The sequence below is a fragment of the Echiichthys vipera genome (assembly GCF_963691815.1).
Source record: "Echiichthys vipera genome assembly, chromosome: 16".
NCBI classification, from domain to species: Eukaryota; Metazoa; Chordata; class Actinopteri; order Perciformes; family Trachinidae; genus Echiichthys; species Echiichthys vipera.
The window spans coordinates 3,175,245-3,298,123 of record NC_139841.1 but is presented as its reverse complement, the minus strand read 5'-3'; the positions used below and the strand labels follow the sequence as shown (position 1 = coordinate 3,298,123).

Genomic DNA, 122,879 nt, shown 5'->3' with positions numbered 1-122,879 from the left:
GGGCATAACCGATGATGACGGTGATGCACCGTTGTAGTCTTGATTGTAAACAACAAAGATTGTGCTCAAATATTTTGTTTGCAAGAAAGACGTATTTGCTGTTTTTCTGACCGGATACGGCCAAAGTTTGATTTACTAGTTAGCCCTGCTGGTCACTAAAGTAATGGGGCTTAGTGAAAAGTAGATACGTCAGCTTGTTCATTGCTCTTATTGGTCGTAGTCGGTCGTAGTGCTATCCAATTGCGTGCAGTGGTATTTTGAACTGCAAGCGTTGGTGTCGCCCCTGGAGTTTGGAAGGTCTATTGATCGTTTCCAGACCCTACGTCTAGATAGATGTGGGTCTGGATTTCAAGGCTATTTTTACTCTCCAACCTCTGTGAACAAACTAAAAATATGGTGGAGATCCCCTTTAAGGTTCGAGACGTTCTTAATCATAGTAACAATCACAGTGTGGTAACAGCTGAAGTCGGTAACTTTCTGTAAAAAAGAATACCTTGTTTTTCATATTTTGCTGAAACTGTTGCTGAAAGGAATGTCAGACAGACCAGGCTCTATGGTGGGTGGCCATCTTCCCTGACTGGTAGGGGGAATAGAAACCCAGAGAAGCACTTGTATATCCAGCATGAGTTTAAGTCCTCCTTCAATAAGACAGAAACCTTCAAGGATGGGATGGACAACACACCATGTGGTTGACATGTACTGATTAATCCCAAGTCTCCTCAGTCGAGTGCCAATAAATGTTCCAGTCCACATCAGATCAGAAGTCTTCTTCAGTCTCGAAGTTCAATGGCTCTCAGATTTTCACAACATCAACCTCTCTCTGTCTGCTCCTAATGGCATCTGCTAGATTCCCTTGCGAACGACCAACAAACAATAAGAGCCAAAGAGTCTCTGGCACAGCATCAATGACCTCTCTGAGCTCTGACCAAACTGAAACTATGCAGGGTTGATCAAATATGAATCATTATTCTGTGGCTGTATTGCCTATTTCTCACATAAAGTGTTTTCAGAAACATGTTTTAGTGAGTATTGTTTAAATGTAAAATGCAGCGTTTGTCTGGCTCGTTAGTTGATGGGAGGGGTTTGGCTTTGGCTCAACTTGGTCACAAACTCTACATTTCTTTTGCTCTTAATGTTCAGCAAATACATTTTTTTTGTGAAACAACTATTACTAGAGATATCCCTGAGAGTCGCTAACAGTCGCTAACAGCCAAATGTGGCTAACACTGATTAGCTCGGGGCAGCACGGTGAAGGCCTTAAAATGTATTTTTTAACCACTAATACTGCTCAAAATAACAGCAAACCTCTGCAAAGTCCCTACACAGAAAACAAAGCATCAACAACGTAGTTCGTGAATCCAGAGTTTATTAAAAGAGGGTTTTAAAGACTTACCTACTGGCCCCTGTACCAGCTCCTCTCATAGTAAAGTCCATTCAAATGGATTACCAAAGTCAATCCCAAAGGAAGGAGCCCATTGGTGCTTTGTTTTATGTGATTTCTCCATTTATAGTTGTTACACGTAAAAAAAAATTCTCGATGGCTTTTTTGATGAGTATATTTGTCACAAGAGGCCCTGGGATGATTTTACGCCGTGATTTCACTTTAACTTATATGTGTAACTTATAGCTCTTGCCAGGTATACGATCTTGGTATGCTATAACAGACACCATAAAAAAGTCCATGAATAGCTTGTTCAAAACTTTGTTACTGATGCAGAGAAGGAATTGAAGACTCTTTATGACCTGTTGTATTGGGACCAAAAGCCAACACAAGTATGGGGCCCCCACTGCCCTCAGTGATTGGCCCCATTATCTTTTTCTCTCAAAGGATTTCTTTGGATACACCTGCTTCATACAGTACTCACATTATAGTGTATGTTGAAAAAGTTATGGGTAGCTGTCACCATGAAGCCATACCTTCATATGTGACACGTTATAAGCAACTGGGGACAAAATAACTAGTTCTGTGTAAGAAATCTGCTTTCTTATCCTCAGTTGAAGCACTGTTGTCGGGCCTTGTTGATTCACATTCTGGGCCTCAAGAATTGTTTGTATTTGACTGATCTAAGAGAATCACCTCATTTACAAAATGGCAAAATGTCTAGTCTGCCTTTTGCACAGGGGAAATCACTTGTTTGACTGACTCTGAAATTCCGTTCACCGTGTCATCATCATCATCATCGTCATCGCCGTCGTCTTTGTTGTTGTCGTTGTCATCATCATCATCATCACCTCTTCTTTTCTTCCTCCCAAACCGGTCAAGACAGATGTCCGTCCTCCATAGAGATAGGTTTGTTCAACGTTCCTGCCTGTTAAAGGGAAGGTTTTTGTTGCCAAGATTGCTGTTACTGCTAATGGGGGAATTGTTGGGTCTATGTAAATCATAAATAAGTCATAGAGTGTGGTCTTTACCTACTCTTTATGTAAAGTGTCCTGAGATAACTCTTGTTATGTTTTGGCACTGTAAATAAAATGGAATTGAACTGAACTGAATATAATTAAATTGAATTTCATCATCATCATCATCATCATCATCATCATCATCATCACAATCATCATCATCATCAGGATGACCTGTCAATTTTCCTTTTTAGCAGCTGGTACAACCTGACACCACTACATGTGTTAACCTTTGTCTGCTGATTTCTGACAGCAGGACCTGAAGCTGCTCAATTATTTTTTGCTCGTTAGTGACACTTTTGTGAATGAAACTTTCCAAAAATGGAGCAGAACATTTTGCACAGCCGTATGAGTATGAGACAGCAGGCCCTTAATAATATTAAATATCTCGTAATCCCTAATGAACCTGTGCTCCCTTTTAGATCAACAGACAGTGGCCTTCTGGTCGTTCCCAGAGCCCAACAGGTGACTACGTTTCACGAGGCTGAGATTATCCAGGTCACAACAGCTCATATTATACAGTGAGGTCAAGTTTCAAAAAATGCTCCCACTACAATGAAATGACTCCTATGAGGACTAACATCATCACACATGAAGACAACTGGGCTCAGTGAATCCATGAGTCTCTGCTTTACAGACAGACCCAGTTTATGACCTTTAACACTGTTTACGGACCCCAGAATGCCGAAATATTAAAACTAAACTAAAACTCTGTTTTAGAATAGGAGAACAACACATTTGTTCTGCATGGGAAAGCCTGCATGTTCTAGCCCCAAACTGTCTGGAGTAGGTCAAGACCACACTCTATGACTTATTTATAATTTACAGAGACCCAACAATTCCCCCATGAGTAGCAACAAGTCACACTATCTTTAATGTTTGTAAAGGGGAGAGTTGTGGATACCTATAGAACCCATTTAGATATCTGGAGCTCAGGACAGTGTGCTGGTCCATAAACCCCCGGGTTCATGTCTAGAAGCTTCTAAGACTGTTATGAGAGCATCTCCATCCAAAGTGGGATGAATGCTGTCTCTCCTAATGAGACCAAGTTTGCCCTAGAAAGTCTGCAATTATCGACAGAGCCAACATCAATTACTGGGCACCACCTTGACAGCCAGCGGCGGAATGATGAAATTCGGCTAAATATCTCATCGCTGGTCAAGTTTGGCAGGGGTTCATAGAAAACTATGAAGTATATGTACCGACAATAATTTTAGTGACCTCCGATGGTTTCTTAAACCTTATCTGTAGTTTTGATGCCTAAACTTAAGTAGTGAAGCCATTTTGCGATAGCACTGAACTTCCCTATACGCTGTGACAGCAGGCTATGATGTAGTATTGTGTGTGCCAGTCAGGTAGTGTGAAAACAAGACAGAAAGTTGTGTAGTGTGAATAATTCAGCAAATTGACAACTTTGAAAGTCTTGTGATGGGAAGCTTAAAGCTTTAGTCTACATTCTGAAAATCAGTTGAACCTCTGAGACAGATTTGAAAAAGCACCTTCTTCATGGTTATAGATGCTCCGGTAGCTGAGCGGCTAAGCTAATCACTAGCCGCTCAGAGTTTACAGAGAGGGAGGAGGACGGGGAGCCGAGGGGATTTGATGGAGGGTACGAGCCAATGGGAGCATTTTGGACCGGTTGGCTCTCTTTGGTCAATTTCTATGCAGGCCTACGGCTGAAAGACTGAATGGATTTTTTTGGTTCTTTTTGCTCATTTTATATTGTGTAGACTACAGGACCATAATCACTGTATAAACAATGTAAATTACAATATTCCAAATGGTAGACCATAGCTTTAAGACCAGCATTTCCGGTGTTCTGTAAGGTAAAATGTCACAGGAGTCTCGTGGCTTTGACAAGTGCAGAGATGAATATAACAACCAAAAGTTAAAGCGGTGAAAATATTCTAAATATAGCATAAACTTAAACTCGTATTGATTTGTTTAGTTGTACAAAATCCTGCTGCCCCCTCCACAGCAGTAGGCCTACATTGCTTAGCTTCAATGTCAGTCCCAAGAGCCATGCCATCTGTGTTAGTTATTTTTTTTAATTTCACATCTCATAGACCTGAGCGTGGTTGTTACAGTAGCTTCTGGGAATGTGAGCTGCCTCCTGGATCAACTATGTGCTAATAGTCTTACACTGTTCTGCGAGGTCATAGTGACATTTGAGGCTGAAGCTTCTCTCCTCCCCCCAGGGGAGTTTAAAAAGTGAGAATTATATTTTTACGCTTGATTGTAATATCAGTGTATATAAAGTTTAACAAATATTTTCAGTCCATTTCATCCCATCAGAACAATTCAATGCACTCTGACGTCTTATCACATGTACACTATAGTATTATAGTATACCGTATTTTGCATCTGCGCAGAACCTGAGTGTGTATTAAAAATATTTTCACCTGCATCCTGTGTGTGATGGCAACCCACTTGTTTTGTGTTTGGCAGTGTATCTACACATAGGGAGAGGTAAGACTCACTGCATCAATCAGCTAATGCAGAAACAGTGTGGGATTTTCATGACATGATTTCACAAGTAGTATAAAAAAACAGAGAGAATCATGGTAACATACAATAGAACATGGCTTTACAGACAGATATAATCCATAAATCATATTTTTATTTAAACGAATACAGCTTAACCTAAATAATTGAAAAAAACTTAAAGAAAATGTGAACAAGTACACCCTCTGTTGAACATGTATCTCTCAATTTAACAAACCCAACCTGAGTATGTTAAATAATCTGCATGATTATATATTTTTTTATTTGACTGAAAATGAGTATATGCATAAAAGCGAATGTTTGCTTTTGAAATGCTTATTAATTCATTCATTATTTAGTCTTTGAGATAACCCAGTTTTACTCCAGCACCTATATTCAACATGAATTTGTTGATCAAAGGATGTTTTAAAAGTATCTAAATGTATCTATAATGGTAGAAAAAATGATTATATAGTAATTTAAGGTTGTCCACTGTGTGGGCACTGTCCCATCAGCTTAACAGTCACCTTGCAGAGAAGACCTGTGTTCAGATGTTGGTAGGTAGTGAAGTCGTCCCCAGTGAAAGTCACAGTACCCTGTTAACTGAAAGGCCACAGATATGGTCAAAACAAACGAAACACTGATGATACATAAACGCCACTGCACCACCATGCAACATAGCACTCTGCTGGGAAGTTATAATAACATCTGTCATTCATCCAACTGCAGGGCTGAAATTAATACTTTGATTTTGAAATATCCCATGCATGATTTGTTGGAGGAAAAGTGTTACCTGAAGTTCACTTCTTAATATTTCATCAAAGAAAAATGTACCCTCTATAATCTTGCATTGCTATTTAACACTATGGCCCAGGGCAAAAATCCACAGGGGGCCTCTCGAACCGGAGTTCATCACCCTTATAGATTTGTTTAAACTGAACCGTCTCTTGCAACATGAGTAAAAAATTGCTTTGTGCATTGTGCACAAAGGGACACAAAGTGACTACAAAGAGACACGTAACATATTATAGGATCCATCCACAACCCCGGCCTACCTCCCCATACACAGTTTTTAGTGGTCTTATACCATATGACCTGATTTCCTTCTTTGTTCCAGACGTTATTCCTACAGTAATAAATATGTTGATTACATACATATTACAGTGCATTACTTTAAGTAGTTATGTGTATGAACAGGGGATGAAGGCAGACACAAAATGACCACAAAGTTATGTAAAATGACCACTACAAATTTACCACAACATACAGCGGCCGGTGGCTGAGTGGTTAGTGCAGTTGCCCCATGTAAAGCGGTTGAAGTTCCTTGAGGCAGTGGCCGCGGGTTCTACTCCGACCTGTGGCCCTTTGCTGCATTTCTCCCCTCTCTCACCCCATTTCCTGTTAGTCCTATATAATTAAAGGCTTGAAAACCTGCAAAAAAAAAGAATATAAGAAAAACAACAACTATACAGCAAACAACATAAAAGATTTAGGAGCTAAATCTAAATATGTGTATGTGAACCAGCCTCCTTTCCCCTTACCCCCTGTGTTTTCTGTTAATTTAATTGGTTACCTGGATGCTTCTTTATTAACCCTCCACACTGAGTGAACATGATGGGCAGAAGTGACATATCAATCCTCCAGCTTGTGGGCACCATCCATATTTTATTCTCACAATTATAATATATTACAAGTATTTCCGAAATGAGAGTCGGATAAAATAACCAGTGGCTCGTCTACATTCTTAAACCTTGCTTGAAACATACAGCAGACATTCCTAGGATATGTGGTAATTTAACATGTCTCTGCAGACTGACACTGAAGGTCACAAAGCTCAGTACCAATGCCTTCTGATTGGTATGGATGACACTGCAGGGGTCAATCTGCAGACCTGGTGATTTACACGTTGTCACAACAGAAATAACCCAGAGGGTCAGAACCTGTGGCACACTTCTCATCTTACAGTGAACTGAGAGGATGGAGCAGGAAGAGGGAGAAGCTGGATTCTCAGCATTAAAAAACTGGTGCTAATTATCTGGGCAACATTCTCTAACAGCAGTCAAGTTGTCATTATTTGTGTTGTTATTATTTATATTATATGTTGATCTGTCGACCCAGATTATCACTAATGGTTATGCTGCGTTCACTTGTAATCAGACATTGGGAACTTCCAACTTCTGGCTTGTAGTAACAGAAGTGTAATAGGAACATTGTGTGTGTGTGTGTGTGTGTGTGTGTGTGTGTGTGTGTGTGTGTGTGTGTGTGTGTGTGTGTGTGTGTGTGTGTGTGTGTGTGTGTGTGTGTGTGTGTGTGTGTGTGTGTATGGGTTTAATGGGAACATTTAAGGGACGGACTGGACACAAAAGAACAAAACAAAAAAAGTCAACACATATAATGGATGTGAACGTGACAAGATGGAGGATCTGATAGAACAGACTCACCTGCAGTTAGGACAGGACCCGGGGAACATAGGACCCGGGGAACATAGGACCTGGGGAACATAGGACCCGAGGAACATAGGACTTGGGGAACATAGGACCCGGGAACATAGGGCCCGGGGAACATAGGACCCGGGGAACATAGGACCTGGGGAACATAGGACCTGGAGAACATAGGATCTGGGGAACATAGGACCCGGGGAACATAGGACCTGGGGAACATGGGACCTGGGGAACATAGGACCTGGAGAACATAGGACCTGGGGAACATAGGACCTGGAGAACATAGGACCTGGGGAACATGGGACCTGGGGAACATAGGACCTGGAGAACATAGGACCCGGGGAACATAGGACCTGGGGAACAAAGGACCTGGGGAACATAGGACCCGGGGAACATAGGACCTGGAGAACATAGGACCTGGGGAACAAAGGACCTGGGGTACATAGGACCCGGGAAACATAGGTACGCTCCCTACGAGCGCCAGTGGAAGTGAAACGCGGGATGAGGGACAGATTGAACAAGTAGAAGAGGATCTCGTGCACAAATTGGAGGACAACCAATAACAGGAGAGAGCTGTGGAAGTCCTGATACCTCGATATGTCATGGATAAGCTAAGTCCGCCACTTCCATAAAACTGACTGGTAATCTTGCTGATAACTGGAAGGGTTTCAAGCAAAGATTTTATATATATATATCTAGCAGCAAGCGGAGCAGGGGCACATGAAAAACTGAAAGCTCAAATCCTTTTGCATGCTATAGGAGAAGATGCTTTGGACATACTGTATATAATAGCTTTCAGCTGGATGAGGCTAATCTGACTTTGGCAGAGCTTATGACAAAGTTTGAAAAGACCTTTGTGACTATAGTCAGAATGTAACATTTGAATGGTACAAGTTTTTCACCCATGACCAAAAGCGAGGAGTACCTTTTGATCAGTACTTAGCAGAGCTTCACACACTGAGCAAAACATGTGAATTTGGCACTCTGGGAGACTCACTATTGAGAGACAGGATCGTTTGTGGAACAGTGGATAATGCACTCAGAGAAAGACTGCTCTGAGAGACTGGACTTACACTGGATAGGTGTGTCAGTATTTGAAGAGCAGCAGAAACCACTCAGGCGCAAGCAAAAGAGCTTCGGAGAGGCGAAACAACAGTGCATGCAATGCATAACGAACAGAGGAAAAAGAAAGTTCAAATGTAGTTAATGTGGAGGCAGCCACAACCCAAAATCATGTCTTGTACATGGAAAATCCTGTAACAACTGTGGAAGGAGGAATCACTATGCTATTTGTTGCAAGGCAGCTTCAAGTCAGAAAGTTCACACAGTTGATGAGGAAGAAGAGGATGAAGAGGAGGTCATTGTGGATGCAGTGTAGGCTTGTTCAACAGAAAAACAATAATACCATTCAAGTTAGATACAGGTGCCCACGTAAACCTGTAAAAAAGTGACTCGCAACTTTCAAACACAAAGTTCTACAGAAGAGAGCATAGCTATTGGTCATGAATAAGAGTGTACAACCAATCCTTGGTATCACCTGGTAACTAATCGGACTAATCAGGTGAAGTACCGGAAGTGAACAAGCCTCCCTCCTGTATGAGTGTGATTGAATGGGACCTGTCATTAGAAGTGAACCTTTCTACAACCTTCACAAACCTTTACCTCGTGAAGAGTGCTTTTGACACCACATTGAGTTAGTCTACTCTGTGCGACAGAGGCGATTGCTCTAAAACTGCAAGGGAAGATCAGCTTCCCCTAAAATGTCTGCAGCCAAACTAGACGGTCATTGGATAAAATGCTGGGCTTTGTCCTGCCCATCGGACACTCAGCGTCTCTGGGGGTCTATGGGACAGTGGGCTGGCCCGGACGCTTGGCTTCTGCATGATGATTGGATGAACTGTCTAAGGCGGAATCCTTTTTTGATTCGTTTCATTTGGTTGTTCTGAACTGATCCGGAGACTTTACCGATCCACAGCGACTTTGTCTTTGTTAAAAACGACTAGCGTTGTGTTTGGTGATTCTGTTCTGTCACTCTGTGGTTTCTTTCCCCAACGAGCAGTGGCAGCTGTGGAGCTTCTCCCCCCGTCACGATCACTGACACTCACAGGCGGTCACACTTCACAGTAGCCTGGCGCAGCAGCTCCAGCTGCTAGCATTAGCAAGCTGCACATCATGGCAGATAATATGAATGTTGTCGACTGGATTTCCAAGCCATTTGATAGTCTTCCTTAGGAAGAGAAAATTAGAGTTAAACAGCAGGGCAGGTCAACTCCTAAGACTGATTTAGTTCAAAAGGTGGGCAAAAGTAACAGGTCTTTTCAGGTGTCCTGGTATGACAAGGTGAGCTGGCTGACTGGAAGTGCTGTCACAAATAAAATGTACTGTTGGCCACGTCTGCACTGCTCGATCGTTGCTTTTTGTGAACAAAACAAAGAGACAACAAAAAAGTTTTCGCTTCTGTGGCTGTAGTGGGATCTCAGCCACACACACACAGTCACACACACACTGTAGTGAGATTAGTTTCCGACAAAAGCTCGCTGCCAGTTAGGACATTCCAATAGGAAGCAACAATCAAAGTGATTTTTAAAGCTAACGCTGGCTCGCGTCACTTGCTGTTAAGACACAGAGTTAACGTTAAAGAAAATAAACATCTGGCAGTGGCAGTCCATCTGTCAGCTCGGTCCGAGGTCCAACTTTTCAGCAGGACACAGCTGAATCTACAGAGCTAATTAACAGTGGGCTGGACCACACTGAGAGTGGTCTGACAGCAGGGTCTGCGTCACCAGCTACTCTGAGACCTTCCCAACTGACCAAATCACCAGCTGTTGAAACCCGTCTAAACCTAGGAGACATGTTCAGCCACCTAAGAGGCTGATTGAGGGTTGCTAAAGACTCTTCTTTTAATACTTTATTGTCATGATATCTAACATTACCCATTTTATATAACCTATGTAAAGATCAAAACATTTTTTATACATAAATAATGTGTGTAGATGACCCAGTGATTGCCTTCGTCTTAATGACAGTCAATGTCACTTCACTTGACGTAAGGTTTGTGTAATGCTCCCCTAACTGAGTGTCATCCCTGATAAAAAGAATCACACATCATTGTGTATTGTTGTTTATACAAGACCCACAGTCAGTGGGATCCTTGCCCTGTTTGTATATGACTGTAATTATTAATCATCATATCAATTAATTGAAACGTCTTCATAGACAAATAACCAAGTCCAGTTGCTTTAGACTTAAATTGCTTTGGGGATAACAATGACCTGGACAAATGAGAACATTCAGAGGCTTATTGCACACCATTTTGGGTCGGCAACCCTTAAAATGGTGCGGGAACATGAAAGGTTGGCTTTGAAAATTGCATATTAAAGAAACCACCTATGGTTTAGTCAACTAGCCAATGCTCTATGAAAGGGCATAACGTGAAAAGGATCAAAACCAACTCCTCAGTGAGTGAATAAGATAGGTCAATTTCACTATCAAAGGGCTAAAAGAGAAAGCGGACCTCTCACTACAGAAACTAACATCATTCTTACCTGTTTCTATCATGGAGAAAGTTGTGGATTTAACCCTGAATCAACACAACAAGAGCAAAGAAAGACAAACAAATTTCACAATTTACAATCCCGGAATATTGACAAAAACACAGAAATACTCACTTGGAGGCAAAAAACTGACACTCCAGCACACCAAGAAACACATAACAGATGGGTTAAGAATTTGTCAGACAGAGATCTTACCCACCTAGAGAAGGAGGTCTTAGCCAAGGGCATGAACTTCGCCATGACACCAAAAGAGGTACCCATAGTGGAGTTGATCACAGCTACAGAATCTGCTATAAAGAAAAACCACCTTACTGGAACTGAGGCTGAACAGCTAAGGTTAAAAGTGTCAGCGGCGTTGTCCCAAGCTAAGGTCCCCCCATCCAACCTCACCATTGAGGAGAGAAAAGCAGTAACAGCACTGAGCAAAGACCACAACATCACAATCCTTCCAGCAGACAAGGGTAGATGCACAGTTGTTCTCAATACAACTGATTACCAGGCAAAGATCTTTGCACTACTCAGTAACTCTAACACTTATGAAACTCTGAAACGAGACCCTACTAGCGGTTACAAAAAGAAGGTGATAGAATGTCTACCGCAGCTTCAAAAAGAAGGGGTTATTGACAAATCACATTATTACAGGCTGTACCCCCAGGACTCAACCCCTTGCTTATATGGACTCCCAAAAATCCAAAAAAGAAGGGGCCCCGCTCAGGCCCATTGTCAGCAGCATAAACTCGGTCACTTACAACTTTGCCAAGCACATAGCCAATATCCTGGCACCACTGGTGGGCAACACCCCACACCACATCCAAAACTCCATAGACTAACAAAGTCCGAGACTTAAAGATGGATCGAGATGACTTTCTTGTTCACCTGTATTCCAACCATGGAGGCTCTGGCCACAGTAAGACAGCGGCTCATACAGGACGACTCCTTACACAACTGAACAAATCTCAAACCAGAAAACATTTGCAAAAACATGGCTGTGCCATGGGTTTACCAGTATCCCCTTTTGTGGCAAATCTATACATGGAGGTGGTAGAGGACAAGGCTTTGAACTCCTTCAAAGGAATAACACCCAGCCATTGGTTCAGACATGTGGACGACACATCGGTTAAAATCAAATCCAAAGAAGTGAAAACTTTTAAGGAACATATAAACTCAGTGGACAGAAACATTAAGTTCACCAGAGAAGAAGTCAAGGACAACAGTTTGCCTTTCTTAGACTGTGACGTCCATATGGAGAATGATAGGAGCCTCCACATTGGGGTATACAGAAAACCCACTCACACAGATCAATATCTATCTTGGAGTTATCAGAACACTGCGACACAGAGCTGATAACGTACCCACCAGCTCATAGGCCCAAGGGGAAGAACGCAAAGACCTGAGAGGCGCCCTCACAACTTGTTGTTATCCCAGCTGGACCTTTGTGAAAACGGCAGCTGCTTCCAGAAAGAAAGCCAAAGTGGTTGAAAAAGCAAGAGAAACAACATAGTCATTCTGTATGTGGCTGGGGTATCAGAGAAACTCAGGAGGATCTTCAACAAACACTGCATCCCTGTGTATTTCAAACCCAGTAACACACATAGACAGAGAGTACATCCCAAGAACAGAACACCACACACCCACAAAAGCAATCTGGTTTATGCTGTTAATGCAACGAGGAATGCAAAGATCTCTACATTGGAAAAACAAAACAACCACTGCATGAACGCATGGTCCAACACAGGCGAGCTAACTCCTCAGGCCTGGACTCTGCTGTGCACTTACATCTCAAGGAGAAAAGCCCACTCCTTTGATGACAACAATGTCCAAATCCTGGACGGAGAGGACAGATGGTTTGAAAGAGGAGTAAAAGAAGCCATCTATGTAAAAGTAGAGAAACCCTCCCTAAACAGGTCTGAAAGACCACCTATCACCAGTTTACAATGTTGCCCTTTCATCTCTTCCCAGGAGATCCTCCTGTGATTCCAACGACTGTCGTTATGACCCAGTAGAGCACTAAGGGCCTGCTCACACTGTCCTCCCGGACCGAGACCCGGACTTTAGGGTACTTGTCCCCCCTCCCTTTCCCCCCGCGCCCCAGCCCCGTTTGTACTCACACTACCTGGGCCTCGGCCAATGCTTCTTGCTGTCCATACGCCATCACGCCGTAACACGTCACACGCATTGATCGCGTGTGTGGCTTTGTTTACAAATCTTTCCATAGAACTCGGAGTTTTTGTGCGTCTTGTCGACTGTTTTTGAATCTTTTCATCCGACCAAATCTGCAGTAAACACTCCACCTCCGCACCACACCAACGTGAACCTTTCACCGCCATTGTTGTTGTTGTTAAATGTCCACGCATGGTCCGTCCTTCTATTTACATGTCCGAACAGGCGGACATAACGCTACTGCCGTAGGGCTCGTGCTCGTGCTCGTACATGTGCGCACGCTCGTGCTCGTACATGTGCAAACGGCTCCGCTAAAGCCCACCTCTTTCAAGCGGGCCGTGGACGGTCCGCTGGCCGCAGTTGAGCGCGGAGCGGGTGCACTCACATGGCTTAAAGGTACTAGGCTTTAGCTGAAAAACCGGTTTTGGCCGCGGCCAAAAGGACAATGTGAGCACGCTGTAACAGAGTCGAAACCAACTTCCCACCAACAACTGTCACTCTAACGGCGGTCGTTGGCACTTGGAGCACAAAGGGTTCCAGTGACATCATCGGCCTCACCAGAGGTTAAATACATGGATCTCCACACCAGATAGTTGGACCAGTCCCAGCCTGGTCAGTCGTGTACATGAACTGATGAAGCCTCTTGGATGAGAGGTGAAACGTCTTCCTAGACAAATAACCAAGTCCAGTTGCTTTTCACTGAAATTTCTTTGAGGATAACCTTGACCTGGACAAATGAGAATATTCACAGGCCGACTGTAATTATAGAGTTGCACCAGGTACTTGCCTGGTTACCCTGATCTAACGCCCAATTAAATGTTCTTTCTAGGATTGGCAATAGTTCTTTGTCAAACTTCTTCTAAAATTCAACTGTACAACTGTCACTCCTTTGATATTTGGCCTTTTTATTTTCTTTATTGCTTCCTTTATGGGTAAAGTCAGGTTTACATTTTGCTTTTCTGTTATTAGTGGTTGTTTTATTCCAGACTGATATTTTTTGATTTATCTTGAGACAGCAGATTGTTGATAATATTAAGCAAATTCTTGTGCTAGTTCTTGTTTACCTTTTATACTTGTATTCCTGGTTCGGACTATGTTTGATTTTATCTGTTGTTGTTGTTTTTATAGGCCAGGTATTCCATTGCTTTTACTACACTGTCAAAGTATTGTTGTCTAGTAAATATCAAAGATTTGGCCACCTTTTCAGTTAATAATCGTTTACTACTTAGTTTTTTTAAAGAATGCAAATAAGTTTCCTTTTGCTCTTTGTTGTGATTCCAATATTCTTATTGACTGTTCCTTAACATTTTTTTCCTTCCTTATGGAGAATAAGGATATAATTTCCCCTCACAGTACTGCTTTCGCTCCCTCCCACAGTGTGACCAGTTGACCTCCTCTGTATCATTGACTTCTAGATAGTTTTTCACAGCTGATCTTATTTTAATTTTGAAGTCTTCCATTTGCAACAAGGAATTATTTAGTCTCCAGAGAGTATGGCCAGTTTTCAGGTCAAGATCCAATTTCATAGTTACTAGAGTATGGTCCAAAAGTGTGATTAGGTTAATTTTACATTCTATTATCCTTGACATTTGATTTTTAAACATTAAAGAAAATAGTCTAATCGTAAATATTTACCATACGATTTTGAAAGAAATCTATTATCTTTCTTTTGGGTGGAGAGTTCTTTACATGTCTATCAGCCCTATTTCCCGGCACCTCTCATTATTTTAGCAGCTTGATCTGAGCTATGTTGTCTATTGCTTTGTGTGTCCATACTTGAGTCCATGATTAAGTTTAGATCACCTGCCATGATTGCAATGCCCCGACTTTCTGACATTATCATTTCTACAACCTTTTTAATTAGCTCTGGGCCTTTTTCAGGAGGGTTATAGACATTCGTAAGTGAGACAATTACCTCATCAATCTTTCCAGCTCCCATTACATATCTACCTTCCTTGTCTGTTGTCAACTTTTCCAGTGTAAAAGCTATTTGGGTCATTATTAAGATAGCAACTCCTCTTTTTGAAGACTAATATGATGAGTGGTATACATGAGCCTTTGTAAGTTTTTTCAAAGACTCTTTAGTATTGCAAGCTGCTGAACAAGAAGCGACATGGACTTCTAAGTTCATAAGTTCAGGTCCTATGTTCTTGGGTCCTATGTTACCCTTTTTCTCCCAAAGGGTCCTATGTTCCCCGGTCACATAAGCCTGTGCCTCCGCTGATTTAATTTAGGTTTTCCCCTCCTCCAGACAGGCTCTGATTCCATTTTTGTGAGTCTTATTCTGTCTTTCCACCATCACTGCCCCCCAGCAGGAAAGCTTGTTGCAGAAGCGGTAGTAAGGAAGCAGCTTGTCGTCCCCTTTGGCAGGCCAGTCATCCTGGACGTATGTGCGGAGAGTTGTGAGGGCCTTATCAGCAGTTGAGGCCTGCTGCAGCTCTGCCATGGTGACCACTGGAGGGGCCCGTGCAGGATGTGGACCCAGTCGTCTGTGGGTCTGGCAGGGACAGAATGGTCTCAGTGTGGGACATAATAGGAGCGATGCCCTCCTTCGAGAGCCTGAAGCCCAGGAACCTCAACCCTGAACATGCACTTCTGAGAGTTCAATGTGACCCCATGCTGTTTTAAATGCTGAAAGACTTGCTCCAGGCAAGCATCATGCAGTGCGATGGAGGACGCATGTACCACCACGTCATCCAGGAAGATGGAGACACCCTGGATACCTGCCAGTATGAGTTACATTATCTCCTGAAAATAGCTCAGGGCTGATGGAAGTCCAAATGCCATGCATTTAAATCCGAACCCCCATTCAGGGGACTTTCAGCCTCAACGGTGTAACGGAGAACCAGGGGAATGCGCCGTAGGGGCTGGATAACAGGACGGGAACCACAGGTCAACAGTAGGCTGGTGTACAAATCCAGTAATGTGGCCAGGAGGCGGTGAGGCCCCTAGCATCACTCACAGTAAAACCCAGGGCAAGGAACAAATTTAGAACCATAATGTTAGCTCCCCTTTGGATGAGGAAGAACGTGGTGGCAGGTGCACATTGGTGATCATATATGACGGGGAGGCAGGCAACACCCAGAGTTGAGATGGGAAAATGGCCTTAGCCACAGGGGTTTAGCCACTGCTTCCAGAGGCATGTGACTGGAGAAGCAGTAATATGTGCATTTGTTCAGGATTGACACTTTAGCCCCTGTGTCCACGAGGAGCAGAATAAGAGCTTTGCCCACACGGCATATGCAGAGCTTGAATGAAGACTGTGAGGATGTGTTTATGGGGACTGCAGCAATGTCATGGTAAGCAGGCGAGAAGCGACAGCAGCGTGCTTAATGGTTCAACTTGTTGCAGTTACGACAACGTTTAAGGCTCTCCCTCAGGTGGTTACAGGACGTTTTCTCAATAAACTGGTCAACTATAAGTCCATCCTCCAAAGTCCCGAAATCACAAAGTCTAGCCAGCTCACGTAATACTGATACATAGTGGGCAACGGTCTCACACAGCTTTTGGGTCATCTGACGAAACTCAAAATGGTGCATCCATCGGCTTCTTCCAAAACTGAAATGAGCCTTCAGGGCGGCCGTGGCTGTGACGTACTTATCATCCGATAAGGTGAGTATGGCGAAGATTCGCTGTCCCTCCTGCCCGAGACAATGGCGCAGCAACGCGCTCTTCCTTGCCTCCGCTAGGTCCGTGTGTCTCAAAGCAAGCAGGTAATCCTCAAACGAGGACTGCACAGGACTGGAGGAGCCTTGATCTGAGCCACCTGGACTTGCAGATGGGGGGTTGAAGCGGGGAGACGAAATGGCAGGATGGTCAGATGACCTACTGAAGAACAACTACAGAAAAACTACAGAGTAAAACAAGATTAAAAAGAGGTTTAAAAACAGGAGCATAACAAAACACAAAGTTTAGGAGAACACTTTTAAAAAAAGAGAGGCCCTTCTTGAAATAGGCAGTTGTTTGTGGAGCCCTCAGGTGGTCTAGGAGGGAATTCCACAGGGGAGGAGCGGTGGAGAGAAAGCATGCAAAGCTTGGGCCTGGAGTGCTGAAGAAGGGCTGTGTTTCCGGAGCAGAGGTTAAGTGAGGAGGTTAGTGTTGTGAGTAGGTCTCTGAGGTAGGGAGGGGTATTTCCATGGATGCACTGACGGGTTAGTAGCAAGCCCCCACCACAGCGACTTACTGGTTAATCCAATGAAGTGAAAAAAACTACTATCCGCTGGAGGTATACGTCAGTGATATGGACGTATGTCCTTACACCCAACGTCACATACATACCATTTTTTGTTAAGAGGAAATGAGGAAGAGTCAAAGTCTGACAAGGTGGAGACTTCCATTCGCGAGTACGATTGGATCAAGTTGAGAGAACGGACCCCGAAGGAGAGGCTACGTCCATTTTTTAATGAGTCTATGATTAGTAGAGAGATATTACTCTATCCTGAATGAGACAGGAAGCCAGTGGAGTGAGTGAAGGATGCGTGTGATATGATCGTATTTCGTACCATCATCAGGATCCTAGCGTCGCTATTTTGGATGTATTGTAGTTTTTGAAGGCTCTTGCTAGGAGTCCCGATGAGGAGTGCATTACAGTAGTCCAGCTTTGAGGAGAAAGAGGCGTTGACAAGTGTAGGACAGAGTTTGGCAATGCTCCTTAAGTGTTAGAGGGAGGTCCTGCAGAGATATTTAATGTGGGCGTCAAATGTGAGATATGGGTCAAATCTTATACCCAGGTTGGTGACTGTAGATGACAGGGTCATGTTTTGACCAGAGAAGGTGGTGTGGGTTATAGGGGATGACTGGACTTGTTCTGGTGTGCCAACAAAAATAGCATCTATTTTGGAGCTATTTAGCTGAATGAAGTTTTAATTCATCCACGCCTTCATCTCTGGTGTAGTGGAGAGGCTAAAGAAGGACGTTATGGTTAACTGTGTCGAAAGCTGCAGACAGATCCAGGAGGATGAGGAGTAATGATGAGCCAGTGTCAGCCGCCATCAGGTCGTTTGTGACCCTGACCAGAGCTGTTTCGGTGCTGCTGGCAGTGTGAGTGTGAATTTAGATGGTCTTGAAGCTGGGCGGCAATTACCCTGAGTGAGTGGTTGATAATTTGGGTGATAGGACATGATGTGTGATTTTACTAGGGCTGTTGAAAAGGATCCAGTGCACAGGAGGAAGGTTTCAGAGGGGCAGCACAGAGGCTGTAAAATCCCAGGCTGTGGGTCAGCAGTAGAGACAAACAGAGCTCAGATCAGATCATTCATTCAGATAGTTCACCCACTTTCAGTCCCCCACAGGCCAAGAGTTGGGTTTCTTGCCCCTCCAGACTCTGATGTTGTTCTGCTGCAACTGATCTTCCATCTGCCTCCAGTAGCTGTTCTTTCCCCCCCTTATCCTTCTCATCAGCCCTCTCTGCACAGCCTTGATGTCAGGAGTAATCCAGAGTTTGTTTTTGGAGAAACACTGTACGGTCCCGGTCAGGTACAGTATTCACCACACACAAGTTGATATAGTAAGTTATATAGTGTGTAAGACTATCAGGTCCTCCCCATGAGTATTACAAAAACATCCCACAAAGCTGAATCTAAACAGTCCTTCAGAGCCTCATCAGGCTCGTCGGACCCTCTCCTCACTTTGTGACTGAGCTGGTTGTATGAGAGTTTTGTCTTTGCACAGGCAGGAGGTGCACCAGGTTATGGAGGACGGAGAGGCATGAAATAAAGTCTCCGAAATAAGATCTTACTCGGGTGCTGCGTCAATAGCATATCTATCTCTCTCTCTCTCTCTCTCTCTCTCTCTCTCTCTCTCTCTCTCTCTCTCTCTCTCTCTCTCTCTCTCTCTATATATATATATATATATATATATATATATATATATGTAATATGTAATATGTATATCTCAGGCACATTTACTCACCCAGGCAAAAACAATATGACAGTTGTTCAATGTGTCTTTGGTACCAAGATCATTGACCCACCCACAGGTGAAATAATTGTCGGCTCCTGGCTCTGTTAGTCTTCCTCTGAACATAGAAGGAGGTCTGGGGTGGTGTAATGTGAGGAAGTACAAATACTTTGTTACTGTACTTAAATGCAATTTCATGTATCATCATGTATCTTTACTTTGTTATTTATATTTTTGACAACTTTTACTTTTACTCCACTACATTGCCTTAATAAAATGGATAGGTGGACATTTCAATTCAATTCAATTCAATTTTATTTATAGTGTCAAATCATAACCAAAGTTATCTCAGGACACTTTACAGAGTAGGTAAAGACCCAACAATTCCCCCATAGAGTACGGTGGCAACGAAAACCTTCCCTATAACAGGCAGGAACGTCGGACAGACCCAGCTCTGTGGAGGACGGTCATCTGTCTTGACCGGTTGGGGAGGAAGAAAAGGAGAGAGAAAGAGAGAAACACAGAGATAGACAAAAGACAGAGAGACTGACACACTTCCAGAGATGCAAGCAGCCAGCGAGTAACAGTAACTATAATAATATCTATAGTAATGTGAACATGACCCACATGTTATGGCAGTCTGCATAGCAGAACAGCAGGAACACGCACATCCAAGGTGACAGAACATGAAAATGAAAATAATTATGACAAAATGATGAGTAGGGGCAATAGCAGCTACGATACAGCAAGACATACCACTGATGGTGTTTTTATGGCTACAGATTTTATAATTTATAAAAGTAGTGACAGAATAAATGACTAATAGTTATTGAAGTAGCAGGAAGCGTCAGTAGGCACCACCACGATCAGCAGAGACCTGCACACAGGACCAGGGCAGCAGGCATCACCACCATCAGCAGGGACCAGCACACAGGACCACGGCAGCAAGCACCACCACGATCATCAGAGACCAACAATCAGGTCCACAGGAGCAGGCACTAACACCATCGGCAGAGACCTTCATACAGGACCACAGGACCACAGCAACAGGCATCACCACCATCAGCCGAGACGTGCGCGCAGGAACAGGGCAGCAGGCAGCACCCCCATCAGCAGGAACCTGATACACAGGACCAAGGCAGCAGGCACTACCACTGTCAGCAGAGACCTACACACAGGACCAGGGCAGCAGGCACCACCAGCACCAGCAGAGACTAGCACACAGGACCACGGCAGCAGGCACCACCCCCATCAGCAGGGGCCTGATATACAGGACCAAGGCAGCAGGCTCTACCAAAATCAGCAGTGACCCACAGGACTACGGCAGTAGGCACCACCACGATCAGCAGAGACCTCGGAGATGACAAAGCACAAACAACTCCGGGGAAGAAGTTGAATTAATAACATGCATTGATGAGACATGAATGACATAGAGAGGAGAGAATCTCAGAGTATTAGGAAAGGTAATATTTCCCCTTGCAGACTAGGCTTATAGCAGCATCATTAAACTGAACGGACGCAGCTTTAAGAATAACAACAGCAACACAGCTGAGAGCTCGTAAGCCCTAGCTGTAAGCTTTATCAAAAAGGAAAGTTTTAAGTTTACTTTTAAATAAGGGGACAGTGTCTGCCTCCCGAATAAAACTTGGGAGTTTGTTCCACAGGAGAGGAGCTTGGTAACTGAAGGCTCTGCCTCCCCTTCTATTTTTGGAGACTCTAGGAACGACAAGTAGCCCTGCATTTTCTGAGCGCAGTGATCGAGTTGGGTGATACGGTACTATGAGCTCTTTAAGATACGACGGGGCCAGACCAATAAGAGCTTTATAGGTAAGGAGAAGGATTTTAAAGTCTATTCTAGATTTTACAGGTAGCCAGTGCAGAGAAGCTAATACAGGAGAAATATGTTCTCTTCGGTTTGTTTTAGTTAGTACACGAGCTGCAGCATTTTGTACCAACTGGAGACTCTTAACAGACTTATTGGAGCAGCCTGATAATAAGGAATTGCAATAGTCCAGCCTAGAAGTAACAAATGCATGGACTAGTTTTTCTGCATCTTTCTGAGACATAATGTTCCTAATTTTTGCAATATTACGCAGGTGAAAATATGCAGTCCTTGTTGTTAGTTTTATGTGAGAATCGAAGGACATATCCTGATCAAAGATAACACCCAGATTCCTTACTGTGGTGCTGGAGGACAACACAACATCATCCAGAGTAACAATGTCTGTAGCTATTGAATTTCGGAGGCCTTCAGGGCCAAGTACAATAACTTCAGTTTTATCTTTTTTTATCGAGTTTAACATCAGAAAATTGCAGGTCATCCAGCTTTTTATTTCCTTAATGCACATTTGAAGTTTATATACCTGATGGGTTTCATCTGGTTTGATCGATAAATATAATTGTGTATCATCAGCATAACAATGAAAATGTATGGAGTGCTTCCTTATAATATTTCCTAAGGGAAGCATATATAAGGAGAATAGAATCGGTCCAAGGACAGAGCCCTGTGGGACTCCGTAACTAACTTTAGTGTGCATGGAGGATTTGTCGTTAACATGTACAAACTGAGATCTATCTGATAAATATGACTTAAACCAGCTCAGTGCGGTTCCTTTAATGCCGATCAGATGCTCCAGTCTGTGTAGCAGGATGTGATGGTCAATAGTGTCGAAGGCAGCACTAAGATCTAGTAAGACAAGCACAGAGACAAGTCCTTTGTCTGAAGCTATTAGAAGGTCGTTGGTAATTTTTATCAGTGCTGTCTCAGTGCTATGATTCGCTCTAAATCCTGACTGGAAGTCCTCAAGTAACTCATTATTATGTAGAAAGTCGCACAACTGATTGGCAACTAATTTCTCAAGGATCTTAGAGAGAAAAGGAAGGTTAGATATAGGTCTATAGTTGGCTAGAACCTCAGGATCAAGACTGGGCTTTTTAAGAAGAGGTTTAATTACAGCTACTTTAAAAGACTGTGGTACATAACCTGCTGATAAAGACATGTTAATCATATCTAATACAGGAGTGTCAACTAAAGGTAGCACTTCTTTGAGTAACCTGGTTGGAATAGAGTCTAGGAGACAAGTAGAAGGTTTTGATGCTGAAATAGTAGAGTTTAATTTGTTAAGGTCGACCGGAGAAAAGCAGTCCAAAAATATATCAGGTCGTACAGTTGTTTCTAAGGTTCCTGGGTTTGATGAAAGATTGGTGCCAAGCGAGTTGATTTTGTCTCGAATAGTTATAATTTTGTCATTAAAGAAGGTCATGAAGTCGTTACTACTGAGGGTTATAGGAATACATGGCTCAGTAGAGCTGTGGCTCTCTGTCAGCCTGGCTACAGTGCTGAAAAGAAATCTAGGATTGTTCTTATTCTCCTCTATTAAAGATGAATAATAGGCAGCTCTGGCATTACGGAGGGCCTTCCTATATGTCTTTAGACTTTCATGCCAAGCTAAGTGAGATTCCTCCAATTTAGTAGAGCGCCATTTACTTTCTAATTTTCGCGATATTTGTTTTAGTTCACGGGTTTGTGAGTTATACCACGGAGCTAACTTCCTCTGTTTTATTTTCTTCTTTTTTAACGGAGCAACAGAGTCGAGTGTTTTTCTTAGTGAGCAAGCAACACTGTCAACAAAATGGTCAATTTCAGAGAGACAAACGTTAGTGCAGGACTCTTGAATATTAGGATAAGGCATTAAAGTAAATGCAGATGGAATCGCTTCCTTAAATTTAGTTACAGCACTATCAGATAAACATCTAGTGTAGAAACTTTTGCCCAGAGGTGAGTAGTCCTGTAATATGAATTCAAAAGTTATTAAATAATGGTCTGATAAAATAGGATTCTGTGAAAAGACTATTAAGTCATTGATTTCCACACCATAAGCCAAAACAAGGTCGAGGGTGTGATTAAAACAGTGAGTAGGTTTATGTACACTCTGACTAAAACCAATCGAATCTAATAGAGAGATAAACGCAGTACTAAGGCTATTAACAACATCAACGTGAATATTAAAATCTCCTACAATTATTACTTTATCAGATTTAAGGACTAAATTTGATAGAAACATTTCCCCTCAGCATCTTCATTACTCGTTACTTCAAAATACAAATCAGAAGAAATTTGTACTGCAGGAAAGCTGATTTGGCAAATCATTGCTCATATTGCAAGTTAATACATGCTCTTCTCAGTTGGTGACATAATGCCTGATTGTTGCCAAACACTAAAACTCATAAAGACCAAAACTGGGGCCTGTCGCCAGATTAAAGGTGTTCTGTGGAGAGTATTCTGGTAAAAAATGACCAGTTTCTATCTTCCGCTACCACCAGACTAAAGACGAGAGCTGACTGCAGCCACACCATGTCCACTCACTGGGCAGAAATCGGGATAGCGCTACAAACACTCATTTACACAAAAATAAATAAACAAGGCTCTGTTACAGAGAAATACCTATTCAAATTATACCACATACACAAAACTGAATCACATAATGTGATCACACATTGCTGGGCGTCATATTAACATTAGTCATCGTAAGCCTGTTAACAATAGAGTGATATTATTATAATAAGTTTTTGTACTTTTACTTTTAGGTCCAAAACTTAAGTAAATTTAGTATCAGTAAATTACTTTTGATACTTAATTACAATAAATAGACAATACTTAAAGACTTTTAGTCAAGTCATATTCTAAAAGGTGACTTTAACATGTTACTTGATACTTTTACTGGAGACCTAAGTAGTTTGTGATGTCGATCACCTCCACACCTGCACCTGGGAAATCGAAACTGACAGAAAAATCCCGTCATGAGTTGATTCAGATCATATCCAATATTTTTAAACATCTTTTCATGATACATACCTCTTCGCAGGTTCTTCTAACTGTTTTATGTATTCACTCTCCATTACTCAGTGCATAAAGTTTTCAGTGCACACATTTTACCACTGCAGGGTTTACACATGCAATATTTGTTTGTTTTATGAATAATAAATTTCCGTGGTTGTTGAGGGCTGAGGGCGGAGGACTCTTAATTCCTGGAGCCAGCTCATTGGCCCAACCATGTGCGGCTATGTTATGAGGGGATTTGTGTTTAGTTCGTTTTGCTTCGTGTTTAGTTGTAGTTCTTACCCCGGCCGACTTTAGTTCACAACTGACTACTTTCAAATAATGTAATTAAAACCTTAGTTCTTCTTACACCAAATCAAATTTTAAAATTTGCCATATTTCTTAGCAGCCCCCCCCCCCCCCCGACCCTTTACAAAGCTTTCTGATCAAGTCAAGTCAGTCTCATTAATGTAGGCATTAGTAATTATCTCTTTTAGTGTACACGTTTAGAGTATCTCATGAATAGCTCAGTATGTGTATGTGTGTGTGTGTGTGTGTGTGTGTGTGTGTGTGTGTGTGTGTGTGTGTGTGTGTGTGTGTGTGTGTGTGTGTGTCATGCAGAGGGGGTCGGGGGATGAACTAAGACCAGACAGCTGTAGTTGGTGATCAGAGCAGAGAATAAATTAGCAGTAAAGTTGTGAAGTGGTAGTAAATGTAGAGTGTTTCCTATTTCCTATCACTGGTTTCTGTAAACACAGCGCCTGCACAAATGAAACGTAGGTTACTGGTATTAATCATGTATATGGGTAATATGAATAACTTGATTTCTCTGTGCTCATATAAACACCATATCCTGAATAGGATCATAACCGGGATATCCTCATAAACAGGATATTCATGTCCATGTAAACACTAATTCTTATAACATTCACTCATGAGCAATCCTACCTGCCCACCTTGGTGTGTTGGGCTCATGGCTGCTGCTTGGTACTGGCTCTTCACTGTTGCAGCAAACTGGACTAGTGGGTGCTGCTGCTGAAGAGCTACAGGGACAATGTTGATTCATAAACATCAATGGTTGTTTGCAAGCAACGTTGTTTTATGTTTTGCATGAACACAGTAAAAACAGTAAATTAATAAACATTTGGAAACAAAATAGATATTTAGACAGTCAACATTGTACAGATGATGTTTATGACTTGTTATGTAACATTTCCTTATTATGTCAATAGTGTTAATCCTTCAAAAGGAATTTGCTGTTGCCATTGAGCTTTCATTTTTTCTTGGATTTCTTGGATTTTTGTCACATCTAGTCAAAGGTTGTGTTCAGGCTAGTCAAGTCAAGTCACGTACCTCCCGTATCTGGTCTTTGTAAAGAGAAAAGAGAAGGTAATAGTTGCTGTCGAATCAATTATTGGCCAATTTACAATTACTAAATTACTGAATTTCTACTATAATAATTGATATTCAGTTAAATAAATGTAGTCAAACAAAATAAAATAATAAAAAAAACGTTATAAAAGTTTATTTATTTATTCATTAATTTCTTCTCAATAAAACACATATCCATTCCAAACCCTTTGAAACAGCATGCTGACAGACAACGATGTTATTAAACTAAATTGTAATCTTATTGATTTCTTAATAATTTCTTAATAATTTCCTCTTATTCACAGTGCCAATGTATTTCTAACTGGGTTCATTAGTGATAGTCATCGTCAGGCTAACCTTGGCTAACTGCTGAGTTGTGAGGGAACAGATTGTATCAGGCTAATGTTAGCAAACATTAAACATAGAAAACAGTCTAAACAGTATCAACAAGGCAGACACCTGTCTTTCATTTTCAGTTCTGCACTTCACATATTTTTTTTTTGTACATTCATTCAAACTTCCATAACAACCTGGGCAATAAAAACTGTCGGCCACACAGAGACCAGGAACAGATTTGAACTCAGACAAAAGAGTAAATAGGTGAGTAATCACATTTGACCCAATGCCTAATGCGGCTGATTAAGATATCCAATGTACCAGATGAATAGAGTGTGGGTCAACTAAAAATATGTCTCTGTTTTTCATCGACCAATATGAAATAAGTCTCTGATGTGTTTTAACTGTTTTGTTGCTCAGTTCTGTATTTGGTGAAAAGTGGGGCTGATGGCTCTGATGATGATGATGGTGATGATGATGATGATGATGATGATGATGATGATGATGATGATGCGGGTGAAGATCCAGTGAGCAGTGATGATGATGATAATGATGATGTTTATCAAAACTGATGAAGACCAAAGAAAACCATATTCTCAACAGACCACTTAAAGCTGCAATCAGAAAGTCTGGCAGATCGAGCTGACTCAGTCAAATTTCAATTGTTTACAACTCTCACGCCCCTCCCCTTCTGCCACTGAGCTCCTCTGGTCCCTCCCATCGAGTGCTCATCAGTGCCCGTGCACCAGATTCCTGTGAACTCGCCCGTCTCTTCTCTCATCAATATCATCTTCAATATTCAGTGAATACAATCAAACAAATATTGCAGACTGGGACTTTTACACTTTGTAAATTCTTTGTGAAATAAAATGCGTCTTGTATTCAAAGTTTGTGAAACTGCATATTGGATGCCCTGTGTTAGGACATCTAAATAAAATAAATTTAAATGATTTTGGTCAGAATAGGGTCCAAGTCAAGTGAGTAATTCTCTGAAGCAGAAATGCACAGTCACAGGTCATAGTGTAGCTCTGGGCAGTGAGTGCAGCAGTGGACAGAGTGAGTGTGTGTCACAGTAATAATATCTGGCATTAACTGGATTAGCAGTCCTTCTGGATAATGAGCCCCCAGAATCTGGGGGGTCTGACCTTCCACACTTCAGTGAAATGATATAGCAAAGCCTATCACATTGGATTATCAGCCTGCCACCCTGCTGCAGTACAGGCAGCCAGCCAGATCAGGCCAGGAAACTTTAGACCTGATCCCCATGTCCTACTTGTGTGCTCTTTGAGCAAATAAAAATGATTCCTGGATTTTCTCTCCTACAGACATGCAAGGACTTTTGCTTTTAGATTTATTATACTGTAATGAATAAATTGATATATGTTATGTATCAGCGGGATGGCCTTGAATTTTAGAAAAGCTAATCCACAGTAGGGTAACACATGTGAAGCTGATTTTGTTCTGCTTACTTAATTCTGCTGCTATAGGCCTAGTCTGCCGAGGGATAATACTTTTCCAGCTACTCTGAGCTTCTCTCCTCTCTGTTTGTATCATTTGTGTCTCATCAATGCATGTTACTAATTCAACTTCTACCTGGAGTTGTTTGTGTTTTGTCGTCTCTCAGGTCTCTGCTGATGGTGGTGGTGCCTGCTGTGGTGGTCCTGCATGACGCTTCCTGCTGCTATTATCACTATTACTCATATAAACTATCATTAGTTTTATAAATTATAAAATTTGAAGCCATAAAAACATCATCAGTGTTTGTATGTCTTACTGTATCACAGCTGTTTTTACCACTACACTACAATCTACCATTGATCATGTTTACCACCATAATTATTATCATTGTCATATTGTGTCTCCTTAGCTGTGTTTGTTTCTACTATCCTACTATATTAACTGCCATAACATATAAGTCATATTCACATTACTATAGATATTATTATAGTAACTGTTACTTTTGTGGTTGCTTGGATCTCTGGAAGTATCTCTCTGTCTATCTTTATGTCTGTCTTTGTCTCTCTCTTTCCATCTGTCCGTCTTTTGTCTCTCCTTATCTTCGTCCCCAACCGATGCAGACTAATGTCCGTCCTCCATAGAGCTGGGTCTGTCTGACATTCCTGTCTGTTAAAGGGAAGGTTTTCAACCCAACTGTGTACTCATGGGGGGGTCTCTGTAAATCATAAATAAGTCATAGAGTGTGGTCTTTACCGACTCTTTATGTAAAGTGTCCTGAGATAACTTTTGTTATGAATCGGCACTGTAAATAAAATTGAATTGAACTGAATGTTAAACAAGGACATAGGCTTTCTACTTTGACAGAGATTTCTGGTTAAAGTGGAGTTTCTGTATGCTGAGTTCCACATGTCCACACCTAACTCTAATGGGCCAGGCTGTTTGTGGGTTGTTAATGTAAAAACAACATTATTCATGAGTGCTGGCAACTCCTTTGAGCCCCACTCCACTTCCATTGACAGAAACAACAGCTGCTTAGCCAGAGAAAAGATGTGTCAGTACAAAACACACTCTCTATTCTATTCGTTTACATACTAAATAACGTATTGTTTGCTCCAGCTGTGATGTCTGTGGAGGGTTTGTTGTGGTGTGTTCAAATACTTTCAAACTGGAGTTTACATCTCTGAAATCAGCAGAAAAATAAACAGAAAGTACACTATCTTTATATAGGCACGGCAAAGCTTTGTGATGTTAAAGGATAAGATCACTGTAAATGCAACCTCCAGGTACACTTGTAGGTTTACTGTCAACTGTTTGAGTGGTGAGAGCGCTTGATGTTGTGACCTGCCCTGTGGAGGGCTGTGTGTGAAATTCTAGTTTACAGATATGTAAGAAAGAATTTCATATTGAGAATCTGAAACACATTATTAAAGAACACCTATAATCAAACCATGTTGAGACACTTGTTTCTACGAGCTTCTGGCAAGGAATGACAGCTTAAGAACTTAAAGTGAAATTCCGGTGTAAAAAATCATCCCAGGATCTTTTTCGCAAAATAAACTAATCAAATAAGTCATCGAGACAGTTTTTTCCTTTTGGATTGACTTTGGTAATCCACTTGAATGGACTTTACTATGAGAGGAGTTGGTACAGGGGCCAGTAGGTACGTCTTCAAAACACTCTTTTAATAAACTCTGGGTTCACTAACTACGTTGTTGGTGCTTTGTTTTCTGTGTAGGGACTCTTCTCATGCTGCTGCAGAGGTTTGGTGTTATTTTGAGCAGCATTAGTGGTTAAAAAAGACTTTTGAATGACTTCACTGTGCTGCCCCGAGCTAATCACTGTTAACCACGGCTGGCTGTTAGCGACTCTCTGGGATTTCTCTGTTAATAGCTCATACACAAAAAGAATTGTCTCGATGTCAATTAATCATTTATTGTTCTTGTTAGAGTAAAATGTTACTCTCATGCTGTGTTAAATTGAAACCGTTGTGCCCCAGGTCACATGGTCAGTGACCAACATAACAATAGTAATTCACAAGTCTTATTCAAAGCAATAGCTCAACTCTCTGTCTCCCTATATGACTGAAGAACAGTTGCATTGACAGGACTCCTTCAAGGACATAAGGCCTTAGACTAAACACGATACACACATACAGAGTGTCCCGGAAACAGGAGATACATAAACCCGACACACACCAACATATGATAGAGTGAACTCTGCCTCTCATCTGATCAGACTGTCTGCCCTAAGGTGTGTTGAATGTGTCCTGGGAAGACTGCAACGTGACTTAGGTAAGCGTAACTTCTGTTCACTCTAATATTTTAGTTAGGTACGTAGATGGGTAGGGAAATGCAATATTTGGTTTTACCTAATCTTGTATGTCCAGTATGTAAGTGCTCCTATAGGATGACAGGAACCTTCAGAGTAGGGATGTCACTACACAACACCACACTGTGGTTCACTTGTATTTGTCCTAAGTCTCCTCGATCGAGTGTCAATAAATGTTTCAACGTAAGTCATCAGTCAGTCTCTTGAGCCTGCATTTACGGGGCGTAAGCTTATTTTGTTCTGCTTACTTAATTCTGCTGCTATAGGCCTAGTCTGCCGGGGGATAATCCTGTTCCTGGTAGTCTGAGTTTCTCTCCTCTCTGTTTGTATCATTCATATCTCATCAATGCATGTTACTAATTCAACCTCTTCCTGGAGTTGTTTGTGCTTTGTCGTCTCTCAGGTCACTGCTGATCGTGGTGATGCCTGCTACAGTGGTCCTGCATGCTTCCTGCTGCTATCATCACTATTACTCTACAATTACTATATACAATCATTAGTTTTATAAATTATAAGATTTGTAGCCATAAAAACACCATCAGTGTTATGTCTTATTATATCACAGCTGTAATTACTCATCATTGATCATATTTACCACCATAATTATTATCATTGTCATATTCATTGTCATATTCATATTCATCACCTTAGCTGTGCTTCTTTCTACTATTCTGCTATATTAACTGCCATAACATATAAGTCATATTCACATTACTATATATATTATTGTAGTTACTGTTACTTTTGTTTTTGCTTGGATCTCTGGAAGTATCTCTCTGTCCATCTGTCTGTCTTTGTGTCTGTCTTTCCATCTGTCCATCTTTTCTCTCTTTCTCTCTCCTTTTCTCCTTTTCTTCCTCCCCAACCGTTGCAGACAGATGTCCGTCCTCCATAGAGCTGGGTCTGTCCGACGTTCCTGCCTGTTATAGGGAAGGTTTTCAACACCACTGTGTACTCAATGGGGGAATTGTTGGGTCTCTGTAAATCATAAATAAGTCATAGAGTGTGGTCTTTACCTACTCTATATGTAAAGTGTCCTGAGATAACTCTTGTTATGAATTGGAACTTCAAATAAAATTGAATTGAATCCTTATTTCATTAATCATTACTGTGACACTAATCATTAATCTTAATCTGCCAGATGTTTGCGTGTAACCACTTTTCATTAATTCTGATTTGGAAATACTTTATAACAAACACTTCCTCTGTCATAGATGAATTCATAAATAATGTTGACACAACCAATATTCTCTGGGCATGACCAGCTGCGTAAACTCTGTCGTCTATATTGTTTAAAGAGCAACAGGCCCTGTCTATAATGAGGGCGAATATGACAAGCAGTGCAAAAGCACCTTGAGTGGTCAGAAGACATGAAAGGAGCTATATAAAAAATACAAGTCCATTTACCATTACCATTTAACATTTAACGTAAATATCACTGATGACAAAATATGTGTTTAACAGTCCCAGCCTGGTCAGATGCGTACATGAACTGATGAAGCCTCTTGGATGAGAGGTGAAACGTCTTCCTAGACAAATAACCAAGTCCAGTTGCTTTTGACTGAAGTTGCTTTGGGGATAACGATGACCTGGACAAATGAGAACATTCACAGGCTATGTGTTTAACAGTGATTCTGATAGTAATATCCTGTATTTTGACAGAAGCTAGTTCAGCCTTAAAGTTGTCTCTTGGTTCAGAAAAGCAGCCACATCTACCTTTACTAATTGAGGTATGATGTAAGATAAAAATAGGGGTGTAGGATGATCCAGCTATGTTGTATGTACAAAAGCTAAAAAACTAAATAATTTATATTAAAGTGCTTTGTTACAGTATCAAGTTGTGTCATGCATATTAGGTCAGTCGCTATCGCTGTTCTAATTTAATATACCACCAACACAGCCAAACCTGATTACAGTGATTCAATTTGTGGGGACAAAGTGGAGCAATGACGTCTTACAAGGTATTCTTATAAGGTCAGTGTGTTCAATAGGTCAATGTACAATCAGCTCAAAGGGAATACTGGTCAGGTTTGCATCTGGCATCTTAATACCAAGCCAATGATGATGGAGGATTAAGTTACAGTAATAGGCTAGCAGTCCCACCGCGTAGACAAACTACATTACACTATATCTAATAAAACATATCTAATCAAACATCCTCCCCTCTTCTGTTCTCAGGCTTACACCAGATGTTGGAACCTGGCTGCTCCCATTCAGCCCCAAGAGCATGGTCCAACACTGATGCAGGGCGATACGGTCTGGCTCACAGTCAGAGTTCCAGTTCAGCCCGAAGGTGTTGGATTGGGTTCACTCTGCTGTAAGATAGCTGCCTCAGTCTCGCCTCTGCCCTCTGACATTTGCTTGTTTGTGGGTGGCACTGTGACAAAACAACTAGGGTCCTGAAATGGCGGCCTCCGTGACTGCAGCTATACCCTACTCTGCTGTTTTGCTAGATGTAAAGTTATGCCAGTACTAACCAGGGAGAATCTCACAACACAGTGCCACGCAAATTCGCCTGAAAGTTCAATATTTTCAAGTTATATCGTGCGTTTCGCGTGACGTGTAACTACAGATTAGCATTGCCCAGCTTGAAACTGCATGTTATCACTTCTGTAAATTGACATTGTATGTAATCTTGTCATGTATATCGCAGCAGTTGTATCCGGTCCAGTGGCGTGCAAAAAGTAAAAAAAAGGGGACATATAGCACATCCTCGCCACTTATTTGGCACTTTAGCACACATTTTGGCCATCATGAGGTTGCTTGAGGGCACTTTAATGTGCATTTTGGCTCCCAGGGGGCACTTTAGAACCTGTTTTTCAACAATTGGGCCACGAGGGGGGCGACCGCATCTTTAAGCTAAATTAAGTCTTTAAAAAGCTCCTTAGATCAGAAGGAAAATACATCAACACAAAGCTGAAAACAAGTTGACTTTTTACAGCCACCCTATACTGCACACACATATGATGACCTTATAAAATATGATGCATTTCTAACTGTAGGGTAAACCAGCCAACAGTATATTAAGGAGTTTAAATGAGCACATCTTTAAACATCCACAGCAGTAAAATGCAACATGCACATTAATGCAGCAGGAATATACTGTATATATAGATATAATAGAAAATTTACTGCACTATACATACGTTAGTGCTGCTAATACTCACTTTTACTTCAGAAGGTTTTGAAGACTTTTACTTGTAGTGGATAATTATTACAGTGCGGTATTAGTAGCCTACTTTGACTTGAAACACCCATTATGGATAAATCATTTTACCATAGTAAAATTTGAATTTCCTCACTTTGACTAGACGCCACAGCATCATGTTAAAGGTTGAATATGTAGAATCTTCATTAAAAGCTATATAAAAAAAAAATAATAATACACCCAGGGGGCGTTTTAAGGGGTACAGAATGAAAGTGTTGCTTTTCCATAAAAAAATATATTTAGTCTGAATATTTTAAAACATTTTCGACGGGTTTGACAATGACTTTCTGTCCCGTTGTGTTTCCATGGTAGCAGCCAATAGCGTTGGGCGTTGCAGGGTTGTCTGTTGTTGGGTGCAGCTACTGTGGGCTGGCACTTGGTGAAATGGAGTTTGTCAATCCTGCAGCTGCTTCGGAGCCTCAGTGAAGGGAGCGTTATTTGTCCCAGCAGCAGAGTGAGCAGAGACGGGCAAAAACCAGAGTCAATATAGGCCGAGCATTCACTCCATTGACAGAGAGAAAGGAGAGAAATACCATTCAAACGCACGCCCAAATGGCTACGCTTCTCCTTGATCGCTAACATCACTCTCATCTTTACTTAGCTGGAACGGCTAATGCTAACGGCTAACGCTAACTGTCAGTCAAACTCCTCTGCACTACTTTTATAGTGAGATTTGCCGGAGGGGATGGGATCAAACAGGCTCAAACTGACTCTGGTCTCATGTACATACTGGGCTTGGTCTGACCAACCTGGCAACCCGACTGGTGGAATTATTTTTTGTTGTTGCGACTACTATCTTAAGACACTAGGTGGCGGTGTTCTGCTCATTCTCCATATTCAACCTTTAATGCTGAAGGCTAGCGCTGCAGAGGACACTGCTGGTGCCAAGGTCACCAGAGAGGTCTGTGCCAGAGAAATTTGTCTGAACAAACAGTCAAGGGATGCCTCTTCTGCTTCACAAATGCTGGCCTGCTATGTGAAATCAATAGACTGGTTGGTTCAGTGTGAAAAAGTAAAGCCGCTGTAACAGCTCTGCGTGAAAGCGGTGTTAGGTCTTTCAGAAGTGTTATCGTTGTTAGAACTGTCCGTGGTGTTAGCATGTCAGAGGTGAGAGACTACTCCAGACTCTGAATGTCATAAAGCCCCTTTAACTAACTGGTTTAGGCTTAAAATATTTGGCATTCCAGTCCAACTTAATTCTTTCATGCTGGTTTGTTCTGTACTTTTTTTACATCTCTAAAATGACACTAAAAGCATGAAACCGTATTGTACTGTATAATAACAGCTGCCTCACCGAGCTTATAATCTGTGTAACCTGTCCTGGGACATATGTTCTTAGGGCACAGGTGTGGGAAACAAATCAAATGATGGTATGGGCCCTAAAATGCTTTATTAATCCATCCACAAACTACATTTTCAGTTTTTCAGTGATAAACACCATGTTATTAACGAAAAGTCAGAACCCACGGTACCCACGTGCGGCCACAAATGAATCTTCCAGGCAGACAGACAGACAGACAGATGACACCGCACACACAAAGTATCGTAGGCCTGTTGGTGCAGTTTCGCCCCCTCCCCTTCTCGTCTCCATCGCTTCCCTCCACTACAGGAGCCTAACGTCACGCCTACTGTTTGGGTAATGTGATGTTTTCTCGCGACATTTCCTTCCCTCTACAAAAAAAGAGACTCGATGAATGACATCTCGCGAGGTCCTCTTCAGTGGGAGCCCACCCTTCAGTGATGCCGACTGCAGTGTGTATAATAGCAGCAAGGGCAGCTCCAGGAGTCTAGGAGGAGGTGCAGCAAGGTCGACAACAGCATCCTGCCCCGAACAACAGACTGGCCGGAGGTAGACAGGGGTTTTGTCCAGTGGCCGAACGAGTTAAACTAACCGGGGGAATTTTGGATTTACTGCCGCGGAAGAAGAAGGAAGGACGGCAGAGAGTGGCTGAAAGTTTCCAGCCTGTAGCCTCATGTTCCGAGGCAGCTAACGAGCTATCTTCACTATTACCGCTCTCCGCGCGGCTGCCTCGCTCCTCTGACCAGGCAGAGCAACGTGTTCTTCCCTGTGAATAGGAAGACAGTTGTCGGGCTTCCACACTTCCTTCAGCTAGTTTTTGGGTGATAACTTGATTTTTTAACACCGTTTTCACGTACATTGTTTTTTTGTGGTGCCATGTCAGCGCCATCCTCCACACCCTCGGCCCCGGCTGAAAGCGCCGCGACTGAAAATGATTTTCTAGCCCCGGATGCGGGGCAGAAGCCGCTCGGTCCGACGCCAAGTCAGAGCCGCTTCCAGGTGGACCTTGTGGCGGAGGCAGCGGGCGCCGCCGAAGACAAGTCTCCGAGCTCAGACGCTTCCACCACTGTCCCATCCAGCGATAAGGCCACTCCCGTCGCCCCTCCAGAGGGTCCGGGTCCTGATCCAGGTGTTGGCGGAGAGGAAGCCAAAGGCCGGTTTCGGGTGGTGAACTTCGCTGATCCTAGCGGAGAGGGGTGCGCGGCCTCTCCGGAGGCAGCGCCGGCTGACGGGCTGCAGAACGGGGACACGGTGATGAGCGAGACCAGCTTGCATTCATCCACAGGGGGTCAGCATCACTATCACTATGACACTCACACCAACACCTATTACCTGAGGACTTTTGGCCATAACACCATCGATGCCGTGCCCAACATCGATTTTTACCGGCAGACGGCAGCGCCGCTCGGGGAGAAACTAATCAGACCCACCCTGTCGGAGCTGCACGACGAGTTAGACAAGGTAAGCCCCCACACAAGGCTGTGAGAAGCCTGACTGGGACAGGCATGGCCGCGGTGCGTTTACCGCCCATACTAAATATGATTATAACGGTTAATAACGACTTACGTTACATTCATTAGTCTTGGTAATAACGAGGAATGCACACTACTTCCAGAGTTTGATCAGACCAACTGCTCACATCCCCAAACCCCCCTAAGCCCCCCAGACCCTCTCCTTTGTAGGCCATGTGTTGGACATAGACAAACATTGCTTTTCCTGAACGCTCCCTCTAGCTCCCAGCAAGCCTGCTTTGTTTCCAGTGTGAAGGCAGAAGCTATGTTTGATCAAAATGACTGGATGTTGGATACAGGTGTACAGCCAATGTCGTTTAGTATTCTTTCTGAACAGTAAAGTTATTAAAGGGCTCAGCATTTTGAGATCTTGTAAATGTCAGACTGACTGAAAGACTGTTAGAAGAGGATTTTCTGTAGTGTGTAGTGAAAACTTAATGGTCTGTCAGATGGTTCTTTTGCTTTTGGAATGTGCCATGTAGTGCATTAGTGAGGTCCAACTCTGGCCACATCCCAAAGGTGTTGGTTGGGGTCCGGGCTGTGACTGTGTAGACCAAACCATTCTTTATGGAGCTGTCTTTGTCATGTAGTCATGTGTTGTCACGTAGAGTGAGGAAGCCCTCAGTGTTGCCACAAAGTTGTTCTCTAAAACATCATTGTATGCTGGAGCACTGGTTCTCAAACTGTGGTTCTTGTACCACTGGTGGAACTCAAGCTCTCTCTAGTGGTACTCGAAAGATCTCCCAAATAAAAATTACTTAATAAATATAATACTATCAAAATACTACAACATTTTGAAAGTTTGAACGTTTCATTAAAAAATATACAATGAATTTACCATGAAATGTAATTTAAATAAGTTTAGTATTTCCTGTCATGTTTTTGTTTCATTATCAGCCTGCTGCCTAACTGCTGTATTTTAAAGTGGTCTTTGTGGTGGGACTGGAGAGAGCCTGATATTTACTGAGGTGGTAGGTCATGTACAAAGGTTAAGAACCACTGTGCTAGGGCACAGGTATTTAACTTAAGTGGAACTAGACAGACTAGGGCACACCAGGCCCAGACCAGAAAAGTACTATTTGGTATGTGTGTGCCTGAATGCCTGTCCATGATGAGCTTCCATCCAGGCCCATCGTGCAAGTGATTTTTAAAGAGTAAACTTAACTGGAGTGCAATGAAGTGAGTGTGTTTATCTGACCCTGAGTCTCCTGTAATTGTCAAGGTTACATTTTGATAAACTTCAAAGTGACTGTTGGCAGCAGTAGCCTGGCTAATACATCATAGCCCTGATGAATTTGCACTAGTTACTCACGCTGGAACTGAGAGCTATTCCAAAGCATGTACTGTAAACATCAGGACTATGAATAGAAGACATTCATGAAATGCTGTGCGTGATCTGTGGTGCTCTTTTTTTAAACTTTATATCCCCAAGTGCCTTTTCTAAATTAGAAATGCACTAATTTTGATTCAGCTCACGCAGATGATTATCATACAAAGTAGTTGATAACAAATCATGGAAAGTTACCAACTTTGAAGCTTCAGACTGATCTGATCAGTCAGTGCACGTAGATACGGTTCATATGTTGAAAACTCAGGTTTTAGTCGATCAACTTAATAAAATAGAAATGTATCGGTTCTGTGAGATGAATGAGTGATGGTCATCACACCGCTTCTCGTCTTTCTCTGTCTGTGGAGCAGTGCCGTATGTTGACAGGCGTGGGTCGGGGCCCTTTTAGAAGGTGAGGCCCCCGCAGTGGACCGGGTGGAGGAGGAGGAGGGGGGGGGGGGTTTATACTGCCTGCAGCACCACCACAGCTCTCTGCTAAAATCAACCCTCTATAAAGAAAATACTGACATTTTAAAATGGTGTTAAAATCTCGTTGCATCTCATTCTCGGGGACTCAATATGGTGTATCGTCTCATCACACCTCTTATTCTGAATGTATAGGGTTGTTTTTTAATACTGTACTGTCATGACAGGGATTCTGTTTACCTTCTATTTTGCATCTTCAAAAGTGCACAATTAAAACGTGACACTGAATTTGAAACGGCACATTGTTATTTCTTCTTCTGCTTCTATTATTGATTTACTGTGTATGCCCCTAAAATTTTCACTTGCACCACAGTGCTCCTAGTGAAAAAGGTTAGTCTGATGCCCTGGAAGCCTAGGTATCATAACACCACTATTTCTAAAAGAATCGAAACCATGCCCAGCCGTTTTGTACTGTATGTGTGTGTATGTAGTAAAGATGGAGAGACGTGGATAAAATAACCAGCAGTCCTCAAAGTGGTCATAAAAATGGAAATGGAGCTCCATTAGTTGTCTCTTGTATTTTGAAAAGTAGCATATCAAAATGCTAATTGCTTCTTGTAAAGATGACTTATGCCTCCAACTGGTGTTTGACCGATATTTGTACAAGTATTTGGATTGAACATAACATAGGAAGTAATAAAAATGATAAGAAGGTGCTTTCTATCAACATGTCAGGGGTGCTGTTTTCTGTCCAGAGGGAAGTGTTTGTCAGGATGTTGAGGTGATTTACAAAAAGGGTGATGACTAGCCTGCTGTCCAGGGCACGAGCCATGGTGAGAACTGATTATCGCTGGTAAATCCTGAGCAGTGTATGGGCTTGTAGTAAAGGGAGTAGTGCTGATCCCACTGACCTTGTTTTCAGTTTATCAAATTACTGACCTGAAATATCAAGCTGTTCAAGGGAAAGCAATCTTGTGGAATGCCATGTTAACATTCCTGCCATTATTGCCAAGGCATCACAATGTAACACTATGTTAGTACTGAACCAAAAATCAGCTACAAGGCTAAGTCTCTCCAAAGTGTGGAACTTCGCTTCAAGTCCCTGTACTGGGCTCCAGAATGCGGCCAACAATCTGTCAAGTAAAATTAAACATTTTCATTGGTCGAGGATTTGGGAAGTCTCCAGATTTAGCGAGAAAAGTCTCTCTGTCTCTTCTTCTGCGTTTTTGGTGTATTTCTGTGGCAGTTACAGCGCCACATCTGTGACCTGACCTGAGTCATACTGTTACTACTGGAAGTGGTATAACCATTTAGCCTATTAACACACAGGAAGTGATGCAACACCCAATGGATTATGCATGTTGTTGCTGTTGGAGAGTAGGAAATCACAGCCAGCACCAAATACTGCCCGGGGCCCGTTGTAAGGATTATGCAGCTTTCAAGAACCTCTAATGATTTCTGGGTTTTTGTCAGTATTCCGATAACTCAGAAAGGCTGCTTCCCAGAACAGGTTGTATCTTGAAATGTCATGGTCAAGGACAAAGCCAGGCTCCTACATAGCTCTTGATATATAGATTTCATGTGCAGAATAAAGTCAAATGTGATCTCCAACCCAACACTGTAGGGTGCAGGAAACAGGGTCCTGTTGATTTGGTTTGTCAGCTCTGGTTAGAGCAAAAACCCAGTTGGTTTACGTTCAGGACCTCACACTGACACTCAAACATGCCCTTCCACCTTTACCAGAACCTGGCCTGACAGAACCTGACAGGCACTGCAAAAAATGAAAACACAAACCTGACCAAAAACTAAAAGCTATATTGTTCCTTTATTTAATGTATATCTGATGTTTTCTTATCTACTGTACTTGTAGCACATGGCAAATATGGATGCAGAGGACTGCCAGAGAGAGAAAGACAGATGTTTGAAAACAGCTGGAACCAACCTGAGCCGGAAGGGTCTTTGGTCAAGTTAGGGTTTCTAATTTCGCAGCACCACATGGGTTACGTTGAGTTAGGGCTGTGTTTAAAAAAAAATCTGATTTAAAAACGATCCAACCAAAGAAAAATCATTCTTGGTATCATGAAACTCGATTATCCAAGGAATCCATCGTTAAAATTTGGCAAGAGAAAACCTGTCATGGCATTTTCTAAGGGTCTGTCGATCTCTGACTTCATGATATCTAAGGACAATGTTGCTCAATACTCACAGACTGTAGAGTCTGTGAAGTGTCAATTTATTGTGTTGACAAATTAAATGTGTTCATGTTAAATAGATACATTACATATAATTGCTTTTACATGTAACTGCTTTGGGGTCAATTCTTAATGTAAACATTCATATTTTTAATAATGCACCAGGTTTGAGGGTTCATGTTCAGTTTACAGCATTAGTTCTCTGAGAATCTCTTTCATTTACAAGCCAAGGTGTTTTTGGAACTGATATATCCCTAATTGAGTCAGTATTGGATCAAGTTGATTTGGGAAATCAGTGGTGATACCCATCCCTAGCACATGGTCATTATTCAAAATCAGCACGTATTGTGGTATGTATCGTATCATGATACATATTGTATTGTGAAGTTGTAGGCAATACCCAGCTCTATGGTTAGCAGGGTAGGCCTGTCACAATAAACAATAAATCAATTAATCACATGATAACTTTTCCAGCTGCAATAATTTTCAATTTTCCGTTTTCCTGGTGTCCCTTTTTCAAATAGACTGGAGGACAAGAGTTTTCACTCTGACGAGGTGTAGGTTAGAGGACACGCTAGTTTAGATTTGGAGGTATACAAACAAAGATGGAATTGGTTTCAAAGCCGAACGCCACAGCTGCCTTGTGGGAGCGCTCCAGATTCAAACCCACTGACCGCGGTGAACCACTTCCCCTGAGCGAGCCGCTGTGTCACATTTGTTTAAAACAGAGAAACTAAACTGAGAGTCCATTTGATTTATTGTTTTTGGTTGTTTTGTTTATTTATTTTGGATATTTAAAATGTATTCGAGTTTGTATTAAATATTCTTTAGAAATAAACGTTTATTGATCTTTGAAAGGGTGTACCTGCTTTATTATGCCACTATTATTTTATCAGTTGAAAAGGGTCTCAAAACAGCAATATTATTGCTTATTGCAATAATTTTTGGGACAATTTATCGCCCTGCAAAATTATTGTGACAGGCCTTAAGTAGGGTTCACTTGGGTCAGGTCTCAAAGACTGGGGTCTTGGCTTGGTTCTGGATTAACGAGAGGTTGTACAGTACACCCCTCAATATAAGTAGGGTGCTTAATTGTCGCAGCCTCCGGTCAGTTGCATAGTAAATGAAAAATGGTGGAAAGCAATCTCTATTCCCTGTTCTTTAATCTCTGAAGCAGCTGATGAGCTCTTCCCGTATCTGGCTCCCAAGTAGTTTGTGATGAAAGCTGGTCCTGTGTTTTTTCAAGGTTATGAAACAGAGCTCCTTGTGTTTCCTAGTCAGAATATGGGTCTTCATGGTAAGTGCGTAGTACAGTATCAGGAGTCGAACCTGTTTCATCACCACAGAATTAGTGCTGCTAGCAGATATGCATGATCAACTGATAGGGGGCAGGATCTAATTAGCTGCTGTGCTTGGCTCACATTCATAGAGGCAGCTCTGTTTGGCTCAATATCTGGGAATTAGCTTCTGAAATTCCAGGGTTTTGTGGTGGTTTGGAGGTCATGGTGACCCTGGTGTTCCCACTGTATCCTCTCTAGCATTGGAGAGTTTTTCCCTCTTTCTGCCACATGCCCAGATCGAAATGTGGAATGGAAAGTCCACTGTACAAATTGACTGTTGCCCGTGGACTTTTTCACATCAATCAATGAGTCATTCAGTGTACTGTCAGGGCACTTAAGGAGACTGAGTTCTGCTGCATTTCCCAGATGACCACTGAACACTTCAGGTTCTTCATGGAACCTGATAATGGTGACATGGGGAACAGTAGAAAATTGGGTATATTTGGTGGGATGGGACACTATAATGGGAAAAGGCAGGAATGTCCTGGTGTATCAGGCAGCAGCAGTATCCTGTAGGTCCATATTGACGAGTCAGTGGAGAACAGTGACGGGGCAGATTTAGTCAGTCTGGAGCGGCCAAGCGCAAACACGCTGTGCTTAAATATTGATGTGTGTGTGTGTGTGTGTGTGTGTGTGTGTGTGTGTGTGTGTGTGTGTGTGTGTGTGTGTGTGTGTGTGTGTGTGTGTGTGTGTGTGTGTGTGTGTGTGTGTGTGTGTGTGTGTGTGTGTGTGTGTGTGTGTGTGTGTGTGTGTGTGTGTGTGTGTGTGTGTGTGTGTGTGTGTGTGTGTGTGTGTGTGTGTGTGTGTGTGTGTGTGTGTGTGTGTGTGTGTGTGTGTGTGTGTGTGTGTGTGTGTGTGTGTGTGTGTGTGTGTGTGTGTGTGTGTGTGTGTGTGTGTGTGTGTGTGTGTGTGTGTGTGATCTGTGTGTGTGATCTGTGTGTGTGATCTGTGTGTGTGTGATCTGTGTGATCTGTGTGTGTGTGATCTGTGTGATCTGTGTGTGTGTGATCTGTGTGATCTGTGTGTGTGTGATCTGTGTGATCTGTGTGTGTGTGATCTGTGTGATCTGTGTTTGACAGTTGCTATAGAGTGAGTGTGTTGTAAAACGTTACGCATCTACTTGGTTGGCAGTCGAAAGCAGCCATCATTTCTTTGTGCTCTTATGTTTTTTATTTTTCTTCTAATGAAAAGCTGTGGAGCTGTCAAGCTCTGACATCCTGCATTCTTCAAGTGTCTTTCCATGCTCATCAGTAACCGTAAAATGGTCTTTCCCCGGTTAAGGGAATAATCTGATTATTGAAGTTCCCCTCATATACTGTACATGAGCAGGGGTTGAATGCTAAAATGAAAACTCTTATTTCGGTACAGTAGGTGGCTCTCCGCCAACATACAGTCTTCTTGGTGGTGATGCTATTACCAAGTCCTCCTTTAAAGGTATAGGTTTAAAGGTAACACTGTTTTGTTGCTTTTTTATGTTGTTTTTGGCGTGGTTGTTTCCTGGTTTATTCTATTACTGGGTCAAAAGCCATTGCAGCAGATTGGGGAGGGGGAGTTCTAACCCACGGAGCATGTGCAGCCACAAAACCCGATATTACTTCGGTTAAGCTGTTTACATGCACAAATAATCAGGGTACTGGAGGAGATCTCTAGGTCTGTTAACTGGGGTATGAGAACTCTGATTTTACCTGGGGTATGGTATTTACATGGTGTTTGAGAAACCAGAGTATGCCCTTAACCCGATTATAATCAGGTTTTTAAAGTGCATGTAAACGCACTGGGCAGCACGAGTCCTAAAACCTGTAGATGTAAAAGAGTTGTTGTGTTTGCAAGTCTTGTTTGTTTCTGTGAAATAAGATACTCCAGTAAATACCCCACGGGTGATTTTGAAGCTTCTACGTGACTTAAAAAAGGTGGTTGCTAACAAATTGCTAAATGAAACTACAAACATCATCACACTGCACAAGAGAAGTCATTTTTAAGAACTTTTCCATCAGTGGTGTGATACAGATCTTTATATACAGCAAATTGTACCACGTGTGCCTGATTCAGCATTCAGAAGCTAGCAACTAGCTGGATTTAGTCCTAAAATCCAGTTTATTAGCAGAATGTGTGTTACAGTCTATTCAGGATGTTCTTGGCTGCTTTGTTGTATAAAATATAATAAATAGAAGCTTTGAAGCATTTTGTCATAGTTCTGTTTGTTGTCATAGATGTTTACTGCTGAGCAGCTGAACAGCATGTCCCGACATGTCCATCGACTTAGTCAGTAGTTAGGTTAATTACTCGTGAAATCAGAGGTTTAGGTTTACACCCTTGTCACCCCCATTAATGTTTGTGGCTGTTAAATTGGAAATGAAACCTTTTTTGTTGAAAAATTAGAAAACACAAGGTACCTGTGCTACATGTTGCCTGGGGTGCAGTGAGGTACAGCGGTGGGTGGGGTGCAGTGAGCTTGCTCAATGGAACCGCTGTTTGAGTGGAACTTTTTTTTTAGCAAATCCCTCCCTCCGCCTGTTTCTACCGTGCTCCCCCTTCTCTTTGTTTGCTGCACAGATTGTACACAGGAACAGGAAGCAAAGGACGCCCTGGGCTTCTGGTGTGCCCTTTGACAGGAGAGGAGTCCTTTTGTCTCAGCATCAGCCATGGCTGAGGGCCTTACAGCTGTTGTAACACACACACACACACACACAAACACACACACACACACACACACACACACACACACACACACACACACACACACACACACACACACACACACACACACACACACACACACACACACACACTCACGGTTTGGCAACAGTTTGTAAACCTCTGTTTGGGTGAGAGTGTGTGCTTTTTGTCTGCTGAGGACCTGGCTAACTTCTTACTCCGACATCCAAGTGCGTCACATGGAGCCTTAAGTCAGAAATAGCACAACCCCACCCCCCCTCCTGAGACCATTTGTACCACTACAGTAATTATACTGGGAGTTTATGGAAGTTTGTTTTTCTCCCCTTACCTTCCAATAGGTTGTAGCATAGGTACAGTCATAAAGATTAAGTATAAAGTAAGCAGAGCCATTCAGGCATCAGTGTTTATATATTCATAAAAAATGTGCAACCTTTTAAAAGTCAACAGAGCCGAAACGTGCACGCTTGTCAAGTAACACGTGCATGAAGTGCCCAGCCACTGAATACTGAACTAACGTTACGTGCACAAAACCAGGTCCACCTGACCTTTCTCATTCATACAATTGTGTCACCCAGGCCCAAGAACCAACACAGTTCCCCCCAAAATATCACTCACTGTTTACATTATTATTATTATTCTTTCCACCTCTTATTATGTGTGGGCAGTAAGTGTGCCAGGGCTGACGACAAAACCCGGAAGTTTAGCATCGCGCTGGTTCACATAATCCAAAACGGATTATGTCAGATCTGTGACTCACGTTTATGAAATTTACACGTTTTGTTCAGTCAATCTTCACATACGGGCAGGGCTGCTGGAAGTCATTTTGAACAGGGGGTGCTTGTTTGTTTTTGGTTTCCGTGCACCGTCTATCCCTGGACTCTATTAGCTCCAAAATCCTTTTACCTTTCGGCGATGCTTGGCCCAAGCATTTGGAGCTGGAGTCAAGTACCAAGTCGGTGCCACAGAACATGAGAATGTTTCATTATCACAATGCTGTGCAGGAAATTTGAAACTGGATGTTTGTCTAGAAAGGCTCGTCTAATCCAATCACGCTGGGCTGGGTTGCAGGTGCTGGGGCTGGCTCAAAATTTATAATACAGAAAGAACCCTGGTCTATCAAAAACATGCTCAATTTGCATAATCCATTGGTTGGTTTCACGAACATGTTGGATGCTTCACTAATAGAGTATAATTCAATTTCCTCACAAATGTTCTGATAACTGTAACTGTAGACACTGTAGTAAATTGCATTTGTTATTTATTCTATCAAAATTGTGACCAGAGACGTAGTAAGCAGGACATTTTACTGTTGAAAACTCACCTTGTCAGGGCTCTCTGGTGAGTAAACTATGTTTCTAGATTGATTCAAACCTAGTCTGGCATTTTTCTACTGACATCAACTCAAGAAAGGGGAATTCTCTTTTAATTTAGCCGATTTGCACGGTGTGGAGGTGACAACCATCTACCTAGTTCTCCAGACCTCCTACTATACTGTTCAGATAAAGGCTTATTAGCCTGGGAGCCTACAATTATTTCACCTGTGGATGGGTCAATGATCTCGGTACTTTTGAGGGAGGTTTTTAATCTTAGTCTGCTGTTGTTTCTCAGTTGGTTAATATCCTCTTTATGTTCAACTACTTTTGGGGGCTTGATAGTAGCTCGTCGTTCACCCATTAAATCTGTTTGAACAGCCGTAACCGGCACACACCATAGGCATTGTTAGTGGTGAGGTTGCAGTTTTAGTGGTCCTTGCCCTGAAACCCCGAAAACCGCGCCTATTTGTGACGTCCCACAGCGGGGACATTTGCAGTACTCCAGCACTAAAGGGGATAGTGCAGGCATCGGTACAAGATATAATAATAATATTAATAATAATAATAATAATAACAATAATAATAATGTAAACGGCAATAAAGTAGTAACCAGTAAAAACAGAAATGACAAAACCAAGTAAACAATAAAAACAAAGATAAGTAGAGAGCAACAAAAGAAGACTAGTAAACAGGAGCCCAGACTGAAACCTTGCTGATGAAAGAAGCTCAGTTGACTTGGGGAATATGTGTTTTCGCTTTCTTTGTGTCTTGCTGCGAACATGAGAATCTGAGAAATGGTGTTGGCTGAATATCATGAAACGTGTCACCTCTGATGTCCTGTCTCTCTATATGCCCGTCACTGTGTGGGCCAGCGAGTCCAGACATCACTGATGGCCTGATATGTCTAAATGTACTTTTAAAGGGTACCAGCGCTTCAAAGGGAGCAGCCGGTGTAAGGTGCAGCAGTGAAAATAGATCAGCTCCTGTCAGATGTACTGCAATTTGCAAACACTGTGACTGTATTGACTAAAGCAGACATGCCAGGGTTCAACAATAATGCCCCCCCCGGTGGCCTGAGGCCAGCAGAAAGACACACTGGGACAGCCAACTCAAGAGCTCACTGTCCAGGCCCAGTGCTGAAAAATGAAGAAAAACCGAAAAGCATATTTAGCCTGTATGTTTAGCCTACATTATATAACTTAACCAGAGCCTGACACCTAACTCCTCATGTTAGAGACCTTTGGGATAAGCATTCATGCTAGCCAGTAATGTTCGCAGCCCTTTCACTAAAATTTCGAGTGGGTGATGGTTATACACAGCTGCTTGCTTATATTGTACAACATTGTAACAAAACATATGAATCCAGATTTAAGCTGAGTCGATTGAAAAATGTTAAAGATGTCAGTTTAGAGCGGTACATGCTAAGGCAAAGCCCTTAACGAGTGTTATCCTGGAAAATATGGAGTTCCTTTTAATTAGATCCAAATGAAACACTTGGGTTAAACATCTGGAAATACACACCGTCAAAGTTTTTTACCCATTTCATTTCTCAGGAATCTCTACAAACTGCGGAGGCACAAAAATGTGGGTTAAAAAAATATTTTCCAATATAGAACACACACACACACACACACACACACACACACACACACACACACACACACACACACACACACACACACACACACACACACACACACACACACACACACACACACACACACACACACACACACTCTTTCTCTGGAATTCTGTCCCCTTTGAGGAACACAACAGTAATGACCTTCATAATCACATTTCCTGTCGCCTGCAGTCCTCGCTCTTGCAGCACTCAGCACTGCACGACAGATCGACTGTCCACTCCCAGCACTGCTAGGCTCAGCACTTCACAAAGCACATGCACCATTTTCACTTTGGGGGCTCAGTCACAGTATGAATGTTGACTTCATGATCACTCTCTCACATGATAGCACCCCCCCACCCCTGTAGAGCGACATAACAAACTCGCAACGGCTGCTATGAATGGGCAGGAATGTGATACTTGAAGAAAAATAAAGAAATGCATTAAAAATACTGTTAAGGCCAACTGTTGACTGCAGTCAACATTTTTTCTTTGGAACAAACGGTGAACCGTGACATAAAAAAGTTCCCAGACAAATAGTGGTGGGAATCTTTGGGTGTCTTCTTTGATTCTGATTTTTGATTCAAATGATTTTCGGTTCAAAATCCATTCTTAGTTCATAACGATAACGAAGGATCTACTCCAGTCGTCTGTGAGCTAATAAAGGCAGTGTGGCAAATTATGGCATGAAAGCATAAGATTCTATCAAGCCCCAACCACAGCTTGATAGCTACACTAGCAGCAGGTCAATTGACCCCCATGTTAAACAAAAAGGGCGGCTATGGATCAGTGGACCAGTGGGTCATCCTCTATTTGAGAGATCGGTGGTTCGATCCCCAGCTCCCCTGGTCCACATTTCAAAGTGTCTTTGGGCAAGACTCTGAACCTCAAATTGCTCCCTGTGCTGCACATGGGTGTGTAAACGATGTGTGAATGGTTAGATTAGATGGTATGTAGGTGTCCCGTGGCCATCAGTGTGAATGTCTGTGTGAATGGGTGAATGTGAAAGCGCCGTTGGCCCTCACTCCTCCTCACTAGTGGTTAGGATTAGCATCATTAGCATGCGATTGGATCAATTTGAGAGAACGGACGTCGACAGAGAGGCTACGTCCATTTTTTTTTATACAGTCGCTGCTGTCTGACGGGAACCTTGTATTATGACATTTTTTCATTTTATTTTTCTTCATAAATCAGTGCTATTGGTCACTCTTTAGATCAGTGTGTGGGTTTAATAAAGTTTTTTAAGGTATTAAAATAAGCTTGTGACTCCTAAATCCTAATACCATTGGATCCTCAAACTGTCAGCAAAACCTCACATTCCTGAAAAATGACTTACAAGGTGCCTGCCTGACAGCTAATGCTTCCAAATGCACAGTGAAAGACATTTTTGGAGCATTCTTCTCTTTGGTCAAGCTGAACAGGAAATGAGTGCTATCTCTTGTTCCTGTCAATTGCCTGCTAAAAAGAAAGTCAAGGTTCCTTATAATTCACCTTGACCTGAGGGTGCTGAGACAAAGAGAGCTTCAGTCTGTATACGCAGTTCACACAGCACATGACTGCAGAGCCCACACGTGCATGTTGTTCAGAAGGAAAGCGTTTGATGAACCAATCATAGATGTTTGGAGGTCAGTTTAACCTCTCCCTCTGCTCATTGAAGCCGCCAGGGATGCAGCTAAAGCCAACTTCCTGTGAGTGTGCATTTAGCATCATGGAAAATTGGCAGACATCCTTTATATATACATGTTTACAAGCTGCCACATGTGTGCTTGTGTGTGCACGTGTGCGCCGGATGGCAGGATGTGCCCACAATCCGCTTCATTTCCATTCAGTTGCAAGATGAATTCGTCCTTGGTGGCCCACTTCTATGAACACATGCTTCTACAAAGTTAACAAACATAGGACAAAATTTGTCTCTGGAATTTTATGGAACAACATTCATTTTGGGTAAGAAGTCCCTCGTCCTGTTTGGGACACAAGATTCTGCTCCTAGTCATGGATCTAGCAGGGAGAGCTCTGGAGGAGATCATGTTGAAGGCTACTGTTTTTTTTTAAGCCATTTATTTTACTTCAAAACATGACAACCAGTGGTCATTTTGAAAGACAAAGAGGCAGACAGGTTTAAACACATACTAGTTATTTCAAGCAACTAATCAATATTTTTTTATAATAACAATGTATCAAATGACAATGTAAGTCTGAGATGAATCTGCAGCTCCTCGCTGTCTTGCGGGGCTTCGTAGTTAGTTTCTGGTTTCTGTCAGGCTGACTACTGTACTGTTATGGTCCTTTCTCACCGCTCCCACAGTGTCGTTTTCAGCCACAGCAGGCGGCTGCTTTCAGAGTAATCTGTAAAACGGCACTTGGGTTTGTTCAAAGTCTTAAAAGTATAGAAAAACGTTACATTTAACCTTTTATGTTTTAAAGGTTAGGAATATGTTTCATTTGAATATCCTCCTTGAGAAATGCTTGATTTTCAAAATAATTCCATCCGGTCCTTCATCTACACAAATACTCACTTACACCAAAAAATGTTGCGTTCTGGCTGTGGTTTTGTTCCGTCCTCCACACAGATTAACAAACTGCCTGCCGATTTTGTTTACTTTGGACATTTTTCTTTGATATTTGTGTGTCCCCAAAGCTGCCTCCCCCTGCCAGTCCGTTCACAGGTGCTGTTACCTTACTGACCAACAAAGCTCCTCTCTGTTCGCAGGGGCCTCACTCGTCACCTCTTTCACACTCACGCCACAGTCTAATAGTAATTCGACACAATTCCAAAACAAAAATCTTTGCAGTGTCAGGCCAGGCCATTATGGTTCCATCAACAGGCCTCAGTAGGCAGCAGGGTTATCTGTCTCTGGGAGAGTTTCAGTGCAGTAAAAGAATAATGAACTGTGTGGTGGGAGTTTTTTTTTTTTTTACAAACAATGGCGAGAGGTCCGAGACAGTGGACATCTGATCGTTCCTCTCAGTCACTGATAAAGTCATGTGGGGGGTCAGCAGGGGGGCTGTCAGCCTGAAATAGGTATCTGAGAATCCATCAGCCTGGCTCAAAAGATGCTTACCCCTGCGATTTAAACAAATACGAATATCGGACAAAGTGTACCAGTGGACGGTGATTAACAAATAATAAAAGTTTAACAAGCCATGCTAACAGCAACTCTCGTTACACCTTGACAGTCCAAAAGCTCAAAATATTCAAATGTTCACATTGGAGAAGCTGCAACCACAGAAGGTTTGGCTTTTGCTTAATAAATATCTTCAATGATGAATAAATTATTAAAATAGTTTAAAATGTCCATCAAGTTAATGGATTCAAATTTTAAGCACTACACTACTAACCTGACTCCTCCAGATAGATTGATTCTCATTTTTTGTTTGGAGATCTTTTGGGAAAGGACGAAAATACTAGTTGCCGATTGGATAAACCATCTGTCTGTCACCAACAGTAAAGGATATTTGCCGTAATTTGTATTTGTGTAACACAAATTTACGAATAAAAGGCCCAATTTCCGGTATTTCCATATTCAACAGAAGGATCCCAGAGAAAAAAGCGTTAGCAGCTGCTCATCTCATCCGTGGAAGCCGCCATGTTGTTTACACTCAACAGTCTCTTTTGTTTTGTCACACACACATGAAAACGCGTTTTCCTATAAACGCACATTTTTAATACCGGTTAGGCCGACAATCCACACGCAGCCGGCGTTATCTGAGCCTGAAAATGGTCTCTTCTGTAACCAGGACCCATAGTAGGAATATTTGAGAACGCCCCCTTTGGCGTTGTCGTCTGGACGCCGAAGACGCATAATTTGTTCACTATGCAGTCATCTCCACACCTCGGACCTCTAACCCCCACGGCGTCACATAACAACAGCGCTGCTGCGTGGAGAGAGACACGTACCCACAGACTGAACTGTAGTTCCACAGATATTTCTTGAGCAGAGTCTGTGTGGACAGAAAACTTTTCTCTGCCGCAAGTTACCAGACTGATCAGAGAGTAAATACAAGGGAGCTCAGAGATCAGGACGGACTCACGGGCCTAATACACTACACACAATATAAGTTGTGTTGCACTAAAATCTGTCTTATTTAAAGTGTGTTATGTTAAAGAGAATGACAAATTCTTAATAATAATAATCATCATCATATAAAAACAATAATAGTGTGATCTTTTGTCAAGGGCAAAATAAGGAGTCTGCCAACTCCTTGTTAAATGATGCCATTGGGTAAGTTACTTTCGGCATGTGGCTTTTATTCCACACATGCTCAGCTCTTGCACAACCCAACATAATGCTCTGTTCTGTGAGCCTGAGAGCCTGTAGTGAGGTCTGTTTTTCCATGATGTGGTGTGTAGTTCAGTGGCAAACTGGCAGTTCCAGCCTCACTGACACAACAGGAGCCCTATTTGTTTTTTGATTAGGTGTGTTGCACAAGTCCTGATCATTTATTATTATTCATTTTGTAGTCAGAAGAATATGACTGCCAGTGTTTCCTGGGAATACCCTGTACTTCCTGGCTATCTTGTCATCAAGTCACACCGGGTTTGTTGTTTGTTGTGCTAGTAGTTCTTAAAAGGTTTCTTAACACCTTGCTTGACTTTGAGTCCATCGTTTGTGAAATCTAATTGCATCATTTTTCGTTTTCTTTTTTGTAACGAGGCCTGGGCGAATCATGGTACAGTTTGCACTGCCGTGCTAAGCTCTCGATGCTTTGTTATTGTTGAGCAAAGCCAGCCTTTGTGTTGCTTCAGCCATGTAGATGATGTTCACTAACTCATCCTGTGTCATCTGCACTGTTCTCTTTGCTATGCATGCAGCAGGTAGAGCTCTCAGCCACACCAGATACACTTACTGAGTGCCTTTTACATTGACATGAATATCCCATTTATGAGTTTAATCATGTAAACATCATATTCCGTTTAAGCCCTTATGCTGTTCATGAAAAACCTGAATATGCTCCCTGGAGTGTTCCAATAGTAACCTGGACCCTGCTGCATGTATACACCTTATCAAGGTTATTGAGTGCCACAGACTCTCTGCGCAGGTGCAGCTTCAGCCAAGTGACTCATTAGAAATACAAACACTTCTCACTTCTGGAGCGATGAAGAAACAGACGTGTGCATGTGTGCATGCGTGCATGCATGCATGCATGCATGTTGTCCTGTCGCTGGTTTGTTTCTTTAAACACAGCGCCTGCACAAACAGAATACAGTAATAAATATAATAATCGGGTTATTTAGCATGTATACGGGGAAAATTAATAACTTGATTTCTCTGTTCATGGAAACACCATAACCGTATTTTGATCATAACTGGGACAAACCTCATCAACCGGTTATTCATGTCCATGTAAGCACAATGTCCCAATGTTTCCTTGATACCTGCTAGGACGCATATAGAGCTGGTGTTGCACAAAAAGAAGCCAAACTGTGGAACAATGTTTGGGCTGACTTCAAAATCATAGAGCAAGGATGTGAACTCCACAGCAAATTGTCTCTTAACAAAATGCTGCCCCTCAGATGCAGAGTTTTACCACCATCAGGACTTGGAGATTGTCCACCATAAACATATCTGACACAGAGGCATAGCCCCCTTTCAGGTTTTTGTGTCAGTCTCATAAACGGCTGGTTGCTCTTTATTTCTTCCGGCTGGTCTGTGATCTTCTCACTGGCTCTGAGGAGCGGGGAAACAACTGAATTGTTGGATATTGATCAGAAATACTGGCAATCATTCTGTCTTGAATGATTCAGAATTGATTTTTGAAACTCTTTATATGTAATAGAGGGTTCCATGAGCAGGGTATACACTGTTTAAAAATAGTTGCCACTTACTTTTTTTAGGAGAAACCAAACCCCAGAGTTTTGGCTGAAGTACCCTAACCTGACTCCTTAAATGGTTTGTTACACAGAACCATCTGAGAAGGTGTCAGTGGAAACTGATTGGGAAAGGGTAGGTGCTTTCAAAACATCAAGATGTCACCAGGAGAGGAGAGAAAACATTTCCCATGGAGAAAAGCCTTCAGTGACGTTCTCAGGGAAGAAAGAGCTTTTTCAGGAGCCACCATTGTTGTTTTGAACGAGCGGTCGCCTCTTGTGTGGAAGATACGCTCTGCGGTGAACAAGAAGGCTAACTTCATTCAGGGGTTGATGACTTATTCCTGCAGCACTCTACATCAGACACCCAGGAAGTGTGCTGGACCTTGAAGCCAATTTGACATAGTCGACAAATAGTGGAATTACAACATCATGTGATGCCATTGGGCCCAAAAATACTTTCCCCCATATACTTACATGTGTCTAGTGTGGATTATCTGGGTATTTTAGAGGCGGTAGTTGAACTTTTTTGGCTTTCATAGGAACAAACAGGGCTACGCAGAGAAACCAGTGTTTCCACATTACTGAGCTTCAACTTCATTAGTGTCATAAAGATAAATCAGTCAAAGCAAACAGGCCTCATAAACGTGTAAATGCATTCCTTTAATCAGATCGAGAAGAAAATGAGAGAATCCACCAGCACAGTAGCTCTGAATACTCATAATGAGGAAGAGTGTTGGTCTGAAGAAACAGACACAGCTTGGTTCACAGTGTCCCTAATGCACCACAAGGGCAGCGAGCCTGGATTTCAGTGTTGCATAATGACATCAGCAACATGACCTGACACCACTCTTAGCTAAGAATGTGTCCCATTGCCCAGCTGTTTCGATAATTAGTGCCAGAAGCAGATTTAATTATCTCTCAACCGGTAGGGCCAACCTAGTGCTACATAAAAGTAGGCTGGAGCTCTGTTCTTGCTTTTAAACTGTTCAAAAGCCACAGCCATTTGAATTGATGTCATTAAATCAGCCACGCGTACCCAGGCCTGGTTAGGGTTTATGGTTTGGTGTGGAAACTAAGTACTCAGTACAAAGTACCAACAGCTGGTAGCAAATGTCAGATTCAGAGCGTCATTTACTCATTATTCTGGTGGTTCCTGATTGAAATCACAATTGTGCCAATTTTATGTAGTGTTTGTACAGATGGTACTCATTCAGTGTGAGTCTCAGCGAGTCTCAGATGAGTATAAAAGAACGTACCGGCTGGGTGTAATCCTACAATCATTGGGCAGTCATATAAGACCATCTGACCAAGCATTCAATTCCCAAGCTACTCAGCAGTATGGAAAGTAATATATAAAATATTAGTTCAATCTATCCCCCCATTTAGCTGCAGCATTACAGCGATGAACACATTAATGCACTCTCTGTAAACAGATGCTTCATATGAATGTAGAATCTGTTAGCAACGGGACAAGATTTGGCTAGCAGACCTTGTCCGGTAGTAGTAGTAGTATCGACCAATTACGTATGCTTTGGTTGCATGCAGGTAAGCGGTCCGTTGTCGAGAGCAAATGAGGCGGAACTCATTGGTTGTCATGCAATCAGTGAACCTATCCACTGTCGTCTGGTGCAGATTAAGCTTTTCATTAGCTGTTTGTTATTCTGTATTCATGTTCAGACATTTGCTTGGAAGAGGAAGTCTTTGCCTGAATATGTGCTGGCTTCATTGTTGTCAGACAGATAGCTGATGAGTTCAGAGATTGATGAATGCATCAATTATTATAATCCCATAATATAATGTAGATATTATTATGCAATAAAAACCATCAGGATATTAATCGAGATGTTGTTTTCTCTCTTTTTTTTAAATCAGATCTGCTGTGAACAGAGACTAAAGTTGGTAGCATTACTAAACTTTGAGGCCCTGCTCCCCCGTCTTTGGACCCATACAGAGTTTCTAACCCTGTGAGAGTACACTGTCTGTGTCGTGGCATATTGACTGTTAAGAAAAAAAGACTTCATTTTTCAATTTCCTGCTTTGTCCCATGTGTCTGTGTGTCGTTTGGGCTGATCCCAACACAGCTCCTGTCCAGAATGAAATTTTGACCTTTACTAATCGCATGGTTTCCATACCAGACATTTAGTTAGATTCCAACCGTTTGTTGAGCTGGTCAGGAGTGTGCCTCAGGGAGAGGCCGTAGTGTACATCCTCCTATTGTCTTACTGTCTCTATTAGTCACCACCCCAGAGAGTAGGATGGTGACTAATAGAGGTACCACATGTTGTCTGATCTGTAAAATATATCATATCCCATCAGGGCACTCAGTCACCGCAACATAGTACTTTTCTAAAGTTCTCGATTAAGAAATGTTGACAAAAAAGAGTGAGTGAGTGAGTGAGTGAGTGAGTGAGTGAGTGAGTGAGTGAGTGAGTGAGTGAGTGAGTGAGTGAGTGAGTGAGTGAGTGAGTGAGTGAGTGAGTGAGTGAGTGAGTGAGTGAGTGAGTGAGTGAGTGAGTGAGTGAGTGAGTGAGTGAGTGAGTGAGTGAGTGAGTGAGTGAGTGAGTGAGTGAGTGAGTGAGTGAGTGAGTGAGTGAGTGAGTGAGTGAGTGAGTGAGTGAGTGAGTGAGTGAGTGAGTGAGTGAGTGAGTGAGTGAGTGAGTGAGTGAGTGAGTGAGTGAGTGAGTGAGTGAGTGAGTGAGTGAGTGAGTGAGTGAGTGAGTGAGTGAGTGAGTGAGTGAGTGAGTGAGTGAGTGAGTGAGTGAGTGAGTGAGTGAGTGAGTGAGTGAGTGAGTGAGTGAGTGAGTGCAGCAACATTACCTTATTCAAGTCACCTGACTTGTGTTGTATGTAAGGTTTTAGAGTGCTGCAGGATTGACAAGGTTCGCAGCATGTCGTCCATGGTTTGCTAATGACTTGAATTATGACCGGTTAGATACATTTGAATTTTTACATTTGTCACCTGAGTTTGTGTACAGCACCACACCTTTAAATATATTCCTAAATTTATCATTATCTGATTTCTTTCCCCTTACATAATTTAGTCCTACATTTTTTATGAATTCATTATTATTCAGGAATGATGTAGTCAAAAAAATGAATAGACAGCGTCCAGTACCGATGAGCCTAAGTGCTGCAGGCACATTTCATTCAGTGTCCCAATAGTATTGAAGTTAAATGTTAAGCTGTAATTGGAACAGTATCAACAAAGGCTGAGTATTCTCCAACAAAGTGTATCCAGAGCCAAGTCCTGTCCCACTCCCACACTAGCTTCTGGTCCCCTAGCTTCTATTCCACAGTGTATTTTTACAACCAGTGCTTAACGCTAATAAAAAAGGCAGAAAACATGGCAGGTAAATCAGGACACCACGCTTATTTAAAGGTAGAATTTGTAGAAATAGCAGCCGTCTAGTGTCTCAAAATCATAGTCGCAACAACAAAAATAATTCCAGCAGTCCACGTTTCCAGGTTTGTTGCGGAGTGTGTCAGTGATCAGCCTGCTCCATGTCAGTGATGAATGAAACAGGGGAACCACTCATTTGGACTAATCACTTAATTTGACAACAGTATTTAACGTTAGCCAGTCTTCAGCTGAAGTCTTTCTGTGAGTGCTGTGGAATCCATTAGCTAGCTCTCAACTCAACACGATTCTTGTTTCTGTAGCAACAACAGACAAACCTGGCAACCAGCAACGCCCAACGCCATTGGCTGCTTCAATGAAAACAGGACAGAAAGTCATTGTCACTCATCAAAATATTTTTTTGAATATTAATTCAGACTAAATATATATATATATATATATATATATATATATATTTTATGGAAAAGCAATTATTTCATTCTGTACCCCTCAAAACGCCCCGTGGGTGTATTATTTAAAAAAGAAAATATAGCTTTTAATAAAGATTCTACATATTCAACCTTTAAGTTTTGACAACAAAACCGCTGAACCTTTGTATTGATTTTATTAATAAGTTAAGAGTACTTTAAAATTGTGTTTTGAAGATTGATGAATACAGCCCTGTTAAGAGCGGAGAAAGCCTTGCAAGTGACCCAATCCATTTGGAACAGAAGCTAAAGCTGGCCTGGAGAGGGGTCCTGGTTCTCTACGGCATGTCTAACTGTCACAGCCTGATCACAGCAATGTTGCTGAGTCATTGAGGGGACAGAGGCAGGCTGTTCATGTCGACAGATGGTCCAGGTGAAGTGATGCTGAGTGATGCTCCAGCCCTCCCCCCACAGGAGCTCTATCTATGCCAGGCCCAGCACCCTTGGATCATTTATAACACCTATAAATAAAAACAGCAGAACAACAGAGCCTCTGTGCTGAGAAGTTCATTCACATTTGTTTCAGGGTTCCTCTCTTTATCTTCATTGGCGAGGGAAACGCTGGGTAGTGATAGTCGATAAGGAGTTAGATTTAGCCCTTAGCCCTCCTCTCTTCTGTCTGTGTTTATAGTCTCGATCCGCCCTCTGAGCAGTTCCGGTGGGTGGAGCTGGATGAGTAGATGTCAGTTTGTAGGTGGCTTCAAAGGCTTCTCTCAGAATCCACCAGGTTTTTAAGATCAGATAAACTGTCTCGATCCCACACCGGGGAAAATTCAAATGCTAATGCATCTTGAGTTTAGAGAAAGCAAAGAAAAAAAGTGACTTAGTGATGAAAAAGTAAGATTAAAAATACAAATAAGATGAAGTAAAGTGAAATGAAAATGGAATAAAGTTTAATACTTGATGACTCTACAAAATTGCCCATAGGTGTGAATGGTTGTCTGTCTCTGTTCGTCTCTGTGTCCTGTGATCGACTGGCGTCCTGTCCAGGGTGTACCCCGCCTCATGCCCGATGTCAGCTGGGATCGGCTCTAGCCCCCCCGCGACCCCGACCCCGGGGTAAGCGGTTGAAGATGAATGAATGAATGAACATAAAATAGAATAAAGCTATATACATTTGAATTAGATAGATTAAAGGCTATACACTTTCACCTATATTGTACAGATATGTACATGCCTTATGAATTGGACAAAGATGACTTTAGATTTGATGTCAAGACCACACCTGCAGGGATCGCTAAAGTACCTGTGCAATGTCTGGTTTATTTGCATGTTTACATCATCATGAGCTATGCTCTGACAGAATGCTACACGCCCAGGTACCGCTCCCTCACCTGGGTGAGAAGAGTGGAGTAATAGTTTTGATTTTGAGTTTGAATACATAGTTTCATATCAAATATATAACTTTTTACCTTGTCAAACCCCTGTGTTGGTGTATTCTGATTGCCTGTCTCACTTTATCACTCAATCTTTCCAACACTGTTCCCACAAGACAAATTCACATCTACCCTCTTTCTTTAGAAGTTAAATCATCTTAAAGATGATTGAATGTATGAAAAAGATGAACTAAGAGACCTTAGAGAATATTTTTTACAAGGAACTTGATATTATCAATGTGTTCAATGTGCCACAATAAAGGAAAGTTGAGTTAAGTTAAAAATATTAGTATATTTCCTTGAAAATTAAAGTTTTCCTGATACCTTTCCTGAGAATAAACAGTTGCATTCACACATGGACTCAGTCAGTGCTCTCTGGAGCTGGCAGGGTAAACTTTGTTTGATGCCCAGTCCGACCCAATCACATATTTACGCTCACACATACAGCTCTGCTGGGTAATATCTAGGTAATTTCGAGACACACAAGTTGGAAGTGCATGTGTGAAAAGGGCCTAAGTGTCAATAAAGGCTTGTTGGGGGGACACAGGTTTTGTTCCGTATCATCATAATATGCATCACTGAAACATTTTAATTCACACAATTAGTCAATGTTTACCACTCATGGGATGGGCAGATTACTGTCCTCATGAGTGGACATGGACCCTGAGGGCATGCGAACATCACCGCTGATCAATGAACAGGGTTCACACAGCAGGTCATAACTAAATCACCACACTTCCTGTCCTCTGCTGTAATGTGACAGTGCTTCCACTGTGGATATGGGTGACCTTGAGTTTATGGATCTTGTAAAATGACGAAGAAACTGTCTGAAATGTGAGAAAACAATTTTCAAACAGGAATGTAAATTATACATTTGGACCAAGCCCAGGTGTCCAGGTTTCATTATAAAGCAGTTTCTCATTGACCCCCATGTTAAACAGCCCGTTTTCACAGCATCATTAGACCTGTTTTAGGCCTGGTGAAAAAAAACACTCTAGTCTGTATGTTTAGGTCATATCTCCATGACAACACTGAGGGGGGAGCATTTTTTTGTACCAGGCTAGTTTTTATTTTATTGGAGGTTAAAGTTTATGAATAATTAGGGGTGTCTCCTCTTGAGTGACAGCTAGCTTCGAGCCCTCACTTCTTCTCGGAGGTATACGTCAGCCAGTACGTATAACCCTCCCCCCAACGTCACATACATGCCCTTTTTTGGTAAGAGGAAATGGGGCGGAGTCAGTCTGACAAAATGGGGACTCCTGTTGGCGAGGAATATTGGATCAAGTTGAGAGAATGGACCTCGACATAGAGGCTGCGTCCATTTTTTATACACTCTATTGTTTGGACGCCCAGAGCATATCTAGATTGAGAGCAAGTCAAACCAGAATCCTTTTGTGGCATTAGAGGCAGGACCCAAGGACAGTGATGTCTGCCAATTTGTGTCACTTATATCCCTGAGGGTTTTGGTGACCCCTACCACTATTGGAACAAAAAGTATAAAGAATCCTTTTAAGACCAAGCTTGAAGAACCTTTACTTTAAGCTTCAATTCAACAAAATGTGGCCAATACAGCACTACCCCAACAGTGTCTGATTTACCAAACAACTAAAGCGTCTCTGTGAAAAGTTTCACCTACAACACAAGCTGGTGCTTCACTGAGGACCTTTGTCATTCCCAGAGTTTTCAGCTGTATTGCTGCTACGTTTCAACTATACATGCATTTTAATCAGGAGTGACTTATTTACAGTGACGAATACATTAACTACAGACAGGAAGTTAATTGTAAAGAGTCTTTGGCGATTAGCCCCCATCATGACGTTGTATATTAGGTGCAAGTGATGATATAATTAGTTTAACAAGTTAAAGTTTGTCTACGATCTGATTGGCAGAGGGGGAGAACGTGACAGAACCGGGTTGGTTTAATGTGACTGAACGCCCATGGTCAGCTGATGGAGTAGAAGCCAGAGAAATTGTAAAAGAATGAGAGCATAGAGAGTCTTTCTTATTGAACTTTCAATACGTTCCATTTTATTGATTTTTGCCCGTCATTCAATATCAAAACTGACTTCCTGCTCACAGGGAACACACAGCAAACTTACATTTACATTTTTTTTTAAACTTATTATACGTATAATTATTTTAAGAATTATGCATGACCTGGCCTGAAGTATCCTCTGAAGTACTCCAAAGTACCCCTAGGGGTACGCGTAGCCCATTGGAGAAACACTGCTGTGGAGTGCTCTTGTGCACTCTCATGAGGATGCACAGTCCTACCAATGGTTTCATGCTATTACACTGACAGCAAGCTAGTAAACATGGGTATAAACAATGCTGGATTTAAAATGCATAAAATAGGAAATGTTTCACAAGGAAGAAAATGAACTCTGTGTTTGTAGACCTCAAGGATCCACACATTGATTTTGTTTAGAAGAAAACTCCACAGGGCCCCTGTGAAATTAGCAGTGGGTGAACCATGTGTGGTTCTGGTGAACCAATGGCAATTCCTTCACATCCCCCTTAAACCCAACTTTAACATAATATATTACAGAATGTTAGAGCTACTGTAGGGAAAATCTTGGTCGAGTGATTCTATTCTTCAACCAGTCAACCAACTGTCCAGGTGTCAGCCCTAATAATGGCCCAGACTATTGCTGAACACAATCATAGTCCTCAGAGGAAAGAAATGAGATTAAACCGTTTAATCTTTCTAAGCAGCAAGTCTCTAAGAATGACAAAATTGTCAGTGTTCTTGGTTCTAACCCTCCATTCTATTGTGGCTGCCCTGAGCTTCTTAACTGCCATATAACATGATGGTAACGACTCACTTTGTTCAGCTGTTGTTAAGGATGTCAGAGCTGTTCTGAAGTCATGCTGTTGAGCTTATTTTTGTTTGACACCATTTTATGTACAATCTTTCAGCCAGTGGGGCGAGGAAATGCTGTGAAAGCTGCAGAAAAAGTGCAGTGGATTGTTCATCCTGAGGCCGTTGCAAGTGCTGTAAATAGTGAAAAGACTGTGCTGTATACCCAAAGAGTCGTGGCAGGGAGGCCACCGACGTCACAGCATTGTCTGTGCACAGGAGGGAGGCTTCCTGTGTTTTAACTGCTGCAGTAACACAAGGACAGACAGGCTCTGTCATTGTGTCTGTCTGTTTTAAAGAGCCAGCGTTTCACATCTGTAAGCCAGATGGATCCATCACATGACATGATCATTATGCCTCTTATGTCTTTTCAGACTTGAACTGAAAGTAGCCCAGCTATCACATGGAAATCGAGTCAAGTCAGATCCCTACATGTTATACTATGTCCAAAACTGCCTTTTAACTGCAGTTAACTACTGCACTCTCTTGAACACTACACACTGTCTTTATTCTGTTACAAGGTCAGATTAAAACCCTGACAATACTTTAAGGAGCTGTACTCAACTTTCAGAATATAAATAAAGCAGCAAACAAATATTCTCTATGTAAAGAAATAGTGGAGTGATGGTGTCCTGAGCAGAGAATGCAGTCGCTCTCCCTCTGTGTGTGCTGTAATCTTACTTTGTTGTGTCAGGCGGTCTGGCCTTGTGTGCATGTTAGTGCATGTGGCCGTGAGAAAACGTCTGTACATGTATTAGGGAGCGGTCTGTGAGAGCGGTGTGGAGGCAACAACTAATCTCTTGTTTTGGTTTAAGTCGACTAAGAGTTCTTAAGTCTATAAATCATTGTTTATGCTTTGTCCATGCTAAATGACCAGTCCAAGACACTTCTGAGCACATCTCTGATGAACACATAAGTCAAAGTGGTATGATTTAGTAACACTTTCTATGAAGAGCACATCTTTGGTGCATTATGAGGGCATTCAAAGTGAATTATTATGCATTCATAATGCTTCATGACTACAATCATAAACACACGTAATGTTTTCTGATGCACCATATCAACACATAAAACATACATACTTCTAATGATTTATAAGTTCTCGTTTCTTCTTAAACTTATAAACTTATTTTTCTCAACAGTCAGCTGTAGTCAGCTGTGCTAAAAGTGTGTTTTGGGGCCTGTTTTTGTTGATTGACATTTGTCTCAGCCAATCGTACTCCACCAAGGGGATTGGCTTCCTTGTCCCACCACAGCTACGTCCAGGATCTGCCCTCTTTTACCAAATCTCATTGTTCTGGCTCTAAGGTTTCGATGAGTAGTAACACTAAAATCCAGCTCTCAAAATGTCTGTTCAGCACCAGTGTTCGTCCACATATAAACCTGGTTGTGTTTTGTTGTGCTTTTCAGGAGCCATTTGAGGATGGGTTTGCCAACGGGGACGAGCTGACGCCGGCTGAGGAGAGTGCTGCTAAAGAAGCAGCTGAGTCCAAAGGAGTGGTCAAGTTTGGCTGGGTTAAGGGGGTGCTGGTAAGTCTCTTTCAGACTGTGATGATTTCATTTGAAGTCATTTCATCCTCTCCTGTCCTTCCTCATCGTTTTTCCAAGAGATGTCTTAGTAAGTGAAGTCACACACAAAATCATAATGTAAAGCCATGGAAGGTGTAGTGTAGGTAAGTGATATTAATGTGACTATTAGAATCAATATTGTACTGAGCCAAAACTACTAAAGCACATTGAACGTGATATGCATATATGATACATAATACATGCAAATTGTGTATTTCCTTTTTTCACAATAGTTTGGATGAGATCAATAAGTATCCAGACTTCTATAACATTGAAGTCAGAGGCCAGTGTAAGATATAACTGGTAAATGATTTATGAAATATTAGTACTGAACAGCTACAAAACTGAAACTAAATGTTACTTTACATGCTGCAGCTTGCATACTGAAAGAAGAAGCTTCACTGTTTTTCCGCTCTACTAATGGTTCAGCATGTCTCAGGCTTTGGAGCTTTACTATAATTAGGGCAACATACTGAACATGTGTATTGGTATCAGTGTTTTTTCCGTATAGTCTAAGTCACAGTGGTCAGTTAAACGCAGCAAAGGGGCTTTCAGGTGATAAGTGTGCCACTATATCATTTGAACTGTATGTAGAAGTAGATGACACTCTGTTGAGGATTTCGGACCACAAGTGTGAATTTCTCACAGCTGAGCTCTGTTTTACACGTTTCATTTGGTTCTGGACAAACCTCGCATTAATCCTCATGACTGTCGGTTTTTAATGGCTTTTATCAAGTCACGTAGGATGATTTCTCAAATATGATCCCAGATCAGGGTCAGCTGAAGACTTTTAGCCCTGAGTGGAGAGGGATTCTCTGTGACTCTCCAAGACTCTCAAACAGAGTGATGAAAGAAAGTATTTGAGTTGAAGTGAGTTTATGTAAGAGATGCACCGATCCAGTTTTTTCCAATCAGATATCGATACCTGGGCTGAGCGTATTGGCCGATACCCGATACTGATTTGATCCTACTGTTGAAAGAATGAGGCGTATACCTGTCCATGTCAGTGAAGGCATCAGGCACATACACATTTAGCCTTGTTAAAAACGGTCTGTGTTTGGTAGCAAGGCAACCAGACTATATGAGTATGAATAAGAACATATGAACGAGTATTAAAGCCAGGGCCAGATCAGACTGTATATAAAGAGACTCATAAAACTGTGTGTATGCACAAAGACGTCCACACACCTGCTCTCTTTTACGTATCTCAACCACTGTGATTGAGTTTTGCTCTTACCCCGCAGCTTCTTTAACATCAGGCTACAAGTTCTAATCACACTGTCGGCACCTGACAGACCTGAAGCCTCCGTATGTGACGAGTAGAGAGATCGCTGAACCTGCCTTCACCAGCTGTCTGACAGAAATGTACTGAACCAAAATAGTTTTCATGTCGACTCAATGGGAAGAAATCAATAGTGTTTAACTGCGCAGCGAGTGAGGCAGCAGGTAACACAGACTAGATATGTTAAAACAGATACTTACGGTTGGAGAAAACGCAGTTGTGGGTCGATAATAACATGTAAACGTACAGTATGTGTTCTGTGAGATGAGCCAGTGACAGTCGTCAGAATGAACACACTGTGTGAAGCAGACAGTGACTCTGCGGTGACAGGCGAGGGCGTGGACATTTTAGATGGTAAGGCCATCCCGGCTCGCATTGGCCTGAGGGGAGGGGGTATACTTTACCAGCGTGAGTACCGTAGGCTACACCGCGGCTAACACGAGCACTACGCAAAGACACCTGCAGCACCACCACAGCTCTCTGCTGAAATCAAAACCAAGAAAATATTGAAAGTTAAAAAAGGTGTTAATAACTCGTCTCGTTCTCATAAACTCAGTATCATGCTCTATCATCGTCTTGTCTCGTAAGCTGAGGGTCTCGTCATATCATGTTTGGAAAGGAGCTTTAAAAAGGTTTCACTGAGAGAAAGTAGAGCAGAAAGTCGATTGTGGAGCTCCAAGCTGTAGAGCACAGAACAGAAGCGGGCTCCTGCCTCCTGTCTCAACCCGGCAGCCGCATTGATGAGCCGAACCGACCGTGTATAGAGCTCACACACAGCCGTGGTGCAATTCCAGTGTCATCAGGAACACTGGTGTTATTAGTCGGTGGGAACACACACGGTGGTGCATTGCTGGTGTACACAGCTATTGTTTCTGTGATGGAGTCTCCAGAGTTGTACAAACCACCATGTGGTGGTGTGGTGGAGTAGTGATGCTGGTTTTTCTTTCATGTGTCTTGTGGCCAACACCAACACCAACTCAGCCCTGACTGCTGCTGGTGCAGTCCCCCTGAGAGCAAAAGAAAATAGCTGCATTCAGACTAATCTCTCCTCAGCAGCTTTTCCTCTCATCTGTTTGAATATGTTTTTAATAACTAATGTCAACTTACACTAGTTGGTGATGCTCATGTATTTCAGATTGCCATGAGCCACATGCAGCTTTCATTTGGTTCCCAACACGTTTCTCAATCTTCCCCTTACATCTATGTTGAAATGTTGAAACCTTAAAGGTTTGCACAAGTATTATTCATGTCAAACGGTGGGAACCTTCATTACTAAAACCCAGCAGTTGCCATCACTATAAAACTGAGAATGTATCAGTGTGTTTGAGTTGAACAGCCACATTAACAGCCCCTCCTCTCTGCAGGTCCGCTGCATGTTGAACATCTGGGGTGTGATGCTCTTCATCCGCATGTCATGGATCGTGGGTCAGGCTGGGATCGGTAAGCAGAGATCACCTATGAAGAGCTGTTATCACCTGTTTAGGATCATTTTTGCGAGTGTGTGTTTGGGCATGTGAAGTTGTGTGTCTGTGGTGAGCACACTGTTTCCTCATGAGAAAAAGCAGATGGTGTAAGACGCCTTGTTCCTGTTGAACAATGTTGAATACATCTGTATCGTGCTTACGGAGTAAACGACAATGGCCGAGCCAGCCTTACTTTGGATCTGACATGGTTAAATACATCACTTGTGATTTTAGAGCTCTCAGAAAATGACACACACAAATCATGTTACTCATTTCTTCACATGGCAACACGAATGTATTGTACATCTGTTCTTCAAAAAACAGATTCACCCTTGTTGGAGCAGATGGGGACGACACTAAGCAATATCTCACATCAGGCAGTTATCAGGCCAAGCAACACTCCTCAGCGAGGATGTAATCTGCCGCTGTCAAGAGTTTCCATACTCAATAGCACATTCGATAATATCAAAGTACTTAAGTTCTAATAAAAAAAATCAGATCTACATTCAGATTTTCAACTCAAGGCTGCAGATGAAACAGGGATGGAAATCTGCTGTGTTCAGTGACTCTCTCTGAACAAGCACTGTGTGCCGGTTGGTCATTAAAAAAAGCATCTGGCATCCAGTGCAGTGTGCTGAGGAATTAGACTTCATGGCCTTTAAATATGATTATTATATTCAGATCTGCAACGATTAGTCAATGAATTAATTAGTTGCCAACTATTTTGTTAATTGACTGATCGGTTTGAGTCATTTTTTTTCTTTTAAACTATCTTTTTATTGGACAGTCATAAACAATGACAATCTTTTTTAGATTTTTTTTTACAGAACACAAATTAACACACACACACACACACACACACACACACACACACACACACACACACACACACACACACACACACACACACACACACACACACACACACAAACCACCCTACAACATCCAGAGCATCTCAATCCGAGGAGATTAAATAAGTCGACAAGTAAATAAAGGTTGTGATATTGAAAGGTAAAAGTATCATTCAACAGGTTTGAAGAACTAAACAAAGAGAAGAAAAAAAAGGAAAAGGAAGTGGAGGCAGCTAATTTGACGAAAAAGATGTCTTTATGAAAGATGCCTGTATACACACGTTAGCAGCTGATGACTCAATTATAAATTCTACCCTATGAGACCTGCAATAGTTGCTGAATTGAGAGCTGCCATGTCACGCGATTTCACGCAGATACCAAGGGAATTGTTTGGTAATGTGTGCTTTTTCATTGCTTGGCATTGTCAGCAGTGACTGGCCCAGAACAGACATCAGTTTGAGAACAGGCGGTGACAAAACAATACAATGATGTTTGTAAATTCTATTTCAAATTGTAAAATTAAATTAATTTTAATAAACAATTTTAATTTTAATAATTATTTATATTTATACATGTTTATACATGTATACATGCACATGTGTACACCCTTTATTTGAGTTGTGGACAAAACAAGACATTTGAGGACGTCATCTTGGGCTTTGGGAAACACTGATCCACATTAGTCACCTTTTTCTGACATTTTAAAGACCAAACAACAAATCCAATAATCCAGAATTAATTGTTAATTGCAGCCCTCATTATGTCACAGCTGTGAACCGATCAGATTGCTTCATTTGCACTCCCCATTTCACAAAACAACCAGACGCCTTGTGTCTCATAATTTAAAGCACTTCATTTAAACAATGTTTACTGTTCCCAAGCACTCCTGACATTATCTTCTAGCAGCCGTTGTTTCAGCTGATTACATTACACTGACGTCAGTCAACATTCTCCCTGTTTTTATTGCACTGACAGCTGTTACCATGCAACAACTATCATGTTCCCTGTAATGAATAATACTGTATGTCTTGAAACCAGTCTATACATGACTTGTAGTGATAAGTAAGAGTACAGTTCTGTAAAGAAGCCAGAGGAACATGGACACTGCTTTTGGAAAGACATGTTATGATTCCTTTCAAAAAAATATTATTCGTAGCATACTCATCGGGGTCCGTTCTCTCAACTTGATCCAATTGTACTCACCTATGGGTGTCTCCATCTTGTCAGACTTTGACTCAGCCTCATCTCCTTTTACCAAAAAAGGGCATGTATGTGACGTTGGGGGGAGGTGGATACGTCCATCTGGCTGACGTTTACTTCTGAGGAGAAGTGAGGGCCAGAGGCTAGCTGTCACTCAAGAGGCCACGCCCCTAATTATTCATACACCTTAACCTCCAATCAAATAAAAACTAGCCTGGTACAAAAGAAATTCACCCTCAGTGTTGTCATGGAGATATGACCTAAACATACAGACTAGATTGTTTTTTTGTCCCAGGCCTTAAACAGGTTTAATGATGCTGTGAAAACGGCCTGTTTAACATGGGGATCAATGAGAAACTGCTCTATTATGAAACCTGCCCCTAGAGGACACTCAGAGAACTGCAGTTTTCGGCACTTCCTGATTGGATCAACCAGGAAGTCGCTTATGGTGGGGCTTGTTAAAAACAGCTTTGCATAAGGTAGCAAATTATAAAATCAAATCTAAAATCGGATCAAATGGGAAGCTTTAAATATAAAAAGAAAAGAAAACTGGTCAAACTGACCGTAGTGATAATCAACTCAGGCAGTTGCTGCACTGTGATTGAGACACAGAAAAGCCAAACTATCTACCACTGGAGAGAAGCCACTGTTTTACTTTGATGTGACAAAGACCGCACATAACTGACAAATTCACTGTCCGCAAAAGTTAGCAAGCAGTTTGGCACATGGCCCATATTTATTGACATAGTGGTGCTCGGTGGGTGGCTGTGTTCAACACTCTGTGTCAGTTATTTTCTCACTTCACACACTGCACAACTCCCTGCTGTCCCTGACCCCCCCAGAGCGTGTTGATAATTCTCCACTCTGATGTGAAATATCGCCACGAAATGCCACATGTGGCTGACGTCGCTGCAGTAGCTCTGCTCGTGGCTCTTCTGTTACTTTTCACAGGGCTCTCGGTTATTGGAAGGCCTTCTACAGAACTGTGAACAGTGCTGCACAATCTTTTCATTCAAGAGATTCATACTGTCTTTTCTTTTGCAGCTCTCTCCTGTTTGATTGTCGCCATGGCTACCGTCGTGACCACCATCACCGGCCTTTCCACCTCTGCCATCGCCACCAACGGATTTGTACGAGGAGGTATCCATCTTCTTTTTTTTGTCTAACGATAAAGCAGAAAAGAGTGGTGTTCTCCTGTTGTTTGGTACCTGTGTGATTACCTTGCAGCATGAGCATCTGTCAGTCACCCCGTCGCACTGCAGCGTTACGTGTGCAGCTTTATTTGAAGTGAGATGAAACAAGGGTTAAGCACACAGTCGTCTCAGTGAGAGCAGAAATCCAATGAGTTCCTAGAATGCAACACTTTATGTTGAAGTGAATGGGTGGTCTCACATGGATATTAACACATGGATATTAACACATTCCTCAGTCACTGAATCAGGCAAAACAGGCTCATAATTAGTTCAGTATTTCATAGTGAGATGAAGAATAAGAATATTTTCGTTTCCCTTAAATTGGATTCTTTCTCTGCTTTGAGGCAGACAGAAAGTAATGTAGTGTGAATTATTTGCCTCATGGGGTAGGACTGTTGTGCTGAATAAGACAATTGGACAATTTTAGACTACATCCACATGGTTCCCTATTCATTCTAAAACTGTGCTTCAAAACAAAAAACAATTCCTTTCATACAAGCGTTTTAACTCCCTATCAGAAATAAATTGTCCATAGTAACACGCCTGAAAACACATCATCAGATGACCGTTACCTACACTGGACATCTAAATCATGGACGTATATGTTAAAGTTGTAATCCGTCAGAATTGAGATTCCTTCTTTCTAGCAGCCTCTGTAGCAGTAAGATGTAACTGCAGCTGAGCCTGTTCTTTCAGAGCCTCCATCTTGTCACGCTCACTGTGCGCTGACTTTTTTTTTTGTTCTTTTGTAAACTTTATAGAAAAACATTTACCAATCCATACACACACATATGTTCCTATTACACTTCTACCCTCACTAGAAGCCTGACTTAGAAGTTGTAATTTACGATTTCCGTTAAAATCCTTAGTGACGATCTGTGCCGAGCACCTGCCGTCAGCAGCGTCACTAACATGGTGGCTTATTGACATCTAGCCCGGGAATGTCGCTAAAGACTCAGATATTGGAATACTGAAAAAAGGAAACAAGTGCTTTCATTAGTGGGTCACATGATCAGTCGCCATTATTTTAACTCACTCTGCGATAGATATTAACATAAGTTATTGTGCTGTTAATCATTTTATGAGAATGAAATAGAAATAGAAATAGAATACCCTGATCACTCTACAAAGTAATCTACCAGGAATTGCAGCATGCATGTATCTGATTGGCCAACACAACGCCTTGCTGGATGATGTCTCATTGCTTTGCAGCAAAAGTTGAGTCTGGTTAAACTTTTTTTTTTTTTTTCTTGCGTGATCACTGCTTTTTTTTTTTTGATTCAGTGATCACTTTGAGATGAAGGAAGGAAGCGTGTTGTTTATTGCAGTCCAGGCACAGCCACTGATCTGTTCATTACACCAGCTACTTTGAAGTCACCCGCACATATCTTACTAGCACCTGTTTTCAGCTTTCCTGCCATGATGAGAACATTGGAGGGAAGGCTTGTCCCTGGCAGTCCTGCTCCAGAGTAATAGTTGAAGAGTAAGATTGCTGGGGAAAGTCCACAGGAACCACAATTCATCTGTCAATTGGGTGGGTGGGTTCATAAACAATAACATTCTGATAGAAAGCAGATGGATTGCAGGTTTGTGAAATAAAACATCATTTAGGAAAATATTAATTACATTCTGTAAATGAAGCAGAGAGCAGAGCTGCAGAGGGGGTGAAAAAGGGTGAGAAGTGGGTGTGGGTCTCTAAAGTGGAGACAGTAATTAATGTGGGTGGGTTTTGTACATGTCGATTTGGATGGTGTCAGTGCCAATCGGCACATCTCTTGTGGGCATTAAAAAACTTGACCTGCCATCACTCTGAGCGCACTACGAGAGCACTTGTGCTTATCAGTTGACACTGATCCCCTGTTCACACATAAGCACTCCAGTAGCTGTCTATCTGGTCTCTGACCAATTGTTTTTCATGTTAAAGTCCAGCACATTGTTACGTTCTATTGTAGAGCAATGGGAATCTTATGACAGCAAAGCCCAGCTTTTCCTCCATTTAGTATGGTCACATGGTCATGTTGTCGATGTCATGCTACACAGGATGTTTGCAGAAAGTTGAACCTTTTTCAGCTTCCCCATGCCATGCCACCTGGTGAGTTCTGAGTCTTTGAGTTAAGCGGTAAGATGTTATTTTGGTTCTATTCTCAATGAATGCAGCCTGTTGCACCTCAAGTGTTTGTGTGAACAGGGGGTACCGATGACTGCAGCTGCTGTGCTGCTTGCATTATGCAAGGGGGTTTGGAGCAGCAACGTCTTACAGGAAACACATGTGTATAAAGTTTAAAGGGACAGTAATATCATTACATAAAAATCATAGATTATGACTGGTCATATCATATTGAGTTCCATGTGTACATGGAGACATACAACTAAAAGATTTAGTTCTAAACAGTGAACCGTAGACAGAGCGATCCACATCAGTTTTCCTGCCAGGCCAAGTAGCATGCCCGGCCAGACAGGCTGTGTCAAACAGCTGATTGGCAGTGGGATATGTGATCCTGGAACTAAAATAAGCTTGACGTGGAGCATGGGCTACTCTGGAGACCTCTGCCAACTGTGGGTTTGTGTGGTTGTTCTCTAACTCGTCACTAAAAGGATAGTGCAGAATGGGCTATAGGGGTTTTTATATAGAAAATGCATCACATTTGCGTCCAGGCAAAGGCTGCAATTTGACATCCTGTCTATGTTCGAACTGAGGCATGATATTGCTCCTTTCCAAAAAGATGTCTTTCTGTGATGGCCGTAAACATGTGACATGACTCGAAGCACAAAGTTGGGCGTAAAGTGACCTACAAAATATGTATCAGAAGAAGTTTGCCCAGTGATCTGAAAATTAAGGACTTTCTCTGAATGATGGTCTGGATCTCATGGTTTTCACAGACTTTCCAGTCGCTCAGCACAACGGTCATTATTTTGCTCTCTCTCGTTCCTGTGATCAGCTGTTTTCCTGCTTTTAAAACTCCAGGCTGTGGGTCACACAACAAAGGGGGGGGGGGTGTTGACAGTTTGGGCCATATGTATGCTTGGCTGGAGACAGGCTGCTGACAGTTATTCCCCAGCGCAATACTTTTTAGATGCAAACATTGCGATATCATCCTGCTGTATGTGTAAACAATACAGTATACATATAGTTAATATTACTATCCCTTTAGTTCACAACAGTTGCCTGTTTTGCTAACATCTTGTCCATTCCTCTTTATTTCCAGGTGGAGCATATTACCTGATTTCAAGGAGTCTGGGCCCAGAGTTTGGAGGTTCTATCGGTCTGATCTTTGCCTTTGCCAATGCAGTGGCTGTAGCCATGTATGTGGTGGGCTTTGCTGAAACTGTTGTGGAACTTCTTAACGTAAGTCTCTTTGTGCTTTAAGACAGTTATTACTAGTGTCTCCTTTCTTGTTTGTTTAATTACACCTCTTCATCTGAGTGTACCAGACCTTTCCCAAGAACAGACAGGCGACTCGCTGCTGTGGACCCAGAGAGCAATATGACACTATTACAGTATAGCAAGTGTAGCCAAGTTACTCTACTCCGAGTTCCTCACGGATGGCTGAACTTCTCACCCTATCTCTAAGGGAGACACCAGCCACCCTCCTGAGAAAACCCATTTCGGCTAATTGTACCCGCAACCTTGTTCTTTCGGTCATGATCCAGCTTTCATGACCATAGGTGAGGGTAGGAACGAAGATTGACCGGTAGATTGAGAGCATTGCCCTCCGGTGGTGCGGTAGAGTGACTGCAATACCGCCCTCGCTGCTCCGATTCTCCGGCCAAACTCACGCTCCATCGTCCTCTCACTCATGAACATGATCCCGAGGTACTTGAACTCCTTCACTTGGGGTAAGGACTCATTCCCTACCTCGAGTAAGCAATCCACCGGTTTCCTGCTGAGAGCCATGACTTCAGATTTAGAGGTGCTGATCCTCATCCCAGCCGTTTCACACTCCGCTGCAAACCGATCCAGTGAGCGCTGAAGGTCACTGACCGACGATACTATCAGGACCACATGATCTGCAAAAAGCAGAGACGAGATCCTCAGACCACCAAACTGCAACCCCCCCCCCACTACGCCTCGATATCCTGTCCATGAAAATCACAAACAGGATTGGTGACAAAGCGCACCCATGGCGGAGGCAAACCACACAGCTCTCACTTTGAGGGTACAGAGATTGGATGGCCCACAGAAGGGACCCCCTCACCCCATACTCCCACAGCACCTCCCACAGTATCTCCCGGGGGACCCGGTCATATGCCTTCCTTCTATGGGCATACTCCCAGGCCCCATCCAGGATCCTTGGGAGAGTGAAGAGCTGGTCCGTTGTTCCACGTCCAGGACGGAATCCGCATTGTTCCGCTTCAATCTAAAGTTCGACTATAGGACGAACCCTCCTTTCCAGCACCTTGGAGTAGACTTTATCAGGGAGGCTGAGTAGTGTGATACCCCTGTAATTGGCACACACCCTCTGGTCCCCCTTTTAAACAGGGGAACCTTAACCCCGGTCTGCCACTCCCTTGGCACTGTCCCAGACTTCCACGCTGAAGTTGAAGAGATGTGTCAACCAAGACAGCCCCTCCAAACCCAAAGCTTTCAGCATTTCTGGACAAATTTCATCAATCCCTGTGGCATTGTCGCTGTGGAGTGTTTTGACTACCTCCGTGACTTCCGCCAGAGAAATTTACAATGACATCAGCCTCCAGCTGTGCCTCTACAAAAGAGGGCGTGTTAGTCGGATTAAGGAGTTCCTCAAAGCGCTCCTTTCACCGCCCGATTACCTTATCGGCTGAGATTACCTTATCGGCTGAGATTACCAGTGTCCCGTCCTTACTGTAAACAGTACAGCTTGGACGGTTCCCCGTTTCCCCCTCCTGAGATGTCGAATGTTTTTCCAGAAGCACCTTGGTGCCGACTGAAAGTCCTTCTCCATGACTTCTCAAAACTCCTTCAACACCCGCTGCTTTGCCTCTGACACAGCAGAGGCTGCAGCCCTTCTGGCCCGTCGGTACCTTGCAACTGCCTCAGAAGTCTTCTGGGATAACATATTCCGGAAGGCCTCCTTCTTCAGTCGGACAGCTTCCCTGACCACGGTGTTCAAGGGTTACCGCCCCTTGAGGCACCTAAGACCTTGAGGCCACAGCTTACTGCTGCAAGATGCTGTCGACCTTTGGCCTAGGGTGCTCTGGTACCACGTACACTTATGACTATCCTTATGTTCGAACATGGTGTTAGTTATAGACAATCCATGACTAGCACAGAAGTCTGATAACTGATGACCACTCGGATTTAGATCAGGGAGGCCGTTCCTCCCAATCACGCCTCTCCAGGCGTCTCCATCATTGCCCACGTTGGCGTTGAAGTCTCCCAGCAAAACTGTGGAGTCCCCTACTGGAGCCCCATGCAGGACTCCATTCAGGGTCTCCAAGAAGGCAGAATATTCAGAACTGCTGTTTGGTGCATATGCACAAACAACAGTCAGAGTTCCCCCCCCCACCACCCGCTGGCGTAAGGAGGCGACCCTCAAGTCCACCGGGGTAAACTCCAACACCGCAGCGCTCAGCCGGGGGTTTGTGATTATCCCCACACCCGCCTGGCGCCTCACACCCTGGGCAACTCCAGAGAAGAATAGGGTCCAACCCCTATCCAGGAGTACGGTTCCAGAACCAAGACTGTTTTTGGAGTTAAGCCCCACCAGACCTAACTGGGAGCACTCCACCTCCCGCACAAGCTCCGGCTCCTTCCCCCGTCGAGGCCCCTCACCTTTACTGCCATGCAGCACATCCATTTTTTGGGCTGTGCCCAGCCGGGCTACTTTGCAAACCCCGCCACCAGGCACTCGCCGGCGAGCCTTCCGTCTTGGCCTGGCTCCAGACGGGGGCCCCAGGCTTCCTCCAGGCAGGATCTCTCTTCCTCTTCCTCGTTTTTCCACTAACACTTATTTTCATTATCAATTCATCTGCCAATTATTTTCTAGATTAATATGTGCATTCCAATTTGTCATAGTCCAAGGTGATGCCAATGTATTTTTTTGTCCAAAACTCAAACTTGTTCAGTTAAGTTTGATATAAAACGGAGAAAATCGGGAAGTGTTCAGATCTGAGGCTGAGAACAGCATTTTCTAACATTATTTGCATGCACATTTCTTGAACCAGTAAGCACTTATGCGTGTTTACTAGAGATTTACTAATATGTTTTTTGGAAATAACTGTTTAACAACTCCATGTGTTGTCTCTCAGGGTGTAGATGCCATCATGACAGATGAAATCAACGATATCCGCATCATCGGCACCATCACAGTCATCCTTCTCCTGGGCATCTCTGTGGCAGGAATGGAATGGGAGGCCAAGGTACGACCTGATACACTGACAGCTAAGATGAAGAGTAGAGCAGTTGCTTCCAAAGATAGCAGCGGGTTGAACACCTATTTCTATTGGTTCACAAATCAAAAGAGTAAAATTACTACAACTACGCTGCTCAGTTGCCCTTTCTCTCTCTTCACCTGAACCTTGGCCTGAAAAACATGGTAACATTGCGTGTGACTTCTATGATCTCCTAGCTCTGTCACATGATGTATTTTTATAAATCTGGGTCCCGTGCAAACACAAAATTTCTCTTTTGGGTCTCGGAAAAAAGTAGAAAAAGTTTAGTAACTACTGGTGTAGAAACTGTAAGTGCTCAAGTCAAAACCCTGATGAAAGTGCCGCAGCATACTTTAAGAAAACCGTAGACTCAGGGCACACTCACACTTGGCCCAGATGATCCATGTCATGCGCCGGCGTGATTGGTCCCCCCTCCCTCTTCCACTGTGGCCCAGGTCCGCTTGCACTCACATTACTTGAAATGATCCGGGCCTCGGCTCAATTATACGTCATCACCCCTCAGAGATTTAGTTTTGTCTGACTGTTTTTGAATGTTTTATCTGTCCAAATCTCCACCTCCACATCAGACCGACACAAACCCTACGACAGCATCTTTTATAAATGTCCGTCGTGGGGACCAGTCGTATGTAAATAGTCTCAGGACCGCCGTCAGTGCTGGTGCTTGTGCTCGTACATGTGCATCCGTGCTTTACTAAAGCCCACCTCTCTCAAGGCAATAGTGCCGTGCCTGAACACAGGGTTCGTACAGGTGCTTGAAATCCTTGAAAATGCTTAATTTTAATGTTGTTTTTTCAAGGCTTGAAATGTATTTGAATTTTGGATAAAGTGCTCTAATAATTTTCAACATGTATTTATTTGTAGAACTATGGAATTTACAACAGCTGTCAGGTGGAATTTGACCTAGGTGTACAATCGCTGTGAACAGTTGCACTCAAACTGGTCAAAGGAACTAGACTTTAGCCGTGAAGCGCGCGTGGGCACGGTGAGAGTGCGCTCTGTTTCCCTTCCTACATGTGTTGCACACAACAGGAGATTCCCAGACGTCCGTGTCAGACGTGTTCTCACCTACTGGAAATAGTCCGTATGGTTTAGTGGAGGGGTCGCGCCTGGGTAGAGTGTGCAGGAGAGAGGACATAAAGCGGCGGTTATACTCGTGTGGGCCCTATCGACTGAATCTCGTCATCTGTCTAGTTAGACATATTCGTTGATGTCTTCGTGTAAAGGACCTTTCACCCTCATATGCTTGTTTTCTTCCTGTTTATGTGAGCCGCATGTTAGAAACCTGCAACCCGCACACTCGCTCGCTGTGAATTATGCTGACAATGAGCTGCTCTCTTTCCACATGGACTCAATCGGACATGACATGGACTTTGTAGTAGGGAGCAGGCAGGGTAAAGTCTGTTTTATGTCCATTCCAGATTCGGACATTTGCGTTCTCACATCTCTGCCGTCCAGATAATGTCTAGATAATTCCAGGTTTGCATTGCGTGTGTGAAAGGCGAAATACATTGGTTTAAAGTGCTGTGTTGTGACTCATGAATTGTTTCATTTTCTTCTGTGTAGGCCCAGATATTCCTGCTCATTGTCCTCATCACAGCCATCTTCAACTACTTCATCGGAACCTTCATTCCTGTCAAGTCAAAGGAATCTATGGGCTACTTTGGCTACGACGGTATGACCACACACCCATTTCTCAGTCTTCTTTTAAGTCAGAATGAACGTCTGTAACGCCTCACTACCCTGTGGCAGTGTTTCAAACTCTATTTTCCTGTCAGGTTCAATCATGTGGGAAAACATGGGTCCTGACTTCCGAGGCGAGACCTTCTTCTCCGTCTTTGCCATCTTCTTCCCTGCAGCCACTGGTATTCTGGCCGGAGCCAACATTTCAGGAGACCTTGCTGTAAGTCACCTGTAATTATTTACACAACCCCCATTAAAAAAACGGGTTTATCCAGATGTACTAGATTTGATTTAAGCTGTCAAACTCTTTGTCTGTGTAGATGCTTCTGCTCAGGTGAATGTGCTTTCATGGATTTACTCTGTTGGAAATAGTGAAACAAGTAACAGTGACAGGGAATGAGCCGATGACCTTCAGCGTGGCAGTCAGAGGATTGATGAAATCATCTAAAAGCCCTTTATTGATGAGTTTTAAACGGTTTGTAAAAGGCGGATCTGTGTTGTGGTTGTTTGTTGCAGGACCCACAGCTGGCCATCCCCAGAGGGACCCTTCTGGCCATAGTGATCACAGGAATAGTGTACCTGGGTGTTGCTGTTTCAACAGGTGCAGTAGTTTTTTTTTTTTTGTTTGTTTGTTTTTAATTTAAAATGAGTTGACATAGATACAAATAGTATCCAGGGAACAGTATACAAGAGAAATACAGAGAACCTGTGCCAAGGGTGATGTTCATTATACAACAAGGTTGTCCATATTACAAAACTCTATGGTTTTAATAATAGCCTTTTCATTAAAGTTCCATTTCTTTTTGAAAAACATAAAAGCAAGGGGGTTTCTTAGAAATGTATTTCTATGAATCCGAAATTTTGCAAGCGATAACAACAGATTTATTAAAAAGTAACATTATCCTCCTTTTTTCGGGTAATTATGGAAACCAAAAACAACATTTTCCAGGTAATCAAATCTATAGTGAAAGAGTCAATAATACATTTTGGTGCAAGAGCAACTGTTTTTGGATGTAAATTACAGAAAGAGCAGTAAGTATTGATGTCCTTCTTAAATGTTTGTATACAATGTTACTGGATAATATTTGTGTATGATTTTGTAAGAAACCTCCTTAACCTTATTTGTGAAAACTTGTTAGGAAGCATCCAAGTTTTTTTCCAATCAACATGATCTGTGAAACGATTCCATTAAATCGTAATATAAGGTGGAGCAACCATATCATTTTATTCATTGTTATTATTCTTTTGGGTTAGAACAGGAGTATCCAGTAGTAGTAGTTCCAGTAGTACCTAACGTGTGATATTCTCTGTAGCTTTTTACACGTCTTAGCAGAGTTTTCACGCCTGTACTTGTTTCACTCCAGGCTCCTGTATTGTGAGAGACGCCAGTGGAAATGTGAATGACACAGTCAGTTCTCAGTTTATGATGAACTGCACTGATGCTGCCTGCAAATTTGGCTATGATTTCTCTACTTGTAAAAGTGAGAAAGACGGCTGCAGCTTTGGACTCCAGAATGACTTCCAGGTATGAACCAGCAGAAGATAAGTATAATAAGAGCGATTTGGAGGCAGAGGTCAAAATAACAGCGTTGGTTTGCCTTTAATCTTTGGTTCAGGTGATGAGCATGGTTTCTGGTTTTGGGCCCATCATCACCGCTGGAATCTTCTCTGCCACTCTCTCCTCGGCTCTGGCCTCTTTAGTCAGTGCACCTAAAGTGTTTCAGGTAAGACCCCACCGTAGCTAATGAATTACACTAATAACCAGTGATCAATATTCAGTTACACTAATAACCAATGATTCACCTATAGATTTGGATTGTAGTTCATTTTCTCCTTTTTGATTATTAGTAGGTAAAACTTGACACCACATGATGGTTTCCATTTCCACAGGCTTTATGTAAAGACAACATCTACCCCGGCCTGGGCATGTTCGCCAAAGGCTACGGCAAGAACAACGAGCCCCTGCGCGGTTACATCCTGACCTTTGGTATCGCTCTGGCCTTCATCCTCATCGGTACGGCTGCACACACACTGCTCATCTGACAGATGGCATCACTATTGTATGAGATCAGAATAAACCATACTTAAAGAAGTCTTAAAAGCATATGTGCTGACAAAAACTCAATTATGAGTGAACACTTATATGAACACTTTGTTTTGTGCGGATCTGTGATGTCACAATCATTTCTAAGAACTTTTCTGGAAAGAACAAGGCAATTGGGATCTAATAGGGCATCGACTTGGCACCCATGTTCAAATTAGTAATTATTAGGACACAAGCACCTTCTCCTCTTCACCCTCTTCTTCTTAACTAAAATGGATTGCATTCAGCACTAAAGGTTCTTGGAATTTTATGAAATGTTGCACACATCAGAAGTGGTGAAAATGTACTGTTTATGTGATAAGGGTCTCAGGCTTAGGTGCTGCAAATGGTCTTTTATTATAGTCGTCCTCTGGGATCATTAATGTGTCTACCAAATTGAATGCCAGTGTAATTGATTGATATAATATAAGACTCACCAGTGGACTGAATTGAATCAAATTTTGGCTGTTGACGTTTTTTTCTGTTATTTCTTGCAGCCCAGTTGAATATAATCGCCCCCATCATCTCCAACTTCTTCTTGGCGTCCTATGCCTTGATCAACTTTTCCGTGTTCCATGCCTCACTTGCTAACTCACCAGGTAAGAGTAACAAAAGAAGTCAATATGCTAGATATACACGTTAAGGCTACAGAGGAACCTTTCATCTCTCTTATTACACATACAATTGAACATGTTTTGCCGTTTGTTTAAAAAAAAAAAAAAAAATTTAAGGGAAAAAACATTTTTCAAATGGTTTTAAAATGTTTCCAAAAAAATCAAAGGAAATACAGTTTTTTTGTCAGATTCTTTGGGTTTCCCTTTGATTAAATCCAGCAGTTTGAGGAAGGAGTTCTCCTAGTCCTTACTTCCTCATAACTTTAATTGTAGATACATATATTGCAGTCTAATGATTTTTTTAATAATGATATGAAATCTGGAGCTGTAATCAACAGTTTATCAAGATGGTGTTTCCCTGATGCTCAAAGCTCACCCCTTTCTTCCAATCACCCTGTCACAATATCTCTTTGTTCAGAAGGGTGTGGTCACTGACATACTGCCACATCAGATTAGCAGTTGCTTTTTTGTGATCAGCTGTGGAGATTCTGAGTGACGGTTGTGTTTTATGATATAGAGCACATCTTTTCAGTGTTGGTGTTTTCTTTGCCCTGTTTCAAATGCATCAGAATCGTTTTCCAGAGCTCTAATGTTTCTCAGTTACCTCTTGGCTGACACAGTGTTGTCAGTTTACACTGAGGTGAGAGGCTGATCCCTACTCATATACAGTAGAACCGAGGTGATCGTGAACAGCATACAAACAGTTTACCCTAATATTCATTTGTTTCTAAAGGGTCATCTCACCAAAATGTTAGATCTCCAGTGGTATCCATCTCTGCAGATAGTTTGGGTAGTTTTGTTCAGGTTTTGAGATCTATCTCTGCCTTTAATCCAATACGACAATTCACCCTGACGTCAACACATACACATATGTTCTTCCCGGTGGCAAAAGCCGAAGCGCATACCATGTCATTTGACCAGGGCAAAGCGATCGAGAAAACAGTTACACACTTCTGAGAATCTCCAAGGTAAATTTCATATTTGTACATGAACATTTACATGTCAAATTAGTAAAATAAAGTGACCTTGATGAGAGAAATCAGTCGGAACTTTTGGATGACGCTCAGCCTGACGCTCAACCCCCACTGCTCAGGTGGGGGTTTATATTCAACATGGATATGAAGAAGACTTCCACAAAGTCAGATTTAAAAATACATTTAAATGCACTGTTTCTCCGCTGTCTGATGAGCAGCTGTCCGCCGACACCGAGCCGCCGCATATTTGTCCGAAGCAGACAACAGATTACAATAGCAAAAAAAAAAATTCTGCTGGTGCAGTTTCAGGTTGTCACCATCAATGAGACGACCGCTCAAAGCTTTGAGTTTCAGTTACTTGTTAAGCAAACAGATATGGACAGAGTTGAGATTGCATTGACCTCCACTGAATCAGAGTGGAAGCTGATGGAGCATGGATGGATACCACACCCCTTTGGACTGTAGAGAATAACTGAATGAAATGCATTTACAGTTGGTCTTTTTTATATTGAGTTCTGTGCTTTTTCCCCCCACAATACCAAAGCTCTAGCAGAACTCCAGGTACAGATTCTCTATCTGCTCCTAATTCCACCAAACAGGTCAAAAATTACATGGACTTAAATGGTACACCAAAAAATTAAAAGCAAGCAGTAATTCAGCCATTGACTTGTGGAGTTTACTGCCTCTGCAACTGTTCCAACCCCATTTGGTGTTCTGGCCTCTTCAGGGCCAATCTCGTTAAACCCCTGCACGGGGCAGCACCATCAATGTACCCTTTATGTCCTGTGATTTGTTTTAGACGCTGTCATTGTGTAACCACACACAGTCTGATTTTATCCCATCACTAAAATCCTACTAGTCTAGTTTCTGTGGTACCCAGTAAAGAAATGTGGTGTCTAATAGCTGGTATAACCTTGTGGTCCCCGGTCTAACAGGCTGCTAACTCCCATTCTTTAACTTCAACTTTAACTTGATCCATGCTCTTTAACAGCAACATGTTTCCTTTCATGGAGGGGGACCACAGTGTATACTGATTTTCACTCTTCAGGACTGACTTCATTTGGTCCCAGTTGACAAATCCAACTTCTACTCAACCTTAACATAAAGTGCATTTCCTCAGTTTGTCATAAGATGTTAATCTTGCAAACATTCTGATACAGTTAGAGTATGTGAGCAGTTGTTTGGCGTTTGTTGCTGTGTTGTGACTTGTTAACGTTGGTGCTGTAGGATGGCGTCCGAGCTTCAAATACTACAACATGTGGGTTTCTCTGGCCGGAGCCATCCTGTGCTGTGTGGTGATGTTTGTCATCAACTGGTGGGCTGCTCTCCTGACCAATGTCATCGTTCTGGGTCTGTTTATCTACGTCAGCTACAAGAAGCCAGGTGAGCTACTAAGCATGACCAAGGCATTGTTGCAAACAAACACTCACACCTTTTGAACAATTTAACGAAAACATGACAAAATGGTGGCATTGACTCTATATGATAGTTGACAAAAAATGATTAAATCTATTATTTACTCACTTAAAATCCAGTTATTTTGCTCCAGTAGCCTGCAAACATTTCAAGAAAAATATCCAATCTAAATCTTTCTGTATGGAATAAAATGAAACCTTTAAAGTGAAATTCCGGTGTAAAATCCTCCCACTGTCTTTTTAGGCTAATTCGTTCATCGAATAAGCCATTGAGACTATTTTTTCGTGTATGGGGCCGTATCAGGCTTGGATTGTATTTGGTTATTAAGTTGAATGGAGCAGCTGGTACTGGGGTAAGTCTATAAAAGCACTCTTTTAATAAACTCTGGGTCCACTAACTACGTTGTTGGTGCTTTGTTTTCTGTGTAGGGACTCTTTTCATGCTGCTGCAGAGTTTGGTGTTATTTTGAGCAGTATTAGTGGTTAAAAAAAGATGTTTAATGCGTTCAACTCTTCGCACCGAGCTAATCACTGTTAGCCACGACAGGCTGTTAGTGACTCTTCGGAAAATCTCCGTTAATAGTTGTTACACGAAAAAAATTGTCTCAATGTCTTTTTTTGATGTGCCAATTTGCCTAAAAAGACCCTGGGATGTTTTTACACTGGAATTTCACTTTTAGACTTGAACCTGCATGAAACTGTCTATCGTAACCAAGAACATAAGAAATAATAGAGATAGTTTATTGTAATTTAATAAAAAGATTTTTGTGGTTTAAGCTGTTTTGATTATTGGCCCACCTCTGTGGGGTTAATACCCATAGGCCATAGATTTGGTCAGTCAGCATATCACAAAGTTAATGCGCTTTGAAATCTTTTGATAAATGTCTATGTGCTGTTTCATGCACACAATACCTCCTCTAATTAAGCTAGGTGTAGAAAGTGTCTAATACTAGCTATGTAAAAAAACTATGCTAAACATTGCAATATTCATGTATTTATTTAATCACTTATATGAAAAGGGTACATTAATGAAAATTCAAAGCAAAAGGTAAATGTACCAAAGTTAGCTTAGAGGCTACTTTTCATTGGCAGTCCCTTAGCCTGATGTTGCTAGCAATACTAAATAATGTAATACAACGTGCATAATACTAAATACACACTTCATTATGGTAAAAAGCATAAACAATACACCACCATTTTAGTTTTCAGAACAAAAAACTACAGTCAAAAGTTAATGCAGATAAGCCACAACATTAACACAGTAGACTGAAGGGTGTTTTTAGTGATAAGAACTAAATCTTGTCTTTCAGTCTGCTGTGTGCAGTCACAATGCCTTGATTTCTTTCTTTGTACACGTGTTGATGGACATTTAGAATGGATACAAAGATAACAGACTGAACATTGCCTGGACTGTCTCTGTCGAAGCATTTCCAAAAATATTGGATTGATCAGTTTACAAAAGTGAAAAACTTGTGTGAATGAACATATATATTGCACTGCTCCAAGATACTGAGCTGTCAACACACACATGCCCACCTCTTCAGACACTAAGCTAGCCTTGCAGCTCTGAACACACACCTGTGTGCACACTCAGTTTGACACGCAGCTACACACACATACAAGCCTGTGACACCACATGAGTCAGACGACCCATAAACACACTTCACAACTGCACTGTGTGTTTCTGCCTGCATGCGTCCTCCCCACCAGATGTGAACTGGGGCTCATCGACCCAGGCTCTTACCTACCACCAGGCCCTGACCCACACTCTGCACCTCAGCGGAGTGGAGGACCACATCAAGAACTTCAGGTACAAAACACAGTGAAGCTTACTGAACACGCCTGTAGTCACTATCATTTAAAGTTAGAGCAGGCAGTATCTGAGGAGCACATCTAGAAATCAGACTGTGTGCTCACTGAGTTGTGGCAGTGCATGCTAAAAAAGGGCCGTATGTATATTGCCATGTGAGTCAGGTAATCTGTTAGCATGCTAAAACATTAGCCATAGACTGTTTTGACTCAACGAAAAGTGCTGCAGCTGTCATCAGAACATACTATAGTGTTGTAGTATGGTCTGGCTGCACAAGTTAACATTCTGGGATAGAGGAAAAAAACAACCCGGCTGTTTATTTCTGGAAACCAATCACAATTTCTGGGGCAGCACTAAGCCCCAAATGCTGCAACGGTGCCCTCACATAGCAGATAGCAGAAGAGGCAGGTTTCATGACAGAGCAGGTTCTCATTGACCCCCATGTTAAACAGGTAGTTTTCACAGCATCATTAAACCTGTTTAAGGCCTGGTACAAAAAAAACATTCTAGTCTGTATGTTTAGGTCATATCTCCATGACAACACCGAAGGTGGTGAATTTTTTTGTAACATGCTAGTTTTTATTTTTCATTCATTCATTCATCTTCAACCGCTTGTCCCTGTCAGGGTCGCGGGGGTGGTTAAAGTTTATGAATAATTAGGGGCATGGCCTCTTGAGTGACAGCTAGCCTCTGGCCCTCACTTCTCCTCAGAGGTAAACGTTAGCCAGATGGACGTATCTCCCTCCCCCAAAGTCACATACATGCCCTTTTTTGGTAAGAGGAAATGAGGCGGCGTCAAAGTCTGACAAGATGGCAGCTCCCAGAGGCGAATATTATTGGATCAAGTTTAGAGAACGGACCATGACGGGTATGCTACGTCCATTTTTTATACAGTCTATGATCCAGACGTAGGGTCTGGCAATGATCAATAGACCTTCCCAACTCAAGGGACAGAACCAACGCATGCAGTTCCGAATACCACTGTACACAATTGGATAGCACCACGACTACGACCAATGAGAGCAATAAACAGGCTGACGTATCTAGCCGACTTCGACTGCTCATCACTGTTGTCATCAGTTAAAATAAGCCTATAACAGATGCGATTTGATTGGTTGGGATTTTCTGACATAGTAAATGAGCTCCAACAGTGAGTGCCCAGAGGCAGCTGTAGAGCAAATTGAATGTGCTGCCCGAGCGTCTGGATTTCAGGGTAGCATTACACGTGTGAAGATCCATTTCCTCAGCACAAAACTGCTCGCTTCTCCAATTTCCTGAGTCCGCCATTTAAATAGCAATTTGCCAGGTGCACCTGCAGCACTTGTGCCATGCACTTTAGACCACACGCTAGATATCGTTTAACTAGGGTCCGATATGATCATATCGGCAAGACACGAGTCCCCTATAAGTTGCTGGATGATGCTTAATGAATCACCAGTCCTATTTGTGGCAATAAGTAACCAAGTGTCCTATGTGAGCCATTTACTGTACTTCTTTCATGAAACAACTGCAGCGTTGTACTGTCTAACAGAAGATGAAGCTAGTGTGGGGGGTGGAGACCTCAGTGTCACAGTTTGCTCGGCTCCTCCCCTGCTCCATACCCCTTACACTCAGAGTGTAGACTCTTAATTATTATTGATAGACAAGAATAACATTGAATAGGTTTTATTGTTATAATTTCTGTTGATGTTCTATGAACTTAAATACACCTAAAGTGTGTACTGTTATCTCTGTATGCACCATGTTGCATGTATTAATTTTCTGAATGCTTGCACATTGAGGACATATTAGTGCTAATGTGCTTTTGGAGCGTTCCCATGGCAGCAAACCAAGTAGGAGATTAAAAGGCATCTGATGGTGTCTTCAGAATGACTCGTGTGTTCCTCTGAGCTCCCTCCTGTCTCCTCACTGCCTCCATTAAATCCCAGGGTGCTTAACATACTTGCTTTGATGTGCGCTACTCTGCTTCTGTTTTTTTGTCCTGTGCTAAGAAGGCTAGAGGTCACTGTGAAGGTCACAAGAAAAAAGTGGCTGCAGATTTTAAACGCTAGTAATGCTGTAAATGTCACGGCCAGATAAATTAGTTTCTATAAAGAGTAGAAACAGACAGACATGCTGATATGTTAATGTTTGCTCTTGGATGTGTGTGACTGCAGACCCCAGTGTTTGGTGATGACTGGTTACCCCAACTCTCGTCCGGCTCTTCTGGATCTGGTCCACAGCTTCACCAAGAACGTAGGCCTGATGATCTGTGGTCATATTCGCACGGTGAGTAGATACTCTGATACGCTCTACTCAACTACCCTGAGTAGTTGTTGTTCTTTTGCCTTTTTATGGTCTAAAAACATCCATCACAACACAGATGGTTGGTTTTTAATAGCTTCAGAGATTGGTGATGCTAGAATGGTTGCAGAGGCTATCCCACATTGCTGTGTCTCTGATGATATTACTGATTAGAACTTTTTATGAAATGCTGCAGGTCTTTGACTATGATGTCAACATGTTGACTCCATGTTACACAGTCAACAATAATTTATTATTAAGGTTGAATATGTAGTCTTTATTAAAAGCTTTTAAAAAAAATAATAATAATACAGCCACGAGGCGTTTTGAGTGGTACAGTATGAAAGAATTCCTTTTCCATAAAAAATGTATTTAGTCGGAATTAATATTTTAAATATTTTTTGATGGGCGACAATGACTTTCTGTCCGGTTTTCATTGTAGCAGCCAATGGCGTTGGGTGTTGCCGGTTGCCAGGTTTGTCTGTTGTTGCTACAGAAACAAGAATCGTGTTGAGTTGAGAGCTAGCTAATGGATTCCACAGCACTCACAGAAAGACTTCAGCTGAACCCTGGCTAACGTTAAATACTGTTGTCAAATGAATATATTAGTCCAAATGAGTGATTACCCTGTTTCATTCATCACTGACATGGAGCAGGCTGATCACTGACACACCAACCAACCTGGCAACCCGATTGCTGGAATTATTTTTTATTGTTGTGACTACGATCTTGAGACACTAGATTGTGGTTATCTGCTCATTCTCCAAATTCAATCTTTAATAAATATCATTTAGGATGTTGGTTTGAATTGGACCTAATGAAAGTATAATCAGTATTCCTCTGTGTATTCGAGCCTTTTGCAATCCTGACACAGCAGCTGTTATATATAACTATTTTTAAGAAAGTCACATTAAGCTCCTGCTGCAGCTGCATCCACATTCATAGCCAGTGCTTCTGCAATCTGTTTCTCCTACCGAGGCTGATGTCATTGACTGGCAACCACATTAATAAGGAAATTTTGGAACTTTGGAAATTTTGCACAATTTTAATATAATTTAATAGTGCATTTATTTGGGGAAATGGAGCCAACACATAAGAAACACTAGGTTTTATGGCCTGTTTGCTTAAAACTCTGTGCCCTGCACTGTTCCCAGCAGCTCCCTTCCATCACATGTACACATCATTTCCCAGCATCCCATTCACCAGGATTGAGTAGAATTCCAACCTCTACATGTACAGTGCATTGTGTGAGGCCCACATTGCTGCCAACACTACTGCACCGTCTGAGCCAAAGTCTTCACTTCATCACTAGAGTGAATATATTTGATATTTTTCTGATATTCCAGTTAACCACAGATAGTATTCTGAAGTAAAGGACACACTTTCTAACTTGGAGCTAACTTCTATCTTCTAGTCTCCAGCTGTTACCACGGTGAAGTTTTAAAGGTCTATTATGGAGAATGAGCAGCAAACCACCATCTTGTGTCTCAAGATCGTAGTCGCAACAATAAAAAATAATTCCAGCAGTCTGGTTTCCAGGTTCGTATCAGTGTGTAACGCGATGTCAAGCACCAATGAAGCAGCTTAGAAACAGTTTAAACAGGCGATAGTGGGCTTTGAGAGGTTTTTTACATTCACAAGAACTTGTAGAGAGTTGAAATAGACCAACAATAAACAACCCTGGCAACCCACAACGCCCAACGCTATTGGCTGCTAAAATGGAAACAGAATGTGACAGAAAGTCATTGTCAAACCTGTCAAAAAATAATTAAAATATTAAGTCAGACTTAATATATTTTTTTTATGAAAAAGCAATTCTTTCATTCTATACTAGTCAAAACATCCCATGGGTGTATTATTTTTTTAAATATAGCTTTTAATAAAGATTCTACAAATTCAACCTTTAATATACTGACTCTGTCGTCTAGGGTACCAGCTACTGATCATCATTATTGTCTGTTCTTGCTCTACATAAATGCATTGTTTATTCCTTTAAAGATCCTTTCCCCTTTAAAATGCACCAGAGTTGTGTGAACTCTTACCTGGCTTTTCTCAGAAATGAGAATATCTCAGTGGTGATGTGGTTGATGTCTGCTCCGCTCCTTTGTACATGGCGTAAAAAAACCTTTACAAATGCCCTGCCAGGCATAAGAGCTTCACAATGGAAAGGCCATTTTGATTGGATGAATGCAGGCTCTGTGTAGTCCAGCAGCTCTCTGACTCTACGGACCAAGTGGTCCTTGATCTGCCCTCCTGCCTGCTTCTGTTGCTTCCAAGATGGTGTAAACATTCTTGGCTAATGTCATTATAGTTTCCTGGCTGAAGGGCAGCTTTGTGAGCTCTTTTCTTCAGAAATAAACATTGTTCCTGATGAGGAGATTCAGAGTGAGACTTTGTTCTGCAGTTTGAATTTTCCAGACTGGGATCTGATTAAATCTGATTAAATTAAGCGTTCTGTGATGTCTGACCTTGGACATGTGGACCAGTAGAACTCCATCCAGGGCTGTGGGATTATTTATATTTGCTGTGTGTGTCCATAGGGCTACAGAAGGCCAAACTTCAAAGATCTGGCAACAGACCAGGCCCGATACCAGCGCTGGCTACTGAAGAATGAGACCAAGGCCTTCTACACACCGGTGTTCGCCGAGGACACGAGGCAGGGGGCGCAGTACCTGCTCCAGGTAGGAAAAGAGTTCTGCTCAATCTGAAATGGATTCTTTCTCTGTCTTGAGGGTATCACTGAGTCAACAGAAAACAAAGGCTGTGCACATAGCTGTCTACCTTTACCCAGGAAGCAATGTTCAAGCCTCTTGTAGACTCATAGTGCAAGTGCCAACAACTAACAGCAGCCAGCCGTGTTGGCTCAGTGTACTCTGTTTGTTGGTGTTGATAAGCACATGCTTCAAATGGCACATTTTTTCACAATTGTTCAAAAACAGAGAAATTCCCTGATTGAGGGTAGTTACAATCACTGTGTTGGAGGCTATAAACGTTATTGAATTTGGGCCCTGATGTTAAATCAAAGAAATGTTATTTTTATAACCCAGTATCATAAACATGCTGTCATTGGTACCCATGCAAAAGGAATAGAAAACAAAAAAAGAAATAGGAAACAATTTAGGAGAAAAAAAAGGTACTTAAAAGCTAAGATATTATTATCTCTTTTTTTCTTATTGCCTACAACTCTCATGAAAACACCATACCAACAAACTTTCAAACTTTGGCTGTCAGCTCCAAGCCCTTTGGTTCCTACTGAAGATGTAAATCCTGAGCTCACAATTCTCTAGTTTCATGTGTAATAAGGCCTAGTCATATTTGATCAAACATTATTCAAACAGGAGGAGGATGCTCTGTACACTGCACTGTACGAACGGAGAGATGCTAAACACCGTTCATCTGCACACACTGTCATGACACAGAGCTGGATTTAAATCCGCAAAATATCTCTTTAAAGTGAATTTCCAGCATAAAATCATCCCAGGGTCTTTTTTGGCCAATACACTCCATAAGCCATCCAGAGTTTTTTTTGTGTAACAACTATTAACGGAGAAATCCTGGAGACAGTCCCGGAGACGCTAACAGTCGGACATGGCTAACACTGTTTAGCTCGGGGCAGTATGGTGAAGGCATTAAAACATCTTTTTTTAACCACTAATACTGCTCAAAATAACACCAAACCTCTGCAGCAGCATGAGAAGAGTCCCTACACAGAAAACAAAGCACCAACAACGTAGTTAGTGAACCTAGAGTTTATTAAGAGTGTTTTAAAGACTTACCTACTGGCCCCTGTACCAGCTCCTCTCTTAGTAAAGTCCATTCAAGTGGATTACCAAAGGAAAGGAAGGAGCCCATTGGTGCTTTGTTTTTTGTGTAAGCACTCTTGGTGTTATTTAGTAACCGTATTAGTGGTTAAAAAAGACGTTTGAATGCCTCACCGTACTGCCCAGAGCTAATCAGTGTTAGCCACGTCCGGCTGTTAGCAACTGTCTCCAGGATTTCTCCGTTAACAGTTCTATATAGATCATAATAGGGCCTTTATTATTATTAATAGAACAGCTTGAGAATGACAGGGAAGTTTGGGAGAGACAGTGGGGACACAACTAAGGGCTGCAGGTGAGATTCAAAACTGCTATCAAGGGCTCAGCCTACATGGGGCTCATGATTTACCAGGTGGTCAGCATCTTAAATTGAAACTCAATTAAGAACACTTACACATTGTTGTCATGTCCTGTTGTGCTGTTTCAGATGAGAAATGAAACCAGTTTACACTTTACAGGCTTAGGCTCTGATCAGGCTGCACACCATCTTTTCTGTTGAATGAGACAGAGCTTTTTGTGGTTGCCCCCGAATCCCCCATTCTTATTTTGCTATGAAGTAAAATGACGTTGGGAGCTTTCTGCTCTGAGTAGAAGTTTTTAAAAAAATAAAACCCTGGATATGGTTTACAGTACATATATGCCTGCATGGACACAGGTACACACACACACACACACATATATATATGTGTCGAGAAATTAATTCATTTGATTGTCTTTTCATTCCTCCCTCTCAAGGCGGCCGGCCTGGGTCGCCTCAAGCCCAACACCCTGGTGCTGGGCTTCAAAAACGACTGGAGAGACGGAGACATGATGAACGTGGAGACTTACATCAGTATGATCCAGTAAGTGGAGCTGCTTCAGAGAGACATATTTCCACATGAGTTCAGCCATATTGTTAACATACTGGGAATTAGACTGAAAGGGCCGAGTCATGTGAGAAGAATAATGTTCCTCCATTAGCTGCTTTAGTTCTGTGCACATGATGGTTGGTTTAAACACTAACCCACTGGTTCAATTTTATGTGTGTGAGCCTATGTTTATGTCAAATATACAGTACATTAAACCCCTGCATACATTTTTTTTTTTTCCAATTACTGTGGCCTTTAAACTGTGGTGGTGCATGGATACTGAATCGATAATTTCTCTTGGACAGCAGGGTGGACATTTTCTCAGAGAATGGTTAAAAAACAACATTTGAATGCCTTCACTGACTGCCCCGAGCTAATCAGTGTGAGCCGCATTAAATTACATTAATTACAGTTAGGGACTGTTAATGACTCTCCGTTAATAGTTGTTACACGAAAAAGAATTGTCCTCATGGCTTATTTGATGAGTGTATTTGCTGAAAAAGACCTTGTGGTGATTTCACGCCGGAATTTCACTCTAAGGCCCCATTAGGGTCCAGGCCCCAAGGGCACAGCCTGTATCCTCACTCTGCTAAATTCTAGAAGTCCAGCAATTAGTATTTAAAGTATTCTGGGTACTGCACACTCTGTATGTACTTGTATTAACACAGCAGTACTGTGTTGATCCATGTGAAATCCTGTTTCCCTGGTCAATGCTAAATGAGTCATGTGAGACTGTTGGTTAAGCTGAATGAGTTCCTGATTGTAAAGTGTGGGGATTATGGCATTAGAGCTGAAGGTCAGAGATGGTGCAGCCCGACAATATTAAAATCACAGCTAATACGCTCAGCAATGCGCCCTTTACTTTCCATCCAGTGAGTAGCCATGGCAGTGTACACACTACAAGGTTCAACCTTCAGATTTTACAATCAAATTCTCTGAAAGCTGAATTGTTTGTTAATAGACAACCGCACCTGTGCTGTCACAAATATGTGATATGGATTGACAGTTTTTTTTTAACCTCATGGCTATCATTCTGCCTGATCTATCGCCGCTTATGGGGTACTTACAGCGGAGTCTGAACAGTGCAAATGCAGTCGTATAATTGAGTACAGTTCTGCCTTACAGAGCGTCATTACATCTTTAAAGCTCATATTCTTTGGGTCCTGCATATGTTGAAATTCTAGTGTCTTAAACTCTGAAATGAAGCCCTTTTTCTTCATGACCATTCTCTTCATTTTGGTTGAGGCATAGCTAATGATCCAACCTCTACATGAGGTTTTAAATGCTTCCCATACTACTTAAGTATACTACTTAACTAAGATCAATATTTATAAATTCATTAGTTTTGTCTTTTTATAAAGGATACAAACTATTTGTCTTTAAGTAAGATTTGTTGAATCTCCACTATTTACTATACTATTAACCTTCAGATGCTTGAATCTGCTCTCTGTTTGTGTGTAGACAAACATAAAATACCAAGAAGGGGTCTATATATTGTACATTTTTTTCTCTCTGATCCCCGAATAGTGTGTGTAATCTTCTCTAGATTCATACAGGATACATGTCTCTGAGCCAGTGTGAGTAGGAAGGTGGTGCTGAGTCCGTCCACTAAAGTGAAGTAGTTGGTCGAGCTAGTAATGAGGCAAAAGCCAGAAAGTTGAGCATAGCTTTAGGTAAGTCCAAATCTGGGGCAATGCCAAAAATACCAGTCAAGGGATTCGGTTCAATTTGATGATGAAGGTTTTCTGATAATGTGTGGAAGACTGACAACCCGGCCGATATTTTGTTGATGCGGTTGAGGTGATGACTTGCTTTCTCTTGTTTTTGGGATCAGCTGTTTCCTGCTTTTAAAACTCCTGGCTGTGGTGCACAGTTCATTCACACCTCCTAATGTGCCGTCAAACAGCATAACTCTATTTACATGGAAATCGAGGCACCTATATGCGTATGGTCCGAGCCGGTACATTGGGGGGCTAAATCAGGCCGACAATTTGCCACAATCTGTCTGAACATGCAGACCAGGCCGGCAAAAAGGAATTGCCGGCTTGCTGTCCGGTGTAAAACACCTTGTGTTTAGTTGAGCTGATGAATGTGTTTTTCTCCTCAGCGATGCCTTTGACTTCCAGTTCGGAGCTGTTATTCTGCGACTGAAAGAGGGACTGGACGTGTCCCATATCCAAGGACAAGGTATTAAACACCAAGTGGTGGAATTCAATATGATTTTTCCAAATTTGACATCTAACCATGTATAAAAAGACGTGGACTTAGCCTCTGCGTTCTCTCTAATGTCCAGCAGAGGGCAACTCCACTGGCTCCAAAAATAAGTCTGATTATATAGACGTCAGTGAGAAAATGATCCTTCTTCTCACCTGATTTATTACGTCAGTAAACATTTTTTTCTAAACATCAGGGTTAGCTGAGCTTGGGCTCAGAGACTACAGATGTATAACACAAAGCCTGCGTTACAAACGTACCTATATGCCACCACTGAAAAGAAGAAATCAGAAAAAAACTTGCTCCACACGGCCTCGGCTCAAGAAATATCTGCGTCCACATGAAACCAGTGAAACTGACTCAAACGCTGTAGTTCACATGCCAGGCCTGGATTTGGCGCTGTAACTGCCACAGAAATACACCAACAACGGAGAAGAAGAGACGGGGAGACGCTGTGGAGAATACAAACACCGGAGAGTTTCTCTCCAAATCTGGAGACTTCCTAAATCCTCCTCCATCCTAGAGAGAAATGTGTCACTGTTTCTGGTGTTAGTGGAGACTTTTGTGCTGTTTTGGACTCTGATGCACCAATCTTTCTGCAGTTAGTGTCCTCAACGAGCAGAGGGTGCTGCTGGGAGCCCCTCCCCCGTCCCAAAGCGCTCACAGGAGGGCACTGTCCCACTACATTTAGAGACTTTTCAGACCTTCTTAGAACTGGATTTATAAAAGGCGACGAACGACCAATTTAGAGACTTATTCAGAGCATCAGGGAAAAGGGAGAAATCTGTGGTCGGCCAAAACAATACTAAAGTTGTGCGGTTACATGAAAATGCGTCTCTGTGTGGACAGGCCCTAATACTAATGATAATAAGAGATAAAAAACAAAGTGAAGCCTCTTTCCCACCATAAATTCTTTTATACTACTACATGAAGCCTGTGTCCTAGGAAAAAAAACACTAAAGTTTCAACACTAAGTTTAAACAACTAAAGCCTGGTTTTGAGAGGTGCTGCATCCCCTTCAGCAAAAAGACATGGGAAATTACTTTTTTTAATTCCTGACTGATAGTAGGTACTATAAAGACAGGATAATGTATGCTTCTAATTTGATGCTTCTACTTAAAATCTGTGTATTGTGAATCCCCTGACTTTATGGTCCCTGGAGTAACCCTTTAATTCAAAGGAGATGCTTTTTTTCCTGTTACTTTAATGTTTCTGTGTGAGGACAGCTCAACTCTGTGGTTACGTTGTATTTCCTGTTTGTACTTGTTCTTCTTCTCACACTCTTTAAATCCTCCCGCCCCTTCCTCTCCATCTGTCTGCGCACTGTATTTCCTCCCAGATGAGTTGCTGTCCTCCCAGGAGAAGTCCTCAGGGATGAAGGATGTGATTGTGTCAATAGACACCAGCAAAGACTCTGACGCAGATTCATCCAAGCTGTCCTCCAAGGCCACCAGCCTCCAGAACAGTCCAGCTACACAGAAAGGTCAGTCTGCCTCAGTGTGAATGTCTCTACGTTCAACTCAGGGACTTTTATCTACCAAAGACTTAAGATGGAAGGAAGGAAGGAAATAGAAAAGTTAGTGTTTATTTTAAGCATCATCGAACTCGAGCCGGTTGTGTTGAATAGTCTCCAGTAAGTCCGTTTTATATTTATATGTTTTATGTTCTGCAACAGTTTCTGTATGTGTGTGTGTGGCAATGGTTCAGGTCATGATAGAGGAAATCTTTTCATCCAGGAAATCAGTTTAACACCATTCTTAGACTTCCTTCTTAATCCATCAATGGCTTCCTTTATTGTGTCTCTACACACACACACACGCACACGCGCACACACACACACACACACACACACACACACACAATCAAACAAAGAAAGTTTACCTAAATTGTGGGTGCTGTGGAGCACTCTGGGGTCATCCAAGGTCACCTGTGACTTTGCTAATATTTTTTCTCGACCTGCGCAAGACGTAATATATCCAGTGTTCAGCACTGCCTCTGGCGGTCATCCAGGATTCATAGAACCGTAGTTACATTCGTAACTTTTGCTTTATCAATGGAGTCTGGTGGCTTTCAAGTGAACAGAGAATGGCTTCAGTTCTCCCCAGATGAACTTAAACAGGGCTGTCTGACCTGAAGATAAAGTGGTGAAAATATTCTAAATGTATAGTAGATTTGAACTGATCTAGATTTTTTCAGGTGGCTAAGGGTAAGTCCACATGATCTAACCTTTTTTATTCTCTGTTGTTCTGGGACCCTGTTTCAAAAGATACCGTTTTCAGGCTCCGATAACGACGGCTGCGTGTGGTTGGTCGGCCAAATCGATACTGAAGTTGTGCAGTTACAGGAAAATGCGTCTCAGTGTGGACAGGTGTTTAGCTGCTGCCTCCGTCCACAGCAGGACATTGCTTAGCATGTGTCAGTACTAACCATCATCTACTGTAGGTAACACACTGACAATTAGGGCTGCCCCCGACCAAGGATTTTCTTGGTCAACCAGGATAGCCTCAGCGACTGAATAACATAATTAATAACCATTATTTTACAAGTGTGCACAACCAAGTGCTTTAAGTCTGCCGCCTGTTAATGAAACCAGCAACTTACTCCAGATTCTAATTCTAAATGTGTCAGCATTCAGCAAGGAGAAGGAACGGGCCGCCATGGGCAGGTAGCTAGGCTAACGTTCCGTCCATGTTAAGGTGGTAGGCAAAGTTTCTCTTTTAAAGTTTGCATGTGACCTTCTTGGGGTCATCCTTGTTCTTTTCAAAGTGATCCCATATTTTAGACGTCTTCACCGACATGATTGGCTTTTAATTATTAACTGTCTTACCTCGATGTTGAAGAGACCTGCTGTCTTATTAAAACACTAGCAGTGAGTGAGTGTCACGATTCCTGTATCTGGCCCTTCAAATTAAAAGCCCTCCAGCCTTTTAGGCCCAATACTAGCCGCCAGTCACAGATTTTCACTTAATTTTGACGACCGTTTGGGAGCTGCCCTACTGACAATAAAGAAGAACCTCCTACAACCAAACTACAAAATGTCACAAGTGTCCCTTTAATGTGTTTTTGTGATGTAGAAATAGACATGTATGCATATGTTTGTTGTGGTAATTATGTGACTTAATTTGAACATGTTGGTGTGGTGAAGGTGAAGATGTAATCCTCTTAGTCCCAGCCTGAGCTGTACTGTACCTGAGCCCTCATTAAGAGATCACTCCATTCTCAATCACCCCCCGCCACCCCCCCCCCCCCCCCCCCCCCCGTGACCGCAGAGTTTTTGGGATTTGATACCCTCACATGTCTGAGTGTTGCTTCCTAAACAGCTAGTCCTGTCTGTCTGTCTCAAAGAGAACACGTTGAGCTCTCTGTTCAAACTCCGCCAAGCTCTGAAAAGCTTCGGCAAAGTGTGTTGTTTTTGTCTATTAGCATTAATGGCATTAGGCCCACAGCTCAGGACCACATCTACTTTGTTGTATCATCTTATAACAATTATACAGGGTTTCTACGCAGTATGGAAAAGTCTGGAATTTAATTTGAGTCACTTTCTGAAATAAAATATCTCAATATATACAAACCAATACAAGTTTACTAACACAACACAGCCGACCTGTAGATGGTCTGAAACTAAAGCTGGCTGGTTACCATGGCTACGGTTGTCGGCAGCGAGAGTGTCAAGTGTCGATGCGAGTTTTCTGAGCTCTGGCTTCAAGAAGAAAAATATATAAGATAGTTGATAAATGACACCAAGTGGGATAAAAAAGATGCAAACTATGCTTGGAATCTTTCAACATCTCCAACATAAGCCATATGCAGGGGCAAAAAAACATCTATACATATGTATTAAAAGTCGGATATTAAATCCTTTTTTTTTTTAAACATAATAAGCATTTAACAATTGGTTTTCAGATGTTTAATATTGACTGAAAAGTATGGGATACTGAAATGGAAAATGTGCAGGAACCCTTTATAAATGTACATTGTCTGTTGTTCATTTTGATTCGTGGTTGTGAGTTGATGCGACATTTCACCTCAATTCAGAGTTTGTTTTTTTTCTCTCCTTTTGTCTCACATTTCCCAGATGACGACGATGATGGCAAAGCTACAACTCAGCCCCTGTTGAAAAAAGGCAGGAGATCCACTTTATTGTGTTGCCTTCAAACTTTTCTCTCTTTCTCTGCTTTGATTTTTTATCTTGATCTTATCCATGAATCTCTCTATCGCCTCATTGTTCACAGTATATATTGAATTCCTCTTGTATTAACATTCCGTCCTGCCCCCTGCTGTTTCTGTCTTGTGTCTCTCCACGTCTCCTCCATGTTTCCGGCCTGCTGGCTTCTTGGCTTTGGGGAATAACATTCCGTCTTCTCCTCTTTCTTCCTGCTCTCTTGTTTACAGTCTCCAGCTTGTAGCTCAAGACCAGTCTCTGATGCTGTCCTGTATGTGATAGTGCCTTTAACTCAATCCAAGTCTTGAGTATTTAATGTTGCGAGTGTGTGCCAACATTTCAATTTCCTCCTTTTGTCTTCAGTGCCTGTTGCCTGCTGCTTCTTCTCTCTGAAGGTGACAGTTTGTCTGTAGCTTTCTTTTCCAGGATGAACACTGCTCTCCTGTCCAGCTAACTCCCTGCTGCTCTGCCTCTTCTTCCTTCATGCTGCTCATTAAGACAGAATGAAGGAGAAATAGTTTCTGATATCAAAGCCTTAACTTTGAACGGGTCAACACAAATGAAAAGTTCCATTTCTAAGCAATATACTTAGAGACGTTCCAGTTCCAGTCTGACTTGATCTGCTTTGAGCAGTAGTCTGTCGGGGCTATTGATGGCTAAAGATATTGCTGTGTAACTGACCTTACTGAGTCAGTTCACTGACTGTATGACTCTTAACATAAAGACACCTCTTTAATGATCAGGGGCCTCATTATAAAACTGTGCATAGGATTCACGTCAAAGGTGACTTACAGACAAAATGTAGGACGTGCGTGCGCATCAAAATATTAGGATTTATTAATAAGCATTTAACAGTTAGCACTTACTTCCTACATCGGGTTCCCTTTATAAATCACAATCAACTCTAAACGTGGCGCAGCTTTGGTGGCTTTGTGTCACGCCAACAGATGCCTGTAAATAGTCAATGAAATGCTCCAAATTAATATAAATTCATACTTACATCATGACAACTACGAGAGAAAAACGAAAAAATCACACAGCAATCAATGTGAAATTGACGTTCCTGTTGGAGAGGTGAGAAAAAGGAAATGATGTTGTTTGGAGGTCACAGTGTGGGCATTACTAATTAGGGGTGTAACACTAAAGTCATGGTTCGGTGCGTAGCTCAGTTTTGAAGTCACAGCACAGGACGGTACGGTTCATAGTTAAGGGGGAAAATGAAAAAACTGCTTTGTTGTCAGAACGAACATAAGTTTCATTATTAAACAATTAATCACAAAAGTTAAACAGGTTTAGCTGTCGGTATGAAACAAACAAATAAAGTGAAGAACAAATATAAAAAAATAATGCTGCAATTCTCCAATAGATTAAATACTTCTTAAATAATTGCAGCTGCAGCATTCATTTGCCTGTTCTGAATTCCCAGGTAGGGGTTGTTGAAATAGAGATATAGTGCTACAGCTATGCCTGTTGGCCGCTGCCTGCTGCTCTCCATGGATTTATGCTTTCTGTTTCACAGTTTCTAGTTTTTCATCCTTCTGCCGTCAGTGTCGCCGTTTCACATTTCTCCTGTTTCTTTGCGTATGTCTGGGTCAGAGTGTGCGTGAAGGACCGCACATTCTCCCGTCAAGTTTGCTTTTTATAAATCCCAAAGTTGTAGTAGAAAATGGCGTGCACCCTCTTCTGTGCGTACTCCACCTTTATAAATGAGGCCCCAGATCAGTGGTCTTGCATATTTTAGCCCATTTTATAAAAATAAGTTTTTCTCATATTTGCTGAATCTGTCCCTATATATCCTGACAGCCAATCTGAACAAATCCTGTTCCTCTGCCTCCACCTTCTGCTCCTCACGACATCTGTAAGATTCCACTGAGTCGGAAAGAAAACAGAGCCGAACATTGTTTGACGCAGTGTAGTGCTTTTCACAAAGAGATTCCACAACAGCCCTGCAATGAAGGAACGCCGACTTTTTGTACCTATACACAGACCAAGCAAAGCTGCCTCAGTTATGATTTCACATATAATGCCGGCATTCGGCAGGGACAAAAAGTCATCGAGGAGCGTGCGTGCGTGTGTTCTTGAGCCAATCTGCTCTGTTAATCAACCACTTGAAGTCGACCCAACCCACAAACTTCCGCCTTTATACATATAGTAGCTGTCAGTAGAGAGAGGGACAGAGACTGACTGCAGTGCTGCAGAACCTGCACCTGTTTGTTTGAGAGAGGGACAGGGAGAAAAGAGAGGGGAAGAGGCTGCTGATTCATCACTTCTGCACGTGTTACGGCCTGTCAGCTGTCACGTTCACATAGACAACGGCTCGCCGCTGTTGCAGCTCTTTCTGCTGTCGGTACTTTTCTTGGATGATGATCTGATCAAATATAAATCAAGATTCTGTTTCTGTATCGCCTATTATTTGCTGAAAATGGTTTAGGAAACATCCCCCAGTTGCGGTGCAATCATGCAGAAGGAGCAGTCGGTGAATGCAGGCATCAGTCTTATATTGCTGTCAGCATATAGTGACAGTTGGCATATTTGCTCTAAAATATGACAAAAACGTATTTTTTTATAAAAAAACCTTCTTCAGCTTTACTACATTTTGCTGTTGCTTCCTATTGTTGCTGACCATTCTCTAAAGCACACTTTCGATTGTCCAGTCTTGAACCTCGAGGCAGCCACTGTTGTCTATTTATCCCTGTACTCCATTTATATTACCTGAAAGGATTAGCCAAACAGTTATTGATCACAGCTTCTTAAATTTGAGGATTAGCTGCCTTTCTCTGGATAGAGGGTGTCATTGTAAATCCAATAGATTTGGGTTCTAATGCACCCCGTGGGTGCGTTATTTTTTTTTTAGATATAGCTTTTCATAAAGATTCTCCATATTTAACCTTTCTACAAAGTATAAGAAACTGTAGAGGGTCACAGCTGTGGAGCTGAGGTTTCATAACCTGCCTTTTAGTTTTAATGGAATTGTATAATATGTTTTAAATGCTTCAAAACTTTGTTCAAAACCAAAATAGTCACAGACAAGGTAACAGACACACACACACACGTAGGTCTGTCCGTCAAATCCTACTCCTATGTCTGTTCCACTCTCAGGACTCCTAACAGACCAACATATTAGAGAAATGACACTGTTTTGCCATCTAAATGAGCTTCTGCTGTGTTGTGTGTGTGTGTGTGTGTGTGCAGACAAGAAGAGCCCAACTGTACCACTGAATGTCTCTGACCAGAGGCTGCTGGAGGCCAGCCAGCAGTTCCAAAAGAAACAAGGGAAGGGCACAGTGGATGTCTGGTGGCTGTTTGATGATGGAGGTGAGTCTGGGATATGAATCCACTGCTGGATGTCACAAAGTTCTCCACTATACCCAGAAGAGCAAACATAGTCCAGATATGGTCCAAACTGCTGTGAGAGGCAATGCCCTCGTTTCCACTGCATGAAGACCAAGAAAACAAAATGATCAGGGTTCCTACACAGTATGGAAGAGTCTGGAATTTAATTTGAGTCATTTTCAGGTCTGCATATATTTGGAAAAGTGTGGGAAAATGTTTGTTTTGTTTCAAGACTATTTACTCACTTTCTAAAATAAAATATATTAATAAATACAAATCAATACAAGTTTATTTACACATCACAGTCGACCTGTAGATGATATGAAACTAATCAAGCTGGCTGTAGAATGGTGTCGGGTTACCATGGTTACCGTTTACTGTGGGAATGCATTCTCATTTATTGATTTTTTTTCCAAACATGTTTTCTACATTGGATTTGATTTAAGTATGTTTCTAAAAGCCAATGAAGCACAGATGTTTTCTTCTGTAGTTCCTGGTTAATTGTCCAAAGTTGGATTTTCAAACCATTTATTTACATAATAAGCATCTAACAATTGGTATTCAGATGTTTAATATTGACTGAAAAATCCTCAGAGAAGTCTGGAAATTTGAGTCTAAAAAAGTCTGGAATTCTGAAATGGAAAATGTGGAGGAACCCTGCTTTGTGTTCCCACATGAGAATAACGATGTTGGTAGCTAATGTATTTTAATGCTTGGCAAATATTATACAATGTCCACAGTCACAACATGCATTTGCTGTGCTACCATTTGTATTTTGTAAAGTTATTATGACTAAGCATCTCATAATCATGAAATTGCTATCAATAAACATAAAACAAAATGCTCAAATGAAAATGAAAATGACTGGATTTATGTGACATTTCCTTTCATTCAGAGGTCCGTGTCCCTATCTAGTCTTATCTAGTTTCTTCATAATGTTTATCTGAAGGAAAGGATGTCGGATCAATACACAGCTGATCCAGTGCAATAGTGCTGTGATGCTGAGTGGAGCGAACAGAGCCAATATGTTCATATAACTCTTTATTGGGTCTCTGTCCGCCCAGCAGGGTGTAAACATGTGAAACAAGGCCAGAGGCAGGACTCATTTGGCATCATCATCATCACCATGTCAACATCCACAAAACAGACTCACACTGTGATCGCACATGTGTACATTCTGTACTCTACTGAGGCACAGCAGATGTTAAGAGCGCTTCTTTGTGGTGTCGTGTGCAGGTCTGACCCTGCTGATCCCCTACCTGCTGACCAACAAGAAGAGGTGGAAGGACTGCAAGATCCGGGTCTTCATTGGAGGCAAGATCAACAGGATTGATCATGACCGCCGAGCGTAAGTACTGCCTACCCACTTTGTCAAATTCAAAGGTTAACAAAAGTATTATTATTATTATTATGTTATTGTTAATGATAGTAACATAAAAATCCCTGTGTGTTTTGTTTAAAGATAACTAAACATACAGATATTTAGTTCACAGTACACTGAATTTAGAGTGGAATGACAAATGTAACAACTAATTGTGAATGTGTTGAAAACTTCCAGTATGGTCCATTAAAATCCAAAAAGTAAAATAGACCAACTATGTAGTGGAGCCAGCTGTTTGATGCTTTGTGCTTGTGTTCCCCCTGGATGATGTCTTCATCACCACAGTCAGTATGTGTGACCAGAACTGCTTATTTTATATCATATCTCATCATTACTCTGATAATTCACTTCTTTGCTCATATAAAGGCATTTAAAGCCAAAAGCAACTTCATTTTGATAGCATTTTCAGCAACACGGCAATTCAAAGGGTTTTAGATCAAATGCTATACTAATAAGAGAAGCCAGAACTCAGGTACCAAACCTGACAACCTCACTATGATGATGAGGCAGGACCTGGATCAAACGGGTCCAAACCTAAACCTCCACGACAGAATCAGTTTGCAGCATAATGACACACACACACACACACACACACACACACACACACACACACACACGCACACACACACACTTCTGTCTCTCATTGTCCCCTACAGCTGCCTCCTACCTCCTTTTGTTGGATAAAATTAGCTTTGTGCTGGCAGCCCAGCCTTTTATCTCTGGGTGAGAGTATACAGTGCACAGCTCTCTGTGCACTTAGAAATCCCCTCTGTTTGTTTACTGTTAAAGTGCCTACTCTACAGCCATACTAATAGGTCAATAAATTGCAGTGTATATTTAAACAAATAAATGCATTGTGTACACCTCAGTGTACAGTTGCCTGCAGGTATGTTTGAGCAGATTCCTGCATTAAATTCATTCAGTTCAGAGAAGCAGTTCACCCAAAAACATGTTCTTTACCTCTGCACTTTCACTAGTTGTGGATTGATTGTTCATATTTGAAAGCTGAAATGTGACAGAAGTACAAAAACAACAAACAGTTGGAACACGCAGTGGTCTAAAGCTCTCTATATGAGACGGATGATGCATTCTTATTTCAAGTTAGCCAAAGGAAATGACTCTCATACCCAGAATACCGCAGTAATGCCTGTCCCACCTGCCTCCACCCTCCCTCGACTTCATGTCAATGTCCAAGTTATTCAGGATGACTCAGAGCTGTTATTTCTGTCCACAGCTCCTTGTATTTATCCCAAAGCTCTTTGTTTTTCAGGATGGCCACTCTGCTGAGCAAGTTCAGGATAGACTTCTCGGACATCACTGTGCTGGGAGACATAAACACCAAGCCCAAGAAGGAGCAGTAAGTCCCGTTAAACTCACTTCAAAGAAGCTTTTCTACCAGCTGAGTCACATTGTGTGTCAGTACAACATGTCATACTCACTACTGCACTTTCTTTTAAACACAAAGTCTGTTTTCTTTCACAAGTTAATTCCCATTGCTTCTGCTTTTCCCTGTGAGGCAGGAAGTTTCACATTATTAAGAGTCTACAAAGAAAAGGGAGGGTCTATAGCCGTGGAACAATAAAAGGCTTTTGAGTAGAAGGACTGAATAATGAGTGACTAAAAACAGCACTTCTTTATAGGAGACCTATTGTGCTTTTCCTTATCTTCCTTATATATCCATATACACTGGAGATCAAAGTTAGAACAAATTATCAATTCTTGATTTATTCTGAAATACTGTTCTTTTTTTTTACTGTTCATAATTTGATAGAATATCCTCTGTGTCTATACCACTGCTGTACTAGCATGTTTTTATAAATGACCAAGGAACTTCAACAAAAACCTTTAGTTAGTGAAATAAAACAGTGATCAAAATGAGAGAATAGTAACCACTGTGTCAGAACAACAATTTTTTCTTCGGGCTATAGGATTAAAAAATGAACAGGAATGAATGCACCTGCACTGCAATTGTCTCCCAATCAGCTGCAGGTGAAGCAGTGCCTTACTGCTAAGAATATTGTAACAATGAAATGTCCATCGTCCAGATCTAAACCCCATAGAGGATCTCTGGAAAATCCTGGGCAACAAAGTAATGTGTAAGAAACCCACTCCAGTTAGTGAACTGTGGAAGAGACTGGGTCAGAATGGACCAAGATCAAACCAGAGCAGTGTGAGAAACTAGTGATGTCCTGTGGGTGCAGATGTGCTGAAGTCATTCAAAGCTGTGGCCTCTACACTTTCTGTTCATTTGTGAATCCTAGAGAAGAAAACATTGTTGAAATCTTCTTTTCTGACACAGTGGTTACTGTTCTCTAATTCTGTCACTGTTTTTCACTAAATAAAGATTTTTTTTGAAGTTCCTTGGTTATTAAAAAAACATGCTAGTACAGCAGTGGTATAGACACAGAGGATATTCTATCAAATTCTGAACAGTAGAAAATAACAGTACTCAGAATAAATCAAGAATGAATCATTTGTTCTCTATTTTTGATCTCCAGTGTTATAGAAAACTCTGTAGTAGCTCAAAGAAGAACAGAAATGTATAAATCATGATCCTAACACTTCCAAAGTACCACATTTCTGTATAAAGTCATTTACATGATTTCCATGTATACTTTTAAACTCCAGTGTTTACGTCATCAAGCTGCATAAATGAAAGCTGGATGGCTAAGTGTGTGGAATGGTCAGAGAGCCCCCTCGTGTGTTTGTGTGAAGACATGACATCAGGAGGATCAGATAAGCTTCCATTAGATCTCAGAAAAATATTGATACCATTTTAGAAATGAGCTGCTGACACATGAGTGGGGGTGTCACAATGGCATCCTGCAGATTTCTACAGAACTTTATGGTCATGTGGATTCCTGGTGCTACAAACGATGTGGTTTTAATTCCTTTTGCGATTTAATTATCGATTCACTTGCACCATATATGTATGCTTTTATTAGAGAGAAATGTGCATTTTAAACATTAATTTCTTTTTTCCTGTAAATTATATATACAATATTACTTATATATACAATATTACATATAAGTCATTAATAAGTTTTATTATTATAAGTCTTTGACCTTTAAGTATAGTGGTTTGGATGAACTGTGTGATCGCCTGACTGCATGTGTTGTTGACCTGATGGATGTCTTTGTATTGATTTTGGTGTCATATCAGTATCAGTTGTATCAGCAGGAGTTAAACCATGAAGCTGTTTTTTGTTGTTGTCGTGCAGCGTGACAGCCTTTGAGGAGCTCATCGAGCCGTATCGGCTGAAGGAAGACGACATGGAGCAGGAGGCAGCTGAGAGGCTGAAGGACAGCGAACCCTGGAGGATCACCGACAATGAGATGGAGCTGTACCGCGCCAAGGTCTCACTATAATCCACTGTGTTCTCCTTCTGGCTCCTTTCATTTCAGAAGTTTAAACACAAAGTTCTATGACTACGTCTTACACAAGGAAAAGTTGAGGGGGTGAATACTTGTGTAGCCCTCTGCAGCCCAGTGAGTGTGTGCTGGCTCAGAGTCAGTGTTGACACCTGAATGTTTGAACCTGTATTTGTGTGTTTTGCTCTCCAGACTAATCGTCAGATCAGACTCAACGAGCTGCTGAAGGAGCACTCAAGCACAGCCAACCTCATTGTCATGTAAGCTGTGTGTCTGTGTGTCTGTGTGTCTGTGTGTCTGTGTGTCTGTGTGTCTGTGTGTGTGTGTGTGTCTGTCTGTCTGTCTGTGTGTGTGTGTGTGTGTGTGTGTGTGTGTGTGTGTGTGTGTGTGTGTGTGTGTGTGTGTGTGTGTGTGTGTGTGTGTGTGTGTGTGTGTGTGTGTGTGTGTGTGTGTGTGTGTGTGTGTGTGTGTGTGTGTGTGTGTGTGTGTGTGTGTGTGTGTGTGTGTGTGTGTGTGTGTGTGTGTCTGTCTTTTAATGATTGCCCTGTCTTATTGTTGCCTCCTCTTCCTGTGTGCAGGAGTCTGCCGTTGGCCAGGAAGGGCACAGTGTCCAGCGCTCTGTACATGGCCTGGTTGGAGGTGTTGTCCAAGGACCTGCCTCCCATCCTCCTGGTTCGTGGCAATCACCAGAGCGTCCTCACCTTCTATTCTTAAATACACACAGAGGACACAATCCAAGTTTTTAAGTCTCACATCCACTTCTGCCTCTGGGAGCAGTCCCACACACATCCCAGTTCCAGTCCAAACCCAAGGTGCACCACATACACTCCAGAGACGATAGAATACACAGCCACTGACGGAAACAATGCTGGTAATGTGAATAAATATGAAGGAAGATGTGTAAAAGCCCTACAAGTGAATGGAGGAATGTCAGGGTTTGGGTGGGGGGTTGTAGGGTTGCCCACTCTACTCCTTTCTTTTTGTTTATTCCATGATGTCTGAGTTTATCTCTTGTAGCTCTAGTTTCTTCTAATTTCCTCATGAAATTTTTAAATTTTTGTCAAAGTCTCATTCTCTCCGGCTCCAAGCAGCCGTGCACCATGTTCACACGTTGTTCTCTTCATATGGGAATGTCATTCTTCTTAAGTTCATTGGACCAGCCGTTGTGTTTGTGATGCAGCAATAATCACCCTGTTGTTGTCCTTAAATATTGGGAGAGAACCATGCAGAATGCTTTGCAACACCTACTAAAGCCTTATGGATGTGCCTTCCAGTTGAATCAGATGAAATAATTATAATCTCTATCCAGATTGACAATATGACTTATTATATTAGTGGATAATAGTTAGTTTTATTGAGTTTTAAATGTGATTCCTTCTTAGTTGGAGCATTTATGCGAGTGGATTGCATGAATTTAATGAAGGGTGGCCACTTAATTGAATGAAGACTTTCAATGTTATTTCTCTTTCTTTCTCTTTTACCCTAATCAATATGTTTATTTTGGGCCATAAGGTTTTGTTTTATAGTCACTTTTGAGTCTTCCTTTTTCAAGCTGTTGAATATTTCTGATAGCCTCAGCTACTCGGCACAAGACACAGTTTATCTTTTAGGCACAGTGCCTAAAAATGTGTATATGGGTCTAAAATGTAAGATCTTGTTTGTCAGAGAAGATGTGAACCTAGTTTTCCATGAGCCTCATCAGATGGAAAGACTCTCTCTCCCATGTAGCTGCTGATTGACTAAATGAAGTCTTTCCTTCAACAGCTTTTGTGTTTCTGTGTCCACATGTATGGTTCTTCCCCTGAAAAGAAACTGCTCTACCCAACAAGCTAGCAGAAACCTTGCCTTAATGCTAGAACTAACGATTGTCATGAGTTCCTTTTCTCTTATAAGCCATAATGGCTGGACGGTTTGTGGGTAAATGCAGATAGAGATCCATGGGTTTCACGTAATGAGAAGCTTTTCAGCACAATTGTCTTCTTTACTGTATATGCATCTTCATTTGCTTCTCATAGTCCACCTGCATTAATCTGTTACATTGCTAACTGTAGGCCTGCATGTTACTGGTCAAGTGGTCAACCAAGATAGTAATTTAGTCCACTTTGCCAGAGTTAGTGCCACAGTAGACTTGAGTTTTGCACCTGTGCACGCTGGTCTGGCTTCTTGTTTGCCATCTGGGTGTATGATGGACTGCTGTTCTCCCCCATTCCTACCGAGCCTAGCTGGGCACAGAGAATGAACGTCACACAAGCTTCACACTGGAAGACTTTCTGGCAGGAAGAATGTGACATTAGAATGTGTCAAGGCTGAGTGAAGATATACCTCTATGCATATGAGCTTGTGTTGCATAAGTCCTTGTAATAAAAGTCCATGTCCCTGTCAAAGGCTCTACTCGCTTCAGTTCATGTAAGTTAGGCTTGCTCTTGTAGCCTTTTTAAGGCTTAAAGTGTTATTCCGGCGTAAAAACATCCCATGGTCTTTTTCGACACTTGCACACATCAAATAAACCATCGAGACAGTTTTCTTTCGTGTATAAACCACTAAGGGAGAGTCGCTAACAGCCGGACATGGCTGACACTTATTAGCTCGGGGCAGTCCTCTGCAGCAGCATGAGAAGAGTCCCTACACAGAATACAAAACACCAATGGGCTCCTTCCTTTTAGATTGACTTTGGTAATCCACTTGAATGGACTTTACTATGACAGGAGCTGGTACAGGGGCCAGTAGGTAAGTCTTTAAAACACTCTTTTAATAAACTCTGGGTTCACTAACTACGTTGTTGGTGCTTTGTTTTCTGTGTAGGGACTCTTCTCATGCTACTGCAGAGGTTTGCTGTTATTTTGAGCAGTATTAGTGGTTAAAAAAGACGTTTAAATGCCTTCACCTTGCTGCCCCGAGCTAATCAGTGTTAGCCAAGAATAGTTTTTACACGAAAAAACTGTCTCGATGGCTTATTTGATGTACGTAAGTGCCGAAAAAGTCCATGGGATGATTTTACGCCGGGATTTCACTTTAAAGTACCATGGCTCCAAGAAGAGCCATGTATAGACCATTTCACTATTTGAAACACTGATGTTCTAAATGGGTCGGATATAACCTGGTCAGAGGGTGTGCATTATTTTCAGATAACCACACACCTCTGACACAGTTGTCCCAAATTAAACCTGGTTACTGCTGTTACTAAATGACAACTTCTACTTTTTGGAGTTGTAAAGTTACATTTATTCTAAAGGTGCATTTAGACTGAATGCGAAGGGAATTTTTGAGAATCAATCCCTAAAAAAAAATCAGTCCAAAGATGCAAGTGGAGTCAAAGACATCAGAGTGAGTTAAAATGTTTCACCATGAGGATGAAAAAAATCGTGTGTTTCCCAAAGAGTTCCAATGAAAATAGGAGGTCCAGGAAAAAAAAAAAAAGAATCTTTAGAAAACTAAAGAATGAACAGGAAGTTACTGGTAATTTGCTAGGTGTCTGACAATGAATGGCTGTGCAGTCAGTGGACTATTGAAACACTTCAGTTATAAAGGTTGCATGGATAACACGGAGCTAACGTGAAATTTGTGTTCAGTCTGAACACACCCTAGGGTTGGATTAAGTGGTTCTACTTGAGTGCTTTGCCCTGAAAAATAAATAATTCCATTTGAATTGCAGAAACATCTTAGTCCATGGTATATGCAGGATAATGTTTTGCTAACTGCAGTGTATCAAAGAATAACTGCACAGCTCATCGTAGATTATACTTCCACTGTTTGCTAATGTCAGCAGTTAACAGGAAAGTGAACTTGGACCTAAACTGCAACACAATTCAGAAGAAAAGCAACTGGAAATATGGTCATAGATAAGAAACTGCCGTAAAACTAATGGAATAAAACAGGGTTCTCTTATTTTATGATGTACTTTTTCTCAGTTTCCCCAGAAACTGGCGGATTTAGCATTTCATGTACTCTGTCCTTTACTGTATGCAATTTCAAAAGAGGATTGTGACACAATGCTTAACTTAGTTGAATGTACTGTATAATAATGGCGTTAGCAAACATATTGTAGTCTCCTTGTTTTTTCCACCATGTATATGAGCTGTTTGCTGCATCGATTGCAGTGGGCACGGTGCACTCTGCTGTGTGCCAGCGTCTGTGTGCTGATAGCATTTATTCCACTGCATCCCATCACTCATCACTCTGCTTCACCTGCCAAAAGTGTGGACCAGGACTTTGACATACACCATACATACATACTGTATGTATGTATGTATGTATGTATGCATGTGTGTGTGTGTGTGATTTGAGGAAAGGTCTTGGGTGTACATACACACTACACACATCCATGCTCACCAGTATATTTTGGGGCAGTCCACACAAACACAGGTATTTTTGGTCTTTCATCCACAGTTAACCACAGTTCGGATTCCAGGGTGAACTTTTTGGAAAAGTCTAGTTTCAGCAGTCATGTGTGGACAGGAAAACCATGAGTGCGACGGTAAACTGTCAATTGTATCCATGGAGACTCTCGAAATACCCGTGTTCGTGTGGACTAGGCCTTAATATTCCCTGAATACTTTCCAAGCATGTGAAAAGTATGCACTGGGTGAGGAAGTGCAGGCATTTTGATTGAAGACACAGTCAAAGACAATCCCCGCTGAAGTTATAGCATGCAATAGCATCCCTAAATAAAAAATCTTCCTGAACACGTCACGCATAACCTTTTTAAAAGAAGAGACCCAGTCCAACATAGAGCAGATAATTAAATCCCAAACAGCCAGAGCTGATGGACTCACCTCAGATCCGTTGGTATTAGACATGTTGACAAACTGACCTTGGTTTCGAGGACCCAAATGGATCTGTAGGCGACATGTAGTGTATATAGTTTTAATCCGTAACCATGACAAAACTAGGTGTGAAAGTGGCAATAACTCTACCTCCGCTGCTTTGATTTTTGTCCATTTTTGTTTCTTGACTTGAAAGTGCAACGCTAAATTCCTGCAATGCCACCTTAATTTGCAGTGGCACTCCAAAGACACAGTTTGGTCGATGTCCGTCAATGTTGCATCCATTCCTGTAAGATAAAATACATTGATCTCTTGTATAGTAGTGTGACTCTCCGGATATAGACTGTTGGGATAAAGCCTACCATTGGCTGCCTACTTCAGCACTCGCCTTCCACTGTCTCCGCTATCTATTGTGCAAGGGCACTGTCGCTGCATCTGGGGCTTAGCTCCAACCAAGAAGATTGTAATTGGTTTAAAGAAATACAAATAACCCAGAGTGTTTTTCCCCCCTATCCCAGAATGATACGCAGGGTAACCAGTGGTGACTGTGCTGTGGAGGTCTGGCCATGCAAGACTACTTATAGAATAATATGGAGAAGTACCAGAAGTCAACAAGCCGCCATTGCTGCGGTGGCGTCTGATGTGATTGAATGGGAGCTGCCATTAGAAGTGAACCTTTTCTACAACCTTCACAAACCTTTACCTCATAAAGAGTGCTGTGATTATTTACCTCCATCACTGATTAACTCAGCTACTTGACGTTTACATTGTGGTCCTTAGGATGCCCTAGTTAGAGCAACTTATGTTATCTTTCACAATAACACCATATTGAGTTAGTTTAATCTGTGCGACCACGGCAGCCTTGATAGAGGCATCTAACGTGAGCTAGCTAAGCAGTGTTAGCTGAGTGGCATTACTTTTAAAGTAGTGTTAAGCTAGGCAGCCTCATGCTGTACACTGTGAGACTGACGAGTGTGAACCAAAACTGAGCATCTGTTGCTGTTGGGAACAAAGTCCCCTCTGATAATATTCTTGATCCACTTCTGGAGAACATCTGCCCGCCCAGGGTATCCATGTAGACCGTATGGCCTCAGACAGGGGCACTCTTCATGAGGTTTGTGTATTTCATTCAGGTTTTTTCCAAAGTTGAACTTTCCCACTGCTGTTGGAGCAGCAGAGAATTGCACAGCTTCTTCCCGACTTCCTTGACATTGTTGTCAAAAGTAATGCTGCGTAAAAAGTACAGGTAAAAGTAGAAAAGGTTCACTTCTAATGACAGCTCCCATTCAAGCATGTGCACATTGGAGGAAGACGCCACAGCAGTAATGGCAGCGCTGCTAGCTGGCGAAACACAAAAACGGTTCACAGGATTCGTCGATAGTAACAGCTTAAACTACACACTATGCCAAGTGGTATCTAGCACATGCTGTCCTTTTATTGAGATAGAAGGAGATGGTGTTATTTAGGGGTGCTATTGTGCATTATCACAACATCTAGGAGTGTATTCAAACTCCATTCATTTCAGCTCTGCTGCGAAGCACTCGCTCTCTTACTGTTACAGAGCAACAATATTACAAACAAGAACACGGGTTAATCTATATTTGTATATTAAAGAATATATATATATATGCCTATATATACACACACATAAATGTATTTGTCTGACCTGGAGGGGATCTTTGTCTTTGATATGTCACATTAAATGAAACAAAAAGACCTCCTGTCAACATTATACAACCAAATAGTGTTTGTGTGTCTTCATTTATCTCCTGATAGATTCTAAACACCTGTCTGATTATACTACTGTACACCGTCATTTGACATCTCCTGCATGTATTCTTTTGCCAAAGCCCCCTTCCTCTCCAACCCCCATCTGTCATGTGTCAAGCCACGATGCTGGATGATGTTGTCTACACTACAAACATAAACTAACCTGTAAATAAACGTCGTAGTCTAATGGCATAAATTAAGGGAGTGGAATAATTATGTCCAATTTCAACATGGAGAAAGATATTTATTTTAGTTAAGGATTTTCTCCACTTTTTGGTATGTTTTGGTTTTGGTTATAAGTTAATTTGCATGTTGATTTTTTTTTTCTTTTATTGTTTTGCTGCCTTTTGATTTTAGCAAATTGTCTTTTTCTCTTTTCAAGTCTGTATTTCTATCTTTTCAATGCCTTTTGAAGAAAAGACATGACGTCAAAAGCAAATCAACGTGTTTTCTCCTGCTTTCACATAAACGTGGATGGAATTGACTCAGACGGTTGAAGCAGTAATGTTTTGATACCCTGTACTGTTAACAGTCACAGATATGCTTTTTCTAACATTTTAACATTTATGATTACCAATACTTTGTACATCTTTATTGCAATAAATAAATCAAATGAAATCAGTTACATTTGAAGTCTCCTTTTGTTTTTTATACGGTTACTGAATAGGCAGGGAATAGAGTATATTGTGGGGAAAATACAATATGTTTAAGGCAAAAAAAATAGTTTAGTTTGACATTGTTTAATTAAATCTACAATGTGCACAGCAACATTACACTATTTGGAAAATTTCAAATTTTTCAAATAAATAAACCCATCTGCTAAAAATAACGTCTTTTCGCCTCACATTTTTTTCATGGAAAGTGTGAAAGAAAGTCAGTTTAATCTTTTTTAAATGAAAAAGAGACATTTATTGACTTTCTTTTGGTTGTCCTTAATTCCTGTAATCTTCAAGATCACAGGTCAAATATCTTCTCTCTGGATGACAAAGTTGTTTTCTTGTGATTAAGTTGATTATCAAACAAGACTGTTAATTCATGATCTTGAGATAATGAGATAAAAATTAGCAAACCAGCTAGCCAACTAGCCGGCAACTCTTGTCACAGAAATCTACCATTCAAAATACAGCTGTTCTAGCCAATCACTGCAAAGTAGGGCTGGACTCGGCAAAACAAATAATGCAGCATGCCCATAGACTGTATGAAAAATGGACGTAGCATACCCGTCAGGGTCCATTCTCTCAGCTTGATCCAATCGTGCTCACCTACGGGAGTCGCCATCTTGTCAGACTTTGACTCCGCCTCATTTCCTCTTACCAAAAAAGGGCATGTATGTGACGTTGGGGGGTTAGGGTAACGTCCATCTGGCTGACATATACCTCCGAGGAGAAGTAAGGGCCAGAGGCTAGCTGTCTCTAAAGAGGCCACGCCCCTAATTATTCATAAACTTTAACCTCCAATAAAATAAAAAGTAGTCTGGTACAAAAAAATTCACCCCCCTCAGTGTTGTCATGGAGATAAGACCTATACATACAGACTAGAATATTTTTTTTGTACCGGGCCTTAAACAGGTTTAATGATGCTGTGAAAATGGCCTGTTTAACATGGGGGTCAATGAGAAACTGCTCTATTATGACACCTAACCCTAGTGGACTAGGGGGGGCTTGAGCATCAGGTCCCCAGGACAGGAGCTCTCCCAGTATGCCAGCATGGGCTTAGCGGCTAAGTGTGGTACTACTTTTTCATGCTAATTAAATAGCCGCACTTGCACTATGACTTGAAATACAGCCTGCCATCGATGGCACATACACTAGATGCTAATCGGGTGCACCGGGAGGATTCAGGCAATGAGGGTCGGTGTTTTACAGTCTATGAGCATGGTCCTGTGTTTATCAATTCAATTCAATTCAATTTTATTTATAGTGTTGAATCATAACAAAAGTTATCTCAGGACACTTTACAGAGTAGGTAAAGACCACACTCAATGACTTATTTATGATTTACATAGACCCAACAATTCCTCTGTAGAGTATGGCGGCAACGAAAACCTTCCCTATAACAGGCAGGAACGTCAGACAGACCCAGCTCTGTGGAGGACGGGCATCTGTCTTGACCGGTTGGGGAGGAAGAAAAGGAGAGAGAAAGAGAGAAAAGACACACAGATGGACAGAGAGAGACAGACAGACCCACTTCCAAAGATGCAAGCAAAGTCTAACAGTAACTATAATATTTATGGTAATGTGAATATAACGTATATGTTAAGACAGTTAATACAACAGAATAGTAGAAACAAGCACAGCTAAGGTGACAGAATATGAAAATGATAATAATTATGGTGGCAAACATGATCAATGATGAGTAGTGGCAATAGCAGCTACGATACAGCTACAAATTTTATAGTTTATTAAACTAGTGATAGTATATATGAGTAACAGTGATAATAGCAACAGGAAGCGTCATGTAGGACCACGGCAGCAGGCACCACCACGATCAGCAGAGACCTGCGAGACGACAAAGCACAAACAGCTCCGGGGAAGAAGCTGAATTAGTAACATGCATTGATGAGACATGAATGATACAGACAGAGAGGAGAGAAGCTCAGAGTATCAGGAAAAGTATTATCCCCCGGCAGACTAGGCCTATAGCAGCATCATTAAGCAGAATAAAGTCTCATCGTAAGCCCTAGCTGTAAGCTTTATCAAAAAGGAAAGTTTTAAGTTTACTTTTAAATAAGGGGACAGTGTCTGCCTCCCGAATAACATTTGGGAGTTTGTTCCACAGGAGAGGAGCTTGGTAGCTGAAGGCTCTGCCTCCACTTCTACTTTTGGAGACTCTCGGCTCGCCAAGTACAATAACATCAGGAAATTGCAGGTCATCCAGCTTTTTATTTCCTTAATGCACATTTGAAGTTTATCTAACTGATGGGTTTCTTCTGGTTTGATCGACAAATATAATTGTGTATCATCAGCATAACAATGAAAATTTATGGAGTGCTTCCTTATAATATTTCCTAAGGGAAGCATATATAAGGTGAAAAGAATCGGTCCAAGGACAGAACCCTGTGGGACTCCATGACTAACTTTAGTGTGCATGGAGGACTTGTCATTAACATGTACAAACTGAGATCTATCTGATAAATATGACTTAAACCAGCTCAGTGCGGTTCCTTTAATGCCAATTAGATGCTCCAGTCTCTGTAGCAGGATGTGATGGTCAATAGTGTCGAAGGCAGCACTAAGATCTAGTAAGACAAGTACAGAGACAAGTCCTTTGTCTGAAGCTATTAGAAGGTCGTTAGTAATTTTCACGAGTGCTGTCTCAGTGCTATGATTTGCTCTAAATCCTGACTGGAAATCCTCAAATATCTCATTATTATGTAAAAAGTCACACAACTGATTGGCAAATAATTTCTCGAGGATCTTAGAGAGAAAAGGAAGGTTAGATATAGGTCTATAGTTGGCTAGTACCTCAGGATCAAGACTGGGCTTTTTAAGAAGAGGTTTAATTACAGCTACTTTAAAAGACTGTGGTACATAACCTGCTGATAAAGACATGTTAATCATATCTAATACAGGAGTGCTAATTAAAGGTAACACTTCTTTAAGTAACCTAGTTGGAATAGAGTCTAGGAGACAAGTAGAAGGTTTTGATGCTGAAATAGTAGAGTTTAATTTGTTAAGGTCGACCGGAGAAAAGCAGTCCAAGAATATATCAGGTCGTACAGTTTGTAAGGTTCCTGGGTTTGATGAAAAAATAGTGCCAAGCGAGTTGATTTTGTCTCTAATAGTTATAATTTTGTCATTAAAGAAGGTCATGAAGTCGTTACTACTGAGGGTTATAGGAATACATGGCTCTATAGAGCTGTGGCTCTCTGTCAGCCTGGCTACAGTGCTGAAAAGAAATCTAGGATTGTTCTTATTCTCCTCTATTAAAGATGAGTAATATGCTGCTCTGGCATTACGGAGGTCCTTCCTATAAGTTTTAAGACTTTCTTGCCAAACTAAGTGAGATTCCCCAGTTTAGTGGAGCGCCATTTACTTTCCAACTTTCGCAATATTTGTTTTAATTCACGGGTTTGTGAGTTGTACCCCGGAGCTAACTTCCTCTGTTTTATTATCTTCTTTTTTAAAGGAGCAACAGAGTCGAGTGTTGTTCTTAGAGAGCCTGCAGCACTTTCAACAAGGTGATCAATTTCAGAGAAACTAACGTTAGTGCAGGAGTCTTGAATATTAGGATGAGGCATTAAAGTAAATGCAGATGGAATCGCTTCCTTAAATTTAGTTATAGCACTATCAGATAAACATCTAGTGTAGACACTTTTGCCCAGAGGTGAGTAGTCCTGTAATATGAATTCAAAAGTTATTAAAAAAATGGTCTGATAAAATAGTATTCTGTGGAAAGACTATTAAGTCATTGATTTCCACACCATAAGCCAAAACAAGGTTGAGGGTGTGATTAAAACAGTGAGTAGGTTTATGTATACTCTGACTAAAACCAATCGAATCTAATAGAGAGATAAACGCGATACTGAGACTATTATTTTCGCTGTCCACATGAATATTAAAATCACCTACAATGATTACTTTGTCAGATTTAAGGACTAAATTTGACAGAAACTCTGAGAATTCAGACAGAAATTCAGAGTACGGACCAGGAGCACGGTACACTATAACAAATATAATTGGCTGCACAGTTTTCCAGGTTGAATGTGAAATACAAAGAACAAGACTTTCAAATGAATTATAATTTAGTTTAGGTTTAGGGTTTATTAATAGGCCTGAATCATAAATAGCTGCAACGCCTCCTCCTCGACCACTGCCTCGAGGAATATGAGTATTAATATGACTGGGAGGAGTGGATTCATTTAGGCTAACATATTCTTCGGGACGCAGCCAGGTTTCGGTCAGACAGAGTAAATCAATATGGTTATCTGATATCAGATCGTTTACGAATACAGCCTTAGATGATAGAGATCTAATGTTTAAAAGTCCACATTTTATTTTCTGATATTGTTGCATTGTTGCAGATTTTGCGTTGATTTGTATCAAGTTTTTCTTTGTAGCTCCTCTTCTGTTCATTTTTGATCTGTTTAATTTAAATGATCGTAGGGCAGACAGTGTTTGTATACTAAACTGAGCTGGAAAATGCTCCACAGGGAGCGCAGAGAGGTGTGTAAGACTGCCACTCTGCTTATCATTTTAAATCATAGATCATAATTGCTGCCTGCCTGCACTTTACTCCCGGAGCCGGTGTTTTTTTTTTCCATAATTTTATTTCATATCATAGCCAGTGTAGTCTTCGCTAGAGATACGGGACTCCCATTCCCAGAAACGTGTTCTGTTGGGTGGTGGGGCTAATGTGAGCTAATGTGGCTAATTCTGTAAATGTCAGCCAGATGGACGTATCTCCTTCCTCCCAACGTCACATCACTGCCCTTTTTTGGTAAGAGGAAATGAGGAGGAGTCAAAGTCTGACAAGATGGCGACTCCCAGAGGCGGATATGATTGGATCAAATAGAGAGAACGGCCCGGCGGAGAGGCTACGTCCATTTTTTATAAAGTCATTGGCCCTCATTTATCAAACGAACGTACGGCAGAAATACGTGCGTACGACCATTTCCTGGCAAACTCCGGCATTTATCAATTTGGACGTGAGCGGGAGCTACGATCAAATCTCACGTCTGGTCTGAGATCGTGTACGCAAATTTCAGCCTGTGTATTTGCGGTGCAGCACAGCAAAATCTGGCTGAAAATAATTAACAAACCTCAGTTGTCATTAAGCATAAGCAGTCACATATTAAGAAAAGAACATAACAGATTCTTAAAACGAATAAAAAAAATAAAAAATTATGGTTGGAGCGATTGATTGTACTCATGTGCCTCTGAAGGCACCATCCCTGAATGATAACGCATTCAAAAATCGCAAAAACTACCACTCGATAAATGTACAGGTGATTTGTGATGCCAAGCTGTCGCTTTTAAATGTGGTGGCCAGGGGGACACACGATTCATTTATATTCCAAAACAGCTCGGCTCCAGCCCCCCGCTTGTCCCTGTCGGGGAAGCGGTTGCGCTTTCCTGAATGAAAAGGAAAGCGCACTCCAGAGCCAAAGTCATCTCCTCGGTTAGTGGCTACCCTCGATAAATTGCATTAAATCAAACAAGATATCAGATGATTAACATTTTGGTATGGTTCTTCTAGGTGACAAAGGTCTAACGGAATACCTAATAGCCCCGCTGGCAAACCCCCTACAGAGAAGGGGCGCAGGTTCAGCATCGCGCACACACACCACAGTGGAGCGCTGCTTCGGGTTGACTGCCTCCGTTATTCTTTTCCATACAGCGTTTTTTTTGGGCCCCTTTTATTCCACTCTTAAGACTGACAAAAAGCACATCTTTATTTTGCTCCATCTCGGATGTCAGGATGCCGATCTCTGTGTCGGAAAAGTTTCTTTTCTTCCCAGCATTTTTCCTCTCCATGTTTGACCTCAGTGGGCGAGGCCTCCGAACCAGGAATATTTAAGGGCGTAACATGTTAATGACGATCGAATTCAGCCGCCGCATTTATCAATCATCATTTGTACGCTGAGATTGGTCCGATATGAATGTTTCATAAATCACACGTGGGTCCTTTCCTACGACCAATTCTGCGCTCAGATCTGCGCCCGTTTTCAAGATAATGCAAGATTCATAAATGAGGGCCAATGTGAGCAACACAGGCGGAGCTGCAATCCTCCATGAGGTAAAGCTGCAAAGAGTCAGGAACTATTACAGGTGCAGGTGGAAAGATTGGACACATTAAAAGGGCATGTTGTGCAAAGGCAAGGGCTGAAGATACGAGATCATGAGACAAAAGACAGCAAAAGAAGAACTCTAAATATGTAACAGCAGAAGAAGATTCTGACCTTGGAATGTTTACTGTTTTGACTGACACAAGTGAAGATTCTAATCTGTAAAAAGCAATATTCTCAGTTAATGGTGTAGATTTAGTGATAAAAATTGATACTGGTGCAAGAAAAAGCATAATTTCAAAAAATAACTTATAGAAGGCAGTTTTAACACATACAGTACCACTGCAGAGTGATAACGTAAAGCTCAGAGCTTACAATGTAGGTTACATCCCTGTTTTGGGTCAGATCACACCCGAAGTTGAGTATCAGGGTCAGAAAGCAGCTTTGCCACTTCCAGTTATTAAAGGGTGTGGAGCAACATTATGTTGTAGAGACTGGCTGGGGCAACTTAAACTAAACTGGGCAGAGATCAGTTTTTTGACAAAAACAAAATGTAGCTTAGTCGGGGAGTTGCTCAAGAAATACTCAGAAGTGTTTAATGAGAAGTTAGGGACAGTTAAAGACATTAAAGCCTCAATCATGGTCAGACCAGAGGTGACTCCTAAATTCTGCAAACACGGGCCCCTCCTATTTGCAGTGAAGGAATTTGTAGATATAGAGCTCAAAAGGCTGGAGGAAGCTAACATTATATCTCCAGTAAAGAATAGTGTCCGGGCAGCATCGATAGTAACGGTGGTAAAAAAGGATCAGTCACTTCGCCTGTGTGGTGATTATAAGGTGTCAGTTAACCAGGCACTTGAAACAGATACCTACCCCTTACCTCGCTTAGAAGAGCTTATAGCTACTCTTAGTGGGGGTAAGATTTCTCTAAGATTGACTTAGTAGCAGTTTAGCAGCAAGTTTTGCTGGACGATGACTCCAAAAAATACACTACCATCAATACCCAAAGAGGGCTGTTTGTGCATAACAGACTTCCTTTTGGGATCAGTTCCACTCCCTCAATCTCCCAGCGGATTATGGAAAACATTATGAAAGACTGGTAGTTTTCCTGGATGATCTTCTCATTATGGGATGCTCAGAAGAAGATCACCTCCACAACCTTCAGAGAGCCCTACAACGCTTACTGGAAAATGGACTACGTGTGAAACGTTCGAAGTGTGAGTTAAGGAAAACTCAGCTTGAGTATTTGGGTTCACGTACTGGACGAGCATGGCCTTCACCCTTCGGAGGAAAAAGGTGAGAGCATTATAAGAGCCCCCTGCACCTACCAATGTTAAGGAACCACAGCGGATAAAGTTCCTTGTCCAAGCAGTGTACGACGTCCTGCCAAGCCCATTGAACCTCTCCATCTGGGGCAAAGCGGAATCTCCGAATTGCCCACAATGCCCAGCCAGGGGGACATTGGAGCACATCCTGAGCTGCTGCCCAAAAGCTCTTGGGCAGGGCCAGTACACATGGCGCCACGACCAGGTTCTGAAGCCCATCGCAGAAGCCATTAGCATGGGGATCAGCAGCTTTAGACGATCGCGCCCTACCAACCAGACGATCACCTTCGTGAAGGCTGGAGAACAGCTGCCAAGAACTACATGTGTCAGGAGTCCATCAGGAATCCTGGCAACTGCACAGGACTGGCAGCTTTCTGTGGACCTGGTAAAACAGCTGAAGTTCCCACCCCACATCGTCTCAACAACTCTGAGGCCAGACATCCTTCTGGTCTCAGAGGAGACCAAAAACATCATCTTGTTGGAGCTGACAGTGCCGTGGGAGGACCGTCTGGAGGAAGCCCAGGAGAGAAAGAGGACCAAGTATGAAGAACTGGTCATCGACTGCCGCAAGCAGGGCTGGAAGGCAAGGTGTATGCCCATCGAAGTTGGATGCAGGGGTTTTGTGGGGAGATCTCTCTACAAAGCCTGGAGTGTACTGGGCATCACTGGACTAGGGAGGAGAAGAGCCATTAAGAACATCACAGAGGCAGCAGAAAAAGCGTCCAGATGGCTCTGGAGTAGGAGAGGAGATCCATGGGGAGTAGTAAAAGCTACCTGAACGCAAGTCGGGTCTGATCAACCACGGCTGGGTCGCCTGGGCGAGGGTGTATGATGTTGAAAGACCCGAAACACCCGATGACCCCTGGTTACATCACTGATGATGCGTTCAGGAGCATACTAGGAGCTACAAGTTTTTTTGGGTCTTTTGAACTAGGGAGCACAATGTTGGCAACACTGTACAGACTTCTTTGAGGAAATGTAGTTTGGAAATGGACTGATGCAGAACAGTCTGCTTTTGTGAAGTGAGTGACCCGGTTTTAGCACACTATGGTCCCAGGCTTCACCTCACTCTAGCATGCAATGCCTCTGCATATGGCATTGGAGCAGTGATCCAACACACCATGTCGAATGGGGAGGAGAGACCAATCGCTTATGCTTCCCGCACATTGTCTCCAGCCGAAAAAATGTATTCTCAAATAGACAAGGAAGCTCTTGGATTGATTTATGGTGTAAAGAAATTCCACCAGTATTTATGGGGTAGACATTTTACTTTAGTCACAGACCATCGCCCCTCTTGCCACTTTTTAGCGCGCACAAGAGTCTGCCTACATTGGACGCTGCACACATTCAGTGGTGGCCAATTATACTGTCAGTTTATGACTACAGCATTGTCTATCGTAAGTCAGAAGAGCACAGTAATGCTTATGGTCTCTCCCGTCTCCTCCTTACTGTAGCATTTATAAAAGGTGCTGCTCAAAGCCACTTCAGTAGCCCAGATGACACACACTGACAGTGAGCTAGCTCGTGTCTACAAGTATGTCATGGAAGGTTGGCCAGACAAAGTAGAAGACACATTGAAAGTGTTTTTCACGAAGAGAAGCGAGTCATCTACAGAGCAAGGTTGTGTCCTTTGGGGGACCAGAGTGATTGTACCCTCGAAAATGAGAAAAGTAGTGTTTGAGTAGAGTGAGTGGAGCGAATGTGTAAATAATGTGAAAGATGTCAGATGGAGCAAAAAAGGCCTCAACACATTCCACTTAACCTGTCGAATTTCCTAATGAGTCCTGGAAAACACTTAATTTATACTTTGCCTGACCTTTTCTGAATGACATGTTCATGATTGTTGTGGATGCTTATACAAAGTGGTTGGAAGTGTTTCGCGTGTCACAAATCAATTCACAGGCTACTGTGACAAAGCTGATGAGACTGTTTGCCTCCTATGGATTGCAGAAGCAAATTGTTACAGACAACGCCACCACTTCTGAGGCGTTTCAAAACTTTGTCAAGCAGAATGGGATTCTGCACACAACAAGTGCCCCAGGACATCCAGTGACAAATGGTCTGGCTGAGAGATATGTCCAGACTTTTCAGCAGGTATAAAAAACTTGCAAACACAACCGTTAACATTGATGACAGACTGTCTATGTTCTTCTTGCAATATCGGACGACACCTCACTGCACGACGGGACAGTCTCCAGCTGATCTGTTTTTACACACACACATCTGTACAAGGCTGGATTTCCTGAAGCCCTGCACAAAGGAGACGGTGTGCAAAAGACAGTACCAACAGAAAGATCGCCATGACCGCAGTGCTGCAGACCAGTCATTTAGCGTGGATGATGCTGTGTACCTGCGTAGCACTGTGGAAGGAGACCCTTAGTGGATTCCAGAGTTGGTGGTGAGACAGACTGGCCCTATGTCATATGAGGTCAGAGAGGGGGAATCCAAGGGAAATCCTTACTAGATGCCCGAACCACCTCAACTGGCTCCTTTCAACGCAAAGGAGCAGCAGCTCTACTCAATTCCTCCCGGATGGCTGAACGTCTCTTATATCTCTAAGGGAGACTCCAGCCACCCTCCTGAGAAAACCCATTTCGGCCGCTTGTACCCGCGACCTCGTTCTTTCGGTCATGACCGAGCTCTCACGACCATACTTGAGGGTAGGAACGAAGATTGACCGGTAGATCGAGAGCTTTGCCTTCCGGCTCAGCTCTCTTTTCGTCGTGTGGTAGAACGACTTCAACACCGCCCCCACTGCTCCGATTCTCCGGCCAAACTCACGCTCCATTGTCCCTCACTCGTGAACATGATCCCGAGGTACTTGAACTCCTTCACTTGGGGAAAGGACTCATTCCATACCTAGAGTAAGCAATCCAACGGTTTCCTGCTGAGAGCCATGGCCTCAGATATAGAGGTGCTAATCCTCATCCCAGCCGTTTCACACTCGGCTGCAAACCGATCCAGTGAGTGCTGAAGGTCACTGACCGATGACATCATCTGCAAAAAGCAGAGACGAGATCCTCAGCCCACCGAACTGCAACCCCTCCCCACCATGACTACGCCTCAATATCCTGTCCATGAAAGTCAGGAACAGGATTGGTGACAAAGCGCACCCGTCGGAGGCCAACCCCCACGGGGGACGAATCCAACTCACTGCCGAGGATCCGGACACAGCTCTCGCTTTGGGTGTACAGAGATTGAATGGCCCACAGAAGTGACCCCCTCACCCCATACTCCCGCAGCACCTCCCACAGTATCTCCCGAGGGACCCGGTCATATGCCTTCTCCAGATCCAAAAAACACATGTAGACTGGATGGGCATACTCCCAGGCCCCCTCCAGGATTCTTGCGAGAGTGAAGAGCTGGTCCATAATCCGCATTGTTCCTCTTCAATCTGATGTTCGACTATAGGACGAACCCTCCTTTTTCCAGCACCTTGGAGTAGACTTTACCAGGGAGGCTGAGTAGTGTGATACCCCTGTAATTGGCACACACCCTCTGGTCCCTCTTTTTAAATAGGGGAACCGCCACCCCAGTCCGCCACTCCCTTGGCACTGTCCCAGACTTCCACGCAATGTTGAAGAGACGTGATCGGAATCAGAATCAGAATCAGAATCAGAATCAGGTTTATTGCCAGGCAATTTTCATCGCAAGGAATTTGACTTGATTTGACAGTGCCTACATAAATATAAACATGAACACAAGCAAACTAAACATATGGCATTGAATTATAAACATGAAATATAAGTGACTGTATTTGTATGACCAGTGCAGGTGGTAGTGTGCAAGTGAAAGTGTCCAGTGAAAAAAAAAAAAAAAGGGGGGGGGGGGGGGTGGTGTTAATATAACACCTGTGATTTGGGTACGTTAATATAACGTATGAGTTCGGGATGTCGTTAATATAACGAATGACCGTTAAGTGTCTTTAACAGAATTCCAAAGCCTGATGGCAGAGGGGAAGAAACTGTTCTTGTGGGGGGAGGTTTTGGTCCTGATGGACCACAGCCTCCGGCCAGAGGGGAGAGGTTCAAACAGATAGTGTCCAGGGTGGGAGGGATCAGCAGCTATCTTCCTTGCTCTCCTCAGGGTCCTTGAAGAGTAGAGTTCTGGGAGAGAAGGGAGGTTGCAGCCAATCACCTTTTCTGCAGAACGTATGATACGCTGCAGTCTGCGCCTGTCCTTGGCAGAGGCAGCAGCGTACCAGACGGTGATGGAGGAGGTGAGGATGGACTTGATGATGGCGGTGTAGAAGTGGACCAGCATTGTCCGCGGTAGGTTGAACATCTGATGGAAGCAACACCTTATCGTGGTGTAGAGGTTTGTGTGTCCCTGTGAACCTGA

The 122,879-nt window shown here is 42.1% G+C and overlaps 1 protein-coding gene across 1 annotated transcript; it reads left to right on the top strand.

Moving 5' to 3' along the window:
- The first annotated feature begins 34,259 nt into the window (after positions 1 to 34,259).
- On the top strand, positions 34,260 to 111,098 carry slc12a2 (solute carrier family 12 member 2). Its single transcript, XM_083929599.1, has 27 exons — positions 34,260 to 35,218; positions 61,447 to 61,566; positions 64,252 to 64,327; positions 67,446 to 67,541; positions 70,801 to 70,940; positions 73,823 to 73,933; positions 75,530 to 75,638; positions 75,742 to 75,866; positions 76,163 to 76,247; positions 77,011 to 77,171; positions 77,263 to 77,370; positions 77,537 to 77,660; positions 78,227 to 78,328; positions 80,545 to 80,700; positions 82,443 to 82,542; positions 84,699 to 84,810; positions 87,366 to 87,506; positions 89,379 to 89,485; positions 91,599 to 91,678; positions 93,045 to 93,188; positions 95,781 to 95,828; positions 99,060 to 99,182; positions 100,437 to 100,548; positions 101,852 to 101,938; positions 103,803 to 103,938; positions 104,146 to 104,213; positions 104,532 to 111,098. Exons 1-27 carry the CDS (start codon positions 34,634 to 34,636, stop codon positions 104,665 to 104,667), a joined length of 3,492 nt encoding a protein of 1,163 aa, XP_083785725.1. The 5' UTR covers positions 34,260 to 34,633; the 3' UTR covers positions 104,668 to 111,098.
- The last annotated feature ends 11,781 nt before the right edge of the window (positions 111,099 to 122,879 follow it).

Bases quoted from the DNA above. Each gene is read 5' to 3' on its own strand.
- slc12a2 (XM_083929599.1), top strand. From the start codon at position 34,634: ATGTCAGCGCCATCCTCCACACCCTCGGCCCCGGCTGAAAGCGCCGCG. The intron at 82,543-84,698 runs GTACAAAACACA...GTGTGACTGCAG, and splicing joins GACCACATCAAGAACTTCAG to ACCCCAGTGTTTGGTGATGA. The intron at 100,549-101,851 runs GTAAGTACTGCC...TTTGTTTTTCAG, and splicing joins ATTGATCATGACCGCCGAGC to GATGGCCACTCTGCTGAGCA.